At 44.8% G+C, this 106667-nt stretch overlaps 1 protein-coding gene across 10 annotated transcripts; it reads right to left on the bottom strand.

The window, feature by feature from the left end:
• Positions 1–7230: 7230 nt before the first annotated feature.
• Positions 7231–92414, bottom strand: meis2a (Meis homeobox 2a). 10 transcript variants are annotated; one of them, XM_033641830.2, is made up of 14 exons: positions 92277–92406; positions 91153–92007; positions 90439–90665; positions 88948–89089; positions 88635–88685; positions 88161–88211; positions 87530–87679; positions 78231–78345; positions 57685–57830; positions 35464–35540; positions 14770–14828; positions 12903–13013; positions 12316–12414; positions 7231–9131 (listed from the first exon to the last, which is right to left on the bottom strand). In XM_033641830.2, the coding sequence occupies exons 2-13, from the start codon at positions 91162–91164 to the stop codon at positions 12356–12358; spliced, it is 1200 nt and encodes a 399-aa protein (XP_033497721.1). In that variant the 5' UTR covers positions 91165–92007; positions 92277–92406; the 3' UTR covers positions 7231–9131; positions 12316–12355. The 10 variants fall into 10 exon arrangements, with proteins under 10 accessions (XP_033497721.1, XP_078031225.1, XP_033497723.1 ...); XM_078175099.1 differs by having other exon boundaries at positions 57685–57827; XM_033641832.2 differs by having other exon boundaries at positions 12903–12992; positions 92277–92405.
• Between the last annotated feature and the right edge of the window lie 14253 nt (positions 92415–106667).

Below are 106667 nucleotides of genomic sequence, written 5' to 3'. Positions count from 1 at the left end.
GGCGTTCTCCATTAACTCCTCACAGACAGACAAGAGCCTTTCTATTGGCCCAGACGCTCTTTATCGCAGCAGCTATTCCCCCCAGGTACGGCGCTACCTGGCCCGTAGATAAGATAGGACGCCGGCTGCCTGTCATTATTGGCAGATGAAGGCTATCTGAATATTGACAACAGTTTACACTCCTTGTTGAGAAACAAAGTTGGACTTGTGAGACGGTGGCGCACAGGGCTTTTATTGTGCGGGGGAGATATGAAAACCCAGGTTCCCTGTGGTCACACACCCAAATAGCCTTATGTCACAGGCTGCACCCCTCCTCCTCCTCCTCCTCCTCCTCCTGCTCCTCTTCAGTTGGCTACTATTTATTCCCAGCAGCTGTAGTGATGTGCTAAAAAAGTTCTTGACACCAGCTATTGCTTTTCATCACTGCAGCTTCCGACTGCTAACAGGGACCATGCTAGCTCTTCCTGCCTCTGTCACATGCAGGCTGGAGGAAACACACACACAACATATAGAAACACACACATGGACGTTATCACAGAGAAATTGTGGCATTAATCATGAGGTAGTGTGCATAAAAAAAAACCCGGAAATGCAAAATGAAAACAAAGATTGACCACAAAAAAGGGAAATGATGCTGCAGGATGACTCTCTTTAAACTGTGACGTGGATGCGTTTAAGTTCCTTGAACGCACTTTGTTTTACGCACCTTGAACGCCTCATAATTTTATTTTTCTCTTTTAATATCAGCAGATTATGTCTACAAATACCGCAACATCAGCCTCAGCCAAAAAGAATGAGCAGAAAAAGAAAATGTAAATGTCATTTTTTAAAATACAAATTCCAAACGGCTTTCGGATCAATAAATTTAAAGCGATAATCCCCTAAAGAGGCTACTTGTTCGCCACGTGTCACCCGGAAATGAAATTAAATGGAAATATTGACAAACGCGTTTCCGCTTTAGGACAAATAAAGGACCAAAAAAGTTGGTATCTTTAAAAAAAAAAAGATTTTAAGGGCTTTAATGGCGAGAAAATGGCGTTTAATTTATTTCTTTAATTTTAAAACGAAATTATTGCACTATTTTTTCTTTTAAATGCGACTTTTATCACGTGGACTTGTCGAAAAATATCGATAGAAAAATATTGATAATAAAATAAAATAAATAAATGATGACTGATTCATATTATTATTATTATTTCTATTTTTATTTATTTTATTTTTTGTTTTCTTTTATATAATTTTGAAGCTAATATTCGGATTAGTATTAAAGCTCTAGGCCACATAATGAAGTGGACCACCTCTGTGTCTCCTTGATATTTCCTCCAGAGGAAACGCACGTCTGTAACTCCATCCCAGTGACACCACTCCTCCTCCCCTTGTCTTTTTTGGCCCTTTCTTCTCCCCGTACAGACCTCAGTGCCATTACATTGTTTTGAAAAATAAGGAGAGGTTTTAACTGCCATCCGAGACGATAATGGTTACCGATTCTATACTTTCAGTCATAATCTTCAAGTGGGCCGTGATTAATGATGTCAGTGTGAGCCGGGTCCTTCAGGCCCCTGGCTGGATGACTTCAGTCCTGCCTCCTGCTCCCTCTTTCTCTCCTTCCTTTAAACATACACGTATATAGTCTGTGGGCCGTGCACAGCTCTTGCAGAGATGTTGCGGTTGCACGCTATGAATTGCTCATTTCTCTCTCCCCTATGTCACGCGCACTCTCAGGAAAAGGGAGCCGGGCAACAAGTCCCCAGGTGCGAAGCATAATATTGACCCTACAATCCATCTTTATTGATTTTACCATCAACGTGGCCGCCTAATACATGCATAAGGAGCTTTATACCTGTGAGTAAATATGAGATGAGAGTGTGTGGAGGTCACGTTTGCAGCAGCAGGTCAGGGTCTTATCGTCGCAGAGGCGCTTTGCCATTTTTTCCCTCCATCTCTCTTTGAGCGCACATTTTTTGACGTTAAAAGCAGAAATGTGAATGAAAGGTTTGCAGTGAGCTGGTGTCCAAACAGGCCGCTTCTTCTTCCTCCTCTTCTCTGTCTATAAACACATTTGCTTTGGCCTCCAGAAGGGGTCGCCATCATGTAATAACAGTGCGCCCAAGGGTGTGGTGGGGAGGGGGTCTCCAGCTTTCTCCTGCTCTCTGCAAAAACCAACCAACATTTATAATATTGGATTATTAATTAGTTGATTTGAACGTGAAATGCGCTCATAGAAATGTGCGCATTAATCAATAACCAGAGGGGGATTCATATTTTAGAAATGTCTCTCCTCTTCTTGCCTCTCTGTTATTTACAGTTCCTGTGAAATGTCTCACTTTGCTGCCCTCGGCTCCCCGCAAGATATTTCTAACCTTCTTTTTAAGCTCTCAAAATAACCGAGGGAAATTAAGAATAAAAAAAAAACTTGGCCATAAATTAAAGGAATCGATATTTTCGCCGCTCACTGTGAGGACTTCCGCCTCATAATGGAATAATGCCAGATTTATTTGCGCATCTTATGGGCTCTCCAAGCCCATAACGCGTGATTATTTCACTGGAAAAACCGGTCAAATGTTGACAACCTTAGGGGCATTGTAACACAGCGCTGGAGAAGGCAACATAATGAGAAAAAAAAGAGGAGACGGCCGGGCCTGAGGCTTGCCTAATTAAATCTTAACTGATTGAAATAAAGGTTTGAGTACCTCAAGGCTTGACTAAACTCCGGCTATTTCCCTTTTTATTGCGCCTTATTTATTCTGCACTCACATGCCCTCTTCTTTTTTTTTCTTTCTGCATCTTCACAACAGGCCAACTGCAATTTTCAATTTTCTGCACCCTCCAAACCCCTATAGCTACATTATTTGACTAATTATAATTTTCACATCATTAAGATTTATTTTCGTGGTGTGAGTGTGTGTTGGGGAAGGAAAGGAGGGAAGAAGGAGGGAGGGAGAGGAGCTGTAGGGGTGACTGTCACTCATTTTTAAGAAGACAAGCACCGCTGAAGTGTGAACAAAATCGCCTGTAATTCAAGTAGTCGCGGCCAAGCGCAGGAAGTCCTGATATCAGGCATTTGAGGGGTTTATTTGCAATATTTCCCCCTTAAAAACACACTTAAATTTCATGCAATCCGCCTGGTATATACATTAATAACGCACTTTTTTTATTTATTCTAATTTATCTATGATTTGATGCTGTATATTTTTAAAGATGCAAAAAATAAAATGCATTTAAAGCCAATTACGCACATTTGGATAATATTCCACTACGTCAAAGCTTATTCTTTTTAAAGATAAAATCCTAATTTCCTATTTATCCATTTATCAAAATGCCATCGAATAAATAAATAAGCAAAGCGCGCGCTTGTGAAAGGCCAGTGGAGAGAGCCACGAGTGGGGGGGGGGGGGGGGGCACTATCTGCAGGCGCGCTTTCTTCCTCCATTGTCTGAGAAAATACTATCATAAATGATAAATAGATAATGGAGCTGTCTCCTGCAGACACGTTCATCAGCGGTAAATGGGAGCTGGCGCGGAGCACCACGGAGAATTAAGGCGAAAGAGTTTGCAACATTCCTGCAGGGGATAAGTTGTTGACAATTAAAGAACACACACACACACACACTCACACGGAGGGTGAAGGAGGGAGAGGAGAGAGGGGTCAGACGTGCGTTTTCTGGCCGTCTTTTGGGACTATTTTGTTTATTGCAGTGAAGTATTTTTTGCAAGTTGACCAACAAAGCAACAGTATTTTTGTTTATTCTTAATTAGGGTTTCTCTTCAAGGCCGGCTCGGAATTTTGAGCATCAGGTGCTGCAATTTGGGCATCGTTTTTGCCTTTAATACAAATATTATCACAGTTTGAGTGGCCTTAAGATATTTGGTAGCCTTTAGATGTTGTTTGACTTGTGAGTTATCATTTTAAAAAAATCACACAAGGCGTATTTGGCTTTACTAGCTGTGCGTAAAGCTCCTTCTGTCCTGTTTCCTCGTGTGATAAAGACAGATATAAAGGAAATGAAGGAAAAATAAACTATAATTCACGCTGTAAATGACAAAAAAGGAAATAAAATTAGGAAAAACAGCAAAATCCTGAAAAAGGAGTCGTGAAATCTGCGTGCACATGAAGTTCTGCTTCTCACTTTCCCGAGTTTGCATTGCGCACGTCAACCCTGCCTTTTATTTTCTTAAAAAAAAAAAGAGCCAGTCCTCCTTTTAAAGAAAGCCTTTTCGGTGGTGCTATAATAAACCATTTTCCCTGGGCTTTATTGATCAGTCACTCTGAGCTAATGTAATTATCCTCATCAATAGGGGGACTGCAGGGAGAATCATTATGCGGTTGACATTGATAAATGATCAGCCAAATGCGGCCCTTTTCTCCCAGGGACCCCCGCCTCTGACCCGCTCACACAGGCCCTACATAACGTAGTCATAGAAACACCTTATGGCAAGAGGAGAGAAAACTGCTGAAATGTTTAAAAAAAGGAGGGCAGCGCACACCCACACTCACACACACACATACACACACAGGCCTACATACACAAAACCTAAAACCTGTCCCCCAGAGCAAGCCATTTCGGGGAGAGCCAGCTGCAAAGCGAAGGACACTCAGCCCCTGCGTGCGCGTCCATTTTTATGACCACTATCCAAATCAGCAATTTGGAAGAAAAACAAAAGCAGAAACTTTTCTCTCTCTCCCTCGCTGCCAGCAGATGCACTTGTGAGTCTAAAAATACATATTTGCGGTCCCCTTCTCTCAGATCACACACTTTACCACAAGCTCTGCAGAGGAGCCAATAACATAAGCATTATTAACATGTTGCGCACACACACGCGCACACAGTGTGTTTCTTGCAGGGTAAACTGTGTGTGTGGACTTTTAATATTGTTGCACGGGCGTCTTCCCTTCCACAGGAGCGGGCTGCATTGTGCAGCAGTGCAGAGGGAATATATTCCTTATTTTATTCCTGCAGCAGCAGCCCGGACTGGCTTTGACAGGGAGGAGATGAAGGGGAGGAGTTGTTTAGCTCGGCTGGATCATCCATCATCCCTGTCACACCGAATCGGCAAAAGGAAAGCAGCAGAGGCAATCTACCTTCTGTCTCATCGGGGAAGAAGAGGGGGGAGGAGGAGGAGGAGGAGGAAAGGAGGAGGGGGAGAGAGGGGGAGCAAAGAAAAGAAAAAAAACTATTAATATTAAAATCCTCTCCATCCACAGTAATCCTCACGTTTTCTCTCTTTTTCATCTGATAATCTCCGCACAAAACGGAGGGCTTCTTCCTTCCGTTTTATCCACAGAATAATGGAGCGCCAGAAAAACAAAAAAGGGACTTTTAGGGGTTTTGAATAGTTGAGAGGAAGAAGAGGAAGATGCATCATTAAGCAGACTGGTGTAAAAACCAGTAAATATGGACATTATTTTTCCCTCAGCCTGGTTAAGGCCTTAACATCCTTTAGGCGTGTGCACAGTGACTGTTAAACAAACATGAACTGTGCAGGTAGTGTGTCCGGAATGACATTAGAACAACCAAAATAACCATCAGCGGGCGACACATAGGAATTTTAATAAATTAAAAAATAAACTTTATATTAGTTTTATGATTTAAAAATGCCGGGAATTATACTGGAAATATTTAGGTGTAACACACATAAGTAATTCTGATTTCCTTCATTTTTTTTGTTGCTTTTTTAAACAGGAAAATACAAAATATAACAGTTAAATTAAATACACAAATAGGCCTAAAAAGAATTTAATACCAATTTACAATAGTTTAAATTAATTGTAAATTAATAAATGGCTAAATAAATGGTTACGTCATATATAGAGCAACGTCAGATTTTTTATTCTCAACTAATTTGTGGAATTAAACAAAAATCAAAAGGCCACATGAGAATAATAATAATAATAATAATAATAATAATAATAATAATAATAACAATAATAATAATAAGTAACTGTATTTATAAACGAAAATTCCAGCCAGTGCAGCTTGTTTTACTGCATTAAATGCAAATAATAAAATATTCACACACTATATTAATTTTATTATTATTATAGTTTATGCTGCGGATTATATTTGTTGATTTACACTTAAAATTAAATCAGTTATAAGCAGTGTTTTTAAAACACAAAAAAATAAGGAAGAAAGGTGAGGATAAAAAATATTTAAGGCCTGCAGTCGGACACAGCAGAGGTTTCAAACTTCTGTGTGAAGGGCAGAAAATATTTCAGCCCAAGTGATGTTGTCATTTCTGGTTTAAGGCTATGACTTGGATGGCCGCGGGCAAACACAGGCAGAAAAGAAATAAGAGAAGAGAGAGAGAGGGAGATAGCCTATCAAAGCCCATCTGTGTGCTCCTGGACGGCGGTGCCACATGTGGCCGACAGGCGGCGCTGCAAAACGGCAGAAAGGAGCAGAGCCACAGTAACACACACTCACACTCAGAGAGAGAGTGAGACAGAGAGGGCCAGCCATGGTGCTTTCTCACTGTAGGAGCAATTACACTGGGGACACATCCACGCTCTATTGTTTGAACGCCAGGGAAAGAGTGAAGGGTGAATCCATCTCAAGTAAATTAACTTTTTAAATTCCAGAGTAAAGGTTAGCCTTCATTTTACACAGGCAGAAATATTTTTAAAAATATTTTTAAAAAATAAATATTTAATATTTAAATAAATAAATAATTATTTATTTGTATTTATTCCTTTAAATGGCAAATTTTGACATTTTTCATTTAATTAAATGATCAGAAAATGTAATTTATTTTTGTTTTTTCTGCCATTTTTTGTGCCTAGTGTGTAAAAGCTGGAGGCTACTGTTGAGATTTTTTATTTTTATTTTTAATTGACCATCACATCACTGCTGACAGTTTCTTTTGCTCTACAACTATAGTGCTGTGTAATTTGTACCCTCCATTTGCATCTGACAGTTATTTATCATTTAGAAGACGCATTTGTGTGCCTAAATAAATTGTTATGGCGTCATATATTTCATTTTCAAAGAGGGCTTTCAATAACTAAATGGGCAGCTTGCTTAAAACAAGCAAATAAAGTGGGTATTTTACGGCCTTTTCTTTTTTGTTGTTTTTTGACCATTTGCAGAAATAAAATTAAAACCTAAAGCAACAGCGCACCCGAAACACATTCTCTCAAAGATAAAATAATCTTTGTGCTACTAAAATGCAAATAATGTGGATAAAGATTTTGTTTATAACACAGTTAATCACACAAAAATCTAACAAAAATCAAAAATGAAATATTTATTACAGCATTTGTGACTGAACACCTTTTAAACATTACGTCACAGTCCTCATACAAGTATTTAATGTATTTTTGACAAAGCTTAAGGGAGACGGCATCTTATCATCTAGTGAGGAACACGTGCTGAAAAAGGAAGGAATTCATGGACATACAATATCAATGCCACAGCAGATCTGAAACTAGCAAAAACATTCTTTTTCAATTGAGGTAAACACATAGAATATCTAACATGAAACAATTAATAGACTGAACTCTGTACGAAGTTTGTTACAATATTCTCTCAGCTTTTATCCCCCCCCCAAAAAGCATTGAGTTCATAATTTAAGTTTTTTTTTTCCTTTTTTTGTTTTTTTTAGTTTTAGGGTTTTTTGGTGCATCAACCGTCAAATGCTTCTCCAGTGCCGCAGAATCAACGTTTGTGTCAGTATTGTCCTTATGGCAAGAGTGTTGATCCGCGGATAAAAGAAGCGCCGTAGGATGTTGCTTTTCCACTATTAAGCTTCCTTCAATAGGCTCTGACCGACGAGAGTCCAGGGTACAAAAAAATAAAATAATATTAAAATAAAAATGTATAAAACCAACACAATCCAGTGCTTGGGCAATTCAAACAAAGAACTTTTTTCCTTTAAAACCTACAGGGCAACATTCATTCATGAACCAAAAGAAAAAGAGAGAGGGGCATGACAAATGTTCAAACTGAATCTTCTGGAGAGATCCGGTGTCATTTAGCAGCCTTTTCCCATCATGCCCTGTTCTTATGGGGGACAGGACCTGATTGCCCTCTATGGTTTGAGATGTTCCATCTTCTTGTTTTTTTTTTCTTTTATAGTGCTGTGCTGCGAGACAGTTTCTCCTCCAGGAAGGAGCACACACAGTGTGAGAGAGAAAAAAGGTTAACCTTTAATTCTAAAACTAGCTCAGGAAACATAAACCATGTGATCAACGAAAAATGCACAAGTTTTAACTTATTTATCTATACTTTTTATACTACAGTAGTTATAACTCTTGGAGTCTTTCTGTTGTTTCTTTTTTTTTTTTTTAAATCTTCCAGAGTGATTTTTATTTTAGAAGCGTTTGAGCGCGTCACATGAAAGTGTACTGAACATGTTTATAATGGCGTGTGAGTGAGAGTGTGCGAAAAAAGTGTGTGTGTGTGTGTGTGTGTGTGTGTGTGTGTGTGTTTCTGGAGTGCGTGTGCGCGTCTTGTCCGTTCTTTGCACACGTGTACGTCAAAACATCCTTTCGTTGATCTTTACCAAAAGCCCAAGACTTTACAAAGTGTTCTTGTCAGCTTGGTCCTCCGTTTTGGATGAAAGCAACAAAATTGACAAGTCTAAAAAAAAAAAAAAGAAAAAAAAAAAGAAAAGAAAATGAAAAAGAAAAATTATCACAGCTCGTCTGGAATTCTGTTTCTTTAGTGTCAAATTCTGGTCAAAAGGGTTCGGCTTTTTATTCTTAAAAATAGTCTCAAAATAGGATTTATTGTGGGCTGCTGCTTTCTTTCTTTTTTTTTTGTTGTTGTTGTTAAAACTGTTTTCTTGTAGCTGCTGTTGTCTTGGTAGCAAAGTTCCCTTATACTATTGGGCGTGGATGTCCAGGCCTTGTCCTCCAGTACTGGGGTCAATGGGAGTGAGCAAGGGGGGTCTCTGTGCAGACATGGTCATTCCTGGGTGCGACGAGGGTCCTCCATGCATCAGCATGGCGTGGTGGGGGTGGTGATGAGGGTGGTGGGGGTGGTCGGGCAGGTACGCGTGGAGAGGGGGTCCGTGTCGGAGCTGGGAGGGGTGGGAGGTCATCTGATGAGGGTTGGTGTAAGTGGGTGGGGCCATGCTCATGCCCATAGGACCGCTCTGAGGTACGTACTCCCCTGGCAGGCCTGGCAGACCTGGAGAACACACACACAAAAAAAAATGTGAATTCACACACTCCATCATAAAATCTCTCTTCTCCATCAGCAGGCCTTAATTCAATTTAAACACAACAACAAAGGGCTGAGTGGATTTTACGACACTGCGTCCGTGACTACAGCGCTCTCAGCCTCGACGAGTCAAAGAGAGACATTATTGCGCGAGGCTATTTTAGGCTATGGTGAGTGGTTTACAATGCCCAATAGCGTTGTGGTCAGGTCTCAGGTTGGAAAATGATCCTCAGTCGTCCACAGACACTGCAGTCCTGGAGGATGTGGAGAAAACCAACCAGCCGTATTGATGTGGAGAAGTGCTAATACTTTTACAAGTGGAACAGTCAATTCCCCAGCTGACTTAAGTGACAAACTGAACAGGCGCTCGTGCTCTCGCGGGGGGGGACCAGCCTCTGTGAACATATTTGATTTAGAATCCCTTAAAGAAGTTATTAAATAATTTAGGAGTCAGTTTGCTGTATCACCGAGACAGACAGTCTCGTTTCCACAACTGAATGAGGAAATTTAAGCAAAACGCTGCTCTTAAATGCACCGAGTGTGGGTTTTGGAAAGGATAAAAAGGAGGAGAAAAGAAAGGAAAGGCAGGTGGGGTGTATTGATGCCCCTTTAAGATGGATTCCACTTCATATGTGTGGAGGCCTCAGCATGCTGGCACCTCTCACACTGTGACAGGACCCAGGACACAGAGCTGGCTCAGCAGTACCACTGTTTGGCTTTTCACACGGCTGTTTGTTGTAATCAGAAAGAAAAAAAAGTAAGATGTGTGTGTGTGTGTGTGGGGGGGGGGTGTTCCTGGAAGCCTGGGACTGGAGTATGGGAACATGGCTGGTCCAGAGGCCCGGACCTTGGGGAGAGGCGAATGAGAGCAGGGGGTCCCCTGCTGGAGCCAGGGGGCCTGGGTCTGGGATTGGGTCTGGGCCGACCTGCTTTGTAATGTGAACCCCTGGGGGATTAGAAGCTGTAATAGGAGGGGAGAGGTCGCCGCAAGGTCACTAGGCATGCTCACTCTCTGCATTCCTCCACCTTAGTACACTGCAATTAAGAAATTACACTGGAGGGCCCCGGTGAGGGGAAGAGGACGAGGAGAAGGAGGAGGACAGAAAGGAGAGAGAGGGGAAGAAAGAAAAAAAAGGGGACAGCAAAGGCCAAGATTAATGACCAGTCTCATTGGTTGAAAGCTGTGCCATTTTCTAATACTCCCTTTCCATGTCAGTTCATTTGAAATGCACATGTTTGTCAGAGCAGGTCTCTTAAAACCTCACTACTGGGGTCATAAAATAAATAAATCATCCGGGGTGCCGGGGTATGATGGGTGCCCTCACCTCCACGTAACCTAGAGCAGCTCCTGTTAAAAGGCCCAGCAGATGTTTTTGACACTGTAAGCTGGTAATCTCCAGTCTTGTAAGCTGCAGTCATTCCGTTAAGTAGATCTGAGACCCCCCTCCTTTATTAACAAGAGTGGTAAAACCATCTGAAGACAATAACTGGGGACAGACTGGGGCCTCTCTGCCTCTCCATCTCTCCCTCCATCTCTGCATGCCTGCCTCCCCCTGTGCACTTCTGTTATGGCACAGCGGTCCTGCTCAATGGCTGGCCATAATTAAGTACCAAATATACCATATTGTGTGGCTGTGTAATCAAATCAAGAGAGGATAATATTCCTCTGTATTAAGCTATTAATGTAATTGGTCATGAAGCATAAAGTATGTTACGTAATTAAATAGTCTCAAAATTATATAGCCCTATATTAAGAATTAGCCAACCTGAGCAAATGTTGTCTCTGTGTGGCTGTTTTAGGGAACATTGCTTCCTGATTTTTTTTTTCTCTCCCCGCTGCCATTAGCAAAGACAGGAGGGGATGAGAGACAACGAGCGAGAGACGGAGGAGAGGGAGAGAGGGAGCCGTAGAGGAAGGACTAGAGGGGTGAAATGATCTCTGTCGGCAGAATTGCCGCTGTGACCCTTTGGAAAATCCAGTCTCCATTTACATATAAAGGGTTCTTTTAATCAAGGTAAGTGTTATTATATTGTGCCTCATTGGGCAAGGGAGTTTAGGTGTTAAAATAAAATCTCTTCTGCCCTGCCGCCTTTGGGATGTGATATGTCTTGATTTTTCAAATGTCAGCACTGTGGCACTAGCGGGAGGCGGAATGGCCAGCTTAATCAGACTGCCGCCATTTAGTTGTACAGGGATTGTGTGTGTGTGCGTGTGTGTGTGTGTGAGAGAGACAGAGAGACTGCGCCACAGAGAGACTGTATCTGTACGTGTGAAAGAGATCCCCTCTCTTTTAGATGCAGTCATGCTTGTGTCTACAACCTTATAAATTTATCTCAATGTCTCCCTGCTCTTCTCTGTGAGTCTCAGGTCAGACTAGTCACTGGCCCCCGCCCCCCCTTAAATCGTCTCCCTCCAGTAAAAAATAATCAAAACACACAGCCCCCCCCCCCACCCCCCCCACTTGCTCATTCCTCCCTTTACACAGCTCAAACCAAACCCCCAGTGAAGGATCGGCCATGTCACCCACGGCCCGTATATCTCGCACAGGGACCGTAATGTACTGCGGTGTTCCCGTCTTTGCATATAAGATAATTTGGGCATCAATCCTTCGCCAGACAGATTTATGTCACTCGGAGGACAGTTTCACTTCTCCTTCTTTATCGCTTCACTGGAGCCTGCTTAATTTCTCCCCGTCAGCCCCCTTCCCCAGGAGATGTTATTTTTTCCCTAAATGTCCAACATTTGCATTGGCTGTCCAGGATGAGGAGAGCGATGGTGCTGTTGTGATAAATAAATCTGCGCATGCCATGCCAGGTTGTTTCTTCCCTCTTCTTCTTGTTGTTGTTGTTCCTGTTGTCTGGCGCCACAAGTCGACGGGTCCTCTCTATCCCAGGACGGTTCCCCCCGTTTTCCCAAGTCTTTAATTCATTCTTGGCTACTGCGACCCCCCTCCTTCTTCCTCTTAAAGCATCTTGCTGAAACAGCCATGCATGCTGGTTCATAGTTTGATGCTAGGGAGTAGGGGCTTATTGTAGAATCATAGCCAGGGTATGAAGGGGTAGTGCTGGTGAAGTGAATCGTGGGTGAGAAAAATAAAACCCACAGCCCCAAGGTGTGAGAAAAAAACAAGGAAAAGAGCCCAGTACTTACTTCCCCCTTTTTCTTTGCGTTTTGCTTTACAAGATGGAGGTTACATGTAGTGCCATTGCCCATCCATGCCCATATTCATCCCCATTCCACTCATAGGCCCTAGAAAGAGAAGATAATGCCAGAAAAGAGTCAGCAGGAGTTTGGATCACAGAGAGGTCAGAGGAGAACCACTGATAGAGAAGAGGAGGTTGGTTAAAAAGGGAAATGATTAGGGAGAGGGGAGGTGAAAGATTCAAAGAAGTGGATTAAGATTTTATTTTGCATTGCATCCCACAGACCCCTGTGTTATGGTTATTTGTGAGGGATTTTCCCAGATGTGTTGGGTTAGAGAAAGAAAAACAAGCAAGACAGGCAGCAGACAGTCTGGGGACTTTTAAAGAGAAGTGTTATTGTGGTTGAGTAGTTAGTATTAGGTGTACATGGCTGACTCGGGGACCTGCTCTGTGCCGGGGTGACTAAATCTCATGCCACAGACAAGAGGATCAGTGTTGATCAGCTGTGCGATAACCGAGGGTGAAACTGGTGTCTGGTGCAGCAGGCATGAACGAAGGGACGGAGGAGGAAGAGAAGAGGTGGGCTGGGCTTACCAGCTGGTCGGATCCCCATGTGTTGCTGACCGTCCAGCACGAAGCTGCCCATCGGCTGGCCCTCTGGACTGTACGCTGCTCCTTGGCTCACTGAAGGATCAAGAAGAAAACCTGATTGTAGTCAAAACGTGGACATGAAAAAGGGAGGGGGATGGGGGGGGAGGAAGAAGAAGAAGAAGAGAAAACACACCAGACAATCAGCAATTGTCCCAGCTCCAGCCCAAACATACTGTAAGACATTGTGCTCATGTTTGTGGACCGCATTGACTGACACGTGGCATGCAAACACGCATACAGTAGGTCCCCGTGCATGCAAGCACACACACACACACACACACACACACACACACTCACCAGTGTCATTCAAAACCACACTCACAGGAGATACATTGTTCTCTCAGAAGAAAGCATGCAGTCTGACAGGATGAGAAGAATTTGTGCCTTCAACCAGTCAATACTTAAGTCAGTCATCATCTCCTCCTAAACGTAACATACAGCTTTAATTGATCATTATTGAATCTTCTGAATGATTTATTTGATTATCTGTAATGATACAGTAGCAATCAATTTGCTCGCTTGCATCTTGTTTTGTCTATTATTAGCCCTAATGAACTAATGCTCTCCGGAGACTGTAGAAAACAGTCTATGGCAGGACTATAACAGTATTATCTTGGATAATCTGTAATTCGTGAAAGATTAGTGGGAGCTGTTAGTCATGCTGTTTTTGAAGAGGTTGTTGATTGGCACGCATCAGCTGCACGCTGACAAATATTCCACGCAAGAGCGCAGCCATTGTGGAAAAGAGTCACCCACATTTGTAAGTGTGTTTCGTTTTTTTTAAATCGTGGCTCGTGTTAGTTTTGAGCAACCTCCACCCCGGTGTGTGGGGACCTTTTTTTAAGTCTTGCTAATCAACAGAAACAGCTTTTCCCCCTCTCCCTGAGACAAATTACTCGGCTTCTTTTTTGGTAATGCCAAAGTCAATGAAGCTTAGGGTGACTGAATCATTCTGCGGGATCACAGAGCGGCGTGTTTACTACTCTGGAGTGTGTGCTTTTTTTTCGTAATCTGACCACAATAGATAGGGAAAATAAACGTGTTATCAATTAACGACATGAAGCTTACCATAATCTGTTTTAAAGAAATGAAAATCTCTGCCTGTGCTGGCGTTAAATCAAAATATCTGATTTAATCGCGGCGTCGCATTAAACTCAGTCCCCCTCCTAAGGGCAGGTTTCATGACTGAGAATACATGAATTGATATCAAACTGAAAATTTGACCAAGTAGCGACGTAACAGTCTTGATTTTTAAAAATGTGCTGAGTAACTACTTGATATCAGAATTCAGTACAGTGAGTCTTGAGGGAGTAAAATAAAAACACAGCAGAATAAGTGAAGGGAACCCCCCCCTTAACTCTGAAAAAAATTAAAAACAAAACAGCTTAAAAAAAAGTGAGATAACTCATAAATTGCTGCTAGCATTTCTGGCACTCCTCTTGTGTCCAATTAGTAATTCACAGAGAGAGTGCTAATATACCTCTCTCTCCACTTAGACTGGGAAATCTCCAATTAGAGTCAATCAGCAAACGGCCCGCACCACTGCTGAATGCATCTCATACAGAAAATGGAAAATGGGATGAGAGGAAGAGGAGGGAGCGGAAGAGGTGTGTGTGTGTGTGTGTGTGTGGGTGTGGGTGTGTGTGTGTGCGTATGGTGCCCCCTTAAAAAAATCTGGGCTCCAGGCATGATGTGCATGCCAGTAAAGGATTTAGGAAGGGTGTCTTCATGCTAGGGCATGAAAGAGAGAGAAGCTCTGCTGCTGTACATTGGCTGGGTTGTTCTCTTTTTTTTTTTTTTTTTTTTTTACCTGCTCGATTTGACTGGTCAATCATGGGCTGTACTATTCTTCTCCTGGCGTTAATGAACCTGGCAGAGAGGAAGAGAGAAAAAAAAACAAGAGAGGAGAAAAACAAACGTTAAATCACCCTGCATTCACACACAGAGAGATTCATCACAAGCCACCACAAAGACAAAACAGTTTTGCATGACTTAATGGCAACATTAGCCACCGAGTCCTTGAGAGAGGCGCTCACAACAAAACAGCAACAAACAAAAGGGCAATTGTGTGCTGACTTGGGAACCCAGCGAGGGATACTTTTAATGTTCCTTATGATCTATTCCCCCCTCTTTTAATAAAGCTTTTGATTACGTTTGGTTGCTATGGGCACCAGGGAGACATTCCTCAAGTATTAAGTGCAGCTTGGGCACAGAAGAACCCTCATAGTGGCACATCCCTCTTTCCCTCTGTCTCTCACAGTCACTCCTGCAGCCGGGTGCACGCAGCAACTTTATACATAGTGTACAGTATCCTGTCTACGCTTTCCTCAAAACAGCTTTATTTCTGGAGTGTTATCACCCATCAGAATTTCAAAGTAAGCTCTAAGTTAGCAAAGTGCAGGATACAAATGGTTCCTTTCATTACTCCCCACCATTCCACCCCCCACCTCCACCTCCACCCTTCCCCTCTGTGGGACCCCCACTCTGGCTGCATTGTAGGGGGTTCTGCTCCCCTTCCAGCTGTCTAGAAATGAGGACCAGGCATGGGCCACTCCGTGCTTTCACAAGGTATTGTTATGTCAGCGAGCCCATCAATTAGGCTGTCTGAAGTTTTATCACCACCACAGCAGCGAATAAGTGCAGCTCCACAAAGCCTCCCCAGCCGGCCTTGCTCCTGTGGCTTTTCCAGTGTAGAGCCGGAGGTCATCTGGAGGTGACTGCCAGCCAGAGGCAACCTTTTTAACTTGGAATGGAGATGCCTTGGGCTGTGTCAAACGCGAGCTGGCCACTCAGGCCGAGCAAGCTCTCCACCTTTCTGTCTTTCTTCTTCTTCTTTTTTTTTCTTTTTTAACCTCCCTTTTCTCTCTTTCCGTCTTTCTCTCATTCACTTTCACATACTAAAAACGTAGCGCGGGCTTAGCACTACAGGTACCACCATGTGGTTGATATTAAAGAGGGGTTTCAAATCACGTTGGAGCTGTCCAGCATGGAGTCCTTTGCTGGTTCCAAAAAAGCAGAGGAGAAGAAAAAAAAAAAAAAAAAAAAAAGACCGCCCTCTTCTAACGTACGGGCCACGGCACCATCAGTACGGCTAAAGAACTGGTCATTAGAAGGAAGGGAGAGCTGGAACCAATTTGGGCTCCTAATCCCCCATGAAGCCCTGATACCTGCCCTTACCTTCTCCAATGAACTTAAACGCCTGTAATCTGCCCGGCTCAAAGTGACATGGTTAAACGTACAAAATGCACGGTTGGGAAAAGAGAGACGTGGTGCTCATTTGCCAGGGGGCATCCAGAGTGCAGGTACGCAGGGGTGCCGCGGGCCCCTGAGAGCAAAAGATGAAACACATCCATATGAGAATGAGAGAGGACGAAAGAGGAGGCAGGGAGGCGGGGTGTGCCAATGAGAGCTGGATTGGAAATTATATGATTGTAATGCATGATTTGTGATTTGAAGGGAGGAATGAGGATTAGGGTTTATTAACTGTGAAAGAATTTTTCGATGGAACAAAGGGGACAAAGCATTCTTAGAGAGCTATGCTGTCAGAAATGCCTGCAGTGCTCAAGAGAGGAAGACGCTTCCAGCATCAAAACCAGCTGAGCAAGTAAACAGTAAGACATTCCTGGTATCACACTCCCTTCTTTAAACTCAGAGAGCAAGGCCTGCGAAAATATATGTCCTGCTTTCTCCCTTCCTCGATGCACCAAGGGGCTCAAAATCACAACCATGTGCATTCTTACCTATTCTGGGACATAACCATAAACACATAATATTAGGAATGTTCTTCCCAGGTGCTAAATTTGCCCATACGGTTTCCAGGAAACACTCGATATACTGGAGAGTACACTGAGAGATCAAAGTGCTGTTTTCAGACTTTGTTAAAAATTGAGATGTTCCTTTAAAAACAGCGTTCTTCTCTCTTGTGTTTTTCCTACTACTTACTGGAAATGTATGACATGAAGTATACAGGAGGATTAAGCTATCAGGGTATTGGCTCATTGAAATGGTAATTTTTGAGTATGAGAACAGCTCATTGCTGCGTACACAAACATATGGGTATTCAAATATTTTCCCTCCAAGCTGCTTCTGAGATGGACCTGCTTCTTGTCAACATTCCCTATTGGCTAACCACCACCATATCACACACTCACCCACCCACACACACACAAAGGCTCTGTTTTTGTACGCTACACAAGTTGCCACAGTAACCAGGAGGCGATGCGGTGCACTGGTGGGAGTGGGGGGTGACCAAGCGCCCCTCTTGTGGCCTTAGAGCACCTTTTATCAGTCTGAGTAAAGCCAATTGAGATTATCAGAGCCAGGCCTGATAACACTGTTTTCCCTCGACCCGTGAGCTGCTAATGGTGTGTGCTTAGAACAACACAACCAGGAATCCTCCAGAGATGAAGGCCAGTCAAACTGGGATGGACAGATAGATGGACGGATCTGAGGACCCGAGGCCCTGGGAGAGACACAGGGGTTGACCACAGGGACACAGAATTCCCAACCACTCGCTAAAACATATGCGCAAGCTGTAAATCTACACATCGACACCGTGGACATGACCACAACCACCGCCAGTGTGTCTGTAGGCTAACCAGAACACAGGAGGCTCACAGGGGACACTAGCTAAAAAACCTCCAACCCAAAGCCCCATGTTTTATTATCTACATCTGGTGGTCTAGCTTATTATGGCCTGCCTCTGCTCAGTGTTAGAGCACAGAAACACCAACACACACACATGCACACATAGTACACAGAGTACCTCTCAGCATGGGAACTCCATGCTGTCTTCAAACAAATAATTAAAGGCAAGGTTAGGGGGTCGTGTGGAGGTCATTCCTCGGGATACAGCTCAGAATGTGTACATTACCCCGGGAGAAAGCAGGCTGGTGGGGGCAGCGGTCCACCGCTGTTAAACGTGGGCGACTGGTGCTCTCCCAGCCAATAGGCCCTAAACACATTTTCAAGGTGCATATCAAAAACTGCTCTTGCAGTGCTAAGAATGCGTTGGAGCGTGCATGTGAATATATATGCACGGGGTCAGTCAGTATGTGTGTATGTGCATGTCGACGCATTCTTCACACGCTGCTGCCAATTGGCCTTCAGTAGCACTTCCCGCTGACATACCCTGAAATGGTGACACGTGTGTACAAACATGTGTACGTACCGATGCAATATGTCCAGTGGACAAGGACGAAGGCTGCTTTTCAAAACTGGGGGACATATATAAAACAGGGGGTTTGGGATCCACCCCCAGGAACCTTTGAGCGTCAAACAATATCTATAAAATAAAAGTCCTCTGCTACTTCAATGTTTCCATGTCTATGCCAATAAAAGATTGAGGCCGAATCTCATTTTATATTTAGATTTTTACCCCTACCCTTCATTTTCGAGTACCATCTTGCACTTCGGAACAGAGTCACAAGGGGTAGAGGTCAAATCAAATGGGACAGCCCTTCAACACCCTGATAAGTCATCGGTATGCAGGCGTTTGTGTAAACACAGCCGGACATTGAGAATACGCCGTCCTCTGCTGTGGTCATTTCTCTTGCAAGGACTATAGGCTTCCTTTTGCAGTTGTCAGGACATGCAGGATTTGTTCACGACTTAATTTTTATGCTATCAATCGATGAAATAAGTCAGTAAATAAAAAAAGAACACTGCACAGTACCAGCTAGCAAGTTAGCTACAGAGACATCGACATACTAGTGGTTTATTTTGTTATGCTTGTCATAAAAAAGAACCATAATACATTGAAACGACATTTAACTAAGATTATGATACTTATTGTAAGAAAACACATTTGTGTGTCTGTTTGCCATCTTGCTGATAAGTTCTTGTAACACTTGGTTTGAGGTGTGCTTCTGAAAAAGGCCATGTAGCCCTCACACTTCACCCTACCCCTCTGTCCTAACAAGAATTGGGACACCTCACTCCTAGACAAGAATGTACCAACGAAGGAGTAAAGGCTAAGTGGTAGGGGTGAGGGTTGTAGAGGGACTGGGCCCCGAGAACCCTGCTCTGTGACGACATAGAGCGCTAAGTTTACTGGCGCTCTGAGTGTTGTGGCTGTGCAGGTCGTGGAGGCAAATAACAGGCAGATATGAATGATGGAGCCAGGGCAGCAGGAGTCCACTTGACACGGGGTCTCCACTAGGCTGGATCAACACGGCATCCCTGGTTACTAATATCTGCTCACACACGCAGGGGGGGCGCTTCAGAGAGCGTCTGCTTAGGTGTTAAATACCCTGGCTAGCATACAATGTTATGCTATACTCAGTGTGTGTGAGAGTGTGGGAGGATTGAGGGTAAGGGGTAGTGGGAGACAGAAGAAGAGACATAATAGGGGGCTTACATAATCCTAAAACATGTGCCTCTGTTTTATGAAGTAGAGTCCTTTAACTTTATGAGACTTTAATTCAGCAAACCTACGACATCATCGGCATAAAAGACAGTTGACGAATACTAAGGAAGGCTGAAGATGAAATCACAGCAAACCAGTCTGTCTGACTCAGTGTATTTCTTCTTCTTTTTTTCTTGCTCCCTCATCTCAGTCTGTCAGAAAGGCCTTGTTTCTGGTTAACTGACTTGCAGCCACACCTGGTAACTCGCTCCTGTTGTCAGCATTCCTTCCCTGAGAAATCGTCATGCCAAACCACCCTACCCTGGAGCGCAGTCAAGAGAGAGGGAGACGAGAGACAGAGCGAGAGGGAGAGAGCCTCGCTGCTCGGCTGGCCAATTGCTGCGGAGATCAGAGGGAAGACGGCCAATCAGGAGTAGGGTCACTCGTTTGACGAGTTTGTGATGAAAGAAAGAAACCGAGCCAGAGCCAGAGCAAGACAGGAGAGAGAAACAGAAATACTAAACATGTCCTCTCCGAAGGAACGAGCGCCGGACTGCTCCGAATGTAGCCCTGCAGAGCGTGCAGAGACAGAGGAGGACGCTTTGGAATTGTGACACAGCAATCGTTGACAGTTTATTGCCTTCACGGCTGACCTGCACATGCCCATTTTGAGAGCTCATATGCCTGGGACATGGGGGCAAGTTTCTGTTTGTCAGTCAAATTCCTGTACCCCCGCCCCCCGGTCTGTCTTTGCAGGGAAGATTAGATGCAACACAATCTGAACAAGAACGTGGTGAACTCAATCCCTGATCACTGCTTGCAAACATGACTGTCCTCTGGTTCCTATTAGAGCTCATTGCTTCCATACTTCTGCTTCAGACAGAAATAAAGATTCCAAACCCCCAGCAATTGAGTCACAACTCACTGGAATCAAAGAAGGAAGGCTTTAGTTTGATCCCCCCCCTCCCCAAAAAAAGAAAGACAGGCAGAAAGAAGTGAAACACTCAGTGTCCTTTGACCAGGAAGTGCATGCAAATTAACCCCATGAGAAGGGTGTGTTTAGTATAAGCAAACACTAATTATGGTCCAGTCAGACAGTGGGGCAGTCTGGGGCTACTGAACCTCCAACACTGATCTACTGTAGTGTCAACAACACTGATTGAATCAGCTCACATGGTCCTAACAGGCCCCCTGTAACAGTTTATACATAGCTTGCCACCAGACTGAACCTTCAGTATCTATGGATTTATCATAAACTACAACAATGGAGCTTTTCACATGCTCCACTCCTCCAGGATGGAGATAAAGGACAAAGAGATAGGGCAGGAACGGGGAAGCTACCTCAAGCTCATCCTATCAGAGACGGCGTTTCCCCTTTTTCTATCCCTTCTTCCCTTCTTTAAGTTAAAACAGGAGTCAAGAGACATAAGCTGGGCGAACATTACCTCACCCCCGTGTTTGATTTAGTGCAGATGTGAAGCGGAGCGAGGCAGGATCGTTTTTTAGGAACGTCAGCGAGGGCCCACGTTTAGGGCAGCCACTGTGTTTACATAGTTTTACCTCTGTCTCTCTTTCTCTCTCTCTCTCTCCCTCGTTCTCCCATCCACTGTGCCTCCATACCCCCCTCCACACTCTTTTGTCTGCCTCTCAAAGGGGGACTGTTTCACCTCTTCTCCATGGACTTTCACTGACCTGTTTTTCTTTCCCGTTTTATTACTCCACTCATTGCCCTTTTGTGGCATCGCCACCCCCTCCTCTTCCTCAAGTCCAATATGAGTAACATTTGCATTGCTCTGTCAGTCTTGCTGCAGAAGTCATTCCTCTCCGAAACCCGGGGAGTACGAGTCATTAAGACTTGAGTGGAAAATCAGACAAAGAATTATATATTTGTGTTGCAAACTGACACGATTTAACGAGCAGCTAATTAAAATAAATCAATAGCACTGCGGCATGCTCGCTCCCTGTCTGTCTCTCTTTTCTCACTCTGATTTTCTGTCAGCACCAAAGAGGTGGAATGCTGCAGTGTGGAGTGCAATGCTATTCTAGTGATGGTTTTACCCTTAAAATCAGGCTTTAACTACCGCCTGTGCATTATGATGATCACATGAGATCTCACATGCTCATCACATAATATTAATGATAGATACACACAGCGATAATCCCAGGAGTAACTCTCTAAACTACAACAGCAAGACAAACAACAAAGGAAACAAACATAGACATCTCTCCCTCTATTTACCCTCCCATCTAACACCTTCTCCCCTCTTTCCCCTGTCCAGTGAGGGCATGTCACCCCTGGGCCTTGCAGTCCAGCAGCCTGACCCCTGCATGGCGGGCTGTGCAGCCCCAGCTGCTGACTGTCCGTCAAACACCTCCAGAGCAGCGTTGGGCCAGGAAGACCACGCTTGTTGCCCCTTTGATCCGGCAAGCAGCAGCTGCTGCTCCACACAGCAGCACTTTGTTCCTCTGTCTCCTCACCACACTCTGTCCTACGGCACAAAAACACTGAATCCAGTGCAGAAGTGGAGGGAGAGAAAGGAGAAGAGGAGGAAAAAAATGTGGGGGTTATGGGGGGGGGGGGTGTTAAAAAAAAAAAAAAAAAAAAACTTGCCCGTTTTTTCCTCCCTACAACATCAACAAGCTCTGACAACGGCAGCGGGGGTTTTTCTTGGCCCCGACACAGCTCTCAGGCATCTCCTTCTTGACGCTTCACCCTCCCTTCTCTTTTAAGAGATATGATAGTTATTGTTCAAATCAGCCAGGGTGAATGGAATGGACCGAGGCCAAGCCTGCCCCAGGCGTCAACACACCTGTATGAAAGAGACCTTATTGTAGCAACCCAACGTGGCTAACCTGCCCTAGCTCTACCAGTTTTCTGATGTTAGGAGGGAATCATCTCTACTTTCTCGTTCTTTCTCTCTCTCTCGCAGACAGTCCCCTAATATTTCCCGTCATTAACCTCTCTTTCCTCAGAGGCTGGCACCTCTGCCCCGGGAATGTTTTTACTAACGCTGTTATTTTTGAATATCACCAGCAGACAGGAGGGGGATTAAGGAAAGAGTTGATCCACATCTCCCTTGTTAGCAAGGCCCCTCTTCTCTTACTCTTGGGCCCGTTCCCTTAAGACAACACCTTATTAACGTGCATAGGTGCACAAAAGGTATTCTCCGCCTGCCCAGGAGCTGAGGGACCAACAGCTGTGTTTTACGTTGTTTGAAGAGCATCTGAAAACATTCAACATATGTCAATATTAGCCCCCCTCCCCTGCCGTCAGAGGTTCCAGCACATGACAGAGGTCGTCAGTGCTGGAAGGTAGCACTCATTCCTCATAATCCGGCGTCTCACCTTTTTGGTGGGTGAGGGCTTCCTGCTTTCATGCAGGGCCAGCGAGAAATAGAACAGAGACGTGCTGGCAGGCTGGCACACACACACAGATACACACAGAGGAGAGAGGGAGGGGGGGGAGAGGGGGGTAGAGTAGAAAGAAAGAATGAATCCTGCACTATCATTACCCTGGCCTACCCATCAGCCCTCCTGAGATGAGAGGGTGTGCTCACAAGATCGCCTCATTTTCTCAGTTGTGAGTGCCACCCCTATTGCCCAGATTTCTCCTCTCCCCCCACAATGCCAGGCCTGCTGGGCTCCTTTGTACGTCTCCGCGGGGCGGGCAGGTACAATCTCCGTTTCCATCCACTTCTCACCGCTATCATACAAACGTGTGACTTTTTTAGCCTCTCTGTCTCCCCCCCTCTGCACTATCTTTCCATCTCTATTTCCTTCACTCTCTCTTTGTCTCTCACTCTGTCGTCTTCTGCTCCCTTTCATTCTCAACCCTTTTCTCCCTCCCTGCCTGGTAATCGAGTGAGAGATTCCGCGACTCTGTGACTCCCCCCTTATTGTCAGATATCAAACAGGGCGGCTTTGTGGATTACCAGGGGAAGCTGATAATGGCATGATAGAGGCGTGATATTTCAAACAAAATTGAGTGTCAATTGCCTGCATCGTCTAGGCAACACAAGTGTCTGCGCCGCGGCAGCCAGGAAGGAAATAAGGCCAATCTATTTCCTTTGCTTCATATCAAACGTCTCTTCTTCTCCTTCCTTTATAAGACTATAATGGGTTCGGCTCAAAGAGATGAAGAGGGGGCCCTGCCAAGAGGGGCTTCAACAGTTGCGTCCTTACGCAACACACATGCACATACATGAGCATGCATGTACACACACACACACACACACACACACACGTGCAGACATTAACTTACGCTCCTGAATCTCAAATGCATTAGCAGAAGTCAGAAAGCAGGGCCAGTGGGAGGTTGTGCAGGGAGGGTGCCCCCATTTCACCACCCCGCCTCCAAACATATATACACATGCACATGCTCTCCCTCCTCTTACTTCTTTCCTCCTCACACTGCTATTAATGACGAATTTGGGGCAGTGAAAATGCACAGCAGTTTGAGCAATTAAAAAGTGACACATAAACCTAGCGTGAGACTGTGGAGACTGTCTGATGCCCAGGTTTAGGTGCAGTCTTAAAAGAGCCACACTACTGGGTGAGTACAAGGCTCAGTGTGTGTGTGTGTTTGGAAAAGGATTCTCTCTCCCACTGGGATGTCATCATCTTCTCATCATTGTGTTTCTGGCATGTGAGTGACCGTTTCCACCAAGCACGTTTCCATGATGTGCCCGAGTAAGTGTGTTTGCACATATTAGTGACCACTAGAGTCATCGGTCGAACGTTGTCAGCTTGCCTCTGACTTCCCTACTGAATAATTAATCTTCAGTTTCAATTGCACATAATCGCTTTGACACACATAACTGTGAGCACAGGCACACAGACACATATGTGCAGGCACGGTCAGAAGCAGAGTTTAGGGGCTAAAAAGCCCAGCAGCAGGCAAGTGATATAAATAGCTGTTGTTTGTGGAGAGGACTGCTGGCAGGAGCAGCACTGACACTGTGGAGCGGACCACGGGGACTCTGATGTGCCTGGTGGCCTGGAGCGAGCCCTCTGCCTCTCAGATCAGCTCTACCACTGACTGTGTGCAGCTTTGACTGGCCTCCTTCATATGTGACAGCCTGAAACAAAGGCAAGATTCTGACTAAAGAGCCACACACTGTATTTTAAGCTCACATCAATTCTAATTGTGCAATGTGTGGATCTAAGAAAGCTCTCGTCCAGCACTGTCAAACCACCTTCTCAAAGCAGAGCAGGCAATATACAGACACAGACACACTCATGACTCATGGTGATTGTGATCTGCATGACTGAGAGTCAACCTGCTCTCAGGGTGGAGCAATCAAGCTGAACCAATCAGAGCAGAGCTGACGTCAAAGCATGCCTCTATGAAAAGTAACTAGAAGCATCAAGATCAATATTACACAGGCAGAAACATGTAAGTAAATATATAAATATATAAGTTCAGCTTTGCAACTGGCCAGAATTTTTTAATTAAAGAGGGACCGTTCACCCCAAATAAAAAACATTTTTTCCTTCTTCCTGTAGTGCTCCGTATCAATCTAGATCGTTCTGGTATGTGAGTTGCTGAATGTTATCAGCTGTAGAGATGTCTGCCCTCTCTCAAATATAATGGAATTAGATGGCACCCGCTTTGTGGTGCTTGAAGTGCCAAAAAAAAAAAAACATTTGGAAAAACTCAACAGCAATGTCTCTTTCCAGAAATTATAACCCGGTTACTCAAGACAATCCACAGACCTTGTTGTGAGTAGTTTCATGTAGGAACTATATTCTTTCTACAGAACTACACCAGCCACGCAGAAGTTGGTGTGCATCTATTGCTAGCTCACCTCGCACCACAGAACTCGGCCGAAGAGGAAGCCATTAATGTTTACATTTCACGCTGTCACAAACACGTGCCTCTCGTCAATGAGTAGACGTATGATATCTTCTGTGTCGTAACATAGTTGGTGAATGTAGTTCAGTAGAAAAAAAAAAATAGTTCCTCCATGGAACTGATGAACTCTTGTTCAACGTTCCAACATATAAGAGGTGTAACTATGTGCCATGGTGCTACCCATAGCTGTGCTTTTGAACTGCAAAAAGAAAAAAAATCGTGCATGATATTTTTTGATCAATTTAGTTATTTCTTCAAGGTAATATCAGGTGCCTCTGGCATGGTATTTTGGTATAAAAAGATTCCATATCAAGCGTAACCAGAAACATATCAAAGGGACAGTCAGTATTTTTCAGAATGTTTATCATATCGATGGTATCTTTAATGTAAAAAGACAAAAAAGAGCCATTAAGTTTTAGAAAATAGTCAAAATGACTGACTTTTATGGCTTATAAGAAATTTTTACAACTCTTTAAAGACGTGCAGACACCCTGTGTATTCTTAAAAAAAATTTTAGTCAAGTAATATATTTCTGTTTTCTGTCTTTCTATGTTTTCTGTGTATTTTTCTATACAGTAGTTCTTATTGAAATCATTTTTTTTTACTCAACTTCAGCTGTGTTGTGATAAATATATGCCCCTATAATACTGATCTTGATGTTTTTTAGTTTCTTTTCATACTTTGCTTTCCCCAATGTGAAAGTATTAGAGGCCGTTTACACGTCGCCGGCTATTTTCATAAACGGACATTTCACCATCTCCGTTTTCAAAAAGATCTTCGTTTACACTTACCCGTGTATATATACACAAGAGCATGCCAAACCTGTAGGTGGCAGTGTAACGAGAGGCTCAAGCCTTCCATGTATCCATTGTCACCATAGCAACATAGGTCGCACTTTTGACACAGGCGCAAGTTCCGGCGCATACTGTGACGTCGGCTGCCTATAACTCCGTTTATCTCCGTTTATCTCAGTTTACATGCAAACGCGCAACCGGAGTTTTCCAAAATCTCCACTCTGGCCGGAGTTTTTAGAAAGACTCGTTTTCAGAGGAGAAATCTCCGTTTGCGTGTAAACGAAGGGCACAAACGAAGGAAGATGTCTCCGTTTATCAAAATCACCGTGTACGTGTAAACGGCCTCTTAGACAGCGTCATTCAGCTCTGCTCTGATTGGTCCAACCTGATCGCTCAAACCTGACAGCAGCCTGACTCTCAATCAAGCAGATCACAATCACCTGAGTGATGAATGAGTTGTGTGTATATAGTGCCTGCTCTGCTTTGTGATAGTGGTTGTGACTGTGGCTGCCAAACATCTCTGTCGAGAGGCTGCACAATTAAAATTACTGGGAGCTTTTTAATAATGTGTGCAGATCTTTTGTGTGATTTTTGGATCTAGTGCCTGTAAAAGTTTTTTGGATGTGTGCACTACACAATACTGAAACAGATTATTCCAAACCAGGGATGAGTAAATGTATCTTTCTACCAAACGGCACATCATTCTGGAGACTTGCTATTTCCTCACCTGTGAGAAAGCAGCACAAAGCCTCAGTGTAACAAGGAGATGATAAAGCAGATATGTCTTGGGGGCTACAGGCAGACGCCCCCACCCCCACTGGGGAAAAGACATTTCCGCCGCCCTCCATCCTCGCCGCACATGCTCACAAAGTCTCCCAATTGAAACATCATCGTCGATAATGGGAGGAATAAATATTCATAAGGCTGGGAAGAGAGAAACCCTAGATTAGGGTAATGTACTCCTCATTGTTCTCCCCCCCCGTTCTTTATCCAGCTCTTCCTCTGTATCTCTGCATCTTGTTATGCATGTAATAGTGCTGGCTAATAGTGGCTAATTCCTCCAGCTACCTCTGATAACTTCATCAAAGCACGTGTGTGTGTGCACGTGCATGGAGGGATTGTGTCGGCGAGATGCAGCGTTTATTTCTCACCTCTCCCAAATTGCTAATTACCGGGCTTGATATCTCCAAGATTTTTGGCCATGGTCCAATTAAGATTGGATTGTTTTTTTGTGCAGAGGCCCTGTGACTCCCTCTCTCCTTTCTTCGCCTTTCCCTCCCCTTTTCTGCTTGGCACTGAATCCGCTGATACCTCATCCATAACAGGCCTGAACTAGGGCAGAGCATGGCTTAAACAAACAAAGGGCTATATTGATTTATAGGGTCTTCCATGATGGGCTTATTGGCCCTGCACCTCAAAACCACATAGGGCACAGGGCCATGAATCACAACTTCAGAGCACACACACAACAAGTAAGAATAATACATTGCAGCGTTGTTAAGGATGTCAATACAACACTCCTCTACTTTTCATATCCAGAAACACTCACTCCCATTGTGCCTTAAGGGAGGGGGGTGGAGGACTGTCAGTGGAGGCTGTTTTGATGGTGACACGGCACAACCAGAGCAAAGATAGCTTATTTGCATGCTGTTACTGTACATCCAAAACACAGGGATAGAGGGAATGCGATGTGTGAAAAGAGGGAGGTAAAGAGAAACGGAGAGAAAGAGAAAGGGTGAGAGAACGAGCATGCCTGGACAGAGAGAAAATACCTTGTGGAGGTTCACAGAGTTTAAAGAGCTCAGCTAAAGAAGGAGCTCCTGTCCTCTCTGGCTCTGACACACACACACACACACACACACACACACACACACACACACACACACACATACACACACATGCATATACGCCCTCAAGGCCATTCTGTTACACCTGGTCACCTTTATCCTTTTTAGTCCCCCCCCACACCCTCACCCCTCCCTCTAAACACATACACCATGCACCCAAACACATACACAACGTTCAGCAACCCAGAACAAATCACCACCAAGATACACACAGCAGCACCCTGTGGCTACCACGCAGCTCCTCCTGGCTATCTCCCTCAGCAGATAAAACTAATTATTCCAAATCTACTCTGTCAGGTTGTCTGATCCTCTGGGGCCTCCAGTTTAAATCTCTCTCCCTCTCAGTCTGTCTGTCTGTCTGTCTGTCTCACTGCTTCTCTCTTCTCTCTCTCTCTCTCTCAGCCACAATAAGACTAAGAATCTGCGCCAACTGACCTCCGGAGTAAAAACATAAACAGAGCGACGTGCCGTAAAGACACATATAGCAACGCAGCAGCTGAAGCTTTCTTTGTGAAAACAGAGCATTCCAAACAACCACCACGCTGACCTGAAGTCAGACTTTTCTTTAAATGCACGCCTCCGAAACTAATCAAATCCATTTTTAAAAAAAGCACCGATCAAGCCTGCTACTCTAAACAACTTTGAAAAATCACAAAAAAATGCATGACATCATCTCGCATACAATCCAAAGGACTTATGCACCTATTCAGATGCCTAGTCCCTCTGTTGGCACTTGCCGTTGGCACCCATGTTAGGCTTTAGAGCTAAATAACAGGCCAATATCCCAGGCTTTCCAGCTGCACGCCCTGAAAGCCCATGGAGAAACCATTCGTCCCAATGAGCTCTAAAGGCAAATGGAAGCTCATAAACAGAGACTTGACTGTATAGACTTTGCATTTTATCTTTCAGCAGTTTCCCCTTTTATGGGCCAGGGACCCCTATAACAGGGGGAGGATGGGAGGGATGAGCAAGATGGGAGGATGGCGGCGGGGAGAGAGCAAGGATGACAGTAAGGATGTTAAGAAAGAAGACGATGGCGGAAAAGAGCAGGGGAATAAGAATGAGGTACAGGTTGGCAGAACGAGACAGAGAGGAGAACCGGGGTCACAAATCTTGCTGCTATTCTAGTACGTGACATCTTCGCTCGTTTGCGGCTGCTCATTAACAAACAATACTGCTGTGAAATTGGTTTAATGACAAAGTAATAAAATTGCTATTCTGCTCACAGATGGCCTCAGGCACAGGGAGATTCTGGCAGGCTTACTGTGGCTGCCCGTGTGCATTAAGCTGCTTGTTCATGAAAACAGCATCCTACACTTTCTTTCTCACTATCACCAACCTTTTTTTTTCTTCTTCTTCTTTTTAAGTTCTTTCTCTTCCTGCAAATGAAATAAATTAACCTACTTTCCTCCCTTGTATTCTCCTTGAATTCTCCCTCTCCCACACTCTCACCCTCCTGCTCTCCCTCTCTCCTCCTCTGGTGTATTCTCTCTCTCTCTCTCCATCTCTCTCCAGTTCTCACCCCTAGTACAGAAATTACCATCTTAAAATAAAAAAAGGAGGCTCGCCCACGCAAACGCAGCTCGACTTCATTTCAAACGCAGAGCCCTTGTTATTAAACGACCCACCAATAAAACCAAGCCGTTGAGGAATAAAAGAGCCAAAAGGAGCAGAGAAGTACAAAGACCTCCCTCCTCCCATCTCTCCCCATCTCTCTCCATCTCTCCCTCTCTAATGCTTTCTCTGTAATGCCTCTTTCAGCTCTTCGCCTCGCTATCTCGCCTCGTCTGGCTTCGTTCTCCTCGCATGCCGTCTTTGCTGGGAGAATTCCACAGCCTTGGAGAGTCTCGAGCTTGTAATGGGAAAACAAGTTAAAAAAAAAAAAAAGCGTTCATTTTTGTGCGTGATCGCCCGACTGTGCCAACTTTTTTTTTTTTTTTAAAGCACCACCTGTTTTTCATAACTCTACACTCACACAGAGGTGGGCACTGGGCTGCTCCATGGCCGCGGTGGGTGTCCATGCCATGCTATGACCCAATGTGCCCCCAGTGCCTGATAAAGTGGGAGTGGGCCCTGTTAATCACACTGAGCGTTTCAACAGCGGCATGTGTTCTCATGTACTTACGCACGGCGCATATACTCTGAGCGCACACATAAACACAGTGGCGCACATTAGCATCAGCTGTTCGAGACTACCGTGGCTTATCCTGTAAGTATGGCATGTGTCTAGATTGCACCGCGAACAGATATTTGGATCTGTAACAACTGCGGAACAAAATGGAAAACAAAATAAAACCCGCTCCAACAGGGAGTCTGTTCTATTTCGCTCTGCCAATAATGAAAATATGTTTTTCCAAATGTGTTTCTTACTCCAAAACAGATAAAATGGGATTATTATTACAGCATCAAGAAAGCAGCCAGATCAAATGAACTTAGTGGGTAGGGGGGTGTTGGTAGGGGGGCTGGCACTTGGGATCTGACAACAGAGTCAATTCTGCTAATTAACTGCCAATTAGCGGTCCCTAAATGAGAGGGATCATGATGCCTGTGTTGGCAGCGCCCCGATACACTCTCTCTCTCTCTCTCTTTCTCTCTCTTTCTCTCTCTCTCAGTCAGACTCACATATACACTTGCACACACAGACACACCAGGGCGATACATACACACACACACACACACACAGCCGCAACCTCTCCACACTCCAGCTGTATATTTAGAAAGCCAGGGGCATAAGATGGCCACTGCCGGGAGTCCCTGGTTGCAGCCAAAAAAAGGCCTGACATTTCCATCTGGGTCAAAGTTAGACAGATAACCAGCAACTTCAGTCAACTAGCCCACCAATGTGGGCAGAAACGAAAAGTAAGGAACAGGCAGCGATGTCGAGGAGAGTGAGCAGAGGGGAAAAAAGGACCTCAAAAGCCTCCGTGTGTGAGATTCACAGGACTTAAATACTTATAAAGAATGTGGAAAAAAAGAGGCGGCTGGGCCAGTTTCATAGCTTTATGTTACATTTGGAAAATATTAGTTATTATTTTGCATTTCATAATGGGCTCGCCCGCCAAACCAGAGGATCATAAAAAATCATAAGAAAATCATAAAAGCCAGTGTTTCTAAGTGTCTCATTGGACTGAGAAGTAGGGGATGGAAAATGCTTCGCTAAGTGGAGGAACAAATTTGGCTTGAGCTGCTCTCAGATACTACAAACAAATGTGCTTGACCGTTAATAACACTTTGCATGTGAACCTGCAGCACGACTTCTACGCACCTCTGCTGGGTGATTTAAACTTTGAGGAGTCTGGAGGGAGAAAGAGAGAGAGAGAGGGGGAAATGAGGATCTGAATGGGAATGGGGGACATGCTGTGAAGGGAGCTACAGAGCAGTGAGTGTAGAGCGCGCTAAACTCAGTTTACTCTGTGCTGCAGCAGTGTGCATTCTGGGAGGAGAATTTGGAGTCCAAATGTCATGGAAAATGATTCAATGTGGAAGTACTTGTATAATATTAGTAACTGTATGAATGTACGATGCATCCATGGTCATGGTTCGGATACTTTTGGCCTCAGAGTCCTTCACTGTCTGTGTGCACGCAGGTGTGTGAGGAGGCTCCTGAGAGTCTGGTTAAGAAATGCACCGTATAAGGCTGAATCATTGTTCTGTTACTTAAGGTTTTTGGTCTGTGCAAAAGCTTCTCTGATCAGATTTGTTTAAACATATATTCACGTCGGATCAACTGCGGCTCATCGAGTTCATTCTCTTATTCTATAAAACAAACTACACCTGTACAGATGAGGCAAAAGTTGTAAAGGCATATGAGCGTCACGACTTTTAAAAGGTGCCTTTTTTAGCTGTAGCGTTTCTAGCTTTATTTTATTCATTCTGTCTTATACAGCCATTTCCTGGACACAGACATGTGCACACTGCAGCTCTCCGGCTAAACACAATGGAATTAAATAGCTAAATCTATATGCAAACATACAGTAAATGTACACTGAGTTTGTCCTCCTGTTGAGGATGAATTTTCAAGAAAGAAAAAAACAATCAGTGCACCATGCCCTGCCCTGAATGGCCGAAGAGACTGAGCCTATTTCATCTCCTCAGTGGGCACAGGCTGCTTGGCGCCGTTGTCTGGCGGATATCCTTCCCTTATCATGTGACCTGTGCTCCAACAGGGGGCAAAGGTTGGCTGCGATCCGCCCCTGTGTCTTAATAACTCACTCATTGTATTCCTTTCTGCCGCTAATTAGAGCCTCTCCCCTGTGTATGTCTATGTGTGTGAGTGTGTGTCTATGCATGTATTCCCCCCTGGGCTGTAGAGAGGAGGCAGAGAAGTAAAAATAGAGTGTGGCTTAGTGCCCTCTTTATTGTTATTAGTGCTCCAGTGGCACAGCAGTCAGTCATCATAGATGCCAAGAACTGACATATTCACTCTCGGACTTGCTCTGCCTCTCTCCTCTCTCTCTCTCTCTCTGCTGTGGAAATGACCAACTGGCTGCCTGTGAGATGAGGGAATAATGAGGGGACGATTTCCTTCCTTTTTTTAGATGCTGTTTCTCTCAGTCATCTGTCATCGGCCTCATCTCTCAGGCCTGTGTAATAACCCCCCGTGCATGTATGCCTGTGTGTGTGTGTGTGCATTGCTGCAGTGGTAAATAACGGCAGGATAGCTGTGTGTTTATGGCAGTGAACGAGGGCACATCGTGCTGGGTCTGACGCTGAGACATGAAAGGATTCGGTCAGGCCCCATTTAGCCCAGACTGATAGCAGGACACCAGGAGCTGCTGAGGCAGGCAAATACACCCGCTAGATACTGTAAAATGTGAGCGCGTCTTCGGTGTTCAGACACCTGAGTCTGCCGTTTCACCTACTTCGCTATCCCACAATGCAATGCGTGACACGGCCCTCACCTTTTTCCCCGCAATCTTAAACAAATGCAATTACATGTCAGACCACTCCCCGATTCTGCTAGCATGACGCCAGTTGTCTCAAATGTGGCCAGAGCAAACACACTACCTAATGGTCAACTAATGGCGTCCTGACACACTGTACACACATAACATCTCCGAACACACTGAGAGCGTAGTGTCCCATTAGTAAGAATGTGCGTAGCGTGCACACACGCTTACACACGGACCATACTATTAACTGGAAAATCAGGTCCTCTTCCTCATCTGCTCGACACCAGCGCGGCGAGATTGTGGACTTTAACCTTTTCCTTTGTTCCTTATTAACATCACACAGCTAATGGGGTGTGGGCTACAAACAGGTGAGGCCGCCAGCTAATGATACAGACTGGATATAGAACCATGTGGAGTGTCTCCTGTGGTACTGAGACAAAAGACTTCAAACACGCTATAGATTTCTGTGTGTACAGGTGAGCTGCAGGTATAGGGGAGGTGTCAGTTGGAAGGGTACAATTCGGGGAGGTTTGATGGGGCAAGTGGGGAGAGAGCGAGATGCACTGTCTATTGACTATCACACAGAGCACCCTTGTGCCCTCGCTGGGCCGCGATTGTGCCGGCGGACAAAGCCCTGATTCAGCACATCCTTTCCCCGAGGGAGAGCTCTGGAAACCGAAGACGGCGGACCATCAAGCCCCCCCCCCCCCCCACACACTCATCCTCTGCCTCTGTCTCTCCCTCCCTCTGTCTCTATCTCCCTCTCTCTGGCCAGTAATGTGGCAGCGGCCATGCATCAAAGGGAGCTACAGAACAATGCAAGGGGCCAGCCAGGAATTTGAAGAGCTTTTTTTTAAAAACAGGAATTTCATATGGAGTTTTGTCACATCCTGGGTGGACCATCTCAGAAACAAAAGAGGAAAAAGCACAACCCAAACTGAGACATACACAACTGTAACTCACTGTCCCACCTGGTTAAGCCCTATGTGAGGGAAAGAAAACTCCAGCATCCTCTCTCATCTTTCCCCTCGCTGTCAAATAGCCAATAACGTGTCAGCATCTGCCAGGCGAGTTGACAACACCCAGAATGTACCAGAGATAGACCAGCACAGTCTGAGCCTCTCTAATGACTTTATTTGTGAAAACTGATTCCCGGTGTGTTTTTGTTAACACGGCTGGTGTAACATTAATACACAGCTCCATGACCACCCTATGCCTATGTGCATGTGCCGCATGGAGACGGGGGTTCACGAGGATGTTACCCAGCACGAGATTCTTTCAGACCTCTTTATAAATGGATCTGAGGCATTTCAGTGCCAGGCTTGGATTTCATGGCCTCTGAGAAGGCAGAGACTCTTCCTATATCTATCTCTGTCGCCGTCTATTTCTCCTGCTCTCTCTCTCCTCGCAGGTTTGCAGACTATTTCTGCATTAATCACCATGACACAGGCAAGGCAACTCAATTTTCTGCTCCTGTAGGTAAGGTGCGTGGCGTCCCGAAACGGTGGCACAAGGCATGAAACAGGCAAGCGGGGGCTAATCTTTGGTTACTGGTGTAATTGAAATGCTATCCACACTGTAGGGTGCATTAAAGTCTGATAACAGCGGTTCCTGTGGCCAATTTAAGTAGCTTGACTTCCCTTGGCTAGAAGGGAATAAAGAAAAGGGTGAGAGAGAGAGAGGGAGACAGAGAGAGGGAGAGTATGTCAGGATGGAGGGAGGGTGGGGGGAGGACGAGGGAGGGGGCTGATAGATAAGGCCGACAAACCAGGCTAATTCTCCAGGCATGTTTCTCATTGTGATCCAGGAAAAATGAGAAAAAAAATGTATCGCAGAACCAAAAAATCAATTGACCCTCGGGTGGCTTGTCAGGCTGCGAGTCTGATAAACCTAAAAGCTTCGTTAATGTCGGCCTGCCTGTACCCAACAGATAGAGCACTTTGTAAATGAACCCGCTTTGATAAATATATTAAGGAAAGCTGTGAATAAAAGGCACAGACTTGTCATTTGTAAATAGAACCCCCGCTACATGGAATTAGAATGATAAAATGGGGTTCCATATAATTAAGTTTGTGTAAGACCTGAAATCCGTGCAAATACCTTCCCGGAAATTTGAAAGGAAGCTGTCAGTTCAATTAATCTGAACATCACCCTGAGAATGTACTGAACAAAATTAAGCTGCAGATAAAACCTGGGCTAGTATTTTGATAAGTAATTCCTGTATCATTTCTTTGCTTCTGTGATCATTTTATTTAATCCACCACCCCCAGTTATGTGCTAAGCCATCTACAAAGGCCCTGCTGGCCAGGCCACCAAAACCTTAATCCACCATATAGCTTGTGCAAAACGGGGAGGGGGTGGAAGGCAGTTTTGCCTTTTGTGGGGGCACCAGTGGCGGTGCTAGGTATGGTGTTTTTTGGATCAAGGGGTGGGGTGGGTGTGGGGGCAGCTTATGATCTCTGCCTTTTCTCCCTTAAATATATCCCACTGAATACATGCGCATCAAACCACAAAGACCAGTGACTTAGCCGCAGAACACTTTCGCCGATAACACCGGAACATCCTGGTAGCTTACATGTAATAATGTTACAAAGGTTGTCTGTGTGTATATCAACAGCGTGCAGCCCCGTGTGTGTGGATGCGCGACGGGGAGGGCTGTACATAAACGGTTTTCACACTTGGCGGGGAGAGGGAGGCGAAAAAGGCTTTTGAAAATGAAAGGCAGAGCGATGCTGGTGGCGGAGATAGGGCGAGCGGAAATCTTGACTCACCAGTTGTTTACTTGTAAGATGGTGAGGCCTGTGTCTTGGGCTAGCTGCTTCTTCTGCTCTTCAGAGGGGTATGGGTGCTGCGGGAGCAAACAGAGAGACACACACACACAAATGAGCCTCTTTGACACACAGATTAACATAAATATTCACGTATGTAAGTGCTCATAAAGGGAAACGCTGCGAGGGAACACATGCTCCGAGTCAAGTTCTTGACTGTTGCCTATTACTGTATGTATTCAATATGTTCTTGTGTTTGTTGTGTTGTGTAACCCAAGACTGCACCTTCTCCTGACCTCCACCCAACCCCGCCCCTCCCTTTGCACTGTATAGACATTCAGAGCCTACACGTGTCCACCCCCACACACACACACACACACACACACACACACACAGAATTCAGCGTTAAACCTGTCAGAGCTGGCCGAACAAGTTTGTCAAAACTGTCAACTATGATAACCCCCTTCCCTATCCCCACCCCGCCCACACACAAACAATATATAGTGTACACATGGAACGTACACGCCACACGCAGAGAAAAAAAAAAAAAACGCTTACGAGCACACGCTGACAAACAAGACTTTCAACCAGGCCTAACAGCACATACTGTGGTGTCTGAGAATCCTTTTATAATACCAAGCAACAGAACGAGTGGGCGCAGATTTGCAGTGAATACATTTATCTTTCCTTGAATGTCTGACATGTATCGTGGCGGTGGCTCTTTCATAGAGAGCAGCTGAATACAGGCTAATGCTAAAAAGGAAACAGAATGCTGTGAAATCTCCCTCCGCAGCCTCGCCAAGATTTTTACCTGAAAATGTAATTCTGCAAGCAGGACTGCAATGATACTATTTGTGTCAGGTCCAATCTAGAGAACATGGGCTGATATAAATGGCAGACCTTGGGCTGCCTCGCTCCCCCTGGGCCTGCTATGAAGCATGACAAAACAACAGTGATCGCTGGTGACAGATGTCTTTAAGGGCCAGATTAGGAGTCGGGGCGCACGCAAACGAAACAAATGAGACACTATGTGTTTCATTCAGCCACTGTAGACAGACGGCATGCATGCGCACATTCACACACGTACACGAGCATGTGCAAACACACAAACAAATATTCATAGACGTGACATCTGAAAATCACAACACACAAAAATTCCTTTTAAAAAACTGACACTTAAATCCTCCTCTATTTTCGGGTGGTTTCAAGCTCCATTAACACACATTCTTCCCCTTTAAGGAAAACACCTTTAGCCTCCAGACTTTTTTTTTTTTTTTGCTTTCAGCTCTGCACTCATTGAGAAAGCAAATTTCAAGAAGCTGGTAATGTCTGCCTGGCTCGTGTTAATTGAATTCAATTTTAACTTGAAACGATAACAGTTGCTCAAGAACAATTTTCTCATTTGCTGCTGAAATAATTGATGTAAGTGAGGTTTCATATCAGCCGAGAGGACGATTTCTCCTTTCAGGTGGCGCTGCCTGTCTAAATGTGGTCTGTTTTAATTAAAGGAGAGATGGAAAAAAAATGGTTTGAGGAATGTGCTCAATTAATAACAAACAAGGCCGAGATTGGACAAATAATGAGTCCTGGCTGCAGAGAGGGATTACTCTGATTTGTACTTGTGTACGCAGTCGCTTTTAATATGCTAAAAATTATTAACAAAGGAAAGATGATAATGCTTGCATAGGAATACATTTTTTGATTGCCAGGTGCTGACATTTCCTTGGCTTTGGAAGACAAAGCAATGTCTATTGGTTCCTGTGTGTGTGTGCATGCATGTGTGTGTCAGTAGAATGTGCATCAGATATACATTTCTACATCCCAGTGTGTGTGTGTTTGTGTGTGCCCGCTCTGGACAACAACATGTAATAAGAGTACAGCCACTGTTTCCCTCCCCCTTACACTCCTGGGCTTCCTTGGCGTTTTCACATTAGCTGTGACCTCGGTCACGATCAAAACACACTCGCAAATATAACAAGACACACACTCCCTCCCACTCTTGTTTTGTGCGTGCCCTCTACACAAACATATACACAAATTGAGACATAGCTAAAGATGATGTGCTACGGAGGTGCGAGGAGAGGAGCAGCCTAGATTGGAAATGGGAGTGGGTCATTTACATTGTATTAAGGCTTCCTCAGCCTCTCAAGCCCAGACCCCGGTCATCAATCGCCTACTGTCAGCCAGAGCGCGCTTTAGCCCGGTGATAAATACGTCGGCCAGCGGCGTAGCTCGTCCAGCAGCCACCGTGTAATGAATGGTTTGAACAAACAAGAAAGATGTCTCATCAAGGAGAGTGGGGACGTTAAAGCCCCCCTTGCGCACAAAACCCCTGAGTAAGGAGATTTACTCCGACCACATAGACACAACACTAAAAAAAAATCCTATTTCGTTCATCTCATTCCCCTCTCAGCCCTCGCTCATTCGCCTCTCCTTGCCTCCTTGTGTCAGACTACATCACCCCCCTGCAACCCCAAGACTTGCATGCACTTGCACTTATGCACTGCCAAGCACACACGCACACACACAATATCTTGTATACAACCTTTCCGCATCCTCTCTTGATCTGTCCTCAACTCTCCTGCTCTTGCCTTTCTTGCTGACCCCCCTTCCGCAACACACACACACACATACTTTTTATGGCAGCGACTGCAGGCCACCCACACTTTTCTTAAAGCATGGGGCTCTGAAATCCCAGCTACAGAAATGGTGTGTGTTGGTGCCACCAACACACACACACACACAGACGTGAGAAATAAGCCGGCATGGTGGGCCTAGTGGTTACAAGGCTGCAGCAGCTGTGAAATTGGAGAACGGCTATTTAGACCTCTGAGTGACCTCTTAATGTTAATTGCCTCAGTAAAAAATATGTTGCTAAATCAACCAATGAGCGCAAAAAAAAATCTGATATGAAAAGAGTGAATGTGAGATGCATCGCTGTATAAATATTAAACAGAGTCAGGGAGCTAAATCTGTTCTAATGTGTTTCTTCCTGGAGATGTCCTTCTGTACCCTCAGGAGACGGTATGACATGGTTATTTAATGGATGAAACACAAACACGGAGCGAGATCAAAGATGGTATTGATAATCTCCCCACTAGCTTTGGCTCCGCTCAATATGTTCAGTTACAAACACCAAGGCCAATATCCTTAAAAGAGGATTGACCGCAAAACGTAAAACAGCCAGTCTATAAATAATTAGAGCCAGAAATGAGCAGCTTCAATTTGTCGTCCAGGCAGCGGCGGATCGAAAACGGCTCTGTTAATTATGCTAAAGCCTGTTAATGGCACGAGCGTGCACTATCCTGATGCGCACATGTCGTCCAACTCTCTACAACCTGACCCCGCAAAAGCACAGCCAAGCATCAACACAAACACAAAAACACAAACACAGGCACATACGCAGGTGGATCACATTCTGCCAGTCATTGAGAATGGAGCTGCGTGTGTGTGTGTGTGTGTGTGTGTGTGATGGCTAAATTACAGGGTGTGATGTGCTCTGTGCTCTCTGATAGTGCTGGATGTAATGGCCCCTGTGGTTGCTGAACATTACAAGCCGAGGTGGCTCCATCATCCGCTGTGTACGCTCCTTAAACCCCCTCTGAGCCCCAGCTTGGCATTTCACCGTATGCAATAACCACATCTACAGCCGGACCGCTCACCACACCTTTCGCCCACACTGACTCCTATCTACTCGCTCAACACCCAGCCCGCTATATATCAGATTCATACTCTCCTGACACCTATTTGCTGCCGTCGTCAAACCCCACAGCCCGATCATTATCCCGGCCCGCTCCATTCAACCTTCGCCGCTTCTCCCGCTCCGCCCCCTCCCCTCTGCTCACCGAAAAACCTGCCGCCCCTCGCCTGGTGGACCCCCATTGATGAATGACATCATCAGTGTGTGACATGAGTTATGGAGCCAGGTCACAAGGTTGTGGTGGGCTTGCAAACCTATTCCATGCTAATGACTCCCAGGAAATCACAGGCCATTGGCTGTTTATCCTGTTGCCGTGGCAACGCTGAAGGGGTTTGCTGATGATGGAGATTCTTGTGATTTAGCCTCAGCTATTTTGGCTACAAACAGACCAAGCAAAAATGACCTAAATCTTTGTGTGTGTGAACAACACAGATCACATGGAGTCTGATCTTTTCAGTTCAAATTTGGGCCACTTTTATACGTGGTCATAAATCAGATACACGTCTGATTTTTTTTGCAATGCGACAATAGAATTCACGCCACTTTTACGTCACCCTGGTCCAGGGATACTCAACTTGCTTTGCCCAGGTGCTACTTTTGCAAAAAGACAGGAAGCTAGGGGCCGATTGCAGCAGCCTCACACAAGTCAGGTGTACTCAAGGAGCGTGTCTAGGACTTGTGAACATTCGGGGCTTAACCCGGGCTTCTGTCGGGGGGTCCAGAGAATGTCCACTGGCAGGTTTTTTGGTAAACAAGCTCTACTTTAAAGCTTTTTTTATGCACTCTGGCACCTTATTTGCATTAAAAGTACAAAAAAATCCAGTGTAAATTTAATTTAATTGGGAATAAGAAAATGGTTGGGGGTCCACCTGGTGCTGTATAGCCAGATTTTGGCCCATGGGCCTTAACTTGAGTATCCCTGCTCTAGATTGGCAAAATACAAACATTGGGAAAATAACATAATTAAAAATTTGACTCTCTTCTCTCCTCATTATCATCCCTTTTCCCCCTATGTGTCTTTTGAGCCAAAGATAAAATGACATATATCATGTTATAGCGTCAGCGCTCATTTCATTTTACAGAAAAGGTTTGAAATAATAAGCTCACAGATGTCGGAGAAAATGAACAAAATCATGTTAACAAGACAAGACATAGGTGTATTAAATGCACCGGTTAGTTAAAAACCAGTTCAAAATTGGAATTTGGTAACTGCCATATTTAAAAAATGTAAAACAAAAACTGGATCTGAGCAAAAAATCCGAGTGGAGCATTAAGGCTGACTGTGAATGCACCCTTTGTCACTTGGATGGCGTTATTAGATAATATACAGGTATATTTTTTATGTTTGTTTTAAAGTAAATGTGTCAAATGCTAAACAGGCATAATTCTATATAATAAATTTTTGCATAGTAATGCTTTCATGTGTTGGAAGCATTTGATGGGCTTCACTGTGAGTTTGTGTCTAGTTTTACAGCGCTATCATATCCCAGTATTTCCTTTCATATACGCCTCCCTCACATTGATTGGAATCTTATTTGTTTTTAATCAAAGCGACTGGAGGACGATAATAATATTCACTGTCAGAAATAAACGCAATCAAATATAGGAATGACATTTTAATATGGATTCAGCATGGAGCCCAGGTAAGATTGGCACATTTTAAATATCAAGTTGCCGTTGTTAATAATGCCACAATTGGCTTCTTTGACAAATGACAATGAGATTGAATGCATATCGGCATTACCGCGAGATCAAACAGATATGACAAATAAATCCAGTTGGAGTTTTTGAATCCATCAGGAGTGTTTACTATGCACGGAGCAATATCTGGCTTTTTAGCTTCAGGTTTCTGACAGATTTTGCGGTTTAAATTGAAGGATACAGTTAATTACTTCCGTCTGTAAACCTCAGATAGATTGACGCGTGACAATTAGAAAAAGAACGGCTTCGTATTTCTGTGACAATGATTTTTTTTCTTTGAATTTATCAGTATAAACGACCAAGAATTATTTGTATGAAACTATAATTATGATGATTTAAATTAAAAGTAATGCCGCTTTGTGATTTCAGGGATCAATTTGGTTTATTTCATCAATTCTGAAATAATATCTGTTGTTTTCTCATACTGAGCTGAGCCCAAACGAAGGATTGTGCTTTGAATAAACTGGCTGAAGTTGTATTGAAATATTCTTTTCATCACTATCTTCACATCCAACTCCATTTTAATCTTCATGCTCAACTTCATCTTTAACCCCACAGCTCTCTCTTTCTCTCCATCCCTCCCTCACGCCCTCTCTTTGTGTGTTATGGGCGGTCAGAGGCGGAAGGGCGTCCAGGGTTTTTTGGGTGTTTGTTTTATTTTACTGGGAACTACACTGCTTCCTGACAACAGTCTGAAAACAGGCAAGAATGCCACATGACTCAATGACTCAACCCTGCTGCTCTGCCTTTCTCTCTCGCGCACACACACGAGCACACAAATGCAGACACAGCCAACTTATAAACAGAACTCACATGATGCCAACCTACAAAACCGCACACACTGCATGCCAACCTCTGATAACAGCAAATGAAAGTACATCCATATCTACACCTCACACGATCTGCATTCAGAACATACCACTACACTTCTGTCTCTCTTGCTCCAGACTCCAGCGCTTCCACAATAAGTGTAAGGGCTCTCAGCGGACTGCCCTCTGACAGTAAAAAAGTGATGATTGCAAATACAAGGCAGACTGGCGAGGCCCGCGGCATCTATTATAGAGCAAAAGGGCCCCCAGTCTGTCTGTCTGCCTCTCTGACTGGCTGTCTGTCTGGCTGGTTGGTTGGCTGGTTGGCAGTGCATCAGTACTACTACTGCTGTTGCTGCCATGGCCCGCCACAACAATCGCTGGCTGGGCTCCTGAAGCCAGCTCCTGGACCACAGCCAGCAGCCTGTTTGCTCTACACCATTAATTTATGTTCACTGGAGATGGTGCAAGGTTGTAGAGAAGCTCTACAGCATAACTGCCCCGCTCGCCTGCCAAGCTACAGCAACAATAAAGTGGGTGAGGGGAGTCAGGAGGAGCGAGGGATGAATGGAGCGATGAGGGGTGAGGAAGGAGCCCTGGAGGATATGCGCGATATAGGCATCTGATTGTACCAAGCTCCATGAGGCTAAATAGCAATCACTCCCACACAATCCCAATGCACCTCCAGACTTATCGGATCGACCAATGAAAGGAGAGATGTTTTAGGGGAACGTTCCCAAATGCTATCATGCATAATGATAATAAGGTATCATTTTTATCCAATAAAGAAAAGAAAACTGTTTAGTATCTGCGCAGAAATCTGCAAAAGACTCCCAAACGAGGATCAACTGAGCTCAGCCCATAGATCTATTGGAGTTTGCCAACAGTTATATACACAAACTGTGTGTGTGCTCTGTTGTGGACCTGGTCTCATTTGTGGCCTGCAGCCATAGAGATGCGCCTATTTAATCGTCAGATCGAGTTCATGGCTTCTTTTTCCACCACACGGCTGCCCCTCCACTTTCAAGAGGAGGAATATGATCCCTCCATCCTTACAGCGGGGGCCTGGTCTCCTCTCAGTCTCTCCCTCTCTCTCATTTCCGTCGATCTCTCCTTCTCCTGCTGTACTCCATAGGCCCCAGCAGCTATCCCTTTCTCGCTACACGCTAACCCGTCTGGCCTCGTCTCGTATCCTCTCCACTCCACCTCTTCTCTTCTCCTCTCCTCTCCTCTCATCTCGTCCCCCCCCCCTCTTTCAAAGTTTCCGCTCGAGCTTTAAGCCAGGTCCTAGAGGGCAGGAATTTGGCCTGGTTTTTCAGACCAGTCTGTTGGCTTTGTTGTGGTAACTGGCTGCTCAGGGGCACCCAGCTCTGTTCTGCTCTACTCTCCAGCTCGCCTGATGTCAACACACAGCCACGCTCACTACTTGCTCTCAAGAAATCTTTAAAACATCTTGTTGCAGTGACTACAGCTGAGCCAAAGAGTCGTCTTCCCACAAAGAGTTTTGTTCCTATTAAATTTCAATAACTTCAAATTTCCAAGTCTTTTTTTAAATAATTCTCCAAAAATGAACCCCCTGTTCTTTTATCTCCTATGATGTAGCTTGTTGGGAGTGTGAAGTAATTGGTCTCTTGCCTTTGCGAGGGACTTTTAGGGCCTATAAGCAGATCATTAGAGGCCTGGTGGGCCTGTCAAAGCACAAGACCCCACCCACTCTGCCTGCATTGGACAACCTCATGTCCACACCACTTGTCACTGTTGCCAGTCATAAAGTCTCTGGGAGCACATGCTATAGCTAAAGCGTAGTGAACGAACTAAGCCTCTGAATAAACACTGGCACTGGTTTAATGGCGTATGTACACATTGTAAAAAAGCAATGATTTTCTATACTGACTAACTGAGAGTTGGCCTCAGGAAACCTCGAGCATGAGCCTTTTCAGTTCGTGTCATTTGCAATGGGGAAGAAAACTAGGATTTGTTTCTGAGTCCAAATGTGGCCTTGTTTTTCCTTATGCTTCATACATGTACATTAAGTTCTGCGTCAAACAGGTCCATGTTTTCAGACACTATTCAGACATACTGATGCTCACGGGCCATTTTAAAGTCAAAATAAAAAGAAAAATGCCCTTTTTACTTTTTTTATAACATATCCCTGGACAATAAATCACTATCTTTATATGCTTAAATCAAAATCCAATCACTTTTTCTTCCTGTAAAACCAAGTTTGACGTGTGTTTATGTAAGCTACTACCAACCAATTGCAACCTATAATATCACCACATCCACCCATCAATCAATCTGCAACTTTTAGCCACACAAAGCTAACATTAGGTGAGCTAGCTAGCAAAAGCATGCTACATCTGTGTGTCTTCGCTTTACAAAAATACTGTGGTTATGGGCGTCGTGGTCAGAGGCGCCTTTATTTAGATCTAGCCATATAGAAGGTATAGTGTTTTTCTTGCGTGCTATGAGGTCTGTTTGATATATTTTTGAGTAGCATATGTATAAGTGTGTAGCACACTGTTGTGTACTCAAGTTTTTTCTCCACATATGTTGATATATAACATGCATTTGTGTATAATGTATGCAGTGTAATTTGTTATCTCTGGTGGGAGGGTCATCTAGCTGGAGCATATGTATTTTAACATGCCGTCTTTATACATAAAGCTAAGTCTGACGAAGAGAATTAGCTTGAAACGTCACTTGTGGGTGTGCTAATAAATTGCATTTAAGGGAGTTACAGTGTGCGGCCCTTGCTTCATGTTGTTTATCGCTATCTTTCATTGGTTTGGTTTCAACTACTATGCTACTATACCATGGTCAAATCAAATGCAAAGAATCTGATTTAATCCCTCTTGTAATTGTACACTGATCAAATATTCTGTTTCACTGGGAAATGTGTCACAACACAGAAGCTCTAACTTCCATTTCACTGGGACTCCAAAGATTTGTTGGCAAAGCGCAGGGGGCAAGACAGTAGAGTACTTCTAACCCAGAGCCTGTTGATAAAGACTTAGTATTAACATACAGTGTCTCTTTAAGTTTATCCTCTTTCTCTATTGTATGCTGTGGACTTTGTTTAACTTCCTAAGTCAAAGTAAAGTGGGGCTGATCTTCCATTGAAACAGAAACAGAGTAATTTGTGCAGAGATGGACAGACCGAGGGAGAGAAAAGGGGGCTGTGATCGCTCTTCAAATAGAAGCTTCTGAGAGTTTCCACTTGACGGTTCTCCCTTTCATTGTGCATTAACTTAATGAGCATAAGTATTCAAATACACAACCAGGACCTCTTTTAGCTCGCTCCCTCTCTCTTTCTAGTCCCCCCCCCCCACCCCACCCCACTGTCTCTTTAAGACTCCACATTCTCGAGAGAAAGGCCAGTACATTCTAATAGCGAGCCTCAGGACACAACAACAAGAGCACAACCACTTACAGAGGACAAACAAGAAACCCCCGGGGCCGGCTACAGAATGTCAAGCCAATTTGGAAGATATCATAGGACATTTGTAATGTCAATTTTTGTTTTCAGGTCAAAAATCAAAGGCAAACATGGTGGGTAACATTTGTCCGTTACAGTGCAGGCAGGAACACCCCCTCCCCCGCTGAAAAACAGCTGCAGGGGACACTTCCTGTTTGCTAATGATGCTAAACGTGTTCAAGTCAACCATGTCAAATTTTCTCTCCCTCTGAATGGACAGCTGGGGTGGAAAGAGAGGTTTTCTCTTCTCCTTTCCACTGTCTCCCTTTTCCTCCATCCTCTGCCAGTGAGAGAAGTTCTCAGGGCCGTGACAGACAGACACTTCAGATCATGTCCCTGTCAGTGAGACAGGAGGAGCACAGCCGATGGTAACCATAGGTGCATTTATCTGAGATCACAAATACTTCCATGGAACAAAGCCAGCCAAGCCCTGATCAGTCACCACCCCGTCCCTACCTGTTGTGTCTGTTCTCTTTTTACTGAATACCGTTTTTGCCTCTCAGAAATGCACATCTTCTGAGCTCGCCTTTCATCTCGGGGTGCATGAGTCAAGGAGATATCTCCTGTCATTGCTCAACACCCACGGGCGGCTGGCTGCATGGGGCTGTGTGGACTGACAAATGCCCTCAGGATCTTTCACTTTCTTAATGTTCCTCAAAGCAGAGTCGACATGTGATGTGGAGTTAAAATGCCTTTGTGAAGTGCCGCCAAAAAAAGAGAGGAGAAGAGAGGAGAAAAGAAGGAGTGGTAAGGCAGGGATATAGCTTTTAGGCCTGGTTAATAGCAGCCGATCTTTAAGTGCATTCTTCCATCCTCTCCCTCTCTCTCCTTGTAGTGCTCTTAGGCTCAATCCTGCCCGGGGGCCGAGGTGACCTTTGACCTGGCTGGCCTGCCTTGCTACAGCCCTCTCGTTTGTTAGGGGCTTTATCCACTGACAAAGCAGGCAGGAAGTTGGCAGCCACCCAGCAGCCCCATGGGAGGATGACCATCAGCTAGCTCAGCTTACCGCTTATTACAGGATGGTGGGGAGCATGTGTGTTTGTGTGTCTGTCTGTGCACTGGCGTGTGTGCGCCCTTGTGCTTGCACACACTGTATGCATGCTTGTTTATAAACGTACTCGTGCACGTGGAATGCATGCATGTTCAACTGCAGCTGCACACTTGTGTTCGCGTGCACATGTGTGGAAAAGCGACAGCGTCAGAGACGTGGCTGACCTTGTTTTTTTTAATTATTTTTTTACTCGTGCCGGCAATTTTTTACTTTGCTAGCTAATGACACGCAAAGAATAAGCCTGGAAGCTACGGACGTCCCTGTCTCCGAGCTAACCCGATCAGCTACGCATGTTAGCAACAATCAGGCAACCTTCCAGCCGCTGGACTCAGGGGACCCCAGCACACTTCTTTCTCTCTCTGTCTCTCCACTCTTTCTCTCCACCTCCTCCTCCTCCTCTCTGCAGCCTGCTCATCAGAGCGCTCAGAACAGCTCACTAAAACATTATATCATAAGACACTCCAGTTTCACTCTCGCCACTCCATAAAAGTCAGGTAATTCATACTTCATTTATATACCTTCCCATTAATAAAGCTGATGAACTTTTACTCCTTAAATCTAATGGGCCATTTTGCCGTGGCTGCCAGCGCTCGCCGTTTTCTCTGTCTCTCTCTATCTGCCTCTCCTCTTCCTTCTACTCTCCTGGAGAAAGCTAATCCACAGTCACTTAGCCACTGATCACGTACAGTGTTTTATGGGTGAGGAGAGAAAGAGAAGGATTTAGAGATTTTTGAGGCTTTTGACTGACCTCTTGCCACAGACGAGCAGTGACACGTACCGTATGGTGATTTTAGCTTTTGGTGGTTCTCTCCCCTCTCTCTCTTTACCTGGGTCTCTATCTGGGTGCGACACAGGGTCACTGACCTCCAGGCCTAAAGCAAGGCATGATGGCTCCCCAGCTCGGAGGCTGTTGACAAGCGTCTGTGTTCTTTTCAACAACTCGTTGAACCACCCCCCCACCCCCCCACCCCTTCCCTTCTCAGGAATGTAACACAACCGCTCACTGAGGTAACCCAAGCCCCTCCCCTCTTCCCATCCTTCATTTACAGAAAGAAAAAGAGACAGAGCGAGAGAAAGCCAGTGAAAGCAAGACCAACTGGGGGTGTTAGACAGCTGTCCCCCATCTCCCCATCTAACTCTTGCTCCCTCTCTATTTCTCTTCCTCTCTTTAGATTTGCTTCTAGCCAACTGCCTGTGGAATAATTAATGATGCAATTGAGCCGAGGAGAGGACTCTGACCAGCAGGGGCCGTCCCTGAATGCCTGGGTAGCCGTTTTATGGAAGACCGGAAAATAGGAGGAGAGAAAGACACGGGGAGATAGATAGGCAGAGGAAGAGGGAGACATAAAACAGTCAGACAGTGAAGAAAAAGAGATGGTTAATAGTCTGTTCCCCCCAACAAGCCTTAACCCAGTCTTCCTCTCTGTTTTCGTCCCCTCTAGTCTAATCCTCCGTCCCCATCCCCCCTCTCCTCTCCTCCATCCTGATGGCGGGATTGGGGGGCCTGACCTGTCTGGTGATTGATGGTAATGTCTCAGGAAGTCATTTTCCCCGACAGCACCCCGCCGCCTTTCACCAGGCCTGGTGCAGAGGTGAGCCCATCACATGGACGCTTTTAACTCTTTGCTCACTCGCTGCCCAGGTCTGCCTGACCCGTCTATCTCACGCGCCCTCATCCCCACACCACCCTTTGCTCCCTATGCCAACCACCAACTCTGAGCCAGTTGAGTCAGACACCATGACGGGGGTGAGAAAGTTGGTGACACAAGATTAAAAAAAGTTTGCAAAGCAGTGAAAACAAGGGCATCTTGGCAAAAAAACACAGGCCATCTTGAAGTGGATCTGCCAAGTGGCCCCTAATTCAGGTTGCTGGGGATGGATCCCCACGACTCCATTACTGTCAGCGCTTACCACCTCCATTATGGCAATTAGGACGTGGTTCCAACACTAGGAATGCTTTGCTATGCTCTGGAATTGCTAACATCTGCCGTGTCTCCGCTCCATGTGTCAGAGTAGAGTTGTCTTTTCTTAAACACACATCTTTTTACAGTCACACTCTCCACTCTCTCTCCTCTCTTTTCCTCCCCGCTTCTTCGACGCTGCTCTCCACATTTATTTTCTTAATTCGACTCAAACTGTGCCTTAAAGAGATCCCTCTCTGTTTGAGTCCAAATAACCTAAAATGATCCGTGAAGAGCCTCGTGGTTCCCGTTTTCAATAGGCTTCATTAGTTTTTAATATCTAGCCAAGGAACGGAGGGGAAAATGGCATGGAGATAATCAATGGAAAGGGGCTGGTAGCCTATTAATCTCCCCCAAAGGATTGTGGGTTAATACACGCTCTTGCATAGGCAAACATGGCTGTGTGGTGAACACATCTGTCTGCCTGGATGGGCTACTTAATGAAACAGCCAGCGTTTGGCTGCTGAGATGGATGTCGTTCCCCCAGTGAAAAATGAGTTCTCTCTCCCACTACGCTGAGCCACACATGATAGGGCTCCATTCAATTCACCAGAGATCTGACTGTGTCCCCCGCGTGAGAGCAGCTTAAACAATGAGGGTGCCGGGCAGGACAGGCAACGCATGGCCACTAGAGCAAGTCTTCATGGAGATCATATCAGGGAATCCTAATGTGAACAAGAAGGTGACTGATCTGGGAATGAGAGGAGACAGAGAAAGACTAGAAGAGCAGTGGTACAGTAGGCAGATAAAGAAGAACAAGGGAGGATAGAGATGAAGGCTGAGCCACCTGGGATAGATAAGCAGGCTCAATGTGTCTGAGCGACAGTGTTTGTGTGTGAAAACTTTGCTGTGCGTTTGTGTGCGAGCATTCTTGCCTATCTGCCAGGACATGTGTGCATGTTTTACTGTGTGTGTGTATTCTGACAGTGTCGGAGGTGACCCCCGGTCAGGGAGTCCTGTAACAGGAGCTCACCTCCGGTTCTGCGAGCTCTCCTCTCAGTGTGCTAAACAGCCACCTGAAGACAGGATTAGCCATTGTGACCTGGCCCCAGAGGTAACCGAGATACACCTCCGGGGACAGACATGAAACACACACTGTCACGTGTTTTGCAGATACGCAGCCAGGTGAGAGGAGACACACACACACACAGAGGAAGATAGAGGTTTAAAAAAAAAAAAATAAATGGAGACAAGACGGGACAGGTGGTGATGGGGATTGTAAGAGCAAACAGGACACCTATAAGAGGATGAATGCAAACAGGGTACAGTGTAACATCGAGCGAGCTGAGTTAAAGGTGTCAGCGGTGTTTGCTGTTGTCTAGTGAAAACAAAGAATCAGAGCGTAAGAGGATTGGGCGACCTAACCCAGTGCCTTGGGGTAGCTGAGATTTGTGCCTGCATGGAAATTGATGCCTGTCAGCCTGTCTATGACTCAACTCTGACAGTATGCATGCATGTGTATTTCTGTGTGCACATACAAAGTGTGCGTGCTGTGCTGTGACAAATGAGCTGTGCTTAATTTGCGACTGATTATGCGGGCTGCTGGTGCCCTAAACCCCCTTTGAACTTGTAATTGCCCCTGGTTTCAGTAATGAACATTAAGGAGGATTCAGAAACGTGTGGCTAATTACACATTTGCCCCCCCTTTTCATTTCTTCATCTTCATACTGGGTAAGAAAGGGGAAAAGGAGGAGCAGGAATAGTGGTAGTAGGAGGATGAGAGCCAAGGAGGAGGTTCTGGGTTGGGAGGCATACACACTGCTGTTGTCGCCCTCTTTATCTAAATAATTGTACAAGCTGGTTTATGGGCTTTAGAGAGGTGCTTTGTGTGTCAGCCGCTGCAGCCCTGGGGATATGGGGACTAGCTTTCCTCATGATCAATATTCAGAGAGATTCACATCTGGAGCCAAGGCCTGCTCTGCTCAGATTTGGATTTATATATATTTATTTTTTCTTTTTATTTGATTTCTTTGCTTCTCTTCTTCCTCTATCCCTCTGCTTAATCTTATCAGCATGTGGTATTTTTTTGATACAGGGGGTTGCTTATCTATCACACATGCTCATTTGTATAGCCTTACATGATCTTAGGGGGATGTGGCTGCAGAGAAATCCGGAGTAAACGAGGTCTGCTCTGTGTGGAGAGCAGACACCAGCAACACACGGCTCAATATATACGCTTGGCAGAACTGCTTGAGCAACGGAGCATTCTGGGTAAATGGCTGCGGTGCAGGGAGGGTCCACTGAGGCTAGTGGAGGGGGAAGAGTTGGGGAAAGGAGCAACAAATTGACCCGCTCTGCCTCAGTCTTTGATGTGGACTGGGCTCTCTCTTAAAAACCAGTCCATATGTTCAGAGAGGGAAAGAGAGAGGATATCAATGGGGGAAAAAAATGAAAAGGTGAGGAAGTGGGGGGAAGAGGTGAGAACAAGAGACATGGCTCCCAGTTATAAGGACCCCACTGTGCAGGAATCCCACTGCCTGCCCCTGGACTGAGCGCCGGGCAAAACAAAAGCATGCATTTGAGAGGAGTAGGAAGGGAGGGGAGAGAAATCACACAAAATGGCAGGAGTGGGATTTGGTGCAGCCAGGGTCCCATGACAAACCAAACAGTGAAACACAAGGTCTGTTTTTGATTTCTACTCAATGCCTCCATCCCTCAACCTTTTCTCTTTCCTCGCCTCTCCCTCCCTTCTTTAGCCTGGTTCGCCGTTTTCCACCGCTTGTGCTGCTCCTTTTTTCCCCTTTTGCATTATTCTTCTCTTGGTGTGAGATGAATATCAAAGCAACACTGGGGCAGCTTGGAGGCCTGCAGCAGAATCTCATTGGCCTCAATGGTCCCCAGCATGCAGCAGCCACCGTTCTAGCAGCTCTTGCCACAACCCCGCAATCAACCGTGGGGTGGGGGGTGGGGGGCTAGCCTGCAGGGCGGTACCCCTGGAAGGGTAAGGGGTAATTTAAGGAAACTAGCTCTAAGATGTGAAACCAAAATCCTCTTATGCATTTTGTTATGAGTAAGATAACCCCAAAAGTGTAGAAAAGGGAAAGCAGCACTGAATCAGCTACCACCATCTTAATAACCTTGGTTTTCCACCGGGGGCATGTACGCTATCACAGACTGCCTCACGGGGTCCCTTATTACACATGACGTCATCCAGCTCTATTTCCCATAGAGTCAGCTCAGCCAGGTCCTAGCCAGCAGATCAGTGTTATGACTACAGCTGCGGATTGCGCTAAGGCAAGGAAACATTGCCGAGCTGGAGCTTACTCTCAGCGGAGCACAGGGCCTTACAGAGGTCTCCTCAGCTCTGCGCATGTGTGATCTTGGAGGAGTCTCTCCCTAGTCAGAGCTGTGAGTTTATAAATCTGACTGCCCTCCACAGGCCCAGCACTGTTTGGATTCTGCTGCGGTCAGGGCATGTGCAGTCACCTCGGCAGGGGTCGGTCAAACTCACGCTGTGCTCACGGTCTTCCATCAGAACGTCACTGTTGTAAAATGCCTTTTAAGAAACGCACATATACTGTCCTCCTTTGTTTTTCAGTTCACTCTTGTCTGACTAGAGGATATGTCACGGGTTACTCTGTTTTTTTCTTTGGCAAACACTGTGGAGTTTCACACAGCTTAATCACCTCCATGCAGTGGGAACGTGTCGTAAACAGTCCCTCAGCGAAAGCACTCATTTCTGCTACTTCATTAAACAACCTGCATTAAGATGCAAACAGCAGGAATGAAAATTAACAGGGAGGGAGGGGGAAGGGAAGAAACATGAGGTAGAGGGAGGAGAAGCATCGGGGTTAAGCAGGTATCCCTACATTTCCACATGCACAATAACACCATGTTCTATGGGAACGAAACACCAAACACGCCTGCTCTCTTCACAAGCTTACACACACAGTGTATGCAAGGTTAGTGTGCCATGCTTTATATGTCAGTGGATTCCATGTGGGGTTATAGTTGGCTTTGAAGTGGAACTATGACAGATCTGGATTAGGGGGCAAAGTGTAAAGGTCTGATGTCGGAGCATGAAACGAATTAGGCCTTATTACATTCTAATGCAGCACTAAACCTCTGGAACGGCTACCTACTATGCCAAAGCACACTGTAAACAAGGCTCTCAACACACTAACACTGGGAAATTACCGCAGAGCTGCTCTGCAATGATATGGCAAAGTTGATGCAGCCTGTCGTATAATTATACAGCCTGTGAAAATTGGAAGTCACTGGATCCCCCGTCTAAACTTTCATTCTGTTTTCTGCCCCCTCTTTCTAAAAAAAAACAAAAAAACAAAAACATCTTGTTGACAAGTAGGGGTAATTTGTTGACGACGAGGAAAGTGAGATTCTCATGCGAAATAATGCATTTTTCAAGTGTCCTCACTAGTTTGAGTGTCTTTCTCTGTGAGGTCTGTCCATGCTGCGGTGGCCCCTCAGTGGTGGCCTAGCTGGGGGAAGAACAGATGGCAGGCTGAGGTGGCTTGTGTCTCTGTTTTCCAGGGTCGCTGAGCAGCCAACATTCGAACACAGCGACTAGACAATAGCTCGGCACCAAACCTCAACCCCGAGCATCTCCTTCAGGACTCATTATCAATGACTTTTCAACGACTTAACATCACCAAACTACCCTGTCATGTTGTCACCAACACCTGTTTTGTAAACACACGCGCACAAAGCGACGGGCTGTTGTCACAAACGTAATGTGATGACTCTTTTTCCCTGCGTCTCTCGCTGATCGTCACACATTTGGGCGGCGGCAGTGAACCAAACTGTCGCCTGGGTTGCCACGGGTGACTGGAGAGCTGACTTTTGGGCTCCGAGGCAAACGAGCACATGACAGATTAGTGTGTGGGCCTCCTCCAGGCTTCCACCTCTGTGACCCTTAGGAGCCCCCTCTTTACCCCCTCCTCACCCTTGCTCTTACCTCCTAAACACTCCCCCCCTTCTCCTGTTTCTGCTTTGTCTCCACCCTCTCTTCATCTAAACTCACACAACAAACAAAAAAGGTGAAAAGCAAACACATTTTTGATGTATATGACTGACACATAGTTGCTTCTGTATCATATTTATGGCTTTAAAAGTTAATTTAATCACACTAGATGTAAGTGAACTAACTGAGCATGATTTTGTTTTTGAATAAAGAACAAAACTGGGAAGACAGTGGGCACCAACAAATATGGAATAAACAGCTTTCAGCAGTTGAGTGTAAAAGGAGAAAGGGCTCGGGTATTTCAAACTGTTTGCAGATGTGTGTCTCCACCAGTTAAATGCTGCTTGTACTGGAACAACACACACGGATTAGAAGGACTAGAGGAGCTTAAACAAAAACTGGGGATCCTACAGAGCTGACTGTTTAGTCTACTCAAACAACATGCCCTCTCTTTTCGAAGGGATGGACTTGTACACTTGTTTATCGTATGGGACAAACATCCGTTGCCAGGGTTTGGCCCTGCCTGCGCCCATGTCTTGTGAATGACCCGAGCTGGCTCTTTTATGTGCGTCTATAAAGGGCGGTTGAGAGAGCGGCTAGGAGGGCTCGACCTGACGATGACACCCTGTCGTCATGGAGACTAATGCTATGTTGGGTTTAGGATTGGGGGGGGGGGTGCCAGTGTCACTAGTGTCTAATTATGTTTGCAGCAGCACAATGCACTCATCTCCTGTCAAAGTGTGATGTGTCCTCACTCTGTATTAACACAACATCTTCTGAGCCCTGCTGTGTATAAAAACTGTTTCAATACTCACAGCATACAGGACAATGACATATTGTACTAATATCTATTGGCACATAAGCATATCTCATCTGAACACACTTCTACTGCTCACAGTCCAAAGACTTTCCAAATGACCTAGGGATATATCGCTTCCCTTTCAAGGTGCCCAGGGGACCAATACACCTGGCTTAGCAGCTTAACAGAATTTCCCCAAACACCCAGGCCAAAGGGTGGCCCGGCACAAAACCTGAGACGCTTGATGCTTGAGAGGGCTACCCTCCTTACTCATCTGACTGACCACTCTCCCCCTCTTCCCTCCGTTCCAGCGCACACATACACACACGTGTGCCAACTCTCAGCTGGCCTGCTCTGCTCCTGAGGTCCCCTATTTATTTTCATAGGTGTTTGAGGGTTTAAACTAGTCAAAAGACAAGGCCAGAGCCCAGAGTGGTATCTTTGTATCTGAGTGCTTCCTGTTTTCATTGCGAGGCCGACCCTTGTCTTTACAGGGGTGAGTAAGGGCTAGCGGGGGGCTAGCAGGGGGTGAGAGGGAAAGGAAGGCCAGGGGCGCCAAGGGGCTAATTGTAGATTTTAGAGTTTGCTTTGGCCGAAAAAAAGGGCATCACCTTGTGCAACAACAGGACAAAACTCCCATCACTGCCACCCTCTCTTCTCACTTCTCTCCATCTATCTATCTACCTATCCTCCTGCATTACTCCTTCCTCTCCCAAAATTCACAGTCCATGCTTTTGAAGTGCAGTAGAACATTTTACCCCTAACAGAGAAGTTTACCTTTCTGATAACATAATCTCCCTGTAGTATTGAAAAGCTTATACCAACAGTCTGGGATTTTCCTTCCCCTAATGTGGCTGGAAGACATCCAGAAACTCTTGGGGTGGGAGGGGGGTATTATAGAGAGGGAGAGAGAGTGGGAGGGAGGGTAGGAGGAGGGAGAGAAGAGACGGTCTGACCCTTTTCTGCCAGCTAACACCAGCTGATCTGTCCAGCCGTTTGCCAATTACATATGGGGCATTTAAGGTTGCCAGCTCACATGCTCTGTAATGCATGTACATACGGGCTCAACATAAAAGAGGTCAGGTTTAGCAGTAATTGTAGACTCTTCACATATTTTTTGAGATCTCTACGGCGCCAAAAACTCCATTTTCCCCGCAGCTGGAATGTTGGCGTGGCAGGGTCGATGGTTACTTTCTATACACGACTGTCCCGGAGAAAACCATCTTGTGATTTCTCCCAAGAGAGTGTGAGGTCAGACTGCAGCGAGGGAGGGTGGGAGGGGAGAGGGAGAGGGCAATTTTGTTATACTGAATCCAAAAGCCAACAGTTGTTACTATTGGCCTGTGTTGTTTTTCCGTGTGTGAGGGGGGGTCCTGTCCTTTTGAGCTTTTCAGAGGATGTGACAATAGCTGGATGTTGAGAACATATGTAGAGAGACCCCTGTGGCTCATAGAAGAGGAGCTCCATGCTGGCCCCGCAGTTTGAGGAAAATACAAGGCCGCTCCTTTCACTCCTCACCCCCTCAGTTAATGAATGCATGAATGGCAGAATGCCGCTATAGGCCATTCAGGGGCCAAAGTCCCCAAGAATTCACCCTTGCACAAACGCATCCAGCAATGGCAAATACATTTGCTTAACAAATTAAAAGAAAGGAGAATGGCTAATGGGTGTGTGTGTGTGTGTGTGTGTGTGTGTGTGAGGGAGAGTGAGTGAGAGTTTATGGGTGGGAGAATTGGATGGTGAGAAGGGGGATAATTCAATTAGTCCTCTTCCTCAGTAGAGAAATGAAGGAAGGTTAAAAGGGAGGGATTATTATTTGTACAAGACTGGCCAGGGCTTTGCACAAAAGAAACAAATAAAGATTGGAGAGAACATCTACAAGCAGGGGATGTGATAAAGGAGAGAGGGACAGAGAGAAAGAGGGCCTTGAAAGCTCTGCTCCGTCTGAATTAACCAGCTCTCTGAAAAATGCGCCTGTGCCCAACATCGGGCGGCCCCCACCCTCCTTCCCTTTCCACTCTTTCAATTCAATTTTAAAACAATTCTAAAGAAAATTGTTGGCGACTCTTCCAAAAGCTCTGTATGCGTCATTCTGTCTTTTTCTCTTTGCATCTTCTGCAGAAGGGGAGCACTGAGGCTGTGTGAGTCTCTCGCCAGGAAAGATGCCAAATCATGAGGAAATTTTTAGTCTTAACTCACACGAGGTGTGTTCATGCATTGTGTGCGTGTGTATATGCATGCATACGGTAAATCCCAATTCAATAAAACCACTGTTTGTCCCTTTCATACACAAACAAGACATCCAGCTCCAAGCTCAGGGGAGGAAAAAGGACCTAAAGCAAAAAGATTTCTCTCAAATAATTAAAAAAAAAGTTCATCCTCCCTCCCTCCCTCCCTCCCTCCCTCAGCCTCTGAATGAAGCCTGGTCTGTACGGTTTGGTGAGAGGTCTCCAGTCAGGGAGCGATGGAGCTGTGAACAGCTGTGAAGTCATTTTGATAATGATGAGAATAATAAGCATGCAGACTGGCGTGGTGGAGCCGCTAAGGCCTGCGAGGCTCAGGGCTTTGCTGTTGCAGCTTCACTGCTCCTGAATAGATAAAAGTGATTAAAGCACTCCTGATTATCCCTGACCAATATGTAATGGATTTACAGCCCTTTCAATTAGGCCGTATTTGCTGGCCACACATTACTTGAGGTTTTGGTTAGATAATCAGGGTACAGGGAGCTTTGGGCAGGGGGCTGGGCACTGGTAAGGAGAGGAGGGGTACAGGGTGCACAGGGGCCACCTGACCCTCTTAAATGTGCGGATGATCCATAAGTCTCTTCTACTTTCTCTCTATCTCTTCTTTTACTTCTCCCTTCCCCCCCTGCATTGTCCCTTTGCTCTGGGACAGGGAGCCACGTGCTCAGAGAGCAGCTTATGTGTCCTGGCGTGGCCACCTCCTCCTGAAATCTGACCTGTGTTGCAAAATCAATACAGCCTGATGTTCTGATAATGTCCTGACATTAGCAAGGGTGGTGGGACATGTGGTCTGTCCCCTTATACATGACACACTCTGCGCAGACAGAAAAGCAGACTGACACACACACAGAAAGCAGCTACACAAAGGAGTGTTTCATCATTTTTTACTAAGTATGTCTGAATTACTGTGGCATTTGTGTGGCAATATTTAATCCAAGCCATGTAGCATCACTGTGTGTAGTGAAGTGCATGAGCCAGTGTCAGAGCTGTCTGACTGAACTGTTTGGCAAACAAACAATTTCCTCTCAGCTATGGAGGAGAAATATATTAGCATCTCAACCTCAAACATAAGCAAGAATGTCACCAAGTCAACCGGATTATAAAATGTGAAACTGAAACTGAATAGATTCAGTCGTAAAAATGCATTTTGAAAGACATGATATAGCTGTCAGCCTGGAAATTTGCACCCATAACCATGTATACACCTACACAGGAGTTACTGTGACGCAAACAAAAATATGTCACACACACCTTTACACTCACAATCACTGCTTTTAATCTGCAGCAGAAAAACACTCCTCTTCAGGCCGAGTGTTGGGCCGTCTCCCCTCTTACTCAGAGTGTGCTGAGCAGAGTAAACAGTCCAAACTGATTAGATTGACCTGGTCACTGTGTCCGTCTGACAGGTGGCCGACAGGTGAGCATCACAGCGCTGCTGTCACTCACTCCCTCACTTCCTCAGTAACGACTGTGTGACAGCTGTGTGTCTGTGTGTGTCTGAATGTGTGTTCTACTGGGGTTGTTTTCATACATGTGTATCTCCAAAAAAAGTCCTGCTTACCGTGAGATGCTGGAACAGCCACGCCCTCATGATGTTAGTGGCCACCTTGGGGAAAATGCCACGCTTTTTCTGCCTCTTCTTATCCTTGTCCGGATCATCGTCATCCCCTGTGCCAGGCGATGCAACGCTGTTGTCTAAGCCATCTCCTGGACGGAAACCAAACCCGGGGTTAAATAACATCCCCGACAACACCACTGACTCAGAATAGTATCAAAAACAAAAAAATCCTAAATCTGAAAACTCTCAGAGCTGAAACAGAAGTACAGGCAGTCAAAGCTGAATTTAAGGCTCATGAAAAATGGATAAACGGACAAATACCAGAGATATGAAAGAATCCACAAGCACCGCGCTGAGGCCTAGAGAATCGCCGCGGCAAAGCTAGTGTTGTGTAGCGGAGATATGGAGGTGGGGGGATTTAGATGGCCTTAGACCAAGTCCCGTACAGCGAGTGAGGGGTTTACACAGAGGCCTAGCTGAGTTGTTCTATACCCCAGAGCACGGGAGAGGGGAATAGGGGTTAATGACTCTAATGTTATGGTTGGACGCTGAAACACTAGGTTCCTCATTCCACTTCTACAGTAGGAGGAGGAGGAGGAGGAGGAGGAGGAGGAAGGAAAAAATGGAGCGCGATGACAAAAAAAAAAATGGACAAGGAGCCTTCAAGTACAGTAGAGGCTCGGACTCATGTCATTAATTCAATTAAATTTGCATGCTTGACATAATGTAGAGCTTTTTTTTCTTCATCTTTTGAAGAGAGCCAAAGGGGACAGGAAGGAGTTATGCAGACATGTACAGTACATTCATGCATTCACATTGCGTGCGCAGACGCACACTCGCACACAAACAAAACTCAAAGGAGTTGATAATTCACGGCATCCAGTTGAGACGTAGGGATGTGATTTGGGGTGGTTCATTGTTGCACTTCGATGCACATAATGAACTCGTCTGCCTCCCCCCACCACCCCACCCCAAGCCCCGACTCTCTCAGTCCTCCTCTCCCACTCGCTTCCCTTGCAGCAACCTCCCCCCTCCCCTCCCCATTCCGCCACAAGATTAGCATGACAGGCCAGCGGCGGCTTCGCCTGCATTAATGTCCGTCAGCGTTTGATTTCAAGAGGAAAAACATGCACATAACCCAGGCACGATTTCTCCTTTAAATCGAAGTTTCCATCTTTGTCCCGTGCCTTTTTCTTGTTCCTCTTCCCTGGCATTAATTGTGCATTAGCAAAAATGATTTACTTTTAACAGTCATAGTTATTTTTTCTTGCCCCCGGGCACAAATGCCTTGAAAGCCTTCCTTGAGGGCATCTAAATTATGTATCTGAAAAACTCCTCCACTAAGGCAGAGAAGGACCCTGACGTTCTCAAAATTCAGACTCGCATGTCCTCCTGTTTTTGGGGAGGCATCAATCACAGCCACCTATACAAGCCTTAATCTCGCATAAATATTTGAACTAATAACATTAAAAAGGGGGAAAGAAAAAGGATCCGACTGGTGGCGTAATCAAATGCAAAATAAATGAAGAATACAAGGACAGCAGGGGCCCTTACTTCTGACTACTTTCCCCACTTTCTTTTTCCTCCCCCCCTTGTTTTTCCCCCTCTCTTTTTTCTCCTCTCTCTCCCTCTCTGTCTTTCTTTTCTTTCTGTGCACAGTGTTTTCCTTCCACATCATTAGCACAGAGCCACACGAAAGAGGAAAACAGAGAAGTGCCGACTTTGCGCTCCCTGTGTGAAGTTAAAGAAGCAACAGCCCCTCTGAAGGACATATGGGAATGGGGACATAGGGGTGTTGTAATTGTAGAATGGGCATTCATTAGTGGCAAATGCCGTAAATCCCAGGCTAAGTACGAATCCTTGTTCAGGAAAGCCTAAAACAATAAACGTTGGTCTGGCCATAGCCCTACCCTGACTGTGAGGGGCTTCCTGAGAAATGCAACCCAGACGGAAGTCAAGTCTAACTCCCCCAGTTTGCTTCCAAACTTCAATAACAACAACTAGTGAGCTGTGAATTTTAACCACCCTCCCCTTGTTTCTCTGCTTTTGAGCTCCACTGAATAATGTTGATACACAGTTTGGCTGTTTGTTTGTGTGCCGCTAGGTTTTGTGTTGATTTTCGAGCTAGTCTCCAAATCCCTCTCCTGCTGTGAGCAGTCAGGCTCATCCAATGGAACCACACAGTGGCCAAAAGGCTGGCAGATTAATTTTATTGACGTTTCCATTTTCACTGCAATGCGATAGCCTCCCCCCTGGCCAGGGCCAGAGCGACCCGTGCGTATTTACAGACTGACCTGTCACTTCATTACCCAGCATGCTCGCTGCCTCCTGCCCTAGCCCGCGAGGGTGAAACCAGACTCCAAGGCTTTCAGCTCCTCTCTCTGCCTCTGTCTTTCCCTCACATGCACATGGATACTGTCATGTGTGCACGGATTGGACATGTTCACGTTCTGTGTTCTGTATTAATAGTTGTTGTGAACTTTAAATACACAAGCAGGAATATTTGTATTGCTAATTTGAGAATATGAGGAAAATCAAGTGTGGACAGAAGGTGAAAAGAAACAAAGAAGAGGAACAAGGAGAAGCAGGGGGAAGAAAAGAAGGAGTAGAAAAAGAATAAAGAAGACCCAACTTGCACAACCTCATTACATCTAAAGGAGAGCTGGTGCTTTGCATCCACCCCCACTCCTTTCTTATGAGCGAGAGAAGGAACGCTGCAGGGCAAATTGTCCCAAACGCTAATGGCTTCTGACTGTTCCCTGGCAACTCTGCCATTCTAACCTGTGTGGATGTGCACTCTGAAAAAAATGAGGGAAGGGAAAGGAGAAAAAAAAAGTGCAGGGCAGAGCAGGGGGAAGCGTCCCATCATCTGGCCATGTGACACAGATGGGGGTTGGCTATTAGGAGGCAGCCGAAAGGCCTAGGGGAGCCGAGGTGCTGGAGTGTAGCCCCAGGCACTTTTGGAAAAGCAGCGCCCTTGGAGACGGCAAAAAAGACAGCCCCCCTCTTCCTCCTCCTCCTCTCTCCCACTCTCTCCCCAGTCTCTGTCTGTCTTCCCTCACTCCTTCCTCTCCTCTCCTCTTCTCTCACCCACTCTCTATCAATATCTTGACCTAAAGTGCTCGCTAAGAAAGTTTGTGCCTATTTCCATGTGCACAGAAACCGGGAAGGTGTAATCAGGCGAGATGGAAGACAATGACCAGACGCAATGAGGGCGAGCGAGTGAATGAAAACGCCAGCAAACAAACAAGCACCAAGTCCAAGAGCACATTACGCTCACATACATTCCCTCTCTCATCACCAGTGGGTGGTTATTAAAAATGCATTCAGATATATCTCCCTGTGAGTAAATTGGTCTCAGGGCTGAGCTCATTAACGGGTTGGGAAAGGACTGTAAACACACTGCAACTCTGCTTATCTAATGTTGGCACATTCAGGGTCGCTTCAGGATTCAGTGCACAAAGAACTGCTTTAGCACAGAGTGTCCTACAGTGTCTGCGGAGAGTTAAGGGGAATTCAGGGGAGTCCTAATGACTCCAGAGATCATGCTTCATGTCTAGGAGGCACCCTGCCCCTTGGGGAGCCGCTGAGGTCTAGCATTATGGATATGGCCGCGAGAAACACACATTGCAGTTCTATCAGTACGCCCTCCCCTTTGCTGCTCCACCATTCCGACATACCCGTGCATGAATGAATAATGGCTTGTCAATAGTTGGAAAACATTCAAACCCAGTCATGGTTAGTTATCAAATAACACTCCAGACTTATTGGTCCCTGTACTATTAATACACCTACTGAAAAGCCTGCAGACAAGCTTTAGATGTTGTGTGTGTATTATTCTAAAGGCTGCGCAGTGATTTTGCACTGGGAGGCCCCGGCATTTGTTTCAGGGTAATGAAGCAAGAGTGTAGAGGCAGTGGCTTATGGAAGCTGTGGTTAAAGTGACTAATTACAACAAACCCCCCACACCCCCTGTCAGCCCAAACTAGTCAGGCATGTTCACCCAAGCTCGCCCAAATGAGGAGAAGAGGGGAAACTCACGAGCGGTGTTAGAAGAAAAGAGGAGTAGACGGGGAACAGAAGCTAAGAGGTTTGTTGTAGCAGGAGGCTCCTTTGGCCTTCTCTACCTTAGCACGCCATAGTGCAAGCCTCCCTCCAACACCCTCCTATTACACCACCTCTAGCCCTGCAGGCTTGGCCGCGGAGAATGAAGAGAAAAGAAGAGGGGGATTTAGAGCCTCCCTTTTCCCTCTTTTTCTCCTCAACTTTTCAGCCAACATAAGCGGCGTTTAGCACATTCAGTCCCCCCCAAATGGCAGCGAATGAGAGAAGCAGTGGGGGCTCCTCTTTTGTCCGTCTGGTTACCCCTTTTATTTACTCTGGATTTACGAAGGGGTCTTTGCCGGCTCTGGGACCACATGCTCTTGACGCACACACAACCTCCCTCACATACACACATACACAAACACGTAGAGGCTCTATTCACACTAGCGGAATGGCCGGCCCTCTTGTTGCTCTGCACCGACTGGGGATTACGGATCCGCCAGCTACAGCCGCATGCTAGCAATATGCTTTGCACTCACGCAACATACGACGCAGACAAGTGCTAACGAGTAGAACATAATCCCTTTAATGATAAAACACACACTCGAGCGTCCAATTTCTAACAGCGAGTAACCCATCAGTGTGTTTGTGTGTCCTTGTGTGACCACACGCCATATGGTTTACTGTGCTCATTCAGATCCATACAGTAGATGAGGGCTCTAAACGGAACTGTTTTAGTGTGGCTGCACCACTGCAGTCAGTGTTTTACGCTGATTATTTCCTGATCTGTGCTTAAACAAGCAGCAGCCCCTTGCACTGGACCATAAAACAACAGCTTAGTAAACAGCAAGCATGCTGACAAATTGGTAGCGCTCAGGCCGGAGTCATTAACAGCCCTAAAACCTGTCAGAGCAATTACAACAAACTCTCTCCTTCAGCAAGTCCCCCTGCCAAACTCAGATGTCACTACCCGCCTCCTCTTTACCGCCCCCTGTTACCACCAGGACACCGGCTAAAGGTGAAGGAGAGACGGCTGCCACATTTCCCTCTCTCCTCCAATGGCCATGACTCCCGAGAGAAACGAGGACAAACCTCCATCTCAAACACAGCTGTATCTGCATCCTGAGTGCAACGACTGAGTGGTTCCTTTTGCATGAGAAGTAATGTGTAGTTGTCTCCCCCCAAAAACACATCATTAAGTGTTCCCTTAAATGAAGTGGAATAAGAGCTTCTAATTAGATGGGGTTTTTTTCTACGTGTGGGGAAGCGAGGCAGTCAGGCAGTAAGAAAGGCAGGGAGGGAAGGAAAGAGGGAAGCTGTGGTGGTGGTGGTGGTGGGGTAGTTGCTCAACAACTCCTGTACCTCCCCTCCCTTCTCCGCCCCTTCTCTAAGCCCCCTAACCCTGCCATCAGGCAGATATCTCTCTGTCATCCCTGGAATGCTGGAGATAACTATCGCCTCTCCACCGATACAAGGCCTCTCTCCTCTCACAGGCACAGCATTGACCCCACTGTGCACATCCCTACCATGGAGGGCGAGGTTGAAGTGGAGGCACCAGAGAGAAAGAGAGGGGAGGGGTGAGGGTTGGGGGGTTGGAGGTAAAACTTGTTTTTTAACAGCCAGTTAGGCTATTTTACCTTTTAACCCAAAATAAGGACTGGAGCAAAGCCACCCTCCCCTTTCAGCTTCTCCCCTGGAGCCAAAGAAGAGTAGTTCGTCCAGAAGAGAGAGGGAGGAAGGGGGGCACGCTGCCTGGTTACTGCCTTTTCTCCAGAGTCACTGCCTAGAACTCTCTTGATCTTTTCATAAGATTATCATCTGCCAAACCCCTAAAATTTAAAAAAAAGTATGGACATTATCCAAGGCTTTATACTCAACTTATTATCGGTGTGATTAACCTTTTACCTGCAACAACTATTTTCTTATTACATCATAAATTAGGACTTTGAGGGTTGCACAATGACTGCGTATACCTCCTGGGATTTTGATTTATTTTTTGTTCAATGTATGTGTATATGAACACACAGAAAAGTGCTACTTCTCACACAGATGTGGAGTGTGTATAAAAGGATGCATGTCAGCTGAGACAAGACTCTGCCATCTAAAGGGGGCTTTATTTGAGGAGGGAAAAAAGACCCAAAGAAAAGAGATGGAATAAAGATGTATAAAAGAAAGGAGGCAGGCTGTTGCAGATGTCAGGACCCAATTTGCATGAATGGCAAAGGGCTAAATTGCAGGGGATGGGGGAGCTACCCTCCACCCCCTCACCCCGCTCTTTTTTGGGGGAACTAAAAGGGAGCTGTGATGCCCATGACTGCTCCTCACTCAGCAGACAGGGATCAGTGGCTAATGAAGGGCTTTGGGTCTCCACCAGACATTTCACACTCTCTGCCTCCCTGACAACTCCACCCCGCTTCCCTCTGCACTCCGACATTGCCGCCGTTCTTCCCTTAAATTCCAAATCGAATGGGGCTAATTGGTCTCACAGGTAATGGCGGTTCAGCCCTTGTTTCCTGATAAACAAATGTACAAATCTGCTGATGCACCTGTCCAAACCTTGTTTCTATCTACCCAGACTTTGTCCTCTTTTCTTCCCTCTTTCACTAATTAAAATTGCACATATTGACTCTACTCCCTCTATAATTCACAATTGTTACGATGGAAAAACCAGGCTTGGGTGCCCGCAGAGAAGCATATCTAAATCCTAAGGTTTGATGCAGCATTAAATATTAAAGAATAGGTATTTCCCAAAAGCAAGCGGGGCTATGTTGAATTGAAACAAAGCATGATCATTAGTAAAACAAGCTGCTTCCACACTTTTTTTGCTTTGTAAAAAATGACAAAGTTGCTCTACTTTGGAATGATAATGTGGCAAACGCGGGGAATAAAGGGACGAGCCGGAGCAAAAGAAAACAGAGAGATGGAAAGCACATGAATGCATCATATGGATTCATCTGCTAGTGGAGAAATGGCTTTACAATCCCCGCTAGGAACTATTGCATATCAAAGTCTTCTACCTAAACCACCAGAAAGAGCAGCTCTGCGCTGGTTGCCAGTTTTAACAGAGTGTGGTTTTGTGATTCAGAACAGCTTACGCTGTTTGAGGCAATGTATGACAACAGCATCAGCGGTGATTCTCTACCCTCAATTACAATTTGAAACCAAACAAACAGACTCCCTGTTTTGATACCGAGAACGGAGGACGACTTGGGTTTATTGCAGACATCTTCACCACACCTGATGGACAGTGGCATCAAAGTAGAGTTTAGCAGAGATGGGGGTTTCTACACAGAGCCGAGGGGGGGCGGGGGTTGGTAGAGCAAATGGATTAAAAGGTTTATAAATCAACAAGTCAACCATCAGATTGTAGCCTCTGCTCAGCAGCCCTCTCATCAGCCAAATGCCATGAAGTTTTTTTTTTCTCCTCGCTCTCTCTCTCTCTCTCTCTCTCTCTCTTTTTTTTTTTCACACAAATGTCCTGGAGGCAGGGAACAAAGTGAGCAGAACTGATTACTGCGCTGCTGCCCCGCTCCGCCAGTCTAAACTCTGTTTGGCTTCCTAATGAGCTCACTAAAAACCCAATTCATCACCCATAACCCCTTCTCAACCTGCCTTGAAATCCCCCATTATGGGGGAGTCAAGGACAGTCCGTTTACAGGCTTTGGGCTGGGGTCAAGGGCTGGATGGCAGCGGTCGTGGCAACAGCGCGGCCAAGGTTATAGTGACACAAGGGATACTTCCTATGTGGCTCGTCTCTCCCTCTTTGTATCTAAATGTGTTTACCATACGCCGTTCATTTCCTTCCAACCAATCTTCCCTTTTGATTCTCACACTTCATCGAGTTTATACACAAAAATATATTTATTTCCACTATTTGAGCATTGTGGTTTATTCTATTTAGCCGCACACCAACCTCCCCCCCATCCCTTCTCTTTGCACAGCACCAGCGGTGTCCCAGCCTGAGCGGAGGAATGTCCGGCTTGATGGCTGCAGCAGCGGGAATGTCCCGTTCCAGTCAGCGTTCGCACCAGAGATTTCAAGTTTAATACCCCTTCGTCCCGTCCCCGCAAAGACAGGAATTCGGTGGGAAGGGAATGTAGCGGAGCGGGATGAGGGGGGGGTGAGGGAGCAGAATACAGTTGGTTTATTAAGGAAGGGGCAAAGGAAGAGGGGAAAGTGTAAAGGGAATATTGTCAGTAGATGACAAACAGCTGAGGAGGTAGGAAATGGAATGAAGAAGAAAAAGAAGAGAAGAAAAATATCTTGAGGAGATAGAGGGTGTTGGTTGGAAGGGGTGGGGGTCAGAAACGGAGAGTAGAGGAGGAGGAGGACGGTGGAGGGTTGGGGTAAACTCCCACAGTTCCTCATTACATGGAGCTGAAATGATCCTCCTGACACCTGAGCTGTAACCAAGAGATTACAGAATTGATGAATCCTTGGTTTAAAATGCAGCTGTTTTATTCTGCTTTAGTAATTAATTCTTTTTCCGATAGTGTATTGATTAAGCGTAGCCCCTGATAAAGTTCAAACTGAGAGAGAGATCCCTGCGAGGCTTCGGCTTGGCCTGCTCTGGGGAGTCAATGAAAACTTCCTCCCCTCCACCTGCATCTCTCTCTCTCTGTCAGCGCAGTTTACCCTCATAAATTAGTCAGATCTGTGAGGAGTGAGGATCTGGCTTCGCTGATCCTTGCTTTGTCTGCCCTCTTGCTGATACAGCTATCAGTTATTTTTATATTATCACACCTACACAAATGCAGATGCCCTTATTGACTTATTGTAGCCAATGTAACACAACACACCAAAACATTCATCTGTGGACGCTTTTTTTTTTGCTGGCATACTGACTGAAACACTACATGTGCAGCTCTTTCACCTCGCAGCTGATTCCTTCGCTTCCCTCTCCCTCCTCCCTCGCTCTCGCTCTCACCCTAACAGGGAATCATGGCATACACAAGCGAGAGCGTCTCCTTTCACAAAACTACTCTTTCATTCTTTTTATCGCTGCGTTTTTCCATACAGCTGTGAGTGAGTGAGTCTGATCAACAGAGGGTAGAGCGTGCCTCTCCGGGGAGCCAACTAGCAGAGAAATCAGATACAGCTTTACAAGAGAGTCAGACGCTCATGTCTTGTCAAGACCCCTCACCTACCGGCTCCTTTACAAGTCAATAACCAGGGCCCAGTGTCCTCCACTGGGCCTTGGCACACATTCACCTCTTTCTATAGGAAGCAGAGGCAGGGGGGGCGGGAGGGGGCCCACAGCTCTGGATTCCATGGTGTAACCCTTGATGCTACATTATACTGTGCAGTAATATGGAAATAATGTGTTTCTGCTATGCATAGGCGTAGATTTCAGGAGGGACAAAGGGGTCATGTGCCCGTCAACATTTAGAACATATGCATTTGCCCCCTTGAAAGACATTTCCACCATGAACTGATGCAGAAAAGGCAAAAAATTCATGCAGAAAATGTGCTCAAAATCTACACTCCTGCCGCCATGAACATGCTCCGACAAGATAAGGAAATATATTTCCACATCCTAGCTGCGATGGGACAACACATTCAACCCCCAATATCCAACATGGGCTCCTATGACATTTCTGTAATACATAGTGACAAATGATTGGTGACCCCACGAGGATAGAAGCGCCAGTTAAAAGCCTTTTTTTCAATATTAAGAACTAATGAAAGAGTGAATGAATTATGAAGGGAGAAGGGAAAAATATAATTAGAAGGTGGAAGTAGTGCTTAATACATTTACTGGAGACTATTTCCTTTCGTTAATGGGGCGGCAGCATGCGGGGAGAGGGTTTTGACGAGGCTAGTATTGACTGTCCACCCCTGCTCCTTAAGGTAAATCCAGCAGGTCATTTCATTAAGGCCCAATTCCATGGCACTAATTTTGATTTTAGGGGCTTGACAGCTGTTGGCAGTGGAAATTGCTATGGCAGGAAAAGTGAGAGAGGAGCCTATTACCACGGTGAAAAAAAAATACAAATTGCAAAGCCTTGGTTCAAATTACTGCCACTCTGCCATCCAAAATTCGTATTTTGTCACGTTCCTGGACCTCACCTTTCGATTAGATGCATGAAAATGGGGGAGTAGGAACGGGAGGCAATCTATTTTGGGATAAGGGTACGAGTTGACGAATGCACAGAAACAAATGCATGGGAGGATAATGCACAGTAATTCTATACTAAGTGACCCAAAAAAACTTCTACACTGCAAAGAAATGCAATACAGCAGCTTTGCAGCAATACTTCCTTACTTTTTTGGGGGTTTATGATGCACTGAAGCTGCACTTTGCACCAAAAATCGCCTCAGAAATTACCAAATGTTTAACTTCTGCAATGCATATGCAGCTTTTTTGTTTGTTTTTCACTATCTAAATGAGACATTATCGGCCCTTCCTTATAGAATATCACCACTGTAAGCTGGTCTGGCAGTGAGATGGACCTGACTCACAATGCACACTCCTAATCGCCTCGCCCTGCAAGTTAATATGCAGCATTAAAGTTCCAGAAGAAAAAGAAGAAAAAAAAAACGCTGTTCCTCTGATGCTATTAATTAGCAGTGCTCTATAGCTCTCAGCTTTTTGAAGCTCTCCATCTCCTTTTGTTTCACCCTCTCTTTTCTTTCCTTTTTTTTTTTTGCGCGGCCCTTCGTTATTGACTTTTCAATTTTCCCCTCACATCCACCCCCTGCACTAGCCGTAGCACCAGTGCTTCTGCAGCGGTGCCCAGCCCCAACAATACCCCCAAGCCCACTCTCCGAGACGCTGGCTGGGGAGCCCGGAGAGCTGGGCCAGCCCTACAGCTCCCACCAGCCCACCACTCGCTCCCCACGAGACCAAAATCAAAGAGAGAGGCCCTTAAAATATAACCATGGGTATAATGAGGGTGTTCCAAAGAACAATAAGCATATACACCAAAGGAGAAAGGAGAGTAGGAGTACAAAAGAAAGAGAGCGAAAACTATAGGAATGTTGGGCTGAAAGTGTTCTTGAGGAGTGAACAACAGAGGGCGGATGAGAGGAGAAAGAAAAACTAGAATGATACTGTGCTTTGGGAGAGAGGGCAAAGGGCCACAGCCAGTGGTGATGGTAGCCGGGGCCACGCATCTATCCGACCACGTATCTGAACCCAAAACAACAAGGGGGTCTGCCGCATGCCTCTGGAGCCGAAGGGAGCCAAAGGGAGCACGACTAATTTCTGCACAACAATAGGCCTGGATGGGCGCCCACACAATGGCAGGTGCTTTGAATAGCAGCAGGGCCCTTGCAGCAGGGATCTTCTCCTCTCTCACTCCGAGGGCTCGGGCTCTGGCTTGTGTAACCTTTCATTTTCAACTGGGCTTCCTTTTGACTCATAAAGGATGAAAATGATCTCATGGGGGAGGGTGGAGGGGGGCAAAGGAGTGAGAGACAGCCAGGCCTGTGAGGCACAATTCAGATCAAGTCTGTCTGTGTTTTCCATGCATGTTATCTCCCTTTCTCTCCCTCTATTGCTTTCCCTTCCCTCTCTCCCCCTCTTTATATTTACAGTATCTCTCTATTTTGCTTCCCTCACTCCAACTCCTCTTTTTTTTTCACCACCTAATTCTCGTTTTTTTTCTTTCTTCCATCGACTGTTAGTCTGTTGTGTTGTTATTTTCTTGTGTTTGTTGTGCTGCTGTTGGGCTGTCCTGTAGGCCATGATGCAGTGGTAAAGGCAGTTTTCCCCCCACCTTAAGAGCATTCTTTCCGGGGTCACAAGGTCAGGCTTCACAGATGTCTCCTGCAGACACTCAGTTGTCTAAGGACTGCATCCCTGGGAGTAAGCATTCGTACTAAACAATGCAGCTTTCGCCCCCCCCTTTACTTTGGAAAGTGTTAAATGTTTTTTTCTTTTTCTGTCTCGCTTTTTTCTCTCTACCTATTGTTTTATTTTTGAATGAAGCGACGGAGCGAGTGCAATTTTTTCCTAGGTGGAGTTTTTTTTTTTTTGGTGTTTAGATAATGAAAGAAAGCACTGGTTATCACAAGATAGTGGTGTTTTCAGGCTGCTTTCATTCTTTTAAACATTCCCCGTCTCCCTAAGTTTCCTGCAATTGTTCTAATGGGGCCTTAGTCATCCTTGCCTGGTGGCGGAGGGAAAGATGCTTTTAAAGGTCTTTTTCTTCTCTCAGTGTGTGTGTTGCCAGGAGAGGAAAAATGAAAACATGTAGTAACTGTCCTGAAATCCACACTGAGAGACAGATACAAGAAGCCCTTGAGTAAGCAGGGCAGAAGCCAAACAAAGAGCAACCTTAAATGAACAGAAAGACAATATTTGAACTAGAACATCTCTGCGTAGCCTCAATCTCAACAAAAATTGTATAGAGGAGAATTCCTGTGCCAAATGGCTTTCATTAAAGGGAAATCAGCTTCTGCTTTTTTTAGGGGGCGGAGCGTGACACTGGTAAAAGAGAGGAGATTGCAGCATTTAACATGCAAGTTCTGCCTCAGAACATGAAAAAGTGTGTAATTGGAACAACATTTTTTAAAAAAATCCAGGCACTGAGCTATCCCTGAATATCTTACTCCTTTTCATCTCGCTTTCCCTTGTTCCTTTTTCTCTTCCCTTTCGTTTGATATGGTGTTCTTGCTTCCCCCTCCAAACATCTTCTCTGTATTCTGCAAATTGATAACCCTCTAAATGAATTATGGTAAATGCATAATGAAGGTTTTCTCAGCTTCAGCCCTGCAGCCAGCCAGGATGGAGCATCTCGTTTGGCATGTTTGATTCGTTTTGTTGCGCATTTAGCCCCAGTGTTCCTTCAGAGTGCTCACTGCTTGGGGCATGTAAATAAGAAATTATCCTTGCTGACTAACATGGCTAATACCTCCTCTGGGGTAATCAAAAATTATTAGACGCTCGCTTCCAATAAACATTAGGGCTCATGGCACTAACCACTGTCAAATCGCTCACCTCCGCCTGCTCCCCAATAGCCATAAAATGGGTGAACAAAAGTGATCAGGTGTGGAAAACGCACTCTGGCTACGTGGAAACTGAGAGACCGCGGGACTGCTATTATGCCTAAAAAAGCAGCCCTTGGCTTTAAGAGTCATTAAAGCATGTACTAGAGTGGGAATCAGACTAGAAAATGAGCTTATCTTGCATAATGCCCTCAAAAGCTTTGCATAAACGTGAAAGATGGGTGCGTGAAAATCAGCGGCAGAGAGGAAGAACTCGGATTGTAACACACTTCCTTTATCATCCTCCCACTCTCTTGGACGGTGGCAGCATGGTTAAAGCACTACCTGTAGGGTATAGCTGCACCGCTCAGTTCCAAAATATGCTTCAGTATGTAAACCCTGGTTTACACAAGAGAAAACCACACAGCAAGTGAACAAGCTAAGGCTGGCCTTGCTAAGCCACTCGACTCAACCGCTCACTGCCTTTTGGGAGGGACCTTTGCTGTGATGTGGGGTTCGGATATTAGGGGGAGGAGAATTGGGAGGGTGGGGGTGGTGGAGGAGATTAAAGAGCCAAGGGAGGCAGAAGAAAGGAAGGAAAGTAAAAGAGCACAAGGCCCATTGGTCAAACACAAAGGGGGAAAGGGAGGAAAGGACATTTGAAGTCAGGGTTAAACTCCAAATAAGCACACCTTAAACGGGCCTGTGTAAGCTGGCAGTCAGGGGTTTTTTGGAGTTTCCCTGCAGGTGTGCCTTTGACAGACTTGGCCTCCGTAACCTCTCTCTGATCTAGAATGGGGCCCGGGGTTGGACACAGAAGGAACCGGTGGCATCTTGCTGCCTCCGCCTCCCATTCTATGTCTATTACATTCACACACGCATGCTTACACTCTCTGTAAACACACACACACACACGCAAACACACTGCCAGACAAGGGGGGAAAACAAATCTGGTGAGGACTAGAGCAATTGGATTATCACCTCTTAAGGGTGACTTCTTGGCTGACCCCCTTCAGGCTAGCCTGCTGAAACAAGACGGAAAATTTCCTGGGAAAACACTCTCCCTTTAAAGAACTGAAGCACTGTCATCCTTGTGAAAATACAGCGGCGGCAGCTTTAATGGACGTGGAAATGCCCTTTGGGGCACGTGCTCAAATCCCTTTTAGCCATATTACATCAGACCCCTGTGCACTCCTCATCATCACCACATGCACTGGAGTAATCAGCGAGGGCACATGGGTGTGTAAACCTACTGTATAATGAACTGATACAACAGCACTGCACTCTTGTCTTTGTTTTTGGCCCGGGTAAAAGAAAAAGTTCCTCCTTCTGCTGTAGTTCAGTCCTGATTACTTCCCTGCAACACCTTTTCCTTTCTGTTTTTTAATTAACTCACTCCCAGATAAGCCAGTCTTCATCTCGGAGGAAGAGAAGAAAAGAAAGAGAGGAAAAAAATGTCTCCCCCAAGCTTCCCCTTAATGGCGCAAAACAGACATTCTCCTCAGCTGCTGTCAGAATAATCTGGGTAATTTTTTCCCTATGTTCTCCAAACATTAGTTTGCACATTAGGCTGACCCAGATAATGCGCCTTTCCTGCTGTGTAGGACCCAGTTCCTGGCCAAGCTAGGCCAGGCTGGGTTGGGCCGGGTCGCGCCGGGGGCCTGTTCATGATTACGGACCAGAGGGACCAGGCCCCAGCCAGAGCCCAGGGAGAAACAGAGAGGAGTGGAAAGAAGGAGACGATAAGAGGAAGAGCGGGAAAGTGGAGAAAGCTCGGGCTGCAGTGTGGATGGAGTGGTGGTGATGTTGTGGGCAGAGGGACTGTGTTACTGGAAGTGGAGCTGACTCTACTGGCAGCCCGCATCCTTTTACAGTTCCTTTTGCTTTCGCTGTTTTCATGTGTTTATTCTCTCATGATCTATAGACTCTAAGAACGCAACAGAGGGTCAGGAGAAACACAGAGAGACATGAAAAAAGTGAAGAGAGAGAGAGAGAGAGCGGAAGGGAGGAAGGAAGGAGGGAGCTGAGGGAGCTGATCATTCTCTTTAATCACATTTTGGATGAGGGCCAGGTAGTCTGCGGTACTGAGAGCGAGACAGAGAGGGGTGAGAGAGGAGAGGAGTGTGAGGGAGACGGTGAGAGACGGAGGAGGAGGGGGAGAGGTAGAGAGAGGTGGAGGAATAAATGGAAAGAGAAAAGGAGAGAGAGGGAGGATGAGAAAGGGACTTATGGAGAGAGGGAGAGAGGGGATGAGCCTGAGAGCAGAGCCCCTTGAAACAGCTTGAAGTGCAGCAGTGCTTAAGCAGGAGTGCACATATGCCCACACATACTATATGTGCACGTATGCAGGGCGGAGAGTGACAGCCGTTCCCGTAAATGCCCGCGAATGCTGAATCCAGCAAGAATCTGGTGTTAGAGCAGAGGCAGGGAGAGATCCATTTTAAAACTATGTGCATTAACTATACTTTTCCCCATAGATTAAGCACTCCGCATGAATAATTTAGCCTCTCTTATGCTAATGGGATCATGAAAGTATCCCCTCCGTACCGTGTTTTCTCCCCCTCCGCAGCAACTCTTCTCAGCTTTCAACAATGGCCCTGCCCCTTCCCAACAAACCATCAGACAGACACACTGCGCTGTTTTCACAACAGACACCTGACTAACACGGGGCTGACATGTAGTGACAAGGCTAAAACTGCACACGGTAGCTCGTTGAGAAACACCGTGGCATTGTTATCCTCATTAAGCACCGCTTGTTTTCGGTTTAAGTGCACTTGCTGCCGCTGATTGCCAGGCATCGCAAGTTATAGGTTGAATGGCTGCACTTGGCGTAATGTTTATGTGATCGCTGTTGCCATTGAGCTGGTGGTGTAAGTGGCTCCTCTTACACTCGCTGCTCCACTGTGGTTCTTCTGTGTTTGCTTTCAAGAGCGGGAAGTGGACATATCCTGTGTGTTTATGTGTTTCTTTGGCCCTTTTTTTCACATCACACACTAAAATATACCCGAGCACACATTTACAATGCATACACACCCTTGTTGCTTCAGCATTGTGTTTGTGGTGAGGTGGGGGCACTGTGTAAAAATTATCAGTGCTCCAACAGCTGGGAGTGAGAGCCATGAAACAGCAGGGCTTGGGTCTGCTTTATTGTTTATCTGTTGTTTATGGGCCAGTGTTCAGCTTTAATTACTACACTAAATTAAACTCTAACAGGCACTTAGAGGGAACCAGCTAACACACGCACATGCATGCCCTCACACACACACACACACAGACACACACACTGTATATTTTCTATACACAGACACACCTCACCGATCACTCCAGAGCTGGAGTATAGGCTACTAAAACGCAACAAGGCTTCCATCTTGCGTTTAGCACAGACTCTGCTGATCTCTCTGTTGTGGTTACATCTTTTTTTTCCTCTTCCCTCATTTTTAGGTCTTCTTGAGCCCAAAGTGTAGCTGTAAAAAAAGCAAAGCCAAAGGTCTGGAAAATGCCAGATTCAACAGGCCTCGCTCATGCAGGGACTCTCTGGGCGGACACGCGGAGTCGTGTCCCCACCAGGAATGACCCCCCTCTGGTGAGCTCAACCACAAAGACCTTGCTGAGTGGGGCCCCTGGCCAGGGCCAAGGGAGCTCACCACACTCCCCACGCATACACACACACACTCACACTCACACACACAGAAATGTACCACAATACCATCAAGCGCAGCATGCTCCCTTGGAGCCGAACACTCAAGCTCTCCCTCTCTTCCTCCCTTTCTCTCCATCTCTGCCTCTCTCGGTCTCTCTGGGGAGTCTGTCTATCCGCAGAGCGTGGGGATTGTTCAATTGCTGAGAAAATGTACAAAATGCTTTCTCCTCTCTTCTGTTGAGCCGTTTCCATCTACAGCAGAATTGTACAGAAAGCCCCTTTGCTCACCACTCAAGATGTCAACGTGGATTTTGGTCTTCATGCATAGCTAATAATTACAAGTGTGGACTGGAGCTGAGGCACACACACACACACTCAGACACACACATATACATATGTTACCTACCGTGCTGAATCAGTGTTGGGGATTTACAGTTCATGACCGAGTGCATTTAGAATCTACTGTGTTTGGTGTGGGCAAATGCGCAGGAGTATTTTATCCCGCTGCTCCATCACACTTTGGGTGTTTGAACATATTACGGACACCTGCTCGGAGACGAGTACTATCTTAAGGCATGCACATTCATCAAGTTTAACTCCCTGCAACTGATGTCTCTGATGTTTCTAGATAAGCTTGGAGGAGTTCCAACGGACTGTTAATCAAAATGATGTGCGAGCGGGGCCAATGAAGTTATTGTGCGTTAGATTCTGAAGCGTCTCCCGTAAGCTGCTGCTATTTGTTTATCTAGCTAGAACATAGGGAGTCACTCTCTAAGAGTCAGTAAGTGAGAGTGCAGAATTTGCCCTGAGGGTGATAATTCATATTTTCTTTTTTGGAGGGAAATTCTGAGAAAAAAAAGTCAGTTAAGAGCAGGGGGTGGGAGAGGTTACAGATCTGAGTGTTGTACTGAAACCTTTTTCATATGTGTCAGAACCTTAACCGGCAGTCTTTACTCACAGCTATGAGCATGCTTCACCTTGGTTTACTGCTTGACAATAAATTATTCCACAAGAGGGGCAATACATATTTGCGCACTTGTTAAATTGTTTTCTGGCACAGGTTCAGAGCAATGCTTGATGCTGAGATACTAAGCCGGAGATTGTGGAAGTGAATTCAGCTCACAGAGCCCATCCTGAGTACAGTATGCACTGTATATATAGTACTTAAAAATGGTATGTGTTTGATATGGATCTTTATTCCTCTGTACATCCCCTAACCTAAGCCAAAGGGAAAGCAAAGCAAGTTAAAACTTTTTACTCTTCAAAACAGTTCTACCATCAGACATGCGTCACCGTTTTGGGGAGAAATGGAGTCACATTTTCAACACAAGGATGCTTCTGGATTGATTTTTCGAGGTTAATGTTTTTCAAGCTACAGGCACACATACAACACACCTTTCAAGATGGAAGATGGCGGAAGAAAGTTGATGTTTTTCTTGGCAGCTGAAACCAAAAAGCACTGTGGGTCTCACGCACTCCTTTCTCCCTCCTCTCCTCTCTCTCCTCCCTCTCTACCATCCATTCTGTCTTCCTCAACTGATCCACATCGTCACCCCTTTTAACAGGGGCCAAGCTGTTAAAGACCCCATTACTGAAGTGAAGCACACATTTCACATTTTCTCTGTGGACTCGAGAGTGTGGACTACAAATTTTATGTGGAAACGTATTGAGATAGGAGGCGAGTTCATGCGTGGAGTGGAGTGGAGTGGAAGAGAGGAGGGAATAAGGTGGAGAGGTTGGGGAGGGAAGGCTCTGTCAGAATGGAAGGGCCAGAGTCGGGAGTCAGCGAGCGCTTCAAGCGTTAACGTAATTGCAAGAATGTGAAAAATGAGGCGGCGGGGCTCCCGAGCGGAGCGAAAGGTCAGAGCATGCCTCACACAAAACAACTGGCTGGAGGACGGCCTCATTAGACCATTAAATCAGCTGCCCTCTCCCTCTCTCTGTTCCTCTTTCTCCTTTTCCTCGCTCTGCATACTTTTTCACCTTCTCTACTCTTTCACCTTTGTACTTCAACAGCTATTCCTCGGCCTTCTTTTAAATCTCTGCCTCTTGTTTTATTCTTTGTTTTCACCCTGAAAGATTTAGCATTTAGCGCTCGTCGGTGTAGGTCAGGCTCCGGCCCTGATCTAGTCCAAGCCTATCTTGGCCCGGTGCGCGGTGCTGTACCGTAACTGTCTTTGGCCCGTATTGATCCACTGTTACTGGATACGGTGGGGAGAGGAGTCGATAAGTGCTCTGTGGATTACAGGTCACTTGTACTTATGTGTGTAAGATAATCAATAGGCAGTGCATTTCTTTCTCTCATCCCCCTCCTCCTCCTCCTCCTCCTCTCTCTGTTGTTCCTGCAGTCTTCATCTCCCATGCTGCTTGCAATTGCAAAGATGAGTGCAAAAACTCCACCTATGCTCTGTTGTCTGACCTGAAATCATATAGTGTTTTAGGTTATATTATTCCCTCCACATCAGAAAATCGAACCCCTAATTTGATGCAATATCTCCTCCTCTTTCTGTAGCTGCTCCTGTGCTCTCCTCGCCACGGAGAGGGCATGCAAAAGGAGAATTATCCCTATCAGAATCAAATAAGCCTCATATTAGTATACCCCATTCCTTCATTATGCTTACACTGTCAAACAGATGTATCCTGTAGCTTAGCCAAAGCCTAGCTATCATCAGCTACCCCGACAACAGCCTGTGATCCAACTAGTCCTGACACAGCCGACCACAGAGGTCTGCTGCAACCCTCAGTCTGTGGTCAGTAATGGTTCAAACTGCTGCTTCTGTCTGACGAGGAGAAGATGATTTAAACAGCCCCACCACAGACGCACACCCCCATCGATACATCTGATCGCTTATCGGCAAAACGATAGCCTCGAACGGGACGCGACAAGCGGCTGCGCTCTGCGAGTGAGCTGTTAGGAGTGTGTATCTGAGTGTGTTTGTGTGTGTAGACGGTGTGATGAAATTTCATGCAAAACCGTGGACACTGCCAGAGGGCACACACACACACACACACACACGGATACAGAAAAAGACCTACAAAAAACAACACACACACATACACACACACTCTCTGCCGCCAGTGAAAGGAGATCTTGGTGCATTCAAAACAAGAGGAAGACAAGAAAGGAAAGGCCAGGAGCTCATCATCTGTTCTCTTAGTTCAGGCAGCAGTCGCATTTAATAAACAATTTTAACCTCGCAATGAATCGACGCTCGGCCTCACCTCCGAATTCAACTAACAGCGTGTGCTTTTGATAATTTACATGTCAAAATTTGATACCGACCGTGACAAAACTACAAGGCAGATAGCTGTGACTTGCACAAGCTATCTGTAATAATTTCAAATACGTTTGTTTTGAAATGCATTATTGCTGTTTGGCAGGTCGTGTACTAGATAACAGAAGGCTCACTGAGACATAATTAGGGGCTGTTGTGTGAGCAAAGTTAATATGGTTTAAATGCAAGCAAGAACTGGCAGAAATATAGTATTAATCACCAGCTTTTGTTCAGCTCTCTAAATAGCAACATTTTTGGAAAGCCCTTTTCTAGGTTGGTGTATTACAGTGGCTGCTGCTTGCATTCGCGTGCGAGTGTAACAGTGGATAAGCGTGTTCATTTTTAGGTGTGACTATGTGTTTACATGGATGCCAGTCAAAAAGCGGGATAATCCAGTGTGCAAAAGGAGGGACTGGGACATGTGTGTATAGAGAGATGTGCCATGTATTCACTGTAGATCTCACATTAGACAGGGTTAAAGTGAAGTGTTGGCAACTCTACCCATGCATGATGATTAATACGTCCCGCATGGACCCGTGCCTGCGCCTATGTATGTTTATGTGTTAGTGCTTGAGTGCACAAGTGCACGCACGTTATGTATATTTGTGAGTGTGTGAGTGTACATGTGCATGTGCGTGCCCATTTCGGTGCTGGCTCACCTTGTTCACTGCTGTTGTCACCGCTCTGTGAAGCGTGTCCCCCGCTGGAGGGCCCCGGTGTGCCGGCTGAGTGTGTGGAGGTGGCGTCATCATGGTCTCTCCAGGAAGCTGGGTTCTGAGGTTAGAAAAGAGAGAAAGCGAGCGTGGGATCCATCCATCCATCCGTGCATCCATCCACATTCCCCCGTCCAAACCGCAAACCAGGAGCAGAGAGAGCAGGAGGGGGGGGAGGGAGGGAGAGACAGAGAAAGAGCGAGACCATATGAGCGTGCTGGAAAAGTGAGTGACATCTGTAAGAGTCTACAGGCACTGCGAAGGTCCTTGGCCTGCTTACATTCTGCTGGCAGGGCGAAGAGCCCCATCGCCTGTTTCCCAGCTAGCAGACAATCAACGGTGCCACTAAAATCACAGCTGAACAGAAAGTAACTAATGCACTAAAGCAGCTGGCAATAAGTCAAAACACTGTAATCAAAGTGTTTCATTAATGCATGAGAGCAAAACGCAGCACTGTTAATGTGGCGTCTGATTTTTGAACGTTGCAAGTGGAGCACTTGTGAGTAATTGTCTAAACACACATGGCAGAGCCCAGTGGAGTTCGTTTATACCATAACCAATTGAGACTTCCGTGTCAAGTGAGAAATATAGAGGTAAAAAGTCCAAACACACCACAGCCGCCATTAATCATTACCACTGTCAGAAATGAAAATAAGATATGACAGTGATTCTCCTGCTAATCTGCCAAAAATGTGCACACGCCCACGCCGACGTACACACACGCCCACAGAGGCCTGCAGAAATACACTTACGCACACATGCTAATGACATAATAGAGCAAGAAGTATAAACACACATGCGCACACACTCACTTTTATATATACAAACACATGCTGGGGAAAAAAAGTGTTGAATCTCCGCTTGCTAACTTCAAAGAAATGTCCATAAACAAATTCATAGCTTTTTAAGGTGTCTTGCTTTTTTCCTTCCCCTTCGTCCTACAGCTCATTTTCTCTCCTTCTCCTCCTCCTCTCTTTCCTGGTCATTCCCACTGCCCTGTCGGTGCACACAGGGAAACAGGATTTTCTACTGTACAGGAAAGGCTTTATCAGTGCCACATGAAGGCAGGCTGGAGGTGGAATTTCCTCTGCCATTCAAGCAATAGAGCGACAGACTGATCACGTCATTTACTACACTCACACAGGCTCGATCCAATACGCACTCCAAACAAGCCTCGCACACAGAGTTGATGCAGCTCCATAGCTCACACAACCCACCAGCTAGTCTTTCCCAATTTAACCTGCCACCTGAGCATGATGACAAAATGTTGGCGAACGTAAGCCCAGCGTTGTCTGGGGCCCCGGGAGAAGCGGCCCCTTGAGCAGAGCCCAAGCCAAACAAACACAGGCCTGCACCAAGGCTTCCCACAAACCTCAACCCACTTCTCAGTTCCCGCTATGGGTTTTTTTTTTCTCTTCTCCCTCAAACACACACAAACACATATACATACATACGAAAGCAGAAGGAAAATGTACACGCCACAGAATATTCCAAGAAAGAGAGCATTTTTTACCATTTTGTCTAACTTCAGTTCCTGATGAACTTCTTTTCCCTCAGCTCCCGCCAGAGAGGAGCCTGCCTGCCTGCTTTGGTGCCCCAGTCAGAGTGAGCTGTACTGGTGGAGGACAGACAGGATAGTGCCTGGAGACTAGTGGAGGTTTGCAGGGAAACAGAGGATATAAGACAAGCGGCTGCCGAGTTCCCCTGGGTGCGCAGTCCTGATGTGCTGCTGCTTGTTCTGCTGCGGAGGCGAGGCTGCTGCTATGCCTGTGAGCGAGGCCCTTTTATCTGCTAAGTTTTTTGGGGAAGGAGGGCTGTTTTCTCAAACAGCTCGGAGCTGAAAACAGCAGACAGAAACACACAAGGCCCTTCAGACCCTCCGCTCCACTCAAGGCCCTCTCAGCGTCAGCTGTTCACCGGATGGCAATCAGATAAAGAGCTTGGAGAATTGCTCAGAAGAGGGGTGCGAAGACAGGGTGAACAATAGCCCGTGCGTGGGTTTTAGCCCTCCAGAGCGAGCGGAGGGAGAAGTGTCCCCACTCTGAGAGGGATGGATGATTGTGATGTGTTCACTGTCTGGGCCGCTGATCAACACATGGTACACTTCATGGGAACAAGGTCTGCTTGTCTGTTATTCTCCACGCAGCATATGCTGGGTAAAATCACTAATGTGAGAAAAGGCAATCAACCCTCTGAAAACAGTCTAATTCTGTCGTATGGAACAAGGAGGTAAAAATCCCACACTCCCAGAGTGCATAATGTATTTAGGCAGAGCTGGGCTCGCTGCTCTCTGAACAGGCTGTTGTTGTTCCAAGAGAAGAAAATGACTGGGTTCTACTTCCTCACAATGAGACACCCACTGCCGGCAAGATGCGAGACAGACCTGAAAAACTATGCTCGCCGCTCTCACACACTCTCCCTCTCTTTCTCTCTCTCTTCAACACTTGCCAGCTATGGCCACAGCACGGTTTTAATGCAACAGCTGAATCGATAGGACTTAATTTAGCTATCATTGCAGAGTAATGTGTCATTTTTAATGGCACTGGCACTAAATTAAATTCAAAGACACCTCAGCTAATGGTGTTAAAGGGAATGATATTTTGCTGTGATTTGCTACCCTGCAGGTTTAATGGGCCTGTATGGAAGGGAAATAGATAAAGCTTTGTTAGTTTGCTTCTTATTGGGCAAAAAGCAGACCACAGCACTTTATGTGACCCAATAATAAAGCAGATACTACGCCCGGTGCATGTGCAGTATCTTTAATGAAGCACACTCTCCTCTTTTTAATACCTGCGAGTCACCTCTCATTCATAACCCCCTGCGTCTGCAAAACAAGACAACAAATATCACAACAAAAGCGTTAACTTTCCACGCTCAACACGGCGACAAAAGCAACAGCCTTTCCTCCCTATGAATAATTTAGTGGGCCCTCTCTGAGCTACGGAGGGTGCATCAGCAGACACCGCGCCGTGCAACACAAACACACACAACAACCATTTTGTCACAACCCTCGTGGGTCTGATAAAGTTCAAACAAGTTGAGGAAAAAAAATCATGTCACCCAAACAGTCTTCTTCAACCTACAAAAAAAAAAGAAGAAGAGGAAGAAGCAAAAGAGAAAAAAGGCCTCTAGCCCATGTGACTATTCCCTAAAGCTGGGCATAATTAGGAGTCAAACACGGTTCACTCCATGCTCTTCACTAATTGTGTTAAAGAGCAGTGTTACCAGGAGGAGGAGGAGGAGGACGCCAGCAAGCTACGCACATACATGTGCAGGCGGGAACACACACACACACACGCACACACACAAGCACAATAGGACTAGATAGAGAATAAGATACAAAAGAAGCGTGGTCTCCAGGGGCAGCCTTTTCTATTTGCTGGGGTTAGCAACTGGCAGCTGATAATACAAGTTGTAATTAATATAAAAGCAGGAGACAATATGGGGAGGAAGGCTTGTAGTGGAGCCAGGCCACAGGAGAGCGGGAGAATGCTGCCGTCTCCTCTGCTCCTGTCCCCTGTTTCTCATTTACAAACACCTGCCTGGCACAATCTCACTTCCCTCACTGCACTCTGCCTACATCCCTAGGAATTTCAAATAAAATTGATTTAGCGGCATCATTGAATTTCCCTCAAATTCCCCTGGAACCCGGAGGAAAGGGAAGAAATCTGTTGGTGTGTGAGGTAGGCTGAGAACGACTAGCCTTGCGTGTGTGTGTGTGTGTGTGTGTTTGTGTCTGTGTGTGTGTTGCACCACCACTGTGTGTGGAGCGGCTACAGGAATCCTGTGCTGAACATGTACAGAATCGCTGACGCACCAGAAAACACACAGGACCGTAAATCACAACGCCGCCTGACATTTCAAGACACATTTTGCTACATGAAATAAACAGAGGTGGAAAAAAAACCCTCCTCGCACATTTTTTGTTGGGCTGAGCTCGTAATTATACACAGCCTCTTAAGAAAAGTGTAGGTGCACCTCTGTCGAACAACTGAGCATTTACAACACCCTCAATTATCCAGAATATAAAGAGTCCTTAATTTAGCAGCTAATAATTCACCGGAGCGTGTTTTAACAGACACCGGGGATTGAGTGATTGTATTTATGTTTCAGAACTTTCTCCCAGGCAAAAACAACCTTTTTCGTTGTAGTGAGTGGCACATTACACGTGCAAATACGCCTGCAAAACACACATCCAAATGATTATTCCAGAATGACGGAAATATAAAACACACACACTGTTATAGATAAATCAATTTCAAGTTGTTGCTTGTGACAAATAACCCAAAATATGATCAATAATATACACTGTCAGTGGCCACTTTACTATACTTCACTATGTTTACCTGTGCAGTCTAATAAAATCCAATACAACTGATCGGCCATAACGTTTATTCTTATGACACCTGTAATTATCCTCTTTTGTTTGTTTGTTTGTTGACACTGTCATACAGGTGTTGAATAAATTTTATGTGTTAGCACTAAGGTCATAGTTAGTGGTAACTTTTTACTGCGCTGCATTAAACTGAGAGGTGTGTCTAATATTCTGCTCCTTAATGCAACAGTGTAGGTTTTGTTGCAAGTTTGAGGGTGCTCCTCCATGAAATTTAAGAATCAGACACTTATTTTCCTGCATTCAGGTGAATTTTTCTGCACCAATTTTTGCCGTTTCTGCGTCAATTTAATGCGTAAATGTCTTTAATTTTGTTGAAAATAAAAGTTCTCTGTGTCTTTCATGTTTTATGGCAGGGGAGGACACAAATGCAGATTTTCTAAATATTGTGGGGGGCGTGTCCCTTGCTTCCCCCCCTACATTTATGTGAATGGGAAGAATGAAAAATTACCCCTCAGTGTAAGGTAGTCCAGCACAATACCACCTGTCACTATGAACTCAGTAATGAACATATTGTAAGATGAGATTTATTTTCGTGAGGACGTATTTTGCATCTACATAATTTAATGTTAACTATTGTTTACGTATTTTATTTTGCTCTTTACATTAAATTTAGTGCTATTTAATATTGCGTACCTTATGTGCAGGTAATGAGTTATGATTAAGTTTGGTGGAGCTATATATATCAGGTGAGATGCCACTAGTGTTGTCGATGTTAAGTTGTCAACATTCTTGTTTGGACATTAAAGTGGATCAAGATCCACAGAGAGAGGCTGTTCCTACTTCACCTGCAGCCCTGTGATAGTTAATAAAGTAACTATAGGTAAGAAATATTATTTAATTCAACCATTTCTGACATGATCAACAAAGCTGAACATTAAAGATCTAATTTAGGTGTTGAATTACTGAGTGTATATCTGTACTAACATTTACTGTATGATGCTTTTCAGCACAAGTCAATATACATGTATCCCATGATCCTTTACACTGCAGTCCTTCACAGCATACATGCAGTTAAAGGAAAGCAGAGTGGGAGATGCAACAAGTGAGCCTCGCCTCTCTCTCCAGGCGCAGTAGCGATGATTAGATATGCCTGCCAACAGGGCCCTGCCTCTGAGCACTAATCAAATAGGAAATGTAAGGCCAGACATCCCACCATCACAAAACAATTGTGTGGAACAGACAGAGCAGTGCAAGTCAACGCTGCACTGTTTTCATGAGAAGGTGGTGGTGGTGGTAGTGGTGGGTGGAGGGTGAGATCCGAATGTAGTTGGTCCCTGAGGAGAACAAAGCTAGTTGAATTAGAACACCTCCAAAACTGAAAAATTCCACGGTTCAGCAGGCCGGCTCGGCCCGAGGGCTCTGTGTCCACAGGTGGGGAGGCTGTGTATGCTGCACCATGCATAGTGACATACAGAAACAGGACATTACTGAGCACCCATCTCTGCTGGTACACACAGTAAATCACTGCACGGGCACAAGATGAACTATTGCTATTACTTTCACCAAACCTGTGACATCACCGTGCCTGACCAATGGGCGTACGGCGCTCAGAAGCCTGCACCAGAGAATCAAATGTAAACAGAAAGCTTTTCTTCCCCTCCTTCTTCCCTTTCCAGCCATGCACTGTCAAGATAAGCTGCGCCATAACCTCTATGGGAACTACTATCAGTCCCTGTGGAAAGCTCTCCAAAACAAAGCGCCGGGGAACCTGCGAATCCTGCACACTTTCTGTCGAACAAATCTGAAACTACGCAGAAATTCAAAAGGCAGTTTAAAAAGCGTGATGCATATGCATGGAGGAAATGAAAAGCCCTCTGCTAATATGTAAGCTTTACAGGAGAGGCGGCACAATAGCAAGAGAAGACACAAAGGCTAATTCATTAGAACAGATAATATTCAGACACTGTTAATTCTATTTGCCTCCCTAATTGGATGTAGCACAGAAGAGACAGAAATTTTATTCATTAATTAAAAGACAAGAGAGCAAACCATTGACAAGCACACACACACACACACACACACACACACACACACACATTGTATCAACCGTTTACAAATCTGCTTTTCCTCCTCTCCATCAACCTTCATGTGTAACACATCTTTTTTTTCCCCTTTCTTTTAATTGGGATGGGGTTGATCTGAGGAGGGGCGATGAGTTAGGGAGCCTTGGGTGGGCTACATGGTTGAGATAGTCACCGCAAGCGAATAAGGGGAAATCAACAGTGTCAGCAAAGGCCTCATCCTGCTCTCACTATACCATAATCCAATCATCTCTAAAACAACGCTGCATTCAAGTGTAAATAAAACTGTGGTTATTATGCTCCGCTGTCAGGTATGAAGAGGGGAGAGGAATAAAAAAAAAAAGGGAAAGGAAACACACACACACACACACACACACACACACACACTCATACAGACAAGCTCAACGTGCCGCCTCCTTCACAGTGAAGAGCCTCATCATCTCCAGAAAAACCAACTTTCACCAAATGAGATGTAGCCCAGGGCTATATATTAAAAATGCATATCAAAGCAAAGAAAAATGGACGTGAGAGATTCTAACTAAATAAATTAGCATATCTAACTATCAAAACCGCCTTCCTCTCCTTCGCCGAGAAGCGAGGACAGAAATGAATAATAAAATACAGCCAAATACAAATGAATAAATAAAATAAATAAATCAAGACAAGTAGGACAGGAATTTGCTTTTCCCCTATCCAGCGGCACGGTTTTTCGCAGCCAAACGCATTTTTGTGCATTGTTTCCAATATTCAAAACACATTTTTTGGGGGCATGAAAAGCTGGAGCCTTTTCAATTAGACACAGAAATTACTGCTGAAGAAGTTAACTATTTACCGCGAGCCTCCCGGATTGTGACGGCAAGCGTGCACGCTTTCACCTCAATAATTCCACTTTCTGCAAATATTATTTCCACTGCAGCCTCATGGGGTGCACACATGCTCTCACACACACTGTGCAAAAAAGTATTGTATTTTTATTTATGAAGAAAAATAAGCTGTGTGTGTGTGTGTTTCCATGACATGTAGTACTCAGCCATGATTAAAATCACTCACAGCTCAGACAGAAAAGCAAACAAGAGGGGATAAAAAAAATCTGCTTTTGTCATATTCAGCCCAGCAGTTAGGTATCATAAAAAGTTCACCGGTGCCACAGGAGTGAAATAAATCCCTCAAAACTTAAACACCTAATGAGGTGGTCACTCCAAATGACTGCAAGATAAATGGCTCGCCCGCGCAACCTTCCTCTGTTTATTGCTGCCCCTGATTTGCTTTTATTGGCATATCTAATTTTCTAATTATCAAAAATATTTCTCACAAGTGGACTGATGATGAAGCTGGTGTCTGAGCACTGGAGGCACCATTGGAAATTGGCTTGAGTATCAACCATCTGCCATGAAACTAAACAGGCTAGTTTATCTAATCTCTGCAATATAAACAACAGCATGCCTCATTTCTACACTTGTGTTGGAGGACCACAATATTGCCGTTTTGACTCAAACCAACCATCGTCATCTTCGGGTCTAATTATGGTTTCATTCACCTTGTGCGGGGCGCTGCGTGGCCATGTTAAACGCGACGGGCTTTCAAGGGGGGGGGGGGGGATCCACTGCTATTAGGCCTATAGCCAGACCCAACAGATGCAGCGCAGTGACTTTGCATAACACTTAAATCTGCTTTAATTCCTAATAGGCTTGGCCTTGTGCTGCACAGATATTAACTAGTCACTTACTTGCAATAGCCCGCTCTTTTTTCCTCCCCCCTCCTCCCCCTCCTCCACCTCCACCTCCACCAAAACATTAGCTTTATCACAGGCATGCAAGACGCAATAATTCACAGATATCAACTCAATAATACACTGTCAGCTCGATCCATATTGCGGAGGGGAGCGCCTGTGTTTATTACACCGAAAATGCACGATTTAAACCAGGGAATCGATCTTCAAATTTAAAGCTACTGTACTTCAGGTGCATATAATTGAATTCAGCATTATGGAGCCTCCAGCCATAAAATGGGGAGCAGAGGAGAGAGCCACTGCAGAGCACGAACCACACGGCAATCAATACGAAACAATTAAACACATTAACATCAACAGCAATGGAAGGCCCTCCAGACGAACCATCAGATGCCTTGTGAACTTGACATTGATGGTAAGCCTTTAGCTCTGAGATCTATTTCAATAGGCTACCACTTTCTCCACCTCTGCAGCAGCAAGAAAAAAATCCACAGCTTTACGCGCAGGCCATATCCAGCTCCCACAGCCCCCAAATATAAAGCCCTTTTCTTTTTAAATATTGGCCTAAAGCTACAGCTTATACCGCTGATACCCTGCTTTAACGTTAAACCTGCGTAACAGATAATTGCCTCACGGTTTTTTTTTTTTTTTTGCAACTCTCCATAATGCACGGCAGCGATTTGCACACACACACACACTCAAGCACAGGGACGCATTACGCACACATGACTGCCCCTAATCAAAAGACTAAAACAATAACTCAGTCTATTGTATCACATCTAGCTTTTGACCTCAGAACATCGATCGGCAGATTTTCCTTGCAGAACAGAGCATGCTCTATTTACTGATGGCACAGCAGGGTCACACACACACACACACACACACACACACACACACACACACACACACACACACACACAACACCCCCTCCCCAAAATAAAGTTGGCATTATGAGACACATCAAACAAATCTGATTATCTATAAACAAGCCGATTTGTGTGCTTTAAAAAAACATGCATGCCTTATATTGTTCTGTATCAGCAGCAGCAGAGACAAAACCCAGCACGTCACACATGAGGAATAAAACGCTGTTACTTACGTGATCTGCGAGGTTAGTCGACGATCCCGAGAGCTCTTCGTGATCTGATTTCGAGCTGCCATCCCGTTCGTCAATAACTAGATCTATTGGCATTTTTCCTTTCAAACAACTGATGTACCGGTGGCAAAAATTGTCGCAGAGCTCGTGCACCTATAGGAAAAAAATATAAAGGAAGAAAACACCTTATTTCTCAGGATGGGGAAACCAGCCAGGTCCAAGAACAACTCCAATTAAAGGGGCATTATCGGCGTCGAGGAAACAATAGTGAAATTGTTGCAGTGCTTATTATTCTCCTGAGACTCCAGCAACAAGTTGAACGACTAAAAAAAATAAAAATAAACAGCATGGCGTAAAGCTGGTGGAATAATGAGCAGATGAAACTAAATCTGCGGATCGATAACAATGTGCAACGTGAGCAAAGACGCTCCAGCATATTTTATCAATAGTCACATAAATAGCTGGCTAAATAAAAAAGCATATTTTATAGAAATTAAACATCTGAAACCTTCTCTCAATGCACGCTGGTTTATTTTTAAATATAAGCACTATATAGTGTTTAATATATAGGCTGCATTAAATGCAGTGTGTGTGCAGGTGGCGTCATGCGTCACAAGAAATGTATAATATTTACCTTTTCTAATTCCAAGAGGTGAAACCGTAATACTTGTATGGCTTGTATCATCTGGGGGGGAATTCAAAATACACATAATTTGCATCACAAAATTCACAGCATTCATTTTTTACACTGCATTATTATGTGATAATCCGCCCGCGTCATGACACTATGGAGTGCACCGCAGCCAAAGCTTTTTAACTCCACAAGAAAGCTGCATTTTACAATCTACTGGTCATCACACACTGGTCAGTCTGGTCAAGTCAGATGGGAAGTCTGAGCATTGACAGCGGCAAACTGTGGTCACACAGCTCAACTTTAAAACTGATCTGACATCCGTGCGGAAGTTTAAATCATATGGTCACATATTTACTGCGTGATGCTGCGGACACTCCAGAGTGTCCCCAAACACAAGGCAGGAGCATAAAAACCGCACCGAGGCGGCAATTATTATATTATTGAGACACATGAGAGGTCAAAGTGTGCGCTTACCAAATTGTCCAACTCTGGATTTGATGAAAATAAAGGTTTTTCTGCTCGGACCTAAAATAATAAACCATATGTCAAAGTTAGTTTGGCATGAACCGTGCGTAATGTATGTTTATTTCCACCCTGAAATGTACCCTGATAACACAGTTCTCATAAATGAAGTGGAAATTCTGCACACTATTTATTAATCATATCAAGATAAAGTTTTATTGCATAAAAAAATAAACATGAGGCAGGGAGAAAAGTATGCACCATGACGCAGCCACAACATCCAAAATACATATATATATGTTATTTTTAATATTTCGACATTGACCTGTTTGGCAAAGACTGCAATGTCCTCATTGAAGGAGTCTGAGGAGCAGACATCGCCGCCTGCTACGCCGGGCTCCCTCGGAGTACACGTCGCCAACTCGCACTTCTCAAAAACCAGTGCGAGCAGTGGGAATAAAGGGTGACTGCAAGAGGGGAAACACAGCCTGAGTACACGCAGCATACCGGCTCCACAAAGCCCACTGCAAAAAATGTCCAATCAACCTACATATGTGTCGTCTCCTTAACCCTAACAATACTTATTTTCTAATAAAGCTTAAAAACATAACACAGTCTGGATCAGATAATTTTCCTTTTATCTCGCTGCGTAATTTTTACAGACCTCCTTAAAAACAAGTCACCGCTTTCAAAAATAAAACAGACAAACAACTAAAACAATAAAACCTGAACACATGTGTCTTTTAAGCAGCTGATTGTAATGCGTTAAAACGCATCAGGAATATTTTCCTCCACGTTTTGGGGAAGGATTTTACCCCCAGTGTGACATTAACCGACTTGTTGAGACTGACATTTTTTGCAGTGCAAACTAGAAACGGCTTGAGAAGTCAACAAAACTCTACAAAAACCAAAACTGACACACACTACAGCAGTCAGGGGGAGTTTGGAGAAATTATAGTTTGCAAAACAACTTCAAGTTAAATAATAATTTCGCAGTTACACTACATAACGCAGGGCTTTACTATCACAGCTACAGCTTTTAAAAGTGGCACAGAGATGAATAAAAATAAATCTAAGCACAGTTCAATCCACCAAACTTTCCACAAAATATTTTTTAAAAGCTATATTATAATTTTAAAATTAAATACCGTTGCTTGAACAAACGTTAACTTCATCAAACTGCCCTAAGCTTCTTTATTTATGCCAGTTAATTTAGTGTCATTAAATAAAATGAATGCAAACACTATTGCGCGTGTGAGAACGTGCATAAAAGAGATGAAGAGGATTTACTCTGCACTACATCCCAGATTATAATGATACACTGTGGATTATGGCACTTTCTGTGTGCGTGTTAGTGAGCGGCGTCTGGAAACATTTTTGTAAGTTTGCAGCCATCACTATAAGACGATCTAAAAAGGTTTTATGTCATTAGATAATAACGTGATTAAAGTATAATTGTAAAGACACACGGTGCGTAATTACACGTAGTGTGTGTCTGTGTTATTATATATTTGGAAACACTGGAGAAGTTTGCAGGAAGCAACGACGTTTAAATGAGTCCAGACTATTTTAAAGACAGACTATTAATAAAGGGGTGTAATATTAAAGTTAATAACGTGGAGGAATTGTTGTGATGTTGAAAATAGTTTTTTAATTCTATTCCCGTGCAGTCTGTGTGCTCAGAGCTTGTGCACACTGCTTGAATTTAGCGGTGGGAGAAGAAACTTTAACTAAAGTAAAAGTTGCCCCCCCCAAAAAAGGCTGAAAACTTTGAAAATCAATAATAACACGCGTGTTTGGTTCATGCAAACCTTACCCATAAATTTGATCTTTATCCCTCTTTAAAACGTCGTTGACAGCAGAGCCCATGCTGGTGGGCATAACGTTTGGATGAGGAGCGTGGGCTCCGTAGTGCTGGCTGGCGTGCAGCGGCGGTCCGTGGTTCAGGTGGTGGACCTGGGGAAGCGGCCGGGGAGCATGCGGGTCCCCGTACATCGACGCCGAGACTCCGTCCATCCCACCGTAGTGGGCCAGCTCATCGTACTGGGAATAAAAAATCAGAGCAGAAGTCAGCGGGGCTGCCGGGTTACTTTTGGAACAAATGTGAAAAGTACTTTAAAAAAAAAAGCATGCCGTGTGGTTTTTGGAATATACGCAAAGTATGAAGCTGTGAAAATGCGCTGCAGCCACGGCAGGAAAAAGTGTCATATGTAATGTGTGATAAACGGTTTGTCAAATTACCAAAAACATTATAACTTAGGTGCTCCCCGAAAAAGTGTTTGGTGGGTGAAAAAGAGCGAATTATTTTGGAGTCTCCTCTGAAACTGCTCCACGGACTGTCGTGGAGGCTGTCGGTGAAAGCACAGGGCTGTCACTTTGCTTGAAGAGTAAGGGCGCTGCAAAAATGTCAAATATAGCCGCTTTGATATGAATACTTTGTGAATTTGCCACCGCCCGACAAGAGGTTATCGATACGAGTGGCTCCCTACAGTGGATTTGAACAGGTAAGTGTAGGAGATTTAAAACCTACCCTTTGCGCCATCAGGCTGCGCTCCAATAAACTCCTGAATCTGTCGTATATTTAATATCCCAGTCCCGTTTAGAAAGTGATTTAGAGGCAAGATCCCTTTTTCAACCAACTTTGCGACTTCTCCTATTCGCCAGTGTGGTTCAGTTGAAGCCGAAGCATCGGGGAGTTTTGCAATTTTTCTTGTTTTCCCTCTTTCCTCGGAAAAAAGAAAAAGAAAAAAATGCGCCAAAGTGAAGGTTACAATCGGCCCATCAACAACCTGCATGTAACTAAACTGTCGTGTCTCATGGCTTTTTGCCACTCCAGCTGTCAATCAAAGCCAGAGGTTGTCAAGGTAATGAATGAATGACGGTTGGTGATGATGTTCAAGAGAAGGACGAATCTTTTTAGTCCGTTTTCATCCCGCAAGTCCGCGTCTCCTTTAATGCCTCCAGATCGCTATCTTGTTTTATTATCACTGTAAAGAAGAAAAAAAGAGGAAAAAAGAAGCAGTAGAAATTAAGAGATTGCGATTCAGATCTTTCCTTTCTTTCCCCCCGTAGGTATTTCGTCTATCTGGCGAGACTGAGATGAGTGAGTGTCAGCGAGTGTTGGCAGGTTGGCTGCTAGCTTGCTTATAGAAACAGAGTCAGTTCGCAGCGCTGAGCGGTGGGCGAATGAAATGACGGATCCCGGAAGTAGCGGTGGCCATAGCCAGTCCTACAGCAGCTCCAGAAAAGAGAGAGGAGAGACCAAATCTTGTGATATGCAGAGTATATGCGAGGCACAGGGACGGCTTCAACTCCACACTGGGGGTAAAAGCCAAACCAACACAGCTCCAACTCCCACCCAGTTTCTTTTTCGCCGTGAAGAGTCCTGAGGAGAAAAGGCAAGAGAAGGCTTGAATGAGGAAGGTTTAGCAGCGCGGACACTCCGGCTGCAGCTCCACAGTCAAATCAAACATAACATGAATCATGCTTTAGAAGAAAAGCAGTTTATTTTAACGCATGCAAACTTTTACGCACGGTGAAATGCAGCATTAATACAAAACACAAAGTGCACATTTGGACTTTTATCTTTTCTTACACTCAGGAAATATTATAAAGCATCTCCACGGCTGTTTAATATATGAGCATGACGCTTACTTGTTATCTGTTTTGTGGTTATAAGCTGCTGTGCCTAATATCTCAGTAATACCTCCTAATCTTACAGCTAATTATCTCCCTGCTCCTTTTTTTTTTAGCAAATTAAACGACACGCACCCCTCTAAGCCCAGAATGAACTTTTCCACGAGGAAAAAAAGCTTTTGTGGAGAAAGTAATTTTGTATGTTTCTTTCGTCCAATCCCGTGTCTTGATAGAAATCCGTGCCTTACCTCAGAGTAGTCAATTATCAAAGCTCCCCGAGATCATCAATCATGTGAGGAGATTGAAGTTTAGAGGAGGAGCAACGGCTCCGGCCATCGATTTGCAAGTGAAGCCCTTTTTGGAGCCTGGGCACTTTTACGCACAAAACAGAAAGCAGGCCATCTATCCCCCTCTTTTTAATATTTAGCTTCCATCAATGCTAATATGGCATCATGGCTGTATTGATAGGCTCTCACATAAAGGCTCCATTTATGGCTCCGTGACATTTTTTTTTAAATGGTGGGAATTAATTATTCACAGGTTAGGATTAAGGTAGACACACGCTCAGGGAGATGGGGCTGCGGCTACTGTTGGAGGGGTCAATAAACTCTCCCAACAAACAACAAAAAAAACAGAGTTGCTTGAGAGTCGATTATAGAAACAGCAGGATTTTTTTTAAAAGGAAAAAAGGGAAAGGATTTAATAAATGAAAGCGTGACAACAGTTATGTTTGTTGGCATAAAGGGGGGTGGGAAGTGTAGGACTGCAGGGTTTGACAAACGGCTGTGTGGACATTTCAACGTGCAATACCCCGGGAAGGAGCTGCAGAGCGGTGCGCAGAGAGAGCCAAGGCATTCACCGTCTCCAAGTCTCCCTTTACACTCTGTAAACACATCCAGCCCGGCTGCTATTGAAGACTGATATTTTCATAAGCTAAATACTATCGTTCACATTGATTTGTGCACTAACGCTTGACTTCTTTTTTTTCATCCTCCTCCTTTTGGACAAGCATGGTAAGTAGCATAAACCTTATATTTACCGCTTTGTTGTGAACGCGCGTCCTTTACGCGGCGCAGTGAAAGTTTTACGCAGGACGGTAAGAAAAAAAAAATATTCTCATATGTTTGTTTAATCTCCGATTAATCGCCTAAAAGCCAAAAACGCTGGAGCGCATTTTTAAAAATATACATACGTGCAGATTTAGCATTTTCAGCCGCATTTTCTCCGCGTTTCTTGTGGAAATATGTGATTTGCCCCCGAGGAGAGTGATGTAAACACCCGAAGAGCGTGTGAAAATAGCAGAGGCTAATTACGCGTGTCCAATGCACGGCTCCACAGACACACATCCTTCCCTATAAAACTTCCAGCAACTACTTCCCTAACGACGTGGACATTTTCTAAACTCCTTCTTTTTGTGAACTATTTATTTGAGTAATTAATGGCAGCCATAAACGCGAGGCATCATCATTAACGACATTTAGAGCTGCGAAATAGGTTAATTTCGCTTAATAACAGTCTTCTGACGCGACATTACACAAGTCGGTGTTTAATTTTCTAATTTTATTCTAATCATCAGTCACTCAATAGGTAATTAAAATTAATTTTCCCCTCATAAACAAGACCTGTGCCAACTTCAACTCCCCTGCTTATAACCTGAGCGCGTTTACAAGCCAGATAATTCCAGGAGGACACCCATCACAGACAATTACACTTTTTTTTTTTTTTAAGGGAGTTTTAGATTTCCTTACAAGTGGCTTTCACAGTTGCGAGTTTTTCAGGTGCGCACACATCTTACGCGTATGAAAAAAAATCAGTGGATGGCATTAACAGGCGGTAAAATTTCATCTGGTGGTGTCAAATTGAGGTCAGTTTAGGGTTAAAGCTCTCGGTGTCCGTGTGGGACATGGCCAGCTGCGTTTGGATTCATTAGAGAGAGAGAGAGAGAGAGGGGGGGGGGGGGGGGATCCATTTCAAGGAAAACACTACTGGGACAATCAACCGGGCTAAAGATCCACTGCATGTCACATCCTAAAGGTGCACCAGGAACCCGCCATGCCTGCATGCCACCCGAGCACCACCACTGAACTTCCCACTCCTCTGTTTACTCTTTGCAGGACTTCCAATCTCTCCTCTCTCCCCTCCTTTTCTCTCTTTGCCCTGCAGGGCTCTCGGGTTGTTCACACACACAAGCCTGTTGCTAAATATGGGGAGAGAAAGGCAAAAAAAAAAAAAGCATTGTTGATTTAATTCCCTCAAAAAGATCACTGATATGAAACGAGCTTCAAATCCTCTTAGTGACCTTAAACACTCCTGGAGAAACAATTGGCGCGCAACGGCAGGAACAAATAAAATCGGCCTAATCTTGTTTGTAACTTTGTTCTTCTTTGGCCCTCTTCAGTATTTGAGATTATGTAAATGAGCCGAGCTAATGTATAGAGGCGCTGAGATAAGACTGGATCATAGACTGACTACTGGAGAGGCTCGGGGAGTGAAAACCTCGCAGCCTGTCCATGTTTTTTGCAGCAGTTTTACAATTACGCAGTTGCCGGCGCGTAATTTAACGTTAAAGTTGATGTTCTGCACTGAATAAAAGTGATGCACATTTGAGCTGTTGCAGCTGTAAATAAGAGGTTGGATTCTTTTAATCTGCTGCACACACTGGCATCTGATTTCCCTCATGCGGACATGTTTTTAAGATGATTTTATTTATGATTTGTTTTTAACAATTTGGCTCCTCTGTTGCAGAAAGCATTACCTCAGCCATCTGAATCTGAACTCTCTCTGACCCCCAGGAGTGAAATGTGACTATAGGGTTTCAGAAAGTGGAGTGAGCAACTCAAATACTTGTAAAAGTTTCGCGACTAACTGTAAATTCTTCAGCTCCAAAGCCTCATTTTCCCCTCCACCGATTCTCAGAGTCTGGTGTCAGAGGGTTAGTAAAGGGAGGAGGGAGAGGAGGCCAACACAGAATGTAACTGTGGCTTTTCCCTTCATGGACTCGCTTATTGGAAATTATGCGGCCCTCTAGCGACACCTGGCGGCTGCAGCGGAAGCCGAGCTGTCGAGAGCTTTGTAACAAATGACAGAAGGCCTGCAAAATTAAAAAAAATAAAAATAAAATCACACCAAATCTGCCCACAAATATCAACACAACTGTGCCTTAAAATTGAAATCAAAAACAATGGAAACAAATGATTAATTCTTGACAACACAGACAAATCTAAAATATGAATATTATCAATAGCAGATTTTCTTTGGAGGTGTCCAAACCCAGCGTCCCATGCATGTTTCTTATAATTCTTAATTTATTAACTGGCAACATTTTGACTATAAATTGGGTTTTAAGTGTTTGCACCCTTCACAGCTGACACAAACTAAAAAAAAATGTGGCCTTTATTATAGTGGTAGTTTGTCTTTAATTACATGTGCAGCAATTATTTTTGAATTTGGGAATTTATGCTTTTTTAAATTAATTTTGAACGCAAGTCGCACTTCTGCATTTAGATATAAATCCGATTTAATTAGACAAACAGGTATTTTAAACGTGGGTTTAATATCTGATTAAAAACACACTGGTGCTGATGATTATTTTAATTTTGAGTTATTTTCTGCTTTAATATGTGTTGCTGCTTGTTAAAATAAAAAACGAAAGCAAACTATCACTCAAGCAAAACCTATAAAAAATAAAATAAAATAAAAACGATTAAAATGACTCATATTTTGATTTAAAAATCAGCGCGTTTTTATAATAAATATTATTATAATAAAATATTAAATGCGAGGAAAAAATAAAATACTTTTTTATGTCGATAACATTTGTAAAGATTTTTTTCCAAACGAATTTCAAAGCTAATTTCTCCAACATGTCAAAAATAAAAATCCTCCATGCAGCCCTGTGCCATGTGTGCAGCCTCTGCGCACAGCCTCAGCTCTGCCCGGGCTGTGACACAGTTTGAACAGGTCACCGCCGAGATTAGAGCCCGTCGTTAACGCCTGTGCGGATACACCAAATGCTGATTTAATGAGCTTGCATTGGGTGTTTGTCCCAGAATACCTGGTGTGCATGTTAGTAACGCCACACACTATAATCCCTGTGTTTCCCCCCCTTCACACGTGGCTTTAGGGACAGCCTTTACCTCCATGCGCAAAGGCGCTTGTGCAGATTTTAAGTATGAATTTCTTTTTTTTATTCCAGTTAGATTGAACAGGTCGAAGCCTATAAGGCCCGTACCCAGCCACATTACCAGATGTAATTGAGAGAAGTTTAAGTGGAGGCCGGGAAAGCGAGGAGTTAATAGCGGTGACCCTCTTGCTGTGCCTCTGTCGCTCATCATTTATCAGGCTTAAGGGGCTTAAACAGGCAGCACAGACCCACCTTTTTTTATTACATATCAAACCCTCTCTCCCTTATCTACATTATAGGATATGCATGCATCGTTGCCTGTTATGCGGATTTGGAAATAGAAACATGTCCAATAAAGTCGCCCTCCTCCGCTGATCAGAGGAAATATGGCTTTAGGCGCTGCACAGACAACCCCATTGGTTTTTAAGCCTTTATTAAATTGTCTTAATTCCCCCCCCCTCCACTTTGAAATGAAAATTCCACTCTTGTTTGTCCGAGTGTCGAAGCGAAGGGGAAATGTTGCCATGCTTGCAATATGATTAGAAAGTGAATTAAAATTGGCTGCAAACTGTTCAACTTGTGCACATGCGGCGTCCAAAACTCGGGGAGTGTCAGAGACATTCAACAAGGCTGTAAAGGAAAGTGGATTTGCATATCTTATCCCAAGTCACGCCGAAGATAGCAGGGGAAAAGTATCTGCACGAATGGACGCTGCTTTGCTCATATCATTAATTAAAAAGGTGAGAGAAGAAGCGTCTTTGTGGAAAGTTGGATATATTTAGCCTGTCTTCTGTGATCTGCGTCACTCTGCCTTTTATTTATAGCCTTAATTAATTACATGTCCTGTATAGGGAGAGCATTAAAACAGCTGCTTTGTGTTTTTAAGTTATTTCTGTGATTTTTAGAAATGCTGGATTTTTTTTAAATTTAATATGTGAGTGTATTTATTTCTGCTTTAAGAAATGCTGCCACAGTGTTTCGGTTCAACTTCAGGGCCAAGCCTGAGTTGTCTCCTGGTTTCCTCCAAGGAGAGCTCAGTCAGTCAGGCTGAACGCAGCTGCATTCACATGGAGTGACGGATTTTGATATTCTAGTCACACAACAGAGTAAACACTGCTCTCCTATTCAATAAACATCATTGACAAGGTTCCATATCCAGCTATTTGGAGTACTCAACCTAACCCCACTGAGTATGGGCATTTTTTGTTTTGAATTTGTAAATAAAATAAAATCATATTTGTTTCCCCCCTCTTGTGTAAACAAAAAGTTGAGAATATTTATTGTAACAAAAGAAAATGTATTTTGTAATTTTTCCTGCTGCTTTCATGTTATGGCATTAAAACATTTTTAAACTGTCTTTTAGTTTGCTCCTCTTTTTTTCTCTCCTGTCTTTTTGCAAAATGGGTGCACATGTGAAACACACACACACACACACACACCAGAGACTATAAGCTTATCACATCACTGAACCCAAGAGACAACAAAACTCTTCATTTGACTTCTAATAAACTTGCACTTCTCTCCTGGTAACGCGTTTATGTAGTCACCCCCTCTATGTTCGGCCTCCCCTCACAGCGTGGGACGGTCCCAGCAGAAAACCCCACTGCTGAAGCTTTTAAAAACACACACCACTTGCTTAACCCAACACGGTCTCACTCGTGACTCCGCTCTTACTTGCAGAAAACAATGCAGGTAAACAAATGCAGATGGTTTGTTTGGGTTTGTTTTGTTTTTGTCCTGTCCCCCCCCATCCCTCCCTTCTTCTTTTTTTTTCCTGTTTACGTGCTCCCATTTCCATCTCCTCTCTCCGATACCCACAGCCCAGCTTTCCCCCCTCCCTCATTCCCCTCCCCTCCCTCCCTTCCCTCACTCCACTCTGGTTCTGCAGGAGTTCACATGATCAAGCAAGGTACCCAGGTAATTACCTGGCATTGTCAAATAAAGCGACCACTGATTCAAATGAGGAGTGAAATATCAAAGACCGGCATTGCCTTTGCAGCCACTACTTATCCACACAGGAGACAGAGAGGAGATCTGAGAGCTCGGGGACCTGCAGGGAGGCAACAACAACACTCAGCCTTCCCCTTCCTAGATAAATATCACCAATGGAAGCAACAGAGCCAAACATGCCCAGGTTCACCATGTAACAGCGGATTTATTTGTATTACATATCCTACTTGTCCATTATTAGCTCGTGGTGTTCTTTATAGTGGCCGCAGTGCGACTTTAACAAGAGGGATTTTGCTGTAGTCCTGGACCTCCCTGATGTTCGTCAGTTCAGAGGTGCTCAGAGGTTGTGATTGTAGAGCGGTCACACATTGTTCCCAAACTTTTGTTGCAGCACTTATTCTATATTTGTGGATCAGATACAAAAAGGGGAATGAAAAGAAGCCCAAGATTAGACTTGAGTAGCGTGTTAATGTCTGGCATTGCAAGAGTCCAAAGTCCTCAGCGTGATTGAATCAGATAACCGCAGCAATCACTCAGAATTCACAGTTTGTGTTTTATTTTCCTCCTGCTGAAAGTTGCACCGGCTCAAATGAACTTTTTAAATCGTCCTGCACCCCTTTTCTCTCTCTACTGCTGCAGCATAACTTAATACGCTGTGTAATTCCTCCTGCCGACGCACGGCTGACAACAAGACCTTTGACACCTTGACACAGTAAGTGGAAGGTGATCTCAATGAGCAATGTCATCGCTGTGGAAACAACCCCTATGTACGAAAACCTCATTCCTGCTCCCCTCGCGTTCCGACGAGACAAGCGGCGTCCTGGGATTTCAGCTCGAGCACAGAGAGAGTACCTGTAATTTGACTTGCCACGTCTAAATGGAAGTTGAATAGGTTACATTGTGCGACAACAAATAAAATGCTCGCGATGCTTTAGTGACTGTTTTTCATGGTTGGAGGCGAAATAGGGTTGGTGACGATGTTTGAGTGTTTAATGCTATAAACACACAGGCTTCCCTCCCTCTGGCATATGGAAGGCTCCCAGGGACACTTTGCGTGTAAATATTCATAGGGCGATGGGACGGGCTATTAATTATTAAGCACAGTAAAGAAGTGTAATACTTCAGCATTTAACACATGGATCTTATTTTTTTATTTGCTGCACCTGAGGATGAACATCTCCAGACATTTTTCACCAAACAGACGTCGTTGTGTGGCTGAGAATTTAAGGACGTGCTTGAGAATGATGACTTTGAAGACATAAAGAGTAATAATTCTCAAATATGAGCAAAGTGTGGGAATATGCATAATTAACATGAAGTGACTGCAGAGCAATAAATGTATTTGTCTTTTAATTTTAGCAGATGAATATAAAGTAGCGACACGACTGCGGTAACTTTTTAAATTTCCTTTGATTTGTCAGATTTCAAGTGGGAGTTTGAGCACTTCCTGTGTAACTTTCCAGGTGAACTACATCGGCACTCATTCCTGCAGCTGTGCCTCATGACAGACTGTCACAGCATGATGGAGCTCGAGTGGGGCCACCAGCGAGAGGTGGTTGGAGGTCCATACCTGAGCTTCGCACTCCCCACATCTGACAGCCGGGGAGAAAAGCGGTCCTTCATGACTTCTACAGCGAATAACTAAAGAAAGTGTAATTCTGTGTGTGTCCGTTTAACACGGACACTGAGGGTGTTGTGCTGACGTTCGCCTCTGAGGAAAAACACACATGCTCATTTTCTCCTCCATCTCTCCCTCTGAAGCGCCACGCATGTGAAAGTTCCAGATACGAAGCAGAACGGGCTTTTCAATTATAAACAGAAGCAAAAAAAAAATGACCTAGATACAATCAGGTCTTTGAGAGTTCACATCCTATTGTGCCAGTGACAGAAACGAACCAGTGATCTACATCATCCGTGTTGACACGAGTCAGAATCAAAAAGGACACCACTGCTGCCATTCCGTAAGATCCCCCGCAATTCAATTCATTTGTGCCCCTGAAAAACTCGGTATCATCTGAGTGGAATTGAATTAACAATTTCCCTAGCTGATTTGGTCTTTTAAAACCCTCATTACACAGAAGCATTGTATATATTATGGAATCCCTTGGAGGAACGTGGAACGAGGAGTCTATGTTCATCCTATCATCACCGAGTTGTAATATTATAATCAATTAGCACGGATGAACTAATTGTCCAATCTCTCACTTGCTAATTAACCCTGGAAATATACTAAATGGGACAAACTAATGCACCATTTTTTTTTTCTTTTAAAGGAGGATGCACAAATTGAGCTCGTGCTTTAGTTAACGTGGTTGGCTTCTTCGGCGGGTCGTCAATATGTATGAGCTACATCAAAGCGCAGGGATAGAAATGAGGCCTGCACGGAAAGCGGAACATGTTTCAGATCCCGAATATGCAAATGTGTTGGTTTTTGTTGAACTCTGTTGTTTGCATAACATCGGTTGACACAGTCGATGAGAGCTTCTCTGTGCCACTTGTGTACCGACTACAAAACACACTGTCCTTTGGGATATTTTAGTTTAAAAGGCACACTCTGCATAAACACACTGGATTTAAATGCACTGCGGCTCTTGTTTCTGAATGGCCGCAGCCTAAATGTGTCTTAAATTACACAACTCTATGTAGGGTAGGGTGCTTGTAATAATGGTGAGTATTATCACTTAGTCACTTGTGTGTCATAATCCATGTCACACACAATTTGGCCAGACAAAAGGGTGTCAACACTACACACATGCAAGTGCTGTTAAGCAGAGCAAAAGTTCTCCCTGACTCCAGACAACAATCAAACACTGACTGAGACACTCCAAGAAAATCAGTGAGACGTTTACTTGTGTAACAGCACGCTCAAGTTTCCAGGGAGTTGCCCTCAGCCGACTTAACACACTGATTCACTAACAAGAAACAATGAGCCTACTGTAAAGCACCTAGCGATTCAGTGTCTTTAATTTAAACGTGAGGCAAATATTTAACCAGCTTTTTAAAATCTCGTGACATTACTTTTTTACTGAGACACAAACGTGTTAAAAAATAAATGTCACACTCATACGAGGCCTCTTTTTGTGGGGTAAAAAATTGGGCGGCCAACTTTTTGTTTTCACTCCCCGCTCCCTTTGTTCTGTGTTGTTGTCAAATTTGAAATTTAATGCTATTTTTCACCTGACTCCATCTGTAGGAAAGATCCCTGCATTCTCCTTTAATATTCACTGGTTGTTAATTATTAAAGGTATGTATTTGAATTATAAATATACTAGTTATACAGAAGTAGGCAAAGCAGGCATATAGCCCCGGGCTAAATTCCTCCATTACCCATTATTTTCCAGTCTGCCGTCTCCATATGCCTGCCTCCTATTCCTATGTCATCTCAAAAAACACTGCGGCATTCCTTTGTACTTACCTACCCCTCCCCACTTTGGCCACCCGAAAAAAAAAAAAGAAAAAAAAAAAAATCCCCCCGCCATACATATGTGTGCTGCTTCCTTGAAGTAGGATGTCACACTTGTCTTAAATATAATGAATCACTATCTTCAAGGCATCCCTGGATCCCAAACACTCCCCACAGAAACCTGCCTCGTCCTCCCCCGTTTCCAGCCTTCCTACATGTCACAAATCATCCGTTGTGGAGGGCTCTCCACTAAATCATTAACATTGTCAGAAATGACTGGGCCAAGAATGGGAAGAGCCCAGAGATGCAGCCGAGGCGTGCGTACGTATGATGGGAATATAGAATGGTAAACAAAGAGAGGCAGCCTCATACCCCGCTCTTCCCCTCTTCCTCGTCGTTCCCCTTTGCCTCCCCTTTGGTTTTTTTCTTCCTTTTTTTTTCATTCCTCTCCTCTTCCATGGGATTTCTGAACAACAAGAAAGAAGTACAGTGTGAGGAAAAGTAAAGAAACTGTCAAAGAAGTTTAACAACTCGCGAGAAATTCGTAACCTCTATTCTCTAAACTGCTGTGGAGTTTTTCCTCTTTCCTTGGAGTTTTTTCCCCCCTAAAAGCTCTTTGTTGTAAACACTGTAAATGACTGAGCTGTGCAATATATGATTATATCTCCAGGCCAGGTATTTGTGAGGATCATGAGAAATCTGACTTCCTTTTCGTTGCTCAGGCCGTCTGAAACTGTGGCTTTGTTGTCACAGAATGATAATTCCCCTGTCATGCAGCATTACAGTTTGTTCCTTATATGTGGCACGTCTTAAAATGCAAGCTCCTCATGCGACGCTACTTATTAAGGCGATTTCCATTTAATGCTATGGCCACACTTATATCTTACGCATACACCCCTACCTATGCTATCATCCATCAAAAGGATTACTAATTTTCCTTCAATTTCCGTTGCTCTCCTAAGAATCTAAAGGATGATTGATAATAGATGAAGGAAAAGCACAGTGGTACTGTTTTTAACCTTGCTCAAGTCATTAATCCGCTTTATACCCATGAAGGTAGTAAAGGAGACAATGAATTAGTCATTAAAGCACAGGTCAGTTTATTAGAATTCCTGATTGAACTGTAAAACGACTTCTCTCCGGGCTGCCCGGGCGGACGGAGGAATCTGCAAAAGCAGGGAGAAAAAAGGAGCTGAGGGAAGCAGACGAGAGGAATTCCTGCACGAGTGCATTTTCTCTTGAAGAAAATGACAGAGGGGTGTATCGGTAGCCATCGTTCACCTGACAAAAAAAAAAGCCCTCGCCTAATTAGTGCACGCTATGTATCTGTGCGTAGTCACACAGAAGAATCACACGCCAAGGATCATTTGAAAGTGATCAAAGTGCAGAGATGATGCAGACGTGACAGACGAGGAGAGTACACACACGTATATATGTATAAAACACAAAACCTGTAGTGACCATTTGCTTGGTTGAACTCGCTCCACGTCTCTGTTAGCATGTAATGTTGCTGATGTGAGTGTTGGCTTACGTTTGTCACCATTTATTAAGTCATGCAGTTGTTGGCTCCGCTCCACAGGGAAAGTTCAGACGGCTGCTCCCTAAAACGGAGTAATGATCTAATGACTGGTGGTGGTGGTGGTGGCGGTGGTGGGGAGCGGGGGGGAGGGTCACACAGGGACCCGAGTGAGAGGATGTAATGGATAGGATCAAACCAAAACACAGTGCAAAGTTGGCACTGTTAAACAATGGCTCCAGTCTGTTCTCAGAGTTCTGCTACTGCGGCAACATAGCTGCTTGGATTCCATGTCAGACGGCGTTAAGAGAAATTGAGATATAATATAAAATAATGATCAACAACTTTGTTTTTTAAAAATCCATATCCATTACTGCCAGCGGATTATCATGGGAGCGCCGTTCGAATTAATATTCTAAAATTAGGTTTAAGAGTTGGAGCTCGTAAACACCATCTCCCGCTCCCAATAGCCTGGATAAACACACATCCCAGTTATGAGAAACCCGAGTATGACAGCTGAGATATGCCATTATTAGCCAGCATTCTCAGGCATGTAAACATCTTACTCCATTAAATGGCGATTTTGGCGGCCTGTGTAAACTCTGTTTCCATGGCAGCAAACAGAATATTGTTTATTTATGTAAACAAGGGTGTTTGTGAATGGGATGTGAAGATCAATATGAATAGTCGATCCTAAATATGACCTCAACAGGGACGAGGCTGGAATATTCTGTTATCACCGTGCATCACTTGTGTAAGATGGGTTTTAAATTCGGTGAAAAGGTATTTATTTTTATGCGCCCGCTTGAATTGTGAGCGGCGAGATTGTTTTGAAACCAATCACAGCCTGAGGGGCTTTCAAGAGCTGATTGCGAGATGTCATGTTAACCAGGAAGGCCACTTATCACAGTGGCGGACTTCAGAGGAGCTGGCAGGGCAGTGGGGCTCTCCTCTTAATGTTTTGTCTATGCTACGGGAATTGAACCGAGTCCGTTTAAGGAATGCCTGAAACAGCCACGCCAGGTGCTTCGTGCATGTGGGCACACGGCCTTGACTTCCACTGTGGTGATTTCTTGTTTACAGTCATGTCTACAGACTGTCATCCCAGTTCGTCTTACTCCCTAACTAAATGGAACTTTCATTTCCTGGTTTGTAAATGAGCCTCTCCCTCTGCTTTTGTTTGATATTTATTTATTCAGTTTATGTGACAGGAACAATGCACATTAATCAACATCTCAGCTTTCACATCACTGTAAATGTGTCAGACCCTCTCTCCCCCTCTCCTCCCTCCTCCCCCTCCTCCCCCCTCCCTCCAGCTCTCTTCTCCTTCCCTCGCAGTGCAGTAGCCTCAGCGTAACTCCAATCAGCAAATCAGCACCGTAACTCTAATGAGTGAAATTGCTTATGAGGGGAATCTGTTTCCGATGGTGGGCCCGATGATTAATGCGCACTGACAACATGTCTTTCCTCGAGGAGCTTTGCTGGGCTACGGCAGCTGTGTGACGCCACCTCCTCAAAGATGGCCCCCTCTTCCTCTGAGAGGCTGACATCCCACAGGGACAGGGATAAACTGGAGATGCTGCTGAGGATTTCACCACAACTCAACACTGAATGAGATCATAGCGGTAACATTTCATCCTTATTTCACATTCCTTATAGTTGTGATATGTCGGCATGAACCGTGTAAAAGTTGCTGTATGGGTTGAGTTGTTGATACGAGATAAATTACAGTACCTGCAGTCGGACTGTCGAGGTTTCATAAAGTTTGTGCTATTTTACTGTTAAACTTAACATTGAAATTCAATCATAACTACATCTAAAGCTACAGTTCCAAGTTGGCTATGGTAAAAAATATTAAATTAAATATTCCTAAAAACAGAAATCCCATTTGCCTGTTTGAATTTATATTTGGGAATAATTTAACATACTTAAAGTACAATCAAATTTAATTTATGAAAAAACTCTTAAAGGTCCACTATGTAGGATTTAGGAGCATCTATTGGCAGAAATGGTAGGTTTTCATTATTTCATAATCATCACCTGAAAATAAGAAGTTTTACGTTTTCATTACCTTAGACTGAGCCGTTCATATCTACATGTGGAGGAGGTCCTCTTATACAAAGTCCGCCATATTGTTTTACAGTAGCCCAGAACGGACAAACCAAATGCTCACTCTAGATAAGGCCATTTGCGATTTTGTTTTCACATTGGTCACCATAGTTCTCCTACACGCTTGGCATGCAGGGGGGGGGGGGGGGGGGGGGGTTACAGTTCTGCAGCCTCACTGCTGCATGCAACTAAATCCTACACACTAGACCTTTAATTAAAAAATATATAGGTGACTGTTGCAGTTGTGCTAAAACTATCTGATTCTTTGATAAAAATGTGATCAGAAAAATACAAGGTGGGAAGTTAACTACAACTCCCAAGGTGCATGTTGGGTAGAAAGATCCAATCACAAAGCTTAAAATGCCACTAATGGTAGAAGCTAAAATTAATGGTGTTGAGAAAACTGATTTTACAATCTGCATCTCAAATCAATTCACTAATAAATTAGGGGTGGGAATCACCAGAGGATCTATGATACGATATTATCACGATATTTATGTCACAATACAATATTATTGCAATTTATTACCTTTTTTCAACTGTACATTATGTCCCCTATGGAAAACTTTGTCAACATCTGTTTTATCCAACAAGAGAAAGTTTTCAGTCAGCCTTTTTGTTTTTGCAGCAGCAAAATGTATCTAGTGGACTTAAAACGCAATTGGTTATATTATTTCAGTTGGCTACCTAAAGTTTAATTTGTATTTGTGATATCAATAATTTATATAATTTAATAAATCAATACTTGGCATTGTGTGATGACACGACATTGCCATACAAAAATATTGCGATACTATGCTGTATCGATTTTTTCCCCCACCTTTATTCTGATTCGTGCATTGGATAAATTCAGCAGCTATGGTGCTGTGTTTTGTTCACAAAGTCAACAAAGAAGCATTTTGAATTCGCACCTTTGAGAGGCTTCTTGTTATGGGATCTACAGTACTTAGAGCTGTTCACTATGACAAACGGATGACAAACATGATTTCTCAGAAACAGAACTGAAGTAATAAATCCTGACCGTGACATAAATCTACATGGTCATTTCACCATCCCGGAGAGTCCTGGGTTTCTACTGTACTAGCAACATTTAATACACCCATTGACTTTGAGACAAGGGAACCGGAAGTGCAAAAATGCTAAGTCATTTTTTTGGGGATCCTTTCCTGCGCAACTCTATATTGCATTGTTGTAGTTTTTTGCATCAATCTGATAAAGTTCTTTGGTTTTAGAGGATTTTTACTTGACTGGATTAGCTGATAAAAAAAGTCTCAACAATCCACTATTCCATCTATATCGACCACTCCT

This window comes from Epinephelus lanceolatus, chromosome 15 (genome assembly GCF_041903045.1).
Source record: "Epinephelus lanceolatus isolate andai-2023 chromosome 15, ASM4190304v1, whole genome shotgun sequence".
Classification (NCBI taxonomy): Eukaryota; Metazoa; Chordata; class Actinopteri; order Perciformes; family Serranidae; genus Epinephelus; species Epinephelus lanceolatus.
This window is presented reverse-complemented; position numbering and strand designations above follow the sequence as displayed.

Excerpts from the sequence above, each read along its gene's own strand:
- meis2a (XM_033641825.2), bottom strand. Across the intron at positions 87,680-88,160 it reads ACCTCTTGGAATTAGAAAAG|GTGCACGAGCTCTGCGACAA; the intron begins GTAAATATTATA and ends TTTTTCCTATAG. Across the intron at positions 14,829-35,463 it reads ATCTTACAAGTAAACAACTG|GTTCATTAACGCCAGGAGAA; the intron begins GTGAGTCAAGAT and ends CCTCTCTGCCAG.